General features: G+C 39.2%; 4 protein-coding genes across 7 annotated transcripts; all 4 read left to right on the forward strand.

The window, feature by feature from the left end:
- Positions 1 to 915: 915 nt before the first annotated feature.
- On the forward strand, positions 916 to 23,968 carry wdr47a (WD repeat domain 47a). The gene is made up of 15 exons (XM_067362636.1): positions 916 to 1,052; positions 2,763 to 2,929; positions 4,149 to 4,232; positions 4,467 to 4,551; positions 5,242 to 6,032; positions 7,071 to 7,188; positions 10,899 to 11,080; positions 13,743 to 13,985; positions 14,180 to 14,243; positions 15,820 to 15,977; positions 17,501 to 17,670; positions 17,772 to 17,942; positions 18,044 to 18,175; positions 21,334 to 21,552; positions 22,617 to 23,968. The coding sequence occupies exons 2-15, from the start codon at positions 2,772 to 2,774 to the stop codon at positions 22,757 to 22,759; spliced, it is 2,718 nt and encodes a 905-aa protein (XP_067218737.1). The 5' UTR covers positions 916 to 1,052; positions 2,763 to 2,771; the 3' UTR covers positions 22,760 to 23,968.
- A 3,609-nt stretch (positions 23,969 to 27,577) lies between these two features.
- On the forward strand, positions 27,578 to 64,799 carry LOC137003383 (NACHT, LRR and PYD domains-containing protein 1 homolog). 4 transcript variants are annotated; one of them, XM_067363516.1, is made up of 20 exons: positions 27,578 to 27,783; positions 28,019 to 28,267; positions 28,352 to 28,421; positions 28,564 to 30,422; positions 32,887 to 33,132; positions 33,270 to 33,317; positions 33,412 to 33,660; positions 34,998 to 36,672; positions 36,872 to 36,949; positions 37,091 to 37,165; positions 37,295 to 37,435; positions 37,533 to 37,688; positions 42,399 to 42,476; positions 43,358 to 43,492; positions 43,916 to 44,074; positions 45,348 to 45,437; positions 45,847 to 47,443; positions 56,559 to 56,648; positions 63,808 to 63,898; positions 63,974 to 64,799. In XM_067363516.1, the coding sequence occupies exons 4-17, from the start codon at positions 30,410 to 30,412 to the stop codon at positions 47,063 to 47,065; spliced, it is 4,362 nt and encodes a 1,453-aa protein (XP_067219617.1). In that variant the 5' UTR covers positions 27,578 to 27,783; positions 28,019 to 28,267; positions 28,352 to 28,421; positions 28,564 to 30,409; the 3' UTR covers positions 47,066 to 47,443; positions 56,559 to 56,648; positions 63,808 to 63,898; positions 63,974 to 64,799. The 4 variants fall into 4 exon arrangements, with proteins under 4 accessions (XP_067219617.1, XP_067219616.1, XP_067219618.1 ...); XM_067363515.1 differs by lacking the exons at positions 27,578 to 27,783; positions 28,019 to 28,267; positions 28,352 to 28,421; positions 28,564 to 30,422 and having other exon boundaries at positions 32,404 to 33,132; XM_067363517.1 differs by lacking the exons at positions 27,578 to 27,783; positions 28,019 to 28,267; positions 28,352 to 28,421; ... (1 more) ...; positions 63,808 to 63,898; positions 63,974 to 64,799 and having other exon boundaries at positions 32,404 to 33,132; positions 45,847 to 46,798; positions 47,394 to 47,443; positions 56,559 to 56,591.
- A 19,208-nt stretch (positions 64,800 to 84,007) lies between these two features.
- Positions 84,008 to 93,087, forward strand: LOC137003145 (NACHT, LRR and PYD domains-containing protein 1 homolog). The gene is made up of 10 exons (XM_067363191.1): positions 84,008 to 84,455; positions 85,713 to 87,444; positions 89,270 to 89,347; positions 89,451 to 89,525; positions 89,699 to 89,772; positions 90,039 to 90,225; positions 90,319 to 90,474; positions 91,267 to 91,356; positions 91,758 to 91,868; positions 91,962 to 93,087. Exons 1-10 carry the CDS (start codon positions 84,452 to 84,454, stop codon positions 93,085 to 93,087), a joined length of 3,633 nt encoding a protein of 1,210 aa, XP_067219292.1. The 5' UTR covers positions 84,008 to 84,451.
- An 81-nt stretch (positions 93,088 to 93,168) lies between these two features.
- On the forward strand, positions 93,169 to 111,525 carry LOC137002830 (NACHT, LRR and PYD domains-containing protein 1 homolog). The gene is given in 14 exon segments (XM_067362736.1): positions 93,169 to 93,262; positions 93,420 to 93,478; positions 93,972 to 94,220; positions 94,312 to 94,381; positions 103,901 to 103,981; positions 104,284 to 104,383; positions 106,192 to 107,366; positions 107,368 to 107,945; positions 108,137 to 108,214; positions 108,321 to 108,395; positions 108,515 to 108,658; positions 108,742 to 108,897; positions 110,023 to 110,133; positions 110,225 to 111,525. Coding segments are annotated over 10 exon segments (3,747 nt in total). The 5' UTR covers positions 93,169 to 93,262; positions 93,420 to 93,478; positions 93,972 to 94,220; positions 94,312 to 94,381; positions 103,901 to 103,915; the 3' UTR covers positions 111,489 to 111,525.
- Positions 111,526 to 118,732: the final 7,207 nt, after the last annotated feature.

The following is a 118,732-nucleotide window of genomic DNA, read 5'->3' on the forward strand; positions in this document are numbered from 1 at the left end:
ATATACAATATGCTAGTGCAAGTGCAATGAAACTCAAAAACCTTAATTTCTTTTCGACTGAAGAAAGAAAGACATGAACATCTTGGATGACATGGGGGCAAGTACATTATCAGGAAATTTTAATTTGAATGTGAACTAATCATTTAACTGTGCTTGATTCACTAAAAAGAACCAGCTAATAAGAGTGATTCATTAGAGAGTCGGACTTGACTGGATACTGATACGCTGTATGTTTTTGATTCACTAAAAAGAACCGGTTCATAAGAGTCATAGGTTTAACCATAGACGTTTATCATTCAGACTCAATAGCCACGCTGTATGCATTTATATTTTCTAAAAAGAACCGACTCACAAGAATGATTCATTAGGGATTCGGACTACTTCTAATTCACTAGAAAATCGTTAAGGAGTCGGACTACACGGGTGGCGAAATGACAACAAAACAAATTATGGAACACAAAATTAAACAATTTAAAAAACAGCTAATAGCAAACGATTTTTTGGAATCGTCAGATGAAATTAATAATTGTGTAAAATGACCACACATAGTCCTACAATGTTTTTGAATGAAATATCGATATATATATTATATGCTTGTGTTGTGTAACTTGTATTTTCTTACATTTTTATTTGAGGATTGTTTGTAATAATTTTCAATGCATACATGATTATTTCTGACACACAACTCAAACACTAGTAGGCCTATAAACCGCTACTTTCTCGGCTTAATGTAAGTTTACATACACATAGTATAATGCGTACATAATGCTGCTAATCACAAATCCCCATTAAATTGAATAAGCCCCACTCTGTTAAATAACACTCAGGTCGGTGCGGGCCGGGGCGGGTTTTGCGGGGGTTTGTGTGCGTGAGCGCGGATTGGTGGAGCGCGCAGAGGAAGCTTGTGCTTGACAACCAGCGAGCGCCAGGGACAACAAGAGCCTCTCGCCTCGAAACACGGAGGAAAAAAAACACTAGACGGTGCGTCTCGACACACCCTCGGTGGACCCACGGAGGATTTCTGCACTTCGCGTATATGTAGAGATTATCAGGTGAGATTAAAATCGCTCTTCGCGACGCTTATCGCCGTTGTTTTGAGGATAGGCGAGGCCGGGGAGGCTGCTGCCGCTGCGCCTGGATGACACATTCTCTCCCTCCGCAGCTTCAGAATATGGTGGATATGGGTGGATGTCCCCTCTCACTGGTGCTTGATAGGATGTAATTTGGCTTATCTAGGACATAATCAGTGTAAGTTGTCAGATAAATGTATTGCAGTGAACTCGACCGGATCCAGCGGTGGGAAAGCATGAGAAAACAAATCTGCGTTTCCCATGGTGCATGTTTGGGGCCGGGTGGAGTGGCTTAGTGGTTGAAGTATTGAGCTTGTAATACTAAAAAAGATTGGTTTTAAATCCCCAAAAAGGGCAGTTCATAAACTACTACCGTTGTGCTTGTTGTAGAAATGTATGAGTGACTAGAGATGTATTCATGGGTTTTAATCTAAAATTAGAGCTTCCTCAAATGAATAATATTCGACTGTTGTTTTAATTTTTAATATTAATAAATAGTTTTCTAATTTTTATGGTAGTAATTCCTTTAGCTTTCAGCAATAATGTGTCATTTTAAAGGATAATTCTAAGTGTTATTTTTATTACAGTTATTTGAAATGATTTAAAATAGATTAAGTTGGCAGTGAAACATTGCTGAGAAGAGAATAGTTTTGAGGGACAGGCTGTTTTGTTTGGGTGGAATGTCACTTCACCTCCCATGCTTGTGTGTTTACATCTGCAATTTCTGGAATGATGACTCTTCTTTGTCGTAACATTGGTCTGGTATTTTAATTAGAAGGTTGTTTTTCACTTGCAGTCTACAAGCAATACTGTGTTTTGTACAGTAGCTACATCATAGGACTTTATAGACTGAAATAGTAAGTAATTGTTTGTAACACTTTACAATGTTCCCATTAGTCAAAGTTAGTTAACACAATAACTAACTTTAACTAAAAATGATCAATACATTTGTTACAGTATTATTTATTAATCTTTGTTAATGTTAGGTAATAAAAGTAGTTGTTAGTTCATGTTAGCTCGGGTCCATTAAATAATATAAACAGATACAACTTTTGATATTAATAATTCAATAATAAATGCTAAAAGTAATTAGTTTAATAAATGCTTTATAAATAGTTATTGTTCATGTTACAACAATAAAAACAAAATGCATTATAAATATTTTAATAAATAATTATTATTAATAATAATATCCATGCCATCTTAATGATTGCAAATTTATTTTCATTTGTTCATTTAATCTGTTCATTCGCATGCTATATATCCATGGATGTTTAAATTTTTTTTATCATTTTTTTATTACTTTTTCCAGTGAAACAACAGACTTCTCCTATCATGTAGTCTGCTGAAACTCTGCCCCTTTTTTGCAATTGACTGCTAGCTTGCAATCAGATCTGCCTCCATCCAATCAGCGACCGATGGATAGAACCACACCCTACATTTCGACAATCTGTTTCACTCTGATTGTGACTTGTAGCAAAAAATGTAAACACAATGAGCGTATGAATGTGACAGGGAAAATACCTATAAAAAAATTCTTTCATGTCCCTTGAATTTAGCCTTAGTAGTGGGTCCTAGTTCAAGCCCTACAAGGCCTGATCACCACTGATTGCTTGAGCAAGTACTATAACTGTTTTTGGATAAAACCATCTTCTAAATGAAGTGTTCATTCTCTTATTCTTTCTGTGAAAGCTTGCCATCATGACGGCTGAGGAGATCATAAATGTAAAGGAAGTGGAGATCATTAAGGTGATGCTGGACTTCCTAAATTCGCGCAAGCTGCACATTAGCATGCTGGCCCTGGAGAAGGAGAGCGGGGTCATCAATGGCCTTTACTCGGACGACATGCTCTTCCTCAGGTATGATCCATATATATACTTCCACTCAGGCAGAATTCAAATCAAAAAGACCACTGGCATATGGGACACCTTGGGTGTTCATACTTGGCATGTTTGGTTTGATTAAAACGAACCCTGGTGTGAATGCTCTGTTAGTGTGGTTCATTTGAATAAGTGTACCATCCGAACCTGGTGCGCACCAAACAAGCAGACCAAAACCTCAGAAATGATCGTTCTCAGTCTGCTTCCAAACTAACTCTGGTGCAGTTCGAATGAAATATGAATACAACATGGTCCAAAGACATGTAAACAAACCAAAAACAGGACATGATGTCACAAGATGCGACCCTAAAAAGGACAGAATGCTCAAGCATACAGTCACAATGTTGCCCATTACAGTTCAGTTCAGGCATTAGAACTTCATCTCCTCTCAGCAGATCTTCATTTGAGTGTGTGACGGAGGAATTCCTGTTTGGATTCCTGTTGGATTCGCTGTTTTGAGTCCTTTACATATTTTATAAGCTTGTCACGAGTTCTCAGCTGGTAAAAACCCCATCATATGTATGCACATACAACGAGCGTTTAGCCCAGCACACAGTATTGTTTTGGATGTTCAGTAAGTTCCATCACAAAATATACGTCATAAAAGCCAAACAATCAGGTTGTGAACATATACCTATGCTTTTAGGTTCGGTGTTAAAAATGCCAATGTGAACGCTAAGTGGAGCAGGACTAAATGTTTTGGGGTTTTTTAGGTCCAGACCAAACGAACCAAGTGAACCGAACTACAAGTGTGAACACACCTCTAATGTAGCATTGGCATACAATGTGACCCATTGCTCAGATCTCACTAGCGTTCCTCATTATTCAATGAGTGCATGAGAGTTCGAGCCCTTCTTCAGAAACTGGGCCTCTTATTAACAAAGGTGCTCTTCACACCACAACACTGAGTGACACTCTAGTCTACAACAAAGCCAGGAAAAGACTGATAAGACAGCTCCAGATTTTTACCAGTTTGGATTTATCACCAAGAATTTACATGTAGTTTGTCTCTGGTGATTGTCATACCGTTTGAGACAGTGTAACACAACATCAGTTACATCATGTATTTATGAAAAATGTTATTTTGAATATAGTTTATTTTATTAGTTTGAAGCTAGTACTAATGTTGTGCTATTATAAGTCAAATTGTCTAGACACAATGTTTTCCTCTCTGTCTCATTCATTCTCCCCCCTGCAGGCAGCTTATTCTGGATGGACAGTGGGATGAAGTGTTACAGTTCATTCAGCCTCTTGAGTGTCTGGATAAATTTGACAGGAAAAGGTGAGAGAGCAGCTCAGAATCTTTCCAGAATTGCAACCCAAATAATATGAGCTCACTTGCACTTAAATGCACTTAAAAGAAATCATTTTGTACATAAACACTGATTAGGGGTTCACTGAATATTAAATTTATAACAGTTGCTAAAAATGATTGTAAATTACGTATGTGAATGAAAATCAGACACTGTTAGTTTAACTTCACATATATGTGCTGCATTTTTCTGTGTCCTCTCAGGTTCCGCTACATTGTTTTGAAACAGAAGTTTCTGGAAGCTTTGTGTGTAAACAATGCCATGTCTGCTGAGGATGAGCCACAACATGTGAGTAACATCTATTCATCAAAGAATCCTGAAGTAAAGTATCACAGTTTCCACAAAAATATGAAGCCGCACAACTGTTTTCATTATTGGTGATAAGAATAAATGTTTCTTGAGCACCAAATCAGCATATTAGAATGATTTCTGAAGGATCATGTGACCCTTAAGACTGGAGTAATGATGCTAAAAATTCAGCTTTGCCTTCATAGGAATAATTTACCCTTTAAAATGTATTAAAATAGAAAACAATTATTATAAATTATCATTGTAAATTATTGTAATTATCATAAATTGTAATTACTCTTTACTCTATTTTCTTTACTTCCTATTTACTCTTATTAAATAAGTGAGCATAATTGAGTTTCAAAAATATTTAAAAATCTTACCAACCTCAAACTTTTGAACTATAGTTTATGTATAATAATAAACAGTAATGTGAGCCAAATAAGACTATATTATATTTTACATTATATAAAAGATACATACTCTATATCATATAATTTTATATTATGTAGAAAAGAAATATACATGTAAAGTCACTTTAGTTTATTTTGTTTCAAAGCTAAAATAAGCTAACCCTAAATCTTGAGAGATTATCATATCACCATGTGAGAAACTGCTTAGATCTTGTTTTTCAAATGGCTCTGACCAGCTTTCTTAAGCTTCTCGCTCATTCTGTCTGTCTATGTTCAGTTGGAGCTGACCATGCAAGAGGCTGTGAAGTGTCTGCATGCTCTAGAAGAGTTTTGTCCAACTAAAGATGACTACAGCAAGCTTTGCCTTCTCCTGACGTTGCCCCGCCTCACCAACCATGCCGAGTTCAAGGACTGGAATCCGAGTACGGCACGCGTGCAGTGTTTTGAGGAGGCCTGTGGCATGGTGGCAGAGTTTATTCCCGCTGACCGAAAGCTAAGCGAGGCGGGGTTCCGCGCCAGCTCTAACCGTCTATTCCAGCTTCTGATTAAAGGCGTACTGTACGAGTGTTGCGTGGAGTTCTGCCAGAGCAAAGCCACCGGAGAGGAGATCACAGAAAGCGAGGTTCTTCTGGGTATAGACATGCTGTGTGGGAACGGCTGCGACGATCTCGACCTGAGCTTGCTTTCTTGGCTCCAGAACCTGTCGCCCAATGTCTTCTCTTGCGCCTTTGAGCAGAAGATGCTCAATATCCACGTGGATCGGCTTGTTAAACCCGCCAAGGCCGCTTACGCTGACCTCCTTACTCCGCTCATCAGCAAACTCTCGCCATATCCCGCTTCCCCTCTCCGGCGGCCACAGTCTGCAGACACCTACATGACGCGCTCTCTGAACCCAGCACTGGACGGCCTGTCTTATGGTCTTTCTGGCCAAGATAAGAGAGGAGCAGGAACAGATGGAGGGAAAACTTCGCCAATGTCGCACTCGTTCGCTAATTTTCAACACTTGAACCGCAGTGTGATGATGGAGAATTCAGGATGTCACAGCATCTTTGAGGAGTCACCAGAGAGGTAAACATCTCCTGATACACCTGATACATCTGCATTAAAGCTTAACCTATGTACAACAAACTCCAGAACACTATAAACAGTACACATTGACCAAGACCATGTGGAGATCACTATTAAAGTGTGAATTAGCTGATTATTAGCGAATTAGCTGTTATTAACAATGACTTAAATAAATTAAATTAAAAATGTCTATGGTATATTTTAAAATATTATATTTTACAATAAAAATAGTTATTTTAAATTGTAATAATATTTTACAACATTACTGGTTTTACTGTATTTTTTATAAAATTAACACAGCCTTGGTGAGCATAATATACTTCTTTCAGAAACATTAAATAATAGAGTACCTCAGGGATGATGTGTTTTTGTAGGCAAAACCCGGAAGCGAGTTAGCATTTTAGGACTTCCAGTTCCATCGCCCTGAAGTCAATGGGTTTTTTGAATGGGTTTTTGCTAAATCGCCTGAAATAAGGTCTGTGGTTAACAAAGCCTCTAAATATTTTCACATTTTGATTTATGAAATAAAACACACCAGTTATAACCCGCTTGTGATTTTTTTAAACCTTTATTGTGTCTTGAAAACGGCGGTTGCTAACAAGTTGCTAAAAGGGACTACTTCCTTTGGCAGGGACTTTAGACGTCATCATGACAAACAGGACATTTGGACAGCATTTCTCATGAAAAAGTGGATAAGTATTCATAAACAGCGCAGATTATAATCAGCGAGCATGTTTTTAAATAAAGTTGTTTTTTAAATAAAGTTTGAGGAAGCTTGGTGGTGACGACGTTGATCCGCGACCATGGTGTGCTGTAGTCCGTTTATAGCCTACTGTTAGCCTTTTATATCTGATGACTTTATTATGCTTCAAAATGTATTTATGTTGTGTTAAATAGTAAATATTATCTTGACAGACAAAACGTGTAAGAGCCATAACCCTTTGTTAAACACAGAGCTTATTTTTTGTGATTTTCCAAAAGTCTATGGGAAAAATGCATAGGCTTTCAAACAATAATGTGGACTCTCTGGTCTTGCAGCTCCAGAACTGAAACTCCATCTGATAAAATGATGAGCTCACCTGGTCCTCAAAACTCTCGCCCAGCCTCTGCCCCGGGTCAAGATGCTCCAGAACCTGGTTCTGCAGAGAAGAATGAGGTACTTGTGTTAGTCAATGAATGCACTGATATCTTCTGAACATTGGATAAAACCATACTAAACTAATAATTGGAAAAGCGACATGCCAAACAAATCAGTTCTGTGATAACTCGCATTTCTCCTCTTCTCTAGCTTGCTTCCTATTGTAGTTGTCAAATAAACCTGGCATTGTATATTATGAATATTGTTGGCTCCTTGACGAATTGCTTTGTTCATCTCTTGTAAGAGTCTTTGGATAAAAGCATCTGCTTAATGCATAAATGTATTGTAAATCTTATAAAATTTTAATTTAGAATTTAAGCTCATTTTTAGTGACATTCTGATTTATTTGTAAAAGCTGTTATTATTTGTAATTGTATGTCTGAGCAGTAGAAGTTTGCATGTGCACTCTCATAAACAGCCTGTAGCCCTGAGCAGGGTCATAAATAACTGGCAAGCTCAGCTACTGCTTCCAGTTTATCACTTCATAGTTGCAGAGGGCTTGGATTGGCTGTTTCCAGGCTACAGTTGCTAGGCGTGTGTTTGTGAAGGGACTGTAATGAGAAAAATTCTAGAATGTTGAATGAAAAAGTTTGTGTTTTGTGTAAAGAATTCTAGAATGTTGACCTTTTATAGATTGCTCTTGTGTGAAGGGTTTAAGAATGTTGACTGTCAGAGGTTGTGATGAAAACAGTTCTAGATTGTTCACCATTAGTGGCTGTTATCTGGAATGCTGTTATTTAGTCTGTTGGACAAAGGGTTCTAAAAGTACAAATGCTAATTGGAATGTTATAGAACACTATTATTTTTGCATCATTTGATTTGAAATACTATTACATTTTGTCTGCAGACACAGGACCTGACTGTTGTCGCATTGTGTCGTGCCGTTGCAAATCCATTTGTCCCTCATATCAGATGTAGCGTGAGCGCTTGAAGTATGGCAGAAATAGAACAAGGCATCAGTTTACCATTGGGAATTTGTTGTCGCGCCACATCCAGTGTAGACAGCATCACTGATTATAGTGGGTGCTGTTTATAATGAATTCATAATGAATTAGTTTTTTTTTTTTTTTTTAATTTTATTTCAGTTTTTTTTTTTAAGTAACAAAGTATCTTTTTTATGGTTTTAGTTTTAATTAATTATGATAACCTTGTTATAGAGGTTATAGAGGTATAGATTTTTTTTTTTTTTTTTTGTATCAAGATTTTTGAATTATTTAACTGTAGTCTTTTTTTAATCACTGTATTCAGGACCATTAAGCAGGAACAGTGCTCTTTAGTCAAAACAGCCCTGTTCTCCTTAGTCCACTTTCCATCAGGAAACCCACCCATCTTCCTTTTCTCTATGGTCAAACACACACACAGCACACACAGAGAGAGAGAGAGAAAGAGAGGATAATGTGAGTTATTAGTTATGACAAGCACTTTCTGTCCTTTAGTCCATATCCTGTGGATAACATAAAACTCTTGTGGTCATTTCAGCTGAGATATGTTGTCCATGATTCTGGGAATCTCTTTTTTTTTTTTTTTTTTAAATATTACATGCCTAAATATTATTAAAGGCTTTATTAAATTATTTGTTATAACAAATAAAACATCAACTATAATCAATATTAAAAATACAAAACAATTCAAAATTTGGATGGAATGGTTAATTTGACATTTTTTTCACTTTCATAAAATATTTCTTATGTTATTTCACTTATACTGTGAAATTTCATCCAAATGCCTTCGATATTTTTAAAGAAATATGCTGTTTGTTGCCAGTGGTCAGTAGTCTTACTGAAAGCTCGCAAATACGTGACATGGCTTGTGAAAGTAAACATTTGTCCTTTTGTTTGGCATAATTTTAGTAACGTTATAAATACTTGGAGAAAGCCTCTTAACGTTGACAAAGCAAAACATTAAATATACATACTCATTTACACAAATAGTCATAAAATAAAATAAAAATGAAATAATAACATAAGTAAATATTTTAATAGGTTATGACATCTGTGATGTTATGTTTTATTTATTATGCATTGGATGGTGCTGTCCCACTGCTAACATGTGCTGAACGGTCAGTTGAGCAACAGTTCACTTCATCTTTATTCATTTCCCAAAGGCAACTTGGTTGCAGCATACAAGCATATAACATAAGACAATCCCATACAGATAATACAGACACATGAGACAAAATCTAAAAACCTTAACATAAAATTTGATTTGGATTATCTTCTTACTAAAAATGACCTAAAATGTAAGAACTTTAGAGCTAAGGGGGACAAATGAATGTCTAAATTGATTTGTTTTGCTAATAGGAGTTCAAATAAGAATACCAGAGGAGATGAGCTGAAACTCATGGTGCATGGGGTGGGAATCATCTAACAATATACATGCCTTTGATGTAACTGGGCCATGCTCATCTGCTTCTTCCCAGTTATTTTACTATTTGACTCAATATAGGCTCTATAAAACATGCACATCATTGTTTTATTCACATTAAATGACCTTAGTTTCCTCAAGCAGCCTCCTCCTCTTCCACAAAGCATCGGTATTTGGAGAAAAAGACAATTTATTATCTAAAATAGTACCAAAATACTTATACTGCTTAACACTCTCATCGCCCATTCCATTTATAGTTTGTTTATTCTGAATAGATTGCTTCCTAGAGCTAAAGTCAATAATCATCTCTTTAGTTTTAAGAACAAGTTTTTATGGCAGATGGCAGATGTAGTACGTCTGAATTAATTCATACTACACACATTCGTACTATATAGAATGTACTTCTTCAGTGGTCGTGAAGTAAATTTAAATTCAAATGTATTACTTACACAACAGTATGTGATTTCGGATGCAGTACAGGTGATAAAATCATCAAACACAGTTCCATGCGTTGCATCTTCCTCACTCAGTGAACTAACAATTACAGAGTTTTCTGCAAATTGTATAATACTGAATGTCTATTTCTAAAATTACACTTAAAATCATTTGTATACAAAATAAATAATAAAGGAGAGAGGACACATCCTTTAGGTGACCCGGTATATGACACAGCCGTTCATAAAGATGGTCATTTATTTTAACCTTCTGTGTTCTCTTTACAAAGAAATCTAAAACAAGATCCCAGCACATCTCACTTCTCACAATGATTCATTCTGTGTCCTTGCGTTTTTAGAATTGAGAAGCAGCCGATGTATTGATTGCAGAGACTGTGAGCTCACAGACAACAAACACAGTTTATTTTCTGTCTGGGTTTTTAATCTGTGGTAGTAATCACTGTAGAGCTGTGATGTATTAAATCTATTCACCAGACCAGAAAGCAACTCCTCTTCAGCATCTGTCTAGTGATAAGCTTTGAGGGTGAAATAGGAGTTTTTTGCATTAGGCTTTAAAGTCAGCATGAAATGATCTTTTCTTTCATATTGTGACGTGTATGCAAGTGAAAGGGCTTCTTGTATGAGAAAAAAATGTAAGGTGAGACTTAATTTTGTCCATTGCTATTGGTCGATCTCATGTGACAGGTTGTCCCACCCTCTTGCCGATAAACACATTATTAGAGAAGAGAAGAGATGTTGGTGCAAGAGGGAAGGGAAGTTAGGGCATATGATTAAAAAAATAATTATGTGGACAAATAAATCATTTAAAATAAACACTGCTATATTAAAAAAATAAGAATTATCCATTTTTATTTCATGGTGACTTGAAAGAAGAATCATCTCATCTTTGTCCCCTCTGTTTCTGTGTAGTTGTGGGACTCCACAGAGCAGTTTCAGGAGTACTACCGTCAGCGGTTGCGTGTCCAGCAACATCTGGAACAGAAGCAGCAGCAGAGGGAACTCTACCAGCAGATGCTACGAGAGGGCGGAGTCCAGCAGCACGAGGCCCCGCCCACTGCTAAGCACAACCTCACAGAAGCCTTCCTTACCAGGTCAGCCAAGCTCCATCTCACCACTAAAATCACATCCAAAGGTCAGTCTTTGTGTCTAGAACTGCATTGATGTACAGCAAACTAGCTGAAGTTTACAAACACAAAGACACGAGGTGAAATCTGACGCAGCTAAAAGCAAGAGGGAGGGATGCAGAGAAAAAGGCATGGCAGGTTGAAAATGAAAGGCTAATGAGATGTAGATATGAATGACCTCAGGGTTTTACAGATGGTGCTGCGAGCAGCCACAGAACTTGAAGTGGGTGGAGAATTCCCTAAGGAATACAAACACATATACACATCCATGCCTTGAATGCACATTTACATAGTGTTTTATTTAGTACCAGGCAGGGTAGAAGCTTGGATTTATGGTCCAAGGATAACTTTTTGTGGGTGGCTCTGCTCCTCCAGTCTGAAAAGTAGGCTGTACCATGACCCAACCTTTTTTTTTTTTTTAAACTAATACCTGAAATCCTTTCTAGGTCCAGTTTTAAAGGGTTAGTTCACCCAATAATGAAAATTCTGTCATCTGTCATCAATTACCCACCCTCATGTCATTTCAAACCTGTTAGACTTTCCTACAACACAAATGAAGACATTTAAATTGAAACTGAAAGTCTTTTCACCCAAAACATTCATAAAGAGATCATAAAAGGAATCCATATGAGCAGTTTAATCCAAGTCTTCAAGTCTTGTTGTTCTTGCACATCAAAGAAGTATGGTTGAGCTTCGTTCCGTTTCCCATATTTGATGTGCTCAATGCATGTTCATTGATCAATGTTTATATATGAATAAAGGCCTAAATTAAATCTGCTCATCATATAAACCAATTGTGTCTCTTGAGAACACTTGGGTTAAACTGCTTGATTAATATGGCTTTATTTTACAATCCCTTTATAAACATTTTAAAGTGTCAGAGTTTTTGACAAATAGACTTTCAATGGAGGGAAAGAAATCTCTCAGATTTTATTAAATAGATCTTCATTTGTGTTTTGAAGATGAATGAATGTATTTTGGGTTTGGAACAAAATAAGGGTGGGTAAATGATGCCAGAATTTACATTTTTGATTGAACTATCCCTTTAAGTTATATTTTGAATTCTGAAATTACTGAAAATCTGAATTTAGCATGGATTTTTGAGTTTTTGATGGACTATAGGCCTCTTTTGTCATAGGGTTTTCATCCCACTCGATGTCCCTTGTAACAGGGATGTGTGTGTATGTCTTGTTATGTGTCAAAAAATAATGAGATAAGATAATAGATGAGAGATTCATAAATATTAAGAAGAAATGACAGACTAAACATAATAATACAGATTTTTTTAAAAAAATATATTTTAATGAATCACTCCTTTTAAAAAAACAAAACAAAAAAACAAAAAATGTGTCAGTAATCTTTTCTTAGAGTCTGCAAAATTGTTGAAGAATTTTTTGGAACTGTATTAATTATTTATTGATGTTGCATGAGCTGTCACTCAAATTACAGACCCCTCAAAAAACCCTACAGGAAAACTAGTGAAATGTAATGATGCAATCGGAGAGGGATCACCCTGTTCTCTTGTTCGGCTTTGATACTTGTCTAGTTCTGTCGCTGTGGTTACGGCACAATTGTAACACAGAAACATAACAAAGGGAGGTTTTGGAACAGTGCCGTGCCGTTCCACTGGTGAGGTCATCATTAAAGGCCACAACCATAAATAATGCAGTATGTCAGAGGGGAGGGGAGGGCAGAAGAAACATTCATTGTTCTGTCAACAGAAGCCGTACTGGTCATGAGTTATTACAAAATCTTAGGATATTAATTTGAATATGTATTAGGACAAGTATAGATTTTTAGGACAAATAATCTAAAAACGAATAAAAATCTGTTCTGTGTGCACACTTCAGACTGTACACTTTTTGCCATCTGCTTCAGGGGATTTTATGGGGGAAACCCCCCTTGACCACAGGGAAATGACCAGTTGTGTTAATCGTGGTTTGTGTTTGGCAGAGATTAAGAAGAATATCAAATGAAAGGCTAATGAGATGAACCTCAGGCTTCTACAGATGGTGCAGCGAGCAACTATGGAGCTTGAAGTGGGTGGAGAAATCCCCAAGGAAAACACAAATACATTTTATAAGCTATATGCACTTTGATGTGTATGTGATTAAAAAAGCAACTGTGATCATCAGTAAAGTGAGTTTAAAAATAAGATGTTTTGAGCAAGCTCAAAGTTAGTCACATTTAGCCAAGCATTTAACTATTTGGTGTCCATGTTGCAGTTTATTCTGGTCACTTTGACATGAAGCAGCTGTATGAGCAACGTATAAAATGACCAGTGTTCATATTCACATACAGTTACAGTATATCTCTACAGTGTATTTGTTACTGTCTCAGATGAAACCCTTAAGTAATTTGCAACCATTTGCAATTACTCGCTAATTATGGTAAAAAGTTCATTTTAAAATAGAGCAGAAAAAATCATTTTGTTAGTTACTGACTTGCACAAACTCCATAAAACCAAATTGGATTTTTGATTTAAATTCAAATTTGAATTTAAACTTAAATAGGATCTTATGATTTTGAGAAAGCTCTTGCCTTTTTTGTGTGCATTGCATGGTCAGTGGGCAGTCCGTGGGCACCAAGTTGACACTAAAGCTTCATGTTTTTGTATGTATGTGTGCAGGTCTATTCAAAGACTGGAGGAGCTGAATGTGGGAATGGATGATTTGGGAGAAGAGGTGCAGGCTCTCTCTCAGCAGTGTAATGGAGGCAGCAACAATGACAGTGAGGCGAGAGAAGCCTCAGCCACGCTGCAGACACAGGAAGGGGGTGGTGGAGACAGCGATGTGGTCACCAGCACTCCTCAGAGGTCAGCAGTTCAAGCATCCTTCCCACCACCCACCCAGTCTCCTGTACTGCCCCAGAGGTGAAGAGAGACCAGTTCTTTAACTTTTTAAAGTCACACACAGTTAATTTTTCAAAATCGTTCAAAGAGTTTAAAAATTTCTATTCTAGTACATTTTTAACACCTTTAACATCTTTAACTTTTTTTTTTTTTTTTTTTTTAATTTGCTTGGTAATGTTTTTTAGTGATTATTAAGGTTTTGTTTTCACCTGCAGTGCCCAAACTGGAGACAAAACTGGACAGAATGACAGCAGTTTGACCCGCTCTAAAGGCCCAGAGGTACAGCGTCCCCTACAGTTCAACATAAGCCTACTGTGTCATATTTGATACACAAAATTCTAAGGCTTCAAAATTATCAACATGATCAAAACTTTGGTGACAAACCTAAGAATAACCTAAGAATATTGTTAGTAATATTTCAAGAATAATTATTGGACTGAAGCAACTTTTCAGATAAATCATGTTAAAATGTGAGTAACAAATATGCCATGGCTTTAGAGGAACATCTCTCAATCATTTTTGTATCGCATTATATGTTTAAACCCACACAAAACTAAGCATTTGAATTAAATATCATCTTATGAGAAATTATTATTAGGAGATGTAGAGTGCCATCTGATATTTAGAGGCATGTTATGTTAAGTTATCTGCTTTACTGTTATAAAGAGCTCATTAATTTACAAGCTATCAGAATTTCATTTTTGCAACATAAAAAAACAAAAGAAACAAAAAGCAGCTGCATCAAATTCAATATTTTTGCCTCTGAATTAAAGGGTTAGTTCACCCAAAAATGAAAATAATGTTATTTATTACTCACCCTCATGTCGTTCCACACCCATAAGACCTTCATTCAACTTCGTAACACAAATTAAGATATTTTTGTTGAAATCCGATGGCTCAGTGAGGCCCCCATAGCCAGCAATGACATTTCCTCTCTCAAGATCCATTAATGTACTAAAAACATATTTAAATCGGTTCATGTGAGTACAGTGGATAATAATATTAATAAAGCAACGAGAATATTTTTGGTGCACCAAAAGTGTTATGATTCTTCTGTGTCGAATCATGATTCGGATTGCGTGTCAAACCGCCAAACTGCTGAAATCACGTGACTTTGGCGCTGATTCGACACGCTGATTCATAATGCTCTGAAGCTTACTGAAGCAGTGTTTTGAAATCGGCCATCACTATATAAGTCGTTTTTTTTTTTTTTTTTTGCCGCACCAATAATATTCCCGTCACTTTATAATATTAATATTGAACCACTGTACTCACATGAACTGATTTAAATATGTTTTTAGTACCTTTATGGATCTTGAGAGAGGAAATGTCATTGCTCCCTATGCAGGCCTCACTTAGCCATCGGCTTTCAACAAAAATATCTTAATTTGCATTCCGAAGATTAACAAAGGTTTTACGGGTGTGAAACGGCAAGAGGGTGAGTAATAAATGACAGAATTTTCATTTTTGGGTGGATTAACCCCTTTAAAATTGAAGTGTTTTTTCCCCCTCTTTGAGTATGAGCTCAAAAGTCTGATACACAAATGTGATACTCAACAAAAAACAAATAAGCAAACATTTTTTTTTATTTTGTTTGAAGGTTCAATTAACTTAAAAATAATAATAAAAAAAAACTATTGTTTGGACTATTGTTTCTTATGTCAGGCTTTACAGGGTTAACATTCACTGAATAAAACATTCTCCCTCTGAAGGCTTTGGTTTAATTACAGCTCTAAAAATTCACAGATCAAAAACAGATTAAGGATTGTTCAGGGATTATTTGAGATTAAATGAACATAATCTTCAAATAACCCTTCTCACATATAAAAATTGTGTTTTTATGTGTGTAATGCAGAAAGAGAAGTCTAAAGCCAAGTTTGTGATGGTCAACACCCTGGAGGATACGCAGGCGGTCCGTGCCGTGGCCTTCCACCCCACAGGAACATTATATGCGGTCGGCTCCAACTCTAAGACGCTGCGCGTGTGTGCCTATCCTGATACGCTGGACACGAGGTCAGCCGCCCACATGCTGCATTAAAACCTGATTAAAAGATCTGAATCAGATGCATTACAGTTGAAGCAAAAGCCTGAAATCCTCATTTTAGCCACCAAACTTTAAAGGATTAGTTCACTTTGACATGAAAATTACCCAAAGCTTTACTCACCCTCAAGCCATCCTAGGTGTATTTGACCATCTTCTTTCTGATGAACATAATTGGAGTTATATTAAAAGGTATCTGACAATCCAATAATGGCAGTAAACAGAACTAACAAGTATGAAGCTCAAGAAAGTGAATCCATCCAAAGCAAAACATACTCCACATGGTTCTGGGAGTTAATAAAGGCCTTCTGAAGCGCAAAGATGCATTTGTGTAAGAAATGTATTCATAGTTAACAAGTTTATAAAGTAAAATATCTAGCTTCCACCAGACCGCCTTCCGTATTCAACTTACAAAAAAGATCAAAACACTTACATTACATCCTATGCCTTATGTATTCAACTTATGAAACAAGCGTAACTGAGGCATTGTCTGTTGCACTTTCTTCTGAATTTCAATACAGAAGGCGTTCTGGCAGAAGCTAGATATTTTACTTTATAGCTTGTTAAATATGGATATTTTTGCTTCAGAAAGCCTTTATTAACTCCCTGCAGCTGTGTGAAGTACGTTTATGATGGATTGGTGTGGATGGAGGCACTTTCTTGAGCTTCATACTCGTTGGTCCCATTCACTGCCATTATAAAGCTTGGACGCATCAGGATATTTAATAATATAACTCTGATCGTGTTCATCAGAAAGAAGAAAGTCAAATACACCTGGATGGCTTGAGGGTGAGTAAATCTTGAGGTAATTTTAATTTCAAAGTGATCTAATCCATTAATTATAAAAACTAGTAATTAAAAAAAGTGTTTGAGAAACGAGCAAGAGTTTGTTTTTGCCAACGATTTTTGAACAATTCAATGATCCATTTATAAAGACAGTCACTTGTTTTGTTCCTGAATGAATCAGCTGTTTGAATGAATGACCCAGTGACTTACAGTTACTTGCCACCACATACTGGCAGTTTTAGTTTCAAATGTAAAGTATTGCTTGTAAAGTATCACAGTTGAACATTTAAAATATAATTTTTTTAAACATTAATGCATTATTAATGCAATCATAATTGCAGTATAAATACATTAAATGCTGCTTTAGATGCAGCTTCTGTGCCACTTCTGCAGTGCAAAAATAGATTTTGTTAATACTGATTTCATTTGATTCATAACAGCCTAAAGTGCCTTAATATTTAGCTTAATAATATCGTCTAGTTATCGTTATCAACAAAACCCCCGAAAATAAAGAGACATAATTTTTTTGGCAATATCACACACCCTATCCTGGTCTTATTGTGAACAATTTATCAGTGCATGTTATTCCAAAAATTACTTGCTCTGGCTGAATGAACTAAGTGCGGCTTAATTTTTAGGAAACCAGAACCTTTTAATTGACAGTTTAATTTTAATATGTCTTTAATATAGTTATATTGTTGTTTCTCAGTGGCTCGGGCACGAGTAAACCTCCTGTAATCCGCTTCAAGAGGAACAAGCATCATAAAGGCTCCATATATTGTGTGGCCTGGAGCCCCTGTGGACAGTTACTGGCCACCGGCTCCAATGACAAATACGTCAAAGTGCTGCCCTTCAACCCTGAAACCTGCAATGCTACAGGTGAGAGAAAGAGAGATTGCAAACAAATATTCATGAATCATCATAGAAAAATTTTATGGAGTTTGGTTGAATGTCTTTTTACTTTATATATTTGAATTCAGGTCCTGATCTGGAGTTCAGTATGCATGATGGGACTATCAGAGATCTGGCGTTTATGGAGGGTCCTGAGAGCGGAGGGGCCATTTTAATTAGCGCAGGAGCTGGAGACTGTAACATCTACACAACCGACTGCCAGAGAGGACAGGGCCTGCATGCACTGAGCGGACACACTGGTACACACACCCTCAAAAAATACGACTTTATATTATATACACGCACACAGTCTCTTATAAATATTTTCGTTCCTTATGTGATGTGTGTTTTCTCTCCTCAGGTCATATCCTGTCTCTGTACACATGGGGGGGCTGGATGATCGCGTCCGGCTCTCAGGATAAGACTGTGCGTTTCTGGGACCTGCGTGTTCCCAGCTGTGTGAGAGTGGTGGGGACGTCCTTCCAAGGCTCCGGTGGGCTTCACCTTCTTCACTGCCTTTGTTTTACTCTTTTAACACTTTGTCTGCTGAAAAATGCACGTAATAGGGTCAATCCGTGTCAACTCAACCGGTGTTGTGTCAAATGTTTTGATTTTTAATCATTTCTGACGAAAGACATACAAAAAGCCAAATATTAAATGTCATGAATAGATATTTATTGAGTAATCCACTATTTTGTAGAGGGGGTGAAAATGTCAATTTTCACCTGAGATTTGGAGCCAAATTACAGGTGGGTAAAATAACTTTAGAAAGATGGCAGCATTATTATTTTATTTTTACACAAGCATTTATAGGTCTATTCGTAAAATCTGTTGACTTTAGCCATTTTTGTTGCATAATGTTTCAACGGTGACAGTTCAAAATGGGAAAAAGCCCTTCTTGTGTATTTTTTCTTTTTCTTTCAAATTTTGCATGCCTGTGGTTTTCAACAATTGAAAATGGTTAAATTCAACAAATTGAACATAGATTCACATTGGAATCACCATGTCTCCGGGACTGAAACATATCCGACCTTTAAAATGAATCTAAAAGGATGTTAACGTATCTTTGATACTTCTTGTGTTACAGGCATGCAAACTTGGGAAAAATAATATTTGATACTCAGAAATGTTCTATGCAATTGTTTTCATAGAGGGAAGCAAAATACATTTCTAGTTACAGCATTATTTGTTCTTCAGACAGAACAGTTCTTCAGTTCCTCTTTAAAAGAAAAATGCAAAGTGACCCACATTTATTTTGTTTTTGACCATTGAAAATATTTACAATTTATTCTTGGAGACATATTGAGATCCCGATATCTCTGGAGTTAAACCATCGAGGGCCTTCAAAATGAAGATACCAAAAGAAACATTTGTTAAAAACCAAAATCTGAAAGAATATTAAGATATCGTTAATACTTCTTGTGTTACAGGTATGCATACTTTAGAGAAAAAGAAAACTCTCATTTTTGAACTGTCACCATTGGCATATAATGCAATAAAGATTGCTAAAGTCAACAGATTTTACTAAAAGACTTTCCAATCTCTGTGAAAAATAAAATAATGATGCTGCCATTTTTCTAAAATCATTTTTACCCCCCTGTAATTTGGCTCCAAATCTCATGTGAAAATTTTTTTTTTGACTCCCTTCTACAAAATAGTGGATTACTCAAGAAATATTCATCCATGACATTTAAAGGGATAGTTTACCCCAAAATTTAAATTCTGTCCTCATTTACTCACCCTCGGGTTGTTCCACACCTGTATAAATAGACCCCTTAAAAGTTTGTAAACATTGCAACGTTTCCTGGTGGGCGGGGCTTAGCTGGAGGCAAAAAGAGACGCTGGACTCAATGTTGACAAGCGTAAGCTAGCATGTTTTAGGAGGGATTTATTAAACATGGATGCAGAAGAAGGTTCAGAACTGTCCGAATATGTACAGTCACTGACTCTGCGGGAGCGTGACAGCTATTTTTGTAAATTAACTAGTTTTGGATATTTCCTAGACAACATATGAATTACTTTCAGGTGGTTCGGGGAATTTTGTCAAGGCTTATTTTCTAATGTAACCTAACGCTGGGCTAACTGATTATGGCTAGCAATGTGGATTATTTTAAGAGACCATTCAAAGGATGGCACACACATCTATCGCTGTATGTTTGTTTAACATTTAAGCTAGCTAGTGCGCTGAAAGTTGGCGACTTTTCACCTATAAAACAAAAAACTTGCTGATTTGTACTAGATAAAACCAACAAACCATTACATATGCATCGATTATTTTACCTGATATGAAGTGTGCACTGCAAACACGAGTATTATTTATGATTGTCTCTGTCCAGTCTGTACTCCGTATTGCATTCAACCACAATTATCTTTTTGATTTCTGTAAAGGAATGTCTGCCGGGATCTGGTAAAACTCTGGTAGAACCAAAAGTCCTGTTCCTTCTATTCTGGCAGCCAAAAACACAACAAGACGACATTTTAAAGTCAAAACCTCAAACTTTTAGCGCGCCTGTTATGAGTTCTTATTTATGTTTTGCCTCCAGCTAGAGCGGTGACGTCACAGTGACGTAGGCGATTAAGGGGTCTATTTATTTGTTCTGTTGAAAACAAAGGAAGATCATTTGAAGAAGATATGTTACCCGGCTGCTTTGGGCCACCATTGACTTCCATAGTATTTTTTTTCCTACTATGGAAGTCAATGGTGGCCCAAAGCAGCCTGGTTACAAACTTTTTCCCCACCAGTGTTTTTGATCATTTTCATCAAATTTCATGGCCCCCAGAATATTTTGCTTTATGAAAATCTGAACATGCAATATATCAAAAGATAGTTTTATCTAGCTTCATGCAGCCTTCTTTTATCAACACTTGAATGTAGGTAAGTTTAATTAAAAGAAGCAACATTTTTTAACAAAAAGCTGAGAAAATAGTTTTTTCAAGGACTACAACATGCATATGCAATGCTTCTATCACTTGCTTCTGCTTATTCTTCGCCTATGTTTTAATCCGGAAAATCTCTACTCTTTCACAAATTGTGTAATAGCGCCCTCTGCCATATAACAGTGAAAATACTGAAAGCCGGAAAATTCTGTCAATGGCGGGAAAAATATTAATATTTTGGTTTTCATCACTATTTATGTTGTCTTTCTTCAGAAAAAAAGTATGAACAAAATCACAGAGTTTCTGTATTTTGGTTGATTCGACACGAAATGACCCAGTAGCAGTTTTTGATGGTTTTTGGTTTCTAGATGGTCTACTCTGGTCATTTATGCTTATTAGCTGCTTCAGACTGGTGGGGTATGACTAATGGGTATGACCTGGTTTTTCTAGCAGTGAAACTGTATATCTGACCCGATTCACTGGGAACATCATCTCACATAGGCTACTCATGTGCTTTGCAATTTTGAAGTCACTTTCCTACCAGTAATATTTTAGCATCATTGAGATAATATAATAGTTTTTAGTTTTATAATTTCTGTTTTCATTTTAGTTAATGTTTTGTCATTTTAGTATTTTCTGAAATTTGTTTATATAGTTTTATTTTGAGTAATAAACGTTTTGTATGGCATTGGTTAATACTATAATAAACCTGTTTCAACATTGAAAAGTTTGTGATTGTTTGTTCATGTGTTGTATATCCTGTGTGTGTCTCAGGCAGTCCTGTGGCGTCGGTGGCGGTGGACCCGAGCGGGCGTCTGCTAGCAGCAGGGCAGGAGGACAGCTCCTGTATGCTGTATGACATCAGAGGCGGACGCATGGTTCAGACGTACCAACCGCACTCCAGCGATGTCCGATCGGTGCGCTTCTCCCCCGGCGCTCATTACCTGCTCACAGGATCCTACGACACCAAGGTCATCGTCACTGACCTACAAGGTGAGATCGCAGATGCCCCTCAGTTTAGTGTTATTCATTGTTATTTATTAGTTTAGTATCATTGCAAAACTGTTATAGTTTGTATTAATATTTTTATTGTTTTTTTTTATATATATTTTTGTTTTTATGTTTTTTTATGTGTATTGTAATTTCTTTGTGTTTTTGTCATTTTTATTTTTCTTTATGTCTGTATAGTTTTTGATCATTTTTATTTTAATTTTACTTTCGTGAAAATGAGAAATGTTGCTTTAGCAACTAGCTAAAATAATAAAAAAGTTTAAGTTTTTGTTATATTTTAATTTATTTCAGTTAAAGTTTGTTTTATTTCAAGTCAAAACTTTTTTATGGTTTAAATTTAGTCAAAACCCTGCATGAAACTTACTTTTATATTTATATTTATTTAAATTTAATTTATTTTACTACATTTTTACATGTTCAAAGACTGCAGGCCAAAAGTTACCTACAGTATAGAAATTAATTTTCATATTAATATTATATTTTTTTCATATTAATTTTCATTTAAATTTTCAGTGTATGAAAGGTTACATGAAGGTGAGATAGAGTGTTAAAAGTGCATAATGGAAAAATAATATAAATGGAAAAAACAATAAATGTATTTAGTATTAATGATGTATTTTTGGGTATAATTTTTCACTTTTCCCCACAAAAAAAAAAAAAAAAATTATCAGGGTTTCCAGAGTCAAGAAAAAAAAATTCCCATTGCGAATATATATTTTTCTCAGTTATGCTTTTCTCTACAATATTTAATCATCTTGAAATTGCTCTTTGCAAGTTTCATCTTGAAATTGCTCTTTGCAAGTTTAATCTCAATCAAATGATTTTTTTTTTTAAATTTTGTAAGATATCCTATAATCTCAGATAACTGAAGTTCATTGGTCAAAAGGTGAGGGAACCTTTTTTACAGGTTGTGGAAGAGTCTGCTACACCTATAATGTTTGTATAATCTATGTGGATGTTGCAGTGTTAATATGTGTATTAACAATTTTGAAACATTTAAAGCAATGAAGTGAGTTTTTGATCATTGAACTGTACGTGTTGCACAGGGGACCTAACGAAGCAGCTGCCGTTGACCGTAGTGGGAGAGCATGCGGATAAGGTGATCCAGTGCAGGTGGCACACACACCACCTCTCCTTCTTGTCCTCCTCCGCTGACCGCACGGTCACACTCTGGACGCAGGCCACATAGAGCCAGCTCTGGCCACTAGAGGGAAACAGCACATCTATGCTTCTGTTTTAAGTCTGTCTGTTTGGTATGAGTGTGTATTTATTTTGTGTTTCTGGACCTTGAGTTCTGTATCACAATGAATGGCTGAGATAAATGCAAACCCTTTTTATGTAGATATTATCTGATTGACTGCCAGTGCCATGTGTCTGTGTGTCTGATGGTCCTGAGCCATATTGGGATGTGATGCTTTGCTGTAGTGTGCTTGGCTATATATGCATTTCCATTCAATAACCTTTATCAAACTCTGAACCACACCACACATAATTGAACACAGACTCAGTGGTGTAATGTGATCTATTCTGTGGCCTTCCTGAGATTTTATAGCATCTCTGTGTGTCCGCTTTCCATAATCACAGTGTGTCTGTACTCACCTGTTTGAATATAGCCTCTGGAAATAGATGCAGTATTCACTTCTGATGTATCATTGCAAACCGTTGGGTGAAAACCATATGAATGGAACATGTTGAGTGAGATGTACATGCAGTCCAACTGAAGGCTGAAATATGGACATTTTTATGGCCTGCTGCAAATACTGTATTGAAATTCAGCCGCTTGTGCAAATATCAAAACCAAGTCAATGTAAACTGCCTTTGTAAATGCTGTCAAGTAAGTCCGTCATTTAAAGTGGTTAATGTTTGAATTTCACTGTTTTTGCTTGAAAGCGTTTGCAGCCCTTGTGAGTGCCTCTGAATTGATGGCATGGATCAAAGTATTGCATTTTTAAATGTAGATTTATGAAGGGAATCTGTATCCTAAAAACTTCAGTCTACATGTAGTGCTAAAAAGACATTCGATTAAATGTTTTGGGCATTGGCACATGTTAAACTTCAATTCACAAGTGAAATAGTTTGATACTATGATTTTGCACTTTTTTTTTTTATATAATGTCCGTCTCACGTTTGTTTGGGCTGTTTAATATGTTGTATATTTTCTAATGATGTAAATTTTATTATTTAATCTCTTAAGGTTTTTGTTGTTATTAATGTTATTAATTTTACATCGAAGCCAAACTAACATTTTGACATGTTTATGCTAATAAGCAGCTCTCACTTGAAGTCATGTAGTGAAATATTGTGTTGTTCCTGCGATCCTTTCTTAAATCATATTTGGACATCAGTGACTACAGTAAAGGCTCATGGGACAAGTCTGCTGCTGTTGTGTCTGAATAAATAACCCTATTCTCTACTATGGCTCCATTCATTTGCATTAAGCCCTAGTGGCTCAAAGACGTTTTCATTTTCTTGATCTTCATTGATTCACTAACAGTGAAAACATTGGATTGTTTGAGTAGACCAGGGGTATTCAATTAAAGGGTTAGTTCACCCAAAAATGAAAATTCTTTCGTTTATTACTTACCCTCATGCCGTTCCACACCCGTAAGACCTTCGTTAATCTTCGGAACACAAATTAAGATATTTTAGTTGAAATCGATGGCTCTGTGAGGCCTCCATAGGGAGCAATGACATTTCCTCTCTCAAGATCCATAAAGGTACTAAAAACATATTTAAATCGGTTCATGTGAGTACAGTGGTTCAATATTAATATTATTAAGCGATGAGAATATTTTTGGGGCGCCAAAAAAACAAAACAAAATAACGACTTATTTAGTGATGGTCAATTTCAAAACAATGCTTCAGGAAGCATCGGAGCGTTATGAATCAGTGTGTTGAATCAGCTATTCGGAGTGCCAAAGTCACGTGATTTCAGCAGTTTGGTGGTTTGAGACGCGATCCGAGTCATGATTTGACACTCATTATTTTGTTTTTTTGGTGCACCAAAAATATTCTCGTCGGCCTCACTTAGCCATCGGATTTCAACTAAAATATCTTAATTTGTGTTCCGAAGATTAACAAAGCACTGTTGAATATCAAATGTCAAGTGTCCCCAACTAAGCTGACTTTATAACTCGCAATTGGGAGTTTAGGCTATCTCACGAAGGGAATAAGTCAGAATTGCGGGATATAAACTCGCAATTTTTAGACAAAAAGTCAGAAAATCGAGTTTGTTTCTCGCAATTCTGATTTTTATGCCACCAGGTAGGCTCCTACAACACGTGTCATATATACTAGCACTACTGCCAATAGAGTGCCCCAGGGATGACGCGTTTTTGTAGGCCAACCCGGAAGTTAGCGCCGCACGGGTTCCCTCGGTTGAAAGCCTATTCATTTTTCACATAGACTTTTAGAAAATCGCAGAAAATAAGCTCTGTGTTTAACAAAGGGTTATGACACTTACACGTTTTGTCTATCAAGATAATCTTTACAAGTTAACACAACATTTATAGATTTTGAAGCCTAAATAAAGTCGTCAGATATAAAAGGCTAACAGTAGGCTATAAACGGACTACAGCACACCATGGTCGCGGATCAACGTCGTCACCACCAAGCGTCCTCAAACTTTATTTAGAAAACAACTCTATTTAAAAACATGCTCACTGATTATAATCTGCGCTGTTTATGAATACTTATCCACTTTTTCATGAGAAATGCTGTACAAATGTCCTGTTTGTCATGATGACGTCTAAAGTCCCCGCCAAAGGAATTTTAGCAATTTGTTAGCAACCGCCGATGTTAAGACACAGTAAAAGTTTAAAAAATTCACAAGTGGGTTATAACTGGTGTGTTTTATGCCATAGATCAAAACGTGAAAGTATTTAGAGGCTTTGTTAACCACAGACCTTATTTCAGGCGATTTAGCAAAAACCCATTCAAAAAACCCTTAGACTTTACGGCGTTGGAACCGGAAGTCCTAAAATGCTAACTCGCTTCCAGGTTTTGCCTACAAAAATGCGTCATCCCTGGGGCACTCTATTTTCATGACATAGCACCTACTACAGACATAATAGAAATGCTATATAAAATGCATATCCGGAATAGTTTTTTTTTTTTTTTTTTTTACTTAAGAGCTACTACTCTCGTGATTGACAACAATTATATTGCATCTGTTAAACATCTGTATATAATACTGTAGCTCCTATCCTACGCTCAGAGCGGCCCTCCCTATGAGCCTCCAGGGGGCCCCCAAGAGCAAATAAAATGACAGCTTGATATTTACAGCGATTATTCTATCAGTTGCAGTTCTGGTGCCTCAGTCCCAGTCCTGTACAACTCGACGTACATTTGCATCATGTTAACGCAGCGGTAGAGTTACACTCACAGGACTCTGCACTTATTCGCTATCACGAAAGTTAATTATTTGCGTGTGCTTCAAAGCCTTGTCGTTAAAGCTGCTGTCCGCGATTTTTGGCCCTCTAGCGGTTAATAAACAGAACTGCATGCGTCTTGCGGAGGAACGTTCTAGCCAGGGCTACGTTTCTCTGTGTATGTCTATGGCGAGTCACGAAGTTACTGTGATAATCTGTGGCGATTCCTGGTCTGAAATAGTCAGAATATAAACACTTATTATAAGTGTACAGACAAAAACACGGTTTGGAAAATGGATTAATTTTGTATATTCTCATTATTTATTATCAAAATTTTTGTAAATGTTTAACACAAAAAAAGTTGCGGACTGCAGCTTTAAACATTTAATTAATTTCATTCTAACATGCGCTTTTTCTGAGCACGCACACAAGCCTGTCAAACAGCGCCCGAATAGTAGACTTTATCTTTAATATCTGATTGCACTTATACTGTCAAATACACGCAAGGTTTACATAAACAGATTTGGTTATGTCTAAAGTGAAAGTAATCAGTTGAGAGAAAATCGGATGTGTGTCTGTATTTTAGATGTGTGCCTAATAGTAAACATGCTGCCGCTTGTCCTTAAAGGGACAGTTCACCCAAAAATGTCAAATTCTGTCATCATTTACTCACTCTCATATTGTTTCAAACCTGTATTAATTTCTTTCTTCTGCTGAACACAAAATAAGATATTCTGAAGAATGTGGGTAACCAAAGATTTTGTGACCAGCAACCCACAGTCTCCAAAATGTTATTTTGTGTTCAGCAGAAAAAAGAAAAAAAAAAATCATTTAGGGTTAAAACAACCAGAGAGCGAGTAAATGATGAGAGAATTTTCATTTTTGGGTGAACTTTTCCTTTGATGTTAAAACATATATTGTTATCTTCATCTGAACTGTTTATTTTATGTCATTAAGTATTTAATTGAATATCGCCCATTTTGTACATTTACATTTATTTTTTATACAAGAAGATACTGTTTATCATAAGTTATTTTAACCGAAGGGCCCCCAAATAAAATTCTGCTTAGGGCCCCATAAAAGCTCGGGTCGGCCTGCTACGCTTTAATGCTGTAGGTCCAAAATATATGCTACACTCGCTGAATGCCAAATGAGATTGCAAAAACGAGTCTGACTCTCGGTCTTCTATCAAAAAAATATGCTCATTGTTTATTAAAATGCCAAGTAACATTTTGAGCAGAAGTAGCCTGCCTTTTCAGCATCAAGAAACTATTTAGTAAAATAAAAAATAAATAGATTTTTTTTTAAATGAATAATTTCTTATAGCATGTAGGACCGAAATATAGCCTATTTTAATGAAAATTTTATTTAATTTTGTAAATGCAGACACTTGAGATGTTACACAGTGAACTAACCTCCGCCTATATGGCTGGAAATGATTAGTTTAAAAACATTGTGTTTTCTCGACCAAACGCAAATCATCTAGTCTCTTATTTTATTGAATAGCATAGCTATACAGTGCACTAATAATATATAATAGCGTCATGATATTTGATACAGGGAGGGTGATATGTTGTACAGGATATACATATATGGTATAGCCGCCTACGTAAGAACAGTACAGCCCATGTCATTTAGAAATTTTAAGCGCTTTCGCTTTTTCACGTCCGGGAACTCCTGCATCTTTCTTTAGATTAAACTACTTCAGTTTAAAGAGATAGATTTGCAAACGCGTGCTATAGGGCAGATTTAAAAAGTTTTTTAAAATATTCAAGAGGCACCTGGTTGATCGGCCTATTTTAATTCGCGGATGAAGGTTTATCGAACACGATGAGCAGCTTCGGTAAGCGAGAGAAGAGGCGCGATCTGATTAGGATTACTTGACCAACTAAAAATTGTTTTGAACAAATCTAAATCTCTATTTTGTACAATTAAACAATTAGGCAGTCTGTTTATTTTTTTATAATAATGAGTTACGAAAACTTTGAAATATCGCCTTGTTTCTATGTATTGGCTACAAATAGCCTAACCTTAAGCTACAATGTATGTTATTGCCTAATTCATTCTTTTATGTCCAGAGGCTCAGTTTGTGGATAGGAACCGGGCAGCGCTTATTCAAAGGGTTTCTTCAGTGATGGCAATAGCAGATGAGCTCAAAAATAAAGACATGATACATGATGAAACATATTCAGAGATCAGAGCAGAAGTAACCAAACAGGGCAAAATGAGAAAGCTGTTTGAAGCTCTGCATTCTGGAGGAGACAGAGTGAAAAATGACTTTTATTATGCGCTGAAACAACATGAAAAATTCCTCTTCAAAGACCTGGGTAAGAGAATCTACAGTCGGTATTAATTTGAGATTAAAACTACCTGTATAGGTATATGACCTGTCCTGTGGTTGATGGTAACAGGTGGAGTGACAACTGAAAACAACCGTGACCTAAACCTGCAGGAGAGCATGCAGCTGCAGTGACCTGAACAGTGAGTGTCAATCAAATGTTATGCACTTAATGTCAAACACTGAAATCAAATACTAACCACTTTTGTTATAATTATTCTCGCTGGAGAGCAAAGCAAAGTTTTTATTTAGCCTATTTATTTATTTTTATTTATTTTTTTACAGATTGCTGATATTCTGTCCTTGATGCTCAACAAACAGTACTGTGCAAGACTTTACAGACCTAATGTGGAAAAAAGAGAGAAGATGCAGCCACATGAACATGAAAGAATGATTAAAATGCAGTTAAAGGAACAGTTAAAAAAAAAAAAAAAAAACATATATAACATAAAGCATACCATAGAGGGTAATGGTACGCATTATATTTTCACCATGAAATATTTTTTCAAATAAGTTTTTATTACATAAAATAGCTTCAATTATGCATATCAAAAAAGATTTTTGAAAAATGGGGGCTACTTATGGAAATGTTGCCATATGGAAACTCTGTACCACAATGGAAAATGGTCAAAAAAGCAGTTTTTCTATAAATATTGATTTTCTTTTCTATTTTACAGAGCCCCGCACATGACATGCAAGAAAAAAATTAAATTTCATATTTTGTTCAAAATGCTGTCTGAAGGGGTCAGAGAGCTCTCAGATTTAATGTACATCTCAAAAATATCTTAATTTGTGTTCTGAAGATGAACAAATGTCTTACAGGTTTGAAACTACATGAGGGTCAGTAATTAATGACAGAATTTTCTTTTTTTGGGTGAATATAGCAGAATTTGGCTGTGTTTGCACATTTGAAATATATAGTTTGACCCTTTTTTTTTGTTTTGTTTTTTGGAACATTTGACCTTTGGTTACATGGAAGAAAATGTCATACAGGCTTTAATTTTTTAAGCTCTTTTAATAAGGACAAAATTGTATACATCATCATCCATAGTTATTCGACTTTTAATTTTTATATGAATAAATAGGCCTATATTAAAATTAAAGTCTTTATATTAATAAAAATGATTTTAAAAAAGAAATAAGGAATGATTTTACAATACTTGCAAAGTAAATACATTTAAGAAACTTTGGAAATCACCCATTGACTTACATCAGAGATGATGTCACCATTTAGTGTCATTTACTCACCTTCATGCCATTTAGAGCTGCATTTATGCTGTTCATTTCACAACACATGAAATAATTATTGTGCATCTGTTTTTACATTCCAGTGGGAAGGATTCTCTTCTCCTCGAATAAATTGATAACTTTGTGAATTTGTTCACACTGTTCTTTTTATTTCTTAATTTTATAACTGGCATTAAACATTCTTACCTGACAAGTAAATTAATATTTGATTATTCTTAATTTATCTAAGGTTACAAGGTGTCTGATGTTACAGCAGATTGATGCTCATAAGGCTTGTGATCTGAATGAAGCAGCAGGCTCAATCAATACTGCATCCTCTATCAGGACATTTAGTAATTCTACAAAGCCCTATTTTGATATTACGCTATCAGGAAAATGTTAGAGTTAAAATTAAGGGGTATTAATTTATTATGAATTCTGACTAAATTTTAAGTTAGATTTTTTTTTTTGTACTTTTTAGTTTTTATTATAATTTTAATTGTAAAGAAGAATAAATAGTTTTGTCCAGTAGTACACGAGTAGCCTACATTTTACAGAATCTGTCAGTTATTTCTCAATACAATGTGTAGCCTAGTGTTTGTCAAGACAAAGACTATTGTAGGCTAATTGAGGTAAATGTAAGACTGTTAGTATGATGTAGACTGAGTCATGAATTAAAATGATCTGTTTCAAAAATGAAAACGACAACCATATTTTAACAAAAACAAAGATAAAAACAACGAATTAAAAGACATGAAAAAGTGAGGACCGCTATAAATGTCACTTCCGTTTTCTCTGCATTCCTAAATTCCTGCGGTTTCCACGTCACCACCAGAAACTGTTACTCCAACACAGATACACGTTCCTTTGGAGTTAAATGTAGGATTTCCATAGGTTAGACACGATGTCAGATCACGGTAAGAGTCGAAAGTTTGCAGTCTACAGAGTTTGATAGTGTTCTCGCACATCTTGTGTTTAATGTTTTCTTTGTTATTGAAGTTCAAACTGTGCACGCGCACTGTCTGCATGACTCGAGATCGCGTCCGTTACATTCAAAAGTTCTCCTCAGCAAATATAGGCTAAACCGTGGAAGTGTATTAACCAAAACGAAAAAAGAAATTATTCTATAAACACTATAAGTTGTATTATTAATAAAGTTACCTCTTTCACTGTGCCTCTTTTGTTCAATCCATTTCCTGCGAATGGACTGAATTTTGCAACTTTGGATTTTGCAATTCATTATCACAGGGCTCTCAAGTTTTGAACTGATTCAGAGTGAGATTTCGGCGACGACGGGGATGGGGACGGGGGTCTGATATGAAAACTGACACATTCGTACAAATAAAAAAATATTTATTTGATTCAGCATTTTTGTGTGTATGTGAGTGAGTGAGTGAGTGAGTGTAAGAGATAGATAATGGTAATATAATCATACACATTATATTGTTGTTTTTCCTCAACATTGTAATGTGAAACAATATAAACATGGTAACCATATTCCGACTCTAGTGTACCTTATATATACGTTACGTTCGGCACGATAACTGGCGCGCTCTGCTTTACTAGTGTTTTTCCCACTCGCTGATTGAGCCTATAATGCTTTTGTTCTTTAGGCCTATATTTTTTGTTTATACATATTGTTTAATATTTTAAACTGAATGAAAACCTTAAGATAAAACACAAACTTGTTGTGTATATTACCTAATCATAAGTTTGTTCAGAAATGGTGACGAAAACTTGAATAAAAAATAAAAATAAAAAACGTCTTTCATTTTCTCAAAATAATCGTAATTTAAAGCTGCTGTCCGCGATTTTTGGCCCTCTAGCGGTTAATAAACAGAACTGCACGCGTCTTGCGGAGGAACATTCTAGGCGGAGTTACTTTTCTCTGTGTATGTCGGTATGTCTATGGCGAGTCACGAAGTTACATAGGCTACTCTGCGGCGAGTCCTACCAGTCCGGTCTGAAATAGTCAGAATATAAACACTTATTATAAGTGTACCGTGATGATTCAGGATAAGACAGAAACACGGTTTGGAAAATGGATTAATGTTGTATATTCTCATTATATAATTTTTGTACATTTTTAACACAAAAAAAGTTGTGGACTGCAGCTTTAAATACACGAATATTCGTTTTTTTACTAGCCCAAATATTCGAATACAATATTTTGGAAAAATGCCCATCACTACTAGCCAGGCAAGTTCACGTAAAAGTACTCCAGATGGACAAACTGTTAATTAACCTACAGCTGACTGGACACAAATATTCCCCAGCAATTTGATGAGATGACTTACTGTACTCATAGGATATGGTCCCACATCGATCACGATCAGTCTGTAGCCAGATGTGAATCAATGTGACTGACAGATGTCCTCCTCTGTAGCTAACTACTTCAGCGAGCATCTGAATCAGTGCGCGAGCCCGTGAATCACAGAATGTGTCATTGGAATCAGAACATAAATATTTTTGTGGCGGGAATATCTAAATCTTACCCGGATACAATAATTCTATTTTCTGATTGGCTGTTCGGTAGCTATATTTTTTTTATTAGATTAAGTGGTGCGTGGCAGGGCCTTCTGAACTCTATGGGGAACTCGCTTGATTCCTCTAATAGCGGCGCAACTTGTTGTGCATTATCCTGGAGATTTCTCTGCGTGAGAAATACAAGGTGTGGCGTGTGAGCGTGTGAACGGGTTGAAATGCATGTGTCTCACGCCCAATGCGTGAGACTTGAGAGCCCTGCTATCAGTAGGGCTATTCATCTATTTAACACACGGATCTGTTACACTATAGCCTACACTTTTATCTCCTCTGACTTTTTTTTTTAAAGCAGGCTCACAATCCATGTTTTTTTTTTTTTGTTTTTTTTTAGATAACTTTTAGATATGTTTTATAATCTATTAACCTAGCATGAAAAAACATAAAATGTTTTTTATTGACAATATGTCTCTCTTTTTTTTTTAATATAGGCCTATTTTTTATTTTTTTTTGTTTCTGACTGAGTGTCAGCTTAATTTTGGCAACATTTGCAATTGCAATTTGTATCTTTGTTTCCTGTTCTTGCTTAGTGTTTTATTATTCCACATTATTTAAGTTCACCCCATATAAAGATGTTTTTTTTTTTTTTTTTTTTTTTTAATCCTGTTGGATAGTCACATGATATTTGCATTTCACTGCTTGGACATTCTGCCTGACATCTTTTGCGTTGCACTTAAGAATGATTGGGTGTAAATGGGTATATGGGTGTAAAACATTTTTTTGCACAAACTATTCTTTTAATCACAAATCTATGTTGTAAATGTTTAGAAAATGTTTGAAACTTTAAATAATTTGAAGATAATATCTACATGGAAATAATTTCTTTGTCTTCTTCTCCAGGGGTCCGGTATGTGGACAGGCACAGGTCTGAGCTCATCCAGAGGGTTCAGAGGGTGATGGCAGTGACACGCAAGCTGCTGTCAATGAACATGATCAATGTGGAGACATATTCACAGATCAGGAGAGCAGGAACCAAACAGGACCGAATGAGAAAGCTTTATGTAGCACTGGATGAAGGAGGACATGAAGTTAAATCTGCATTTTATTCTGCACTGAAGGAGTGTGAACCGAATCTCTGTTACCTAGGTAAAGATGTTACAGAAAATAATCTATTCAGAAATTTACAAAATATCGAAAGCAATGTGCATAATCCCTTAGAACACATATTGGTTATACTTAACACCCTGAAGCATCTGAATTTTCTCCTTCTCCCCTTACTATAGGTTTGCCACATATTGTTCTACATTGTTATAAGGAAATTTGTCCTCCGTGTAAGTGCTTTATTATTGTACATAAAAATGCTTAAACTTTTAATCATTTGGAGAAAACAAGGTAATAATAATTCATTCATGTCATATTTTCCAGATAACAGGTTTTTAGCTAATCACTGGTCTGAGCTCATCCGGAGGGCTACAACAGTGATGCCAATAGTGGATGAGCTGTCGGCACAACACAAGCTCAATGATCAGACATATGCACGGATCAGGAGAGCACCGACCAACCAGGAGCAAATGACAGAGCTTTATAGAGCCCTGGATGAAGGAGGATATGATGTGAAATCTGCCTTTTACTTTGCTCTGAGGAAGTATGAACCACACCTGTTCTGTTACCTGGGTAAATAATCTAAAAGTATCATGTGCCATGACAATGCGCCATATCAAGAAAAGGCAGGAAAAAAAAAAAAAAATGTCTGTCATTATATCTGTCTGTCTGGTCATTTGTTTTCTTTCTCTCTCTAAACTTTTTTCAAAACTTTCAAACAAGTCATTATTGAAACAAGTCATTATTGACAAATTTGTATTTTCTATTTGAAAATTACAGTTGAATTCAGTATGAATTTCTTTTAAATTTTCATATTAATTTTCTTTTTTCATTCTTAAATTCTGCAATTCATGCCACCTCAATTCATGTTCAACTGTGATTTAAAAATCATTCAAAAACCAGTTCTGAATGGCTTGCATTAAAATAATACGGACCACTTCTCTGAGCTTACAGTTTTTCTCAATCACTTTGGCACATTGTTTGAAAGTCTTAACATTCTCTAAACTGTAAGTTCAATTGTCACAACTGTTTGCTGGAACATCAGAACTCAATAGCATGTCTGCAAAATGTAGTAACTCACCCAAAACATTTAATCATTGCTTCAAAACCTAGTTATTGTGTTAGTAAACTGGCCAATGGCACCAAAATAAAGTGTTTTTGTCATCGTGCGAGTCACACTGATCAAAGTTTAGTTTATTTTTCACCAATATTTATATACAAATTTCTTGTTTTTTTCTACTTTTTGTTGACTAACTGCTTTCTATACTATACAAGAATGTTTTGTCTGTGTATCAGACTGATCATTTTAAATACAGATTTAGACAGTAGGTAAAATTGAATGGGAAAAGTCAATATAGCACACAAAAAGAAAATGAACATTTATATTTTTACAGTACATTTATTTTTGCAGAAATGTGTTACATGTAAACTGAAGATTCTCAGTTGCTTGTTCATTTTTACACACTATTATGTCTTTCCCTATTACATATCTTCTTACATATTTTCTTATTGCTCTTCCATGACAGGAATTTTCAGTTTACACATTTCTACAAAGGTAAATGAACTGTATAAATACAAATGTATTTATACAGTACTGATGGAGCTGTTGTTGTTTAGAGTTGTGATGTTCCTCCATGTTCAAAAATGGTAGTGCTGTGATTAAGCCATGTGCATTTAGATATTGTGCAAATAGTAGACAATTGTACTTACTCTTTTGCACGCATGCCAAAACACATGCAATTTGTTTAAATCAATAAGAAATTCAATTTCAAATCTGATGGGAACAAGAAACTAATTGTTCAGAGATTGTTTTGGAAAAAAAAGTCTCATATGAAAATTTAGCCAAATCAATTGAGAAAAACTATTATCTTCAGCCATGAAAATCAATGATTATTTTATGTTTCCTTTAGAGCACAACCCTAAAATTCTTCAGTACAAGTCTTCAGTCATTAAGAAATATAAGTTTGTGACCGAGTATAAGCTTCCATCTGATGAACGTGTGGGACTGGCCGCCCGTTACACTGAACCAGTGATCATTCAGAAGAGCAAAGAGCAGGCTGAGAAATACTATCGTGAACATGTGAAGTCTGTGGATGCTTCATCTCAACTGTTATCAAATGACAAGAACCACAGCATCAGAATAGACCAGCTGTTCAGTCCCGACATTGATGGAAACACACCGAAAACTGTGATTCTCACTGGTGATTCTGGAAGAGGTAAATCCTTCATGTTACAGAAGATCATGTTGGACTGGGCTTCTGGAGAACTTTACTCTGAAATGTTTGATGTAGTTTTTCTATTGAATTGTGAAGAGCTTACGAGAACTCACAAGAAGAGCTTGTTTGAGCTCTTGAGCTGGAGGTGCAGTTTAACATCAAATCAGATCTCAGAGATACTAGAGTTGACACCAGAGAAAGTCCTCTTCCTCATTGATGGAATTGATGACTTCTCATTTGATCCACACATTCATATATCACGACCCACTTATGCATCCCAAAAAGCACTACCAATGGACATTTTTATGAGTCTACTAAATGGACGGATCCTATCTGAGTCCTTCCTGCTGATTACCTTCAGAACAGCTGCTGGTCCAGTGATAAATCTCCTAAAGGGACCTCAGCGTTTCACTGAGATTATGGGCTTCTCTGAGAGAGGGGTGCATGAGTACTTCCACAAGTTCTTTCACGACGAGCTGCTCCTCAGGAAAACATATGAGAGTGTGAAGATAAATGACACTCTCCTGACTACCTGCTCTGTGCCTTTGCTGTGTTGGATGATCTGTTTTTGTCTGAAGAAACACTTTACAGATGATGATCATGTGATGGCAGAACTAAAGACAACCACCTCCATATATGTGAACATTGTGTCCACTCTACTGGAGCATCATGGCCAGAGTCAGTCTGACCTCACCATGCTGAAGAATCTGGGTCAGCTGGCCGAGGAAGGGATGCTGGATGAACAAGTCCTTTTTGACAAGACGACCGTACTTGAGACATGCTTAGATGCTGATAATAGTCTGTTCCTGCATAAAGAACATGGTATGAGAGATTTTCGTGACGAAACAGCGCTCAAGTTCATGCACCTCAGCTTTCAGGAGTTCTTCGTTGCTCTTTATTATGTGTTTTTGAATGAAGAAGAGTCCCAGAGGAACATCAGAGACACTCTAGCTGCTGAGAGTGTGAAAGGTAGAATATCAAATCCCATTTCCTCAGTTCTGCTGTTCCTCTGTGGTCTCTCTAATGAAGACGCGAACAGTTCACTCTTTAAAATGCGCAACTGGACTGTTCCTTACATCATAAGAAAAGAGATGGAGAGCACAATCCTTACTCTTCAGGATGATGATAAGCTACTTGCTCTCCGCTGTCTGTATGAGCTCCATGATGAGGTGTTTGTGAGGAGAGCTTTGGCAGATTGGGTATCCATGGATCTGTCCAACATTTCCCTGAGGAGCACAGACTGTTGGGTGCTGCTGTACTGTCTTCAGTGCTGTCCACACATCAGAGAACTGAACCTCATGTACTGTGATTTAACAGCTGATAAACTCAAGATTCTTCAGCCAGCACTCTGTATGTGTGAGACTCTGAGGTCAGTGTGATGCATGGAGAACAGTTTGTTTAATGAAGTGCAAGAAGTAATAAAAATGCACCAATTACCTCTTTAAATAAGTGTCAGAGAAAAGGTGGGAAATGGTGACAACCGAGCAGATAAATAAAAACCTACAAATAATAAAATATTGATCAATAATATAATATTTTGTTTATAAATGATCTTTATTTTATACTAGGTTGTCAGTGGACCACCTGTCTGAAGTTGGAGATTTGATCATGGCTATTTGTGAATTCAAGATCTTGAAGAAACTGAAGTATTGTAACTTTTCATTATATTATGCAACTAGTTAATGCCATTTTGAAATGTTCAAATTGTCGTTCTTTTACCATAATAATGTATAACTTTTTGATTTGACCAGGATTATTTTATATTTCTTTTTTGTTTTGATTGGTAGAGTTCAGGAGGATGAACTCAGTGCTGTGAGTCCCAGATGGTCACTTGACCTGTCCATTGCACAGGAAGATTACCTGTAAGATACTTTTTTACTCTTATACTGTAATCTGATGATAAAAATAGCAAAATGTTTCAGAATGCAGCAGATATCATTCATAGTGAGTATACGTTGCTGTTATCAAATGTTCTTCAATGTCTGTTTCAGCATGTCTTTGAGTTCCTCTGAGAAGAATCCATTATTTCCAGCAATCTTAAACATCAGTCTTACTCGTTCACACTCAGAGATATCCAACACTGACTGGATACTTTTCTTACAGACACTCAAAGCAGAAAAAATAGCAGAAGAGTAAGAAAAATATTTATTTTTTTCCATAATTTGCTATTTATCTCATCAGTAGCTTTACTGTTACTCATACATTTTGTGGTCAAATATATTTTTGCAGCTCTTTAGCTCTTGAGGATCATGTCAGTTTGCTGCTGTCTTCATTTCACTCTGTGGGTTTGAAGAAGTTGGATCTGAAGGTGTTCAGTCTGAATGAGAGCTGGGCTTCTGGGATCATTTCCCTCGTCCAGACCTGCACCAGTCTACAGGAGCTCAGGTAAGAATTGGCATACTCTGATTTCTGTTGTCTATCATAATAATGTTACGCCCCGTCTAGGGGTAAGGGCACCACATGAAAGAGTACACGGACACAGCGAATTTGGGAAAAGAATGAACAGTATTTTAATGAGTACAAAGATTTAATCAGCACGATTTGGGGGTACTTTAACTTCAGGAGCCGACAAGGCCAAAATAACAAACAGAAAGCAACTAGATTTCAACCCTCTAAATTCCCTAATACACAAAAGAAAAATGAAATAAAAGTACAATACTTACCCTACCTCCCTGTCCAATAAACAATCAAAAAGTTCAAACAAAAATGGCGTCGGTCTCCCTACCTCCCCAAAGTGTTCCTATATACAATTATTTACAGAGTTAGCATACCAGTCCAAACATGGGCATTCCAGAATCAAGGTCAAATAACAGGCGGTGGTCAGTATTACGAACAAATGGCAGAGCAAACTAACAGATAACAGTTGACTTCTCACAAGCAACCACACAACTAAACATACACAGAATCTCAGTCTAACTTAACACAGTTTGTATCCAGGAAGCAAACACAGCAAGTGAGCAAAAAAGCTAAACCAGGAAGTGATGGTGGAGACTTTATAGGCAGCAAGGAGTCAGCTGACCAGGCAGGGCGTGGCACCAATTAGATTGCAGGAACCAATCGGTCTTCTTCCTGGAAAGAAGAGACACACACAAACACTTCCCAACAAAGGCAAACAGAAAAGTAGAACAAAAGGGACATAACACCCCCATACACAAGAGTAAACATGTTTCATGTTTATGAACAAATTCTTGACAGAGAACCAGCAATAATGTTATCTTTACCCTTTTTATACTTGATGTCCAAGTTAAAATCTTGACAGATTAAAGCCCAACGCATTAATCTCTGGTTATTGTTACAGAACTTCTGCAAAAATACAAGAGGGTTGTGATCAGTAAAAACTTCAATAGGTTGTGAACTTGAACCAACATAAACTTTGAATTGTTGCAAAGCTAGCAAGAGGGCAAGGGCTTCTTTCTCAATAGTACTGTAGTTACATTGATGGCGATTGAACTTTTTAGAAAAAAAAACACAAGGGGTGATCAATTCCTTTATCGTCCTCTTGTAACAGTACAGCACCTGCACAAGTACCACTAGCATCAACCTCCAGCTTGAAGGCCTTGGAGGAGTTAGGGGTAGCCTAAAGGGGTAGCCTAAAGAAACTCTTTAAAGAATCAAAAGCAACTTGACACTGAGGAGACCACACGAACGGAACAGCGTTTCGGAGGTTGTCAGTAAGAGGTTTCACTACATCAGAAAAATTACAACAGAAACTTCTGTAATAACCTGCCATTCCCAGGAAGCAATGAAGTTCTCTCTTTGTCTGAGGTACAGGGAAATTAACGATGGCACTAACCTTGGCTTCTATTGGTCTTACAGTACCCTGGCCGACTTCCTTTCCTAAGTATCTAATAGTAGCATGGCAAAATTCACATTTGGCAAGGTTTAGAGTGAGATTTGCTTCTTCGAATCTAGTGAATACTTCCTCTAATGTTTTCAAATGACCTTCCCAGGTTTCTGAATAACATACAACATCATCAAGATAGGCTTCACAATTTTTCACATTGGACAGTACTTTACACATCAAACGTTGAAACGTTGCTGGAGCATTTCGAAGACCAAAAGCTAACACCTTATACTGTAAGAAGGCATCTGGGGTAGCGAATGCTGAAACTTCTGAGGCACGTTCTGTAAGTGGCACTTGCCAATAACCCTTGAGTAAATCTAATTTGGTTACAAACTTAGATCTACCAATTCTGTCAATACAATCTTTGATTCGTGGAAGTGGATAGGAATCTGCTTTAGTAACTTGGTTAACTTTTCTGTAGTCTGTGCAGAAACGGGAGGACCCATCTGACTTAGGGACCAACAAGCATGGTGAGCACCAGGGACTTGAACTAGGCACAGCTAAACTATGTTTAACAAGATAGTGTGTTTCTTGTTTCATTATCTCACGTTTGACAGGGTTAACACGATAAGCATTCTGTTTGATTGGACGATGATCAGCAACATCAATGTCATGCTTTAACACAGAAGTTACAGTAGGCACGTCAGAGAAAAGTGATGAAAAATTTCCGATTAACTGTATCAACTCACTTTGAGACGAGTCAGACAGATGGGAAAGTTTTGAACTTAAGGTTGCAATGGTTTCTGAATTCTGTATCCGGGCACCAGATATGGCAGAACTGCCCAAACAAAGACCATTCACACATGGTGAATCAACTGACGAAACAACTTCCACAGAAAATGCTACAGAGGAAGAAGTTTGTAGGGTAGATCTAGAATTTTCAGAGTCTGAACGAGAAACGTATGCCTTTAACATGTTTATGTGGCAAACACGGGACTTTCGGTGCCTCTCAGGGGTTCGCACAACATAGTCTGTATCACTTAATTTCTCCTCTATTTCATATGGGGAACCTGGCAAAGGCAGCAACACAAGCACTTTATCACCAGTCTTAAATGAACGTTTGACGGACTTTTTGTCATAATTAACTTTCATTTTCAACTGTGATGAGACTACATTCTGACGAGCTAGCTTCCAAGCAGAATGCAAACTTTCACGAAATGTACTGGCATAATCTAGCACATTGGTGGGAGACTTAGAGGAAGGGGTCTCGGCAAGAAGGTGCTCTTGGAGTAACTTTAATGGTCCACGAAGGGAGTGTCCAAAGACTAATTCAGCTGGACTGAATCCCAAGGACTCTTGCACTGTGTTACGAACTGCAAACAACAAAAGTGGTAACTGCTCATCCCAATCCTTCTGGTGCTCTACACAATAAGTACAAATCATAGACTTTAAGGTTTGGTGGAATCGTTCAATAACACCTTGAGATTGAGGATGGTAAGCACTAGACACAGTATGGGTAATGTTCAGTTCGTGCATTGCTTTATAAAATACACGTGAAGTGAAATTTGTTCCTTGGTCAGATTGAATAACCTTTGGTAGACCAAAAGTGGTTCAAAATTTCATGAGGGCTTTCACAATGTTGGGGGACTTCAGAGACCGTAATGGAACGGCTTCAGGAAATCTGGTAGCAGAGCACATTAAAGTCAACAAATACACATGTCCTGATTTAGTCTTGGGCAAAGGTCCCACACAATCTATCTGTAACGAAGGCGGGACTCAGGTAGGGATCCAAATGCAAAGCTTTATTTACAGTGAGCGTTGTCATACAGGCAGGGTCAAACGGGAGCAAACGGGAACAACAAGGAACAGGCAGAATCGTAGTCAAGGTGCAGGCGATGGTCAGGACAGGCAGCAACGGGTCAACAAACAGGAAACAGGCAGGAACGGTAACACAGGACAGGCAGACAGGAAATAACGCTTGGAAATGCAACACTTGGGAAAACAAGACCTAGCAGTGAGGTGATGTGTGTAAGAGAATGATGGGAGATGTAGTCCGGAACTTGACAGGATTCATGACACTATCACAAGCTTTTCAAATGGTTCATTTACAACTGGAACTGGCTTTAAAGGTGCTGGAGACACAACCTGATTGGGCTTTCCTGCAATTTGACAAGAGTGACATGAACGGCAATATTGTGACACAGAGGATTTCATTCCTGGCCAGAAGAAATGTTTTAAGAGATTGTGATAGGTCTTCCTGACTCCTAGGTGTCCTGAAAGTTCATGGTCATGGGCTAACCTTAGTACATACTCACGGTAGGGCTGTGGAACAACCACTTGAAATACAGAACTCCAATCATGTTTTACTTGCTCAGGACTCCACTTCCGCATGAGTACCCCATCATCTAGAAAATATGCAATAGCATGTTTAGGCAAATCAGACTTATCTTTCACAAAGGATCGGCATGTCAACAGTGTTTCATCAGCTTGTTGAACACTGATTAATTGTTGCTTACTGAAAGGAAAATCAAAGATAGGCTGAACAATCAAATCTGCAGAACAATCATTTTCAACTGCGGCCTTCGTGTCTGACACATCTGAGCTCAAAAATGAGTTTGAAAGATCAATGTCATCGTCAAATTTACGGGCTTGTGCTCGAGTGACAACACATGACTGAAATACATTGGGAAATTCCTTTGCTAACACATCATACACAGAATCTCAGTCTAACTTAACAGTTTGTATCCAGGAAGCAAACACAGCAAGTGAGCAAAAAAGCTAAACCAGGAAGTGATGGTGGAGACTTTATAGGCAGCAAGGAGTCAGCTGACCAGGCAGGGCGTGGCACCAATTAGATTGCAGGAACCAATCGGTCTTCTTCCTGGAAAGAAGACACACACACACACAAACACTTCCCAACAAAGGCAAACAGAAAAGTAGAACAAAAAGGGACGTAACAATAAATATGATTAAATATTAGTTTGCCTGACTTTGATCACACTTAAAGTTAGGGTTGTATAGCTAAACATGTCACTCAATATATATCCTGATATTTATGCATCTGCTGATATTTACTGTATGTTTTATACTATCTATGGAAACAATCTTTTTTGGAGAAAAAAATGAAGGAAAGCTTTAAAAAATAAAACGTTTTCCACACCGTTTTGAACTAAATGAACTCAAGGAAGAATCTTTTTAGTGGAGACTAAACACCTTTTAGTGTTTCTTCTAGTCTGATATTCAGTTGCAGATTAATACTGATATTTGACTTTGCAAATTTTATCTTTTATTCTTTATTTTTTTTTATCCAGTATTGAGGAAGACAGCGACAATCCTAAGAGTCTCTTCTCAACTCTTAGTGTATTAGTTTATGACGATGAAAACATCAGGTACTGTACTTTTTTGCCCTACACACACAAGTATATTTAAAAGATTAGTTCACTTTCAAAAAAAAAAAAAAATTCCCCAAGATTTACACACCATCAAGCCATCTTAGGTGTATATGACTTTTCTTCTTTCTGAAAAAGACAATTGGATAAATATTATGATGCATCTGAGCTTTATAATGGCAGTAATGTGTTACCAAACAAGTCTGAGCTGAAAAAAGTGTCTCCATCCACATCCATCCATCATAAACATATTCCACACAGCTCTGGAGGGTTAATAAAGGCCTTCTGAATAGAAGCGATGCATTTGTGAAAAAAATCCATATTGAAGGAATGGATTCTGAAATCCACTGCCGCTTCAATATATATCTTTAAGTTAATAATCAACATTTATCTTTCTGTTAAATTATTTGAATGACTTTTTCAGATAAAAAAAGCTAGATATTTTACTTCAAAACTTGTTAAATATGGATATTTATTTACACAAATGCATCGTTTCGCTTCAGAAGGCCTTTATTAACCCTCCAGAGCCATGTGGAGTATGTTTATGATGGATGGATGTGGATGGAGACACTTTCTTCAGCTCAGACTCGTTTGGTAATGCATACTGCCATTATAAAGCTCAGATGAGCCAGGATATTTATTAATATTTCTCCGATTGTCTTTGTCAGAAAGAAGAAAATCATATACACCTAGGATGGCTTGATGGTGAGTAAAGCTTGGGGTAATTTTCATTTGAAAGTGAACTAATCCTTTAATGAGCTAATGAAATTTCAGATTTCCAGCAAAAATAAACTCAAGCACTGCACATCCAGAGTTTAGAATGCATTCTAAATGATCTTCGAAAGAATTGATCACTCAAATAACATTCATGTTTTTTTTAGGTTAGATATGAGGCATAGACTGAAGTCTGAATCTCTCTCAAAAATATCTTTCACTTGTCCACGCTCAGCATCAAGCAGCTCTGACTGGAAAATTCTGTTCCAGAGATTCCATGAAGTGTCCGTACACCAACGAAAGTAATTACGAATTTTACAGTAACATTGAAGCCATTATGTTTTTGCTTTGTTTTTTCACTAATTTATACAACAGTGGTCTCTGACACTTTTCAGTATGGAGTCAGTATTACATTCAAGTAGAATTTGTAAGTTAACAATATCGTTCACCCATGATTAATTTACTTCATATATGAAAGTGAGGAATACTGTAAGTTAGTATGCAGATGGTCATGATGGAGGGCAACACGAGGGGTGATCGCAGTGATGTAGAATAAAATGGCGACATGACATTTTACAATGAACATGTATCGAATGCTATTAATTTATTTCAGTTTAAAACTGAGTGGAAAATAATTACTTCATGCACTTTTAAGTGTCAAATGCCCAGTTTAGTGTTTTTGTTGTAGGTGTTTGTACTGATTTGTATTAACGTGTTTCTTGCAGTTCACCAGAGTATAATGAGCATGCAGATGGTATGTTTTATTTCCTGCGCTCTGTGTGTGGGTTGAAGAGTGTGGAGCTGATGATATTCAGTCTGAATCATAGCTGGGCTCTCAGGATTCTCTTTCTCATCCAGACCTGCAGCAGTCTCCAAGAAATCCAGTAAGACTGAGAAGTAAAACTAAATCAATGTTGGATCACTCAGTTATGAGTAATTGTTTCATAAATTCTACTGAATGTTTTGACAGTCTGTCTTCGGACAAAACACTTTGATAATATGTTATAGTCAGGGCCGGCCTGTGACATGATGTGGTCGCCACACAAAAGGATTTTTATTTCATATCTATTGTGTCATTAACCTCCCTCATTACTGACAGTGCTTATGTGTTGTGTGCATATAGAATGATTCTTGCTTACAAGTAGCTCTCATGAATTGCTACTCCATTCTGTTGCATCTCAAGAAAGTCTTTGTTGTGCTGTCACTTTGTTGTCTCGGTTTCATTTTCTTTCTCTGTTTTGATCTTAAAACAAGCGTTGATTGTCAATATGTACAGAAATAAACAATTTTAACCAGGACACTGTCCATGTCCATGCATAGCCTATCAATGACATCCTACCCGCGTTACCCTCGATATCAGGATTTATTTTGTAGAAACCATGGAAACCAAAGAAGCTTTAATATATTATGTTTTATTAAGAGAACAACTGTTTGGATACCTTTATCGGCAGAAAACTGATCATTGCTATATAGATCAACATGTTTAGTCTTATTGTATGAATCTAATTTTCTTGATTTTCCATGAGTACCATGTTTTTATGCCTCAGAGTGGCTAACATAGCATAACCAGATGCAGCTTTATTTTTAGTAACAGTAATACAGAATTCTCTCCATCATACAATATGTTTTAAAATTAATTGCATGCCATGTAACAAGCCCTCCAGCATTTACTAATATGATATTCTAAAATCGATCTAGCTTACTGCAGTGTGCAACAAGTGTCTCATAGCAGCCATTGAGCGAACGCTCAAGAGTAATGTTATAATTTTCAACACACTCAAATGTATCTAATATAATAAACAGCGCTGTGTTACCCCACATACGCTTGACTGGAAGAAGCGGAAGCGGTGACCTCTGCTTCATACTACAATAACGTTAACAATCGCATCCATGACTATGATTTCTGTCCGAGTCCTATCTCGATTTATTTCCATCGGCTGTGATGTGAAGACCACATGTCCCAAGATTCTGGGCTCAAACTTGGCGTCATCAAGCTACGCCTTTGTTTTGAATAGGCGCCACATAGCGGATGGAAAAACGACATAGTGCACCTTTAAATATGGATATTTGCTATCAATGTCTGGGCCAACCCTGGTTATTGTGACAACTCTTTGCTTATTGGTGTTTGAGTCACATTGCTGAAATGTTGTATTGTAGTGTCAGTGTCACTGGATTGCTGCTGGAGGAGGAACTCGAGTTCCTGTATGAATCACTGAAGGATTCACACTGCACTGTCATCATTGAAGGGTTTGTATGCACTCAACAGATCTGCATTTGACTTTTTAAGCATTTGTTGTTACAAACATTTTATACAAAATGTTTTTTTTATTTTATTTGTATTTATAGCAATTGTAAGTTGTCTTTTTATTACATTTATAAACTTTTTAATATTCACTGTATATATTTTGTCAAAATGATATCAAAATGTCTTAAATACTTTCTGGTTCTCAAAATTTGTGAAACATGTTCATGTTTGTATGAACTACACCTGTGATTATTCTGCTAGGAGACCTGTATGAACTTGACAAGAACGTACTACTGTATATCATTTGTATCTTATATAAAGGAATTCAGATATTTTTTTAACTGGCAGGATCTAACAATTCTGGCATTGGTTCTAAAAATGTACAAATGTCTTCTAACATTTTGTCTGTAGGCCGACCATTTCTGAGCCTGAACCCTCTGGACTGGATCTTCACCTGCTTCCAGTGTGTCAGTCTTGTGTTCACATTGTTGATAGTGATCAGTGGGTTCAGGTGGAGCCGTCAGTCTGTACAGATGAAGGAGGGTCAAAGTTCAGGATCAGCACTCAGGCGGGTCGATTCGAGTGCAGCAGGACCAGAATGCGATGGGTCTGTGCCGGTGACGTCACTCTACAGTACCGTCAGGTGGATGGACGTTTCCTCAATGCAGAGCTGGAGAGGCTTCAGTGTGAGCGAATTGGTCCAGTGATTGATGTGAGCGTGATCTCAGGGAAACTGGAGGAGGCTCATCTACCTCATTACGCCTGTTTAGCAGAGTCTGACCCCTCTCTCAAATATGCTGTGAAGGTCTTCAGTGTTGAAGATTATGGATTAACTTTTGAATCAGTGGAGTTGACTCGTTTTCATGCTAGAATACTCCAACCAGATTTTTCTCCTAAAACAGTACTTATGAAACTAGGGATTCCAGTGAAAGTGCACTGTGATCTACTGGTCTTTGTGACAAAAAAGAACCCCATAATTCTCCATGTGTATTTTTTCCCATCAGATTCACTTTTTAAAGAAAAAATTAGGATGGAGGAAAAATCGAGTCATCCAATCAAGTGTCCTAGACCTGAAACCCCACTGCGGATGATGAAACAACACAGTCTTGAGATTCCCGGTGCTTGTATTCAACCCAGAGAGATCAAGCTAAGAGGTGACATCGAGCCTAACTTCTTTAAGGTCAAACAAACTCTGGTCGATGACATCAATATGACTCTCAACCGCGTGGATGATCAGAAATCAGTATGGACTGCAACGATTTGGAAAGAAGAACTAGCTGAAACAATTGCAAGCAAAGTCAAATCTAGTTTGTTGCAACATGGAGAAATACAAATGAAACAAGTGCCTGTCAACTTTGATAAAGTTAGTTTTTTTGATAATAATTGGTGTGGTCTTATTAAAAACATTAAGAATGTGAACGCCATTGCAGACAAACTGCTTCAGAAGCAAATAATTAATGAAGAAATATATTCTGAAATCACACATCCTAATTCAACCAAAGAAGAAAGCATGAGAAAGATCTGCAGTGTTGTGCGTAAAGGCAGTGTTGCTGTGAAAAACCTCTTAATCTCTATTCTTCAGGAAGAGGAGCCCAACCTTTTAAATGATTTGCATTTATCCGACTCTTAATATGATTTAAACCCACAAGTTCAGATTGAAATAATGCTGCTCAAACTTGTATTGCAGGTATATAGTGTAAACCATGTATATGGATAGATGTTAAGTATTTTCAAAGTCAGCTGGCAAAATTTGTATGTTTTTTTAAATAACAAAGAGATGTAACAAATCTAAAGTGTTTTTGTTTATTTATTTTTTTTTTCAGTATATGGGAAGACAGTTACAGAGTCTGTCATGTTTTTCAGCATAATGTTCTTGTTTGACTGGTTATCTGGGAGTTAACAATAAATTGTGGCGTAACAATGTACTTCCTCTTTTCTATTCTCTATTTTATCCAAAGCTCTGACTCTCTCATCAAGATTATCGTAAGAAGAATGATGTCAGATAACTGTAAGTGTTTATTTCTTTACTGCTGAATATTCAAAATGGTCAAATTCTTGTTTATTTTGTTTATGGATTGCATTATATTTTGTTTTGTGGTTTAGCATAAATAGCTGGACAGTTCAAATGTACCAAAATCAAAATAGCCTAAAACCAAAGCAGTAAAAGAAACACCTTTATAATCAAAAAGTGCTTTTCCCTGTGTGTATGGTTTAGATTTACAAAGCCCATTAGACAAGCTTAAACTCTCTATTTCTGTGATGCAGGTATATAATTAGAAAATATGTGCCCACTTTCACAGACAAGGCTTGAGCCTAGTCCTGGACTAAAATGCATGTTTAAGCTGTTATAACTTAAAGCAACATGCACTGACATGTCTTAAAATATTTCACTGCCATTGTTTTGTCACACCAGTAATGTTTTTTTTGTTTGTTTGTTTTTTTCTAAGGCACATTTATAAAAGCTATTTAAATGTCCTTATTGAACTAAGGCCTAATTCTGACTTAATCTAAGCCCTGTCAGTGAAACTGGACCATTATGATTAATAATAGTAATATAACTATAGCTTTGACCACATATGTGAATAACAATAAACTTTTATTCTCTTTTTCATCCCTTTTTTATGTTCATACATGGCAACAGAATGCCTACTTCCTTTTTTACAGACTAATGAAACTACTACTGATTCAGCCAAATGACGAACAAATAGCCATTTTCAAAAAACTGCTAAAAATATATCTTTTTCATCAACTCTTGACCCAGTAATAGTAGCACTTACTTTTTATTTATCTTTCTTTTCTTCGATTTCTACTCTTTTTCCATCTATTTGTGTATTTGAAAAAAAATCCTTGCTACAAGCACTTTACTGATTAAACTGTGACTTGACACAGCACTTACATACTGTTCATGTTGATTTGATTGCTTCTATTATTTTCATTTGTAAGTCGCTTTGGAGAAAAGTGTCTGCTAAATGACTAAATGTAAATGTAATGACCAGCTCAATACTAAAACTCCACAATGTTTTATGCCACAGGTCATGGGCGACATTTGACTCTCGAGTTAGGGGGGGCAAGAATTTTTTTATTATTTTTTTTTTTTTTGCAAGTAAACATCTTTTTGTACCTGCATCAGCAAATTATTCGCGGAAGTTTTAAGCAAACAAGTTTAAGTTTGCTTGTTCTTTTTTTTACTTATTTATTTAATAATTCACTTAATTGTATTATCACGGGAAATGACGTGGACGATATCTGGAATCAGAGTTCATCATTTTGCGAGCAACTGATGATAAAGAAAAATGTCACGTTGCAATATTGATGTGGGATATTCTATGTAGTGAAACTACATAATGCATTACATGCTTTGAACGCTGAATGGTGTTTCACCCACGAGGGGGCGTTGTTGAGTTAGTTGAATAAATGCATGGCTAGTGAGGAGTCCACGGGTGTTTTGTGTGCTATTTACCCACGTTTTAAGATAGAGAACACGACATGGTGTCAGAGTAGGATACGCTAATAAGCTTGCGGAAGAAGTTTTGTTTCGGGGCAAGTTTAGCTTGAGGTGAGGTGAAGTCGCAAAGTCATGGAACAAGCGGGGAGAAGTCAGCGCGCTCCAGGTGATGCAGCTGCCGGGGGGAGAGAGCCGCCCACGCCGGGCCCCTGTGCTACGTTCAGCATCCAGCCACCTGAGCCATTTAACTTCTCAAAACCTCACGAATGGGAGAAATGGATTCGACGGTTTGAGCGTTTCCATCAGGCCAGTAATCTCCACACTTCTACACAAGTAAATCAAATAAATACACTCATGTACTGTATGGGCGATGAAGCGGACGACATTTTAAAAGGGCTGAACTTGACGAACGAAGATATGGAGCATTATGACGCAGTGAAGGAGGGTTTTCAAGTTTTCTTTGTTGTGAAGAAAAATGTAATCTATGAAAGAGCACGTTTCAACATGAGAAAACAAGGGGAACACGAACCTGTCGACTCCTTCGTGACTGCACTGTACTCACTGGCTGAGCACTGCAAATATGGGCCATTGCACGACGAATTGATCAGAGACAGGTTAGTCGTTGGGTTGAATGACATACGTCTGTCGGAGCGAATGCAGTTAGACAAAGATCTAACGCTTGAAAAAGCCATCGATTTGGCAAGACAGACTGAAGCAGTGAAGCAACAGCAGAGTAACTTGCGTAGTGATTGTGTTAATGCTAAAACGCCTGGCTCCGTGGACAGAGTCATAAGCAAAGGCAAGCAGTTTCAAAGCAGGCAGAGAGTCAAAAGTGCTTATGGAGCAAAAGAAAAGTTTAAACAGCCACAATCAAGATGTCACAAGTGTGGTAAAAGCCCATCGCATCCAAAAGTGCACTGCCCTGCAAATACAGTACTGTGTCATGCCTGTGGGAAACGGGGTCACTACCAAAAGGTGTGTATTTCATCAAGAAAGGTGAATGAAATTCAAGAACAAGACCCTGGCATATTTTTAGGCACAGTAGTTGCTGAGGGTGACCCCTGGTTGATTGATATTAAAATAAAGGACTGTGAAATACAGTTCAAAATCGACACAGGTGCTGATGTGACTGTTATGCCAGACCATGTGTTCCAGGACATATTCAAAGAGTCTTCATTTGCCACTGCTAGGCAGACCCGCCATCACCAAGCTGGGTCTTGTCACACGTGTTGATGGCATAAGCATTCACACTCTACAGGAACGTTATCCAAAGCTGTGCAGTGGGCTGGGACTGTTACAGAGGCCATATACCATTAAATTGAGCCCAGGAGCAGTTCCATTTTCCCTCAAAACTCCACGCCGCATTCCACTCCCACTCATGCCAAAAGTTAAAAATGAGCTACAACGCATGGAGCGAATGGGAGTCATTAGCAGGGTGGAAGAACCCACAGAGTGGTGTGCGGGGATTGTTGTAGTACCTAAAAAGTCTGGCGATCCACGCATCTGCGTTGACTTAACAAAGCTCAATGAATCTGTGCGAAGGGAGAAATTTATTCTTCCCTCGGTTGAACAGACCCTTGGATTGCTAGCGGGAGCTTGTGTTTTTAGCAAGCTGGATGCGAACATGGGATTTTGGCAAATTCCGCTAGCCGAACAGTCCGCCAAGCTGACGACTTTTATTACACCTTTTGGGCGGTACTTCTTTAACCGGTTGCCCTTCGGTATCGCATCAGCACCTGAGCACTTTCAAAATCGTATGGTAACTGAAGTCACGGAAGGCTTGGACGGAGTGGTCTGTCATATGGATGACGTGCTTGTGTGGGGGCGTTCTCAAGAGGAGCATGATGTGCGCCTTCACGCAGTGCTCCAAAGGATGGAAAATGCTGGCGTCACACTCAATTTAGACAAATGTGACTTGTCACAGCGTGTGGTCAAGTTTCTCGGCCACATTATCTCAGATACAGGAGTGCAACCAGACCCAACCAAGACAGCAGCGGTCCGGGAAATGCCAGAGCCAACAAACGTCACCGAGCTCAGGAGTTTTCTTGGCATGGTCAACCAGCTGGGGAAATTCATTCCGCATCTGGCAGAAAAAGATAAACCCCTCAGAGATCTTCTGTCCAAGAAAAACTGCTGGTTTTGGGGGGGGAGAACAAGTTAGAGCCTTTAAGAACCTGAAGGAAGACTTGTCATCTGCACCAGTGTTGGCCCTGTATGACGCAAACAAGCCACTCAAAGTATCTGCAGACGCATCGTCGTACGGACTGGGCGCAGTCCTGCTGCAGAAAGAGGGTGATGATTGGAGACCCGTGGCCTATGCGTCACGGTCTCTTACTCCTGTGGAGCAAAGATACGCACAGATAGAAAAGGAGGCCCTGGGACTGACATGGGCATGTGAGAGATTTCGTGACTTTTTGATTGGCCAACATTTCGAGATGGAAACTGATCACAAACCATTGTTGAGTCTCCTAGGTGGCCAGGAACTGGATGCCCTTCCTCCCCGCATCCAACGTTTCCGTATGAGACTGATGCGCTATTCATACAAGATCTCTCATGTTCCAGGGAAGAGCTTATGGTCTGCAGACACTCTGTCGCGTGCTCCACTACCTGCCGATAAAGAAAACATAAATGACGAGCTCATGGAAAGCACTAACATTTATGTGGACAGCATTGTGGAGCATCTACCAGCAAGCCAAAATTTCCTGGATAACCTGAGAGAGCACCTCAAATCAGACAGTGTTTGCTCAAATGTCATGAGACTGTGTCAGGACGGGTGGCCTGAGTCCAGTCGGTGCACAGGAAATGAGAAGCTTTACTGGTCTGAACGAGCGTATCTATCTGTTCACGATGGCCTTCTTCTAAAAGGTACAAGACTTGTTATTCCCTCTGCATTGCGGAATGATGTCCTTGCCAGGCTGCACGAAGGGCATCAAGGAGTAGTTAAATGCAAAGAACGTGCACGGCAAAGTGTGTGGTGGCCGGGACTTAACCAGCAGTTGAACAAGCTGGTTCTGAAATGCAGTGCTTGCATTAAGGAGCGCACCAATCACACTGAACCATTAATTCCAACAGATTTTCCTGAAAGGCCCTGGCAAAAGTTAGGGACAGATCTGTTTGTCCTGAAAGGGAAAACATACCTTTTAGTTGTGGATTACTATTCACGGTATGTCGAGGTGGCAAATTTATCACTCACCAGCTCTGCAGATGTTACTACACATCTAAAGTCTATCTTTGCACGCCACGGCATTCCTGAGACATTAATGAGCGATAATGGGCCACAGTTCTCATCAAGCACTTTCTCGAAGTTCGCAGCTACTTACGGTTTCAAACATGTCACTAGTAGCCCGAAGCATCCACGCAGCAATGGTGAGGCTGAGCGGGCTGTACAGACTGTAAAAAACCTCCTCAAAAAAGAGCAAGATCCTTACCTTGCTTTACTGTCATACAGGTCAACTCCACTTCACAACGGGTACAGCCCTGCCCAGCTGCTCATGGGACGCCGTCTTCGTACTACGGTGCCAATTCTCCCAAGTCTTCTGGACCCGGTGTTGCCTGACAGCAGCACCTTACGTGTTAAGGAGAAAAAGAAAAGAAGTGCTGACATGAGATACTTCAATTACCGTCATCGAGTGCATGATTTGAACGAGCTCGCACCTGGCGATCAGGTGTGGGTCACGGATCAAAAGGTGACAGGAACTGTGGTGGAGAAACATCCAACACCACGTTCTTACCAGGTGGATGTGCCTCATGGAACTGTTCGGAGGAACCGTCATTTCCTCATTCCCATGGAGGGTGGTTGTGACACCCAGGCTGGTTCGCAGTTGTCTGGGAATATTACAGAGACACAAAATGCCCTGACACCTCAAACATATTCTGCTAGTCCACAAGGAGTAACTAGAACCAGATCTGGGAGGCCAGTCATGAAACCTAAAAGACTGGATTTGTAGTCACTCTACTGTAACCTTAATCAGGTGGTTTACTCTTTAAAAAAACAAAAGAAAAACAAAAGGGGGAGTAAGGTTACAGAAAATGTGGAAAGTATATACGCTTAACTGGTAGTTAGGTGTAACTGTTGATGTTTTTTTTTTTTCCCAGTGAACAGTATCCAGGTAATGTTCATCTGTGCAAAGGATTTTGTTTATTGCTCATTGTTGAGTTGTGTTCTAAGTCATGTTATTAAGTATAAGATGTCAATGTCTCAATGCTTTGTTTTCATTGTTTTCTCTTTGTTAAAAGGGGAGATGTGGGATATTCTATGATTGACAGACTTTAGTACACATAACACACAAAATCTTAGAATTGTATTTATTGCTTTTGTTTTTAGAATATTGTTTTAGAATAGTTATGTAGGAATTCGAGAAATGAGCACGTTTAAATTAAAGGGTTTATACCCTCATTAATGTTATACGCTACTCCACATAGGACAGACATGCCAAACAGTTACTGACCTGATGCAGACACATATCTGAAGCGGACTGATATCGTCTTGTTCTGGAGCGAGGTGTACGTGAGGTGTGTTTAACGTGGAAATAAGCGGGGCAGCCAGAAATCTGCCACTATGGCTCTCTATGAGAGGGTGCTGCAATTCCATTTTTCACCACAGATTTACATAGGAAAGTTGTGTGGCGCTGTAGAGCTGGGATGGGGCTCATAGACTGTAAAATGGGGCTTCCCCGCTTAGTATTATGAATACATGCCTGTCGAATCCATGCGCTACAATTTAATATATCCAGCTCACTTTACGACTTAAAGTAGTCTAGAAAATCTGAAAATTATTTGTTGCAGAATGCTGAACACATTTATAATGTATTATTAATTCAGTGTACATAGGGGTAGGCCTATATTTTAGGATTAATATTTTGGTAAGGCTCTGCCCCACCTGCCCATACAGAGGGTACAGAAACTGAAAGTAAAAACCATAGACTGTGGTAAAAACTGAGCTTTTGGCATCTGTCGGCGCATATCCTCTTAGAGACTATTAATTTATTTTCTTAATATTTCTCTTGTGGTCCATAGTGAGGAAAAAAATGTAAAATTTTACGAAAATAAACTAGTTGTTTTTTAAATGAGGAGTATCCAACTAATCTTTTATCCTCACTCACAGCGCATCGGTTATGCGGTGATGCGCTATGATATTGTGGGGAAAATTAATTACAATATTATCTGAATAATAAAAGTAGCATAATAATAATAAGAAGAATTTAATAGCCCTGCGTGCCCCGTCCGATATACGCCACTGTGAAGGGATAAACGGCGTTTGGGCACGGCATCAAAGCGATTAACTGTTTTATCCAAATCCACATGCATGGACCGTCCAATGTTCAGTACTGCATGTCTCCAGTATCTGATGTTTATCATGCGTTTTCAGAAACGTTTACTAGACGGTGGACTAGCTTTGACTCTCTGAATAGTGGCCACGTTTTTTGTGACCACTGTCTTTCCGCGCTCACGGGCAAAGGACTCGGAGTAGGCTATCTTTGAAAAGCTCGCGCTCAACTGTGTGCGTGAAGGAGCGATGGAGCTGTAGCCTACCCGAGAAATTTTATATATATATATATATATATATATATATATATATTAACCGCTCCAAATTGTAGTGGACGAGCTACGGCTCACATTGGGAAAAATTATGCCCCCCCTTGCCCCCCCTAATGCCGCCCATGCCACAGGTTATAGAGTCCCTATTTTCAGATTTAATTTGGCCTTATTGTGTAAATGATACAATTAAAAAACCTGACAGCGTCAACTTCATAATTGAAAGATGTCTTTCAATTATTAATACTTTTTTGGGTTAAAAATTATCCAAAATCTATTTATGAGCAAGAATAATGTCTCCTGAATGTGTCTGTGAAGTTTCAGCTCAAAATACCCCATAGTTTTTTTTTTTTTATTAATTTTTTTAACTGCCTATTTTGGGGCATCATTAACTATGCACTATTCACTCGACCAAGCCCCCTGCCAATCGCATCTTCCCAGCCACACGAGCTCTGGACTATATTACAGCGCATTTACAGAGTTCACACAGCTAATATAACCATCAAATGGATCTTTACAAGATGTTCGTCATGCATGCTGTATGCATGCTTCGAATTATGTGAGTAAAGTATATATTTGGATGTTAAACGTTAGATTCTGCATGAGTTTGAGGCTGTGCTCCGTGGCTAACGGCTAATGAGGAGAGATTTATAAAGAATGAAGTTGTGTTTATGCATTATACAGACTGCAAGTGTTTAAAAATGAAAATAGCGACGGCTCTTGTCTCCGTGAATACAGTAAGAAACGATGGTAACTTTAACCACATTTAACAGTACATTAGCAACATGCTAACGAAACATTTAGAAAGACAGTTTAAAAATATCACTAAAAATATCATGTTATCATGGATCATGTCAGTTAATATTGGTCCATCTGCCCTTTTTTGCTATTGTCATCGCTTGCTTACCTAGTCTGTTGATTCTGTTGATCACATCCAGACGTTCTGCCCTTTCTAATGGCTTGAATATGAGCTGGCAATGGCATAGGCCTATGCAAATTTTGGGGGCGGAGCCCCCGACTGTTACGTAACAGTTGGTGTTATGTTGAGATCCGTGTGTTTTCCGGAAGTCTTTTAAACAGATGAGATTTATATAAGAAGGAGGAAACAAAGGGGTTTGAGACTCACTGTATGTCTTTTCCATGTACTGAACTCTTGTTATTTAACTATGCCGAGGTAAATTCAATTTTTGGAAGGAGGCTCTTTCATCGAACATTTTGTACGCTGGTTGAGCCCCCAAAAAACATGTTCTGTACGATGAGTAGATTGTGAAAACTGCACCTTTTGTTTAATGTTAATTTATTTAGTTTTGGTTTATCACACCATATTGTATATTGTGTGTTTGAAACATTTGAATGGACTGATAAAGGGAGCTGTAAAGTATTTTTGTTGAAGTACAATGTCATTTTGACCAAAATAATGTAATAAATCTAACTCATATAAATATTACAGAAGTATAGTAAAATACTATACAAACATTTATAGATAAAATCGAACTCTGAGCCTTTTGTACCCATTCTGTGATGCCAAACAACTTCCCTGTGCAAAGGATCATGGGGGCCCGAAGTGTCCATCAATTGTACCCTTCGAAATCCTTCATTCTGAAGGCCCTTTGAAGTGGCCAGTTTTGAGCACTTCGGTTTGGAACGACCCTTCAATGCAAATTTAAACTTTGATAGCTGAAGACCCAAGTTTGACTGGAAGGCAAAAAAATGTACCAATCACAGGCACGTGTACACATAGACATAAAAAGGGGGCTTGATCACCTGCCCTTTTTCTTCCTTATTTGGAACGCTTTTTTATTTTTAATTTTTTTTAAATAAATTAACATATATTGCTGTTTGCGCACAGCTTCCTGCTTCATGGAACACGATTTCGGTCTGTTCCACATTCAAAACTATTATATTGCTTTAGAAGATTTGAAATGTAGTGCAAAGTTATATGGAAATAAGTCAAAGTCAAACAGTCAATATTTTGTGAGTCTGTTTTGAGCATCACTAGGATGCTCATGCAGAATCATATGTGATAGTTAATATAGAAAAAAATAACTAAAGATGCCATTCAAAATGAATTTGTGCCAAATGTTTTGTCATTACAACAGTGTTACTGTACAAAACACTAAAATGATAAAATGTTGTATTGTAGTGTCAGTGTTACTGGATTGCTGCTGAAGGAGGGACTTGAGTTACTGCATGAATCACTGAAGGATCCACACTGCACTATGACCATTGAAGGGTATGTGTGCTCAATGTGCCTTTGACTTTTTTATTTTAATGATTAACCCTCTGGAGTCTGAGGCTGATTTGGGGCCTGGAGAACTTTTGACATGCCCTGACATTTGTGCTTTTTTCAGTTGTTCATAAACATATTAATGGAAAAAGTGTCATTACACTGTATTCAGCACAAACTAGGCTACAATAATATGTGAGGAACATGTATGTACATGTTTGTGTTTTTGAAGGAATAACATTTATGCGTGGTTGTTGAAAAAACAAAAAACTTAAGTCACTGAAATAAGGCCAAAAAAAGTATAATAAATCTGTGTTCATAAGACTTTAGGGTATTGGAGGTTGTAGACTAGAGTTTTTGCTTCAAAATTATGTAAAAATTATGCTGCCTACTCCTTCATATTTAACAATATATTGATTTAGTTTTTGTAAGACACTTTTTGCCAAGAAACACAGTATGCAAGGAGGCGTGAATCACCACTGAAAATGGGCCATTCTCACCTGAGAAGACAAAAGAATTGGATAGTAATGAGCTGAAATGACTTGCATATTAATGAGGCATTTCAGTCAGGTAGGCTGTGAAAAAAAACCTTCTGTGATGTCTCAAGCTCATTATGATATATGAAACATACAGAAAAATATTATTACAATATAAAGTAATGGTTTTATATTATACTTTAAAATATAATGTATTTCTGTGATGCAAAGAGTCTGAATATAGGCTTTTAGTTTAAAAGCATGCACATTTGGAGAAATATTGGATTCTCATATGCTTATGTCAATTTTCTATACAGAGGAGTTATTTTTATTTAATATTCACTGTCATTACTATGAGCGCTGGTGTTTTCAATTCATCCTTGAAGTCGGAGGGCGCTCTGTGCATTTTAGTCCACAAATTCATCTAAAAGAAGAAGAGGCTATTCCATGAATGGAGTTTTCAATTCATACAGCAGCAGGAGGGCGCTAAAGAAACAAAAACTCATCTAAACTTCATCTGTAGAAGACAAGTAAACAGGAAGTAACTGCATGTCTTCTAGAGATCGCTAACCATGACTTTTACATCCAGATAAACACTTTTCAAGACAATAAATACACGATTGAGATAATAAATGCATGTATTGACTGAATTAGCGTCTGAATAGCGCTGGCTCCGTGGGCGTGGCCGCATTAGCAGATAATGAGCTGAATCACGGATTTCTGACATGGCTCTCTTTTCATACAGATTACATAAACAAAGAAGGTTTGTTTTCGATTTGACTTACATGATTTAAAACCTGACATCTTAACGTTTTTTTAGACATAAGTGTAATTTTTTTGTCATTAGTATTCACTAAGTTACAGTTCATTTTCTGAGAACTATCAGATTGGAGTTCGTTCAGAGGGAGAGGAGAAATCACGCATCATGTTAGTTTTCTTTATTTTACAAAAAGCACAAAATTCTGTTTTTACTCTGAGTGTACACAAATGAAAGAAGATATTCCACAGATTAAAATGGTGTATAACTCTTAATTGTATGTGCAACATTGACGGAGTATTTTGAGTCTCTTTCACACTGATAAGAAAAAAACCACGGTGGTATCGCCGGCGATACCGTCAGACCTCAGAGTGTTAATAATGTAGTCTTAGGACCACAAATCTACAAAACAAAACGTCTCGGGTTACGAGTGTAACCCTTGTTCCCTGAGTAAGGGAACGAGACGCTACGTCGGATGACGTGATGGGAACCCTCTGTATTTTGTGTTTGTGAAGCACCTCTGTATCCAACCAATGAAAAGACGTGACGTCAGAGACGGGTGACGTCACGGATCAGGAAGCTATAAAGCACACCTGAACACAAAGCACGCCAGCTTCTGTAAAATGTCTGAAGCAAGCTCACCAGGTATGCAGGAGATACGGCCACGTGACGTAGCGTCTCGTTCCCTTACTCAGGGAACAAGGGTTACACTCGTAACCCAAGACGTTCCCTTTCGTGGGAACTATCGACGCTACGTCGGATGAAGTGATGGGAACGCAATCCCAACTACGCCGTCTCTCCGAGTGCCTGGCTGCTATCTTGTAGCATCCTGACCCCCGAAGTGATGTTAAGGTGAAGATTGTAAAATCTGATAAAGGTGTGCTGGGATGACCATCCAGCCGCACCACAAATGTCGTCCATAGAGACACCAGATAGGAGAGCTCTGGACGCGGCCATACCTCTCGTGGAGTGAGCCCACACCATCAAAGGACACGGGCGCCCCACCGTCTCATACGCAAGTGAGATGGCCTCGACCACCCACTTGCTCATCCGCTGTTTAGATGCTAGGCCCCCCTTCTTAGGGGACCCATAACATACAAACAATTGTTCTGTTTTTCTCCACAGGGCAGCTCTGTAAACATACACATCTAATGCTCTTACAGGGCAAAGCAGATTCTTCCTTTCCTGATCCAAGTTTGCGAAAGGAGGCAGGCAGAAAGCCTCAAGTACAATGGGGCCTGGGACCCTCTCCGGACCTTTGGAACATAGCCCGGCCTGGTATGCAGAAAGGCTTTCACCAAAGCAGGTGCAAACTCAAGACAAGATGGAGCGACTGACAGCGCTTGTAAATCACCAATTCTCTTCAAAGAAGAGACGGCCAGGAGAAAGATAGTTTTAAGTGTCAAGAACTTGTCTGACACCTCCTCTATTGGCTCAAAGGGAGCCCCAGCCAGCCCTTGGTGCACAAAAGTGAGGTCCTAGGTCGGGGTCTTTCTGCACACCACAGGTCTCAACCTGAGTACACCACGGAGGAAGCGTACTACTAGGGGGTCTCGACCCAGCGAGGAGCCCCCTACAGGGATATAATGAGCCGAAATAGCGGCCACATATACTTTCAGCGTGGAAGGGGTTAAACCTTCTGAGAACTTTTCCTGAAGGAACTGAAGCACGTCAAAGACAGAAGATTGGACCGGGTCCAAATTATGCTGTTCACACCACACAGAGAACAATTTCCATTTATATAAGTACAACTTCCTCGTGGAGGGAGCTCTGGAGTGAAGGATGGTCTCCACAACCTCGGTTGAGAGACCAGTTCCTATGAGCCTTGCCCCCTCAGGGGCCAGGCCCACAGTTTCCACATTTCTGGGCGGGGATGGAGAATCATGCCGCCCGCTTGAGACAGGAGATCCTGCCTGAGAGGAAACTTTAAGGGAGAGCTGTGAAGTAGAGACATTATGTCCGAAAAACCATATTGTGGTCGGCCAGTAAGGGGCCACCAATATTAGGTCGACCTTCTCCTGGCGAACCTTCTCCAGAACTCCCGGGAGCATTGAGACTGGGGGGAACGCATAGAGACGTAGCCTCAGCCACGTCTGTAGCATGGCATCCAGCCCTAGAGGTGCTGGGTGCTGAAGTGAGTACCACAGAGGGCACTGAGCTGACTCTGTGGCAAATAGATCAACTTGAGCTCGACCGAAAGTTTTCCATATCAACTCCACCACCTCGTTGTGGAGTTTCCATTCCCCCGGTCTCGCGCCCTGCCTCGACAGGGCGTCCGCTCCCACATTCAACTGCCCGGGGATGTAAGCTGCTCTCAGCGAGAGGACCTTTCCCCGGGACCAGAGGAGGATGCGACTGGCCAGCTTGAATAACAGGCGAGACCGCAAGCCCCCCTGATGGTTGATGTATGAGACCACCGCAGTGTTGTCCGTGCAGACCAACACATGGTGATCTCTCAGGTCTGGGAGGAAGTGTTTTAATGCAAGAAACACCGCCATCATCTCCAGCCGATGTATGTGCCAGGAGCGCTGATGGTCCTCCCAGAAACCCTGAGCCGAGCGACCACTCATGATCGCCCCCCAGCCCGTGAGGGAAGCATCTGTCGTAAGCATTACACAACGACCAGAAGTCTCCAGCACGGGTCCCTGGGATAGGAACCAAGGCTTCTTCCACATGACCATAGCACGAAGGCATCAGCGCGTGACTTTGATCATGCGAAAAGGATTTCCCCTAGGGGAAAACCCCTTGGTCCTGAGCCACCACTGTAGGGGTCTCATGTGCAGAAGGCCAAAAGTAATAACGTTGGACGCAGCTGCCATCAGACCCACCAGTCTCTGAAACTGTTTTACAGTGAGTGAATGGCCTAACTTCACCCCTTTCACGGCCCCGAGAATGGAACTCACACGAGCAGGGGACAACTGCGCCTGCATCGTGGTGGAATCCCAGATTACACCTAAGTAGTTTGCAACCTGACTCGGGACCAGCACACTCTTTTTGGCGTTGAGCCTCAGCCCAAGCCTCTTCATGTGCGACAGAACAACATCTCGATGTTGAACTGCCAATTGTTCTGTTTGAGCTAATATCAACCAATCGTCGATATAGTTCAGCACGCAGATGCCCTGGAGTCTCAGCGGAGCCAGCGCTGCATCCACGCACTTCGTGAACGTGCGGGGTGAGAGGGATAGGCCGAATGGAAGAACCCTGTATTGGTAAGCTTCGCCCCCGAAAGCAAACCTGAGGAACTTCCTGTGTGAAAGATGGATGGATACATGAAAGTATGCGTCTTTCAGATCTATCGCTATAAACCAGTCCTTGGACCTGATCTGAGGGATGATCTGTCTGAGTGTAAGCATTTTGAACTTTAGCTTCTTTACGGATCGATTTAGCACACGTAAATCTATGATCGGACGCAACCCTCCATCCTTCTTCTGAACAATGAAGTAGTGGCTGTAAAAGCCCACATTTTGCTGGGAGGGGAAACCCTTTCTATAGCCCCTTTTTGCAAAAGCGTCGTTACTTCTTGCTCCATCACCAGAGACTGCTCTGGGGTTACCACCGTAGGAAGCACCCCATTGAACTTGGGCGGTCGTGAACCGAACTGAATTCTGTAGCCCTGTTCTATCATGAGCAGCACCCACTTCGAAACATTCGGGAGATTTTTCCACTCTTCCAAATATTCTACTAAGGGAACCAGTCTCTCGAGACTGGTCTCTGATGTTTTTTGAGCACTTGGCGCGTCTATCTGACGCGGCGCACCGGCAGACAGACGAATCACGTGCTGGCCGACCCTCCTTGGAGGATCGGTGGAAACTGCTGTGCCCTGACTCACGCTTGGTGGCAGGGTTGACAGAACGGTCCCCTGAGGGCACCGAGGAGGACCCGATATCCGAATCCCCCCGGAGGGGCTGACCTCGAGAGATCCTGCACTATAAATGTCAGGACCTCTTCTTTGAAGCCTTCCGAGAGATAATGACGGTCCTCAGATCCGTCCTACCTCCGGACTTTTAAATTCCTCAGAATTTAAAGTATTCAATATTTAATTTAATCCTCAAATTAAATGCAGCCAGTTCTTATATAAATATATATTTTTTGAACAGACTGAATATATTTAGAATACAAAAAAGAATTATAGCTCGTAATAATTCGCAAGGTATTTTAGGGAAAGAGAGAAAGGGAACTCCCGTCTACTCAGAACCCTTAATATATACATACACATACACACACATGCATAATTACGGACACGTGATATATGCGCAGCCTCGGCAAACGTAAGACCGAGCCGTATTTTCATTCTTGCAGACTTTATCCGAGCCATATATCCTTTAATGAAAACTCAGTCTACGCGCTGCCTCGGCAAGCGCGAGATCTGAGCTATATACTTTAATGAAAACTCAATCCACGCGCTGCCTCGGCAAGCGCGAGATTCAAGCTTTGCAATAGACTTTTATTCCCTCGAGAATAAAGCCAACAGGAGTGGAGCTACAAAACTCCCGCTAGTGCATACTTTTCTTCGGGACATTTTTATGAATGAACACTGTCACTGTCAGTTGTGAGCTGACATGCATGCTCCACTCCCAGCAAACAACACATAAATCGTGTGTATCCCAACTCGCTTTGTAGTGTAGCACAGGGGAAAATCAAACTGCTGTTCACGATTGATTTGTTATAAACGTGTGATTTTAAAACACGATATGAGTGTGTGACTGTGAGGTGGCGATCCTCAGATCGATATCACAATATCCACCTCCTCAGAGCTGGACATGTGAGTATCGGTGCCTCAACCCGGGGGAAGAAACCGCAGAGCGTGCTTCCACCTGGGAGACGGCGCTGAACCTGGCTGGTGAGGGCAGAGAAAAGGCGCGCCCGTCTCTAATCCCTCTGTCAGATCCATTTGTGAACCCCACGAACGGAGCCTCCGCCATGCCTCAGCAGAAGCGGGACCCGATCCGCGGGGAACACTGGAGCAGTGTCCTGAGAGCGAGTTTTTACAGTGCACACAGACGCTCCCTCGAGAGCTGCCTGGGCTCACTCCCATTTCACTGCTGTTTCTCGCCATAATACGTGTCTTTTTTATATATAAATATATGGATTGGTGTGAGATACTCTTGTCCTCAGACGAAGAGATCTTGACTTGTTTATATGTAATAAGACAAACAACACCAAATAAGACACACAAGATACAGAGAGCGCTTGCTGAAGACAACAGAAGCTGGCGTGCTTTGTGTTCAGGTGTGCTTTATAGCTTCCTGATCCGTGACGTCACCCGTCTCTGACGTCATGTCTTTTCATTGGTTGGATACAGAGGTGCTTCACGAACACAAAATACAGAGGGTTCCCATCACGTCATCCGACGTAGCGTCGATAGTTCCCACGAAAGGAAACAAATGGGTAACACTGTTGATAGGAATTCAAGTATTATATGTACAAAAATCTAAAAATCTATATAAAACGTTTATCAAATTTTTAAATTTTAGCTAACTGTCTTTTTAAAATTTGTTGTAAAATAAACCTGTTACAGTCTCAGTCACATTCTGTTTGTCGTTCTCCTTTGTTCTGTTTTCCTGACATCATCAGTCACCACGGACACTAACTAGATTATCACAGCTGTTTGTCATTTTGGTCAATTGTTCTGTGTATTTAAGTTCCTGTTTTTCCTATGTTCATTGTCCGGTTTCGTCCTGCGTGAGTTGTGTTGCGTTTCTGCCTGTACCTGTTGGATCTATTCAAGTAAAGACTTATTTTGTATCTTATCTCCTTCGTCGTGTGTTTTCTGCGCAAGCAACTTGTAACAAAACCATAATCTCCCTCAAGTCCCATTTTAGTCTTCAATAAATTATTTTGAACTATTAATACAAGTGAAAAACAATTTCCTTTTCTTATCATTATATCATATCTATCATACCTTTATTTTGTTTCCACCATCTTTATAAAGGAGGAAGTGCAGTAAACCCATTGACCAATGCATAGAAGAGGACTGGAGTCAGAGCTGCAATGAGAAAGTGAAGATTCACTTCAAATCAAAGGTTTTGGAAGAGCTGGAAAAATGAGAATTTTATGCATTAGTCATTTCATTTATCATTATCATCTCTTTTCTTTAGGCTGAACATCTCTGCACCTGAAACTTCTGAAATGAATCTTCACTGTCAGTCTTGTGTTCACATTGTTGAATGTTGAATGCGATGGGTCTGTGCTGGTGACGTCACTCTCCAGTACTGTGCAGTGGATGGACGTTTCCTCAGTGCAGAGCTGGAGAGGCTTCAGTGTGAGCGAATTGGTCCAGTGATTGATGTGACTGTGATCTCAAGGAAACTGGAGGAGGCTCATCTGCCTCATTACACCTGTTTAGCAGAGTCTGACCCCTCTCTCAAAGATGCTGTGAAGGTCCTCATCAAAAGAGATGAAGGAATATCTTTACAGTCTGTAGAGTTGACCTGTCTGTGACACTGTCACACAAAATGCATGTTTTACTGCTCTATTTATTACAATGATTTTATGTATAATAGAGTTTTAATTGGTTTACATGTGTTTTAGTCCATTTTATTCCTCTTACCATTTTAAGTGTGTATGTCTTTAAGAAATGAATGGTTGGCCTGTCATGTGACCAGTCACATGACAGGAAGCAGGAAAAACATCTGTATAAAGAGAGCAGCATGGCAAACAAACAAGGACTCACGAACAGTCAACAACTCACCTGGATTGTGGAGTTACCAATTTTGTGGACTTACCTCTCCAGTCACAACCTTACAACTCTTGGATTATCACTACTGTGGACATTTGTATATATACCGGTGGACACTCACATTGGGACTTTAACAGCACACTAGGATTCTTGGACTGTTTTAGGGTATGGTACTTTAAACTGTATGCTTTTAACAGACTGAGTTTTCCTGGTTTTATTGTGATGTTTTAAAGTTCCTGTGAATATTGTAAATACACAATTCTTATTTAACTTTATCATTGTTTTATGTCTAATTCTTTTAACCACTAACAAACTAACACAGTAAAATATGACCCCATTTTTAAATCTTGTGACTTAGACGATTTGGCTGAATGTTACACGTCATGACAAAATTGTCCAACCATCCTTCTCTCTTACAACTCTAATTATAAGCTGGATCATGAAGTGAGAAGAACACTGCAGTCTTCTTCTCTACATGCGCTGTAAAGATCCTCTCATTCTTCACATTTTATTTTTTCCCAGTGAATGACACTTGTTCAAAAGAAAAAGTTGAGCAAAATGAAAAATCAAGTCATCCGGTCAGCCATCCCAGACCTAACAGACCGTTTCGGATGAAAACACCACACCTTCTTGAGGTTCCTGGTGCTTCTGTCCATCCTGTAGAGGGGATTTCATTTACAACAGATGTTGATCCAAACTAGAACAAGAAGCCTGTGTGGACTGCCACAATATGGAAAGATGAACTTGCCCAGTTAAATCAAAAGAAAATACGATAAGATGAGCCGCAACTGAATTCTGAGATTGATAAAGCTAATTTTTTTGATAAACACAGACCAACTCTCATTCAAAGGGTTAAAAATGTGAAGAGCATTGCAGATAATTCATGAGGAACTATATTCTGAAATCACACATTGTAATTTAAGCAGTCAGGATAGTATGAGAAAGATCTGTTTCACAGTGAACTCAAGTGGTGTAATTGAAAAAACTCTGCAAATCTGTAGTCGAGTCCTAAATAAATTTAGCTGTATCGTACAGTTTGACATCATATTGTTTAGTTACATTAATGGTTTATCCACTTCTTTGTACACTGACATTGCATTTTTTTTTAAATTGGTGCCTATTTTATATAAAAATATTAGTTCTCAATTACCCCCCACAAAACCCACCGCACGCTTTAGAGGCTCTGTTGATTCTCTATGAGGGGAGAGGAGGCACGAGAGTCTCGGACTCCCACTGTAACTTCACCTGTGGGTGTCGCTGTTGGACAGTGTTCCTTTAGAAAAACGACTTATTGTTTTTAATATCACATTTTGTAATATTTGTGTTTTTTTTTAAATATGGATTTCCCTTTCGAAAGGGAACTTCTACTCTGCACTGACTGCGCTGACTGCGCTAGGGGAACGTCCTCCGTGACCCGTGCTCGAAATGCCAAAAATCACCACACTCCAATCCTATTGGCTGGCGACAGCCTATCACGTCAAACGGCGCGAACCGTGACGTATAAAGGGAGCGCCTGGGGAAACAGCCGACATCCTTTTGTCTTTTCGCGACTGCTTTTGCTCGTGCCTTTTTCACTCTGCCAAAAGAAAATATTCTGCTAAATCGTTCAGGAAGTGTGCTGATCCTTGTCCCAGGTTTCTGACACCGGAGGACACACACAACTTATGTGTTTTCTGTTTGGACGAGGAGCACGCACGGTCAGTACTCGAGGGTGCTGCCTGTGCTGACTGTGAGCGTTTTCCTATGAAAACGCTCTGTTCTCGTTTGGCCCTCTTCTCGAGGTGAGAGGTGCCACCACCGCTGCCTGGTGGTTCCGGCCCCGCTCGTGCTGAGGCTCAGCGGCGATTGAAATCATGGGGATCGCAGGTGGAGCTCACTGGAGAATTTGAGAGGGGTGTCAATCTTTCTCAAGCTGAAGCGACTGACGAGGACGCGCTTCTGGTGGATGACGACGATGTTTTATCTTTAACATCCTCGGACCCAGGAGCGAGTGCTCTCTTGGTCCAAAGCCCCGGAGAGCATAAGATGGCCGAGGTGGGAGAAGCGGGCGAGCCCGCGGCTCCCGCTCGGCCTCACTGCGCGCCGTTTTTCGGAGTTGCTGGAGGTTATGGAACGCGCCTCGAGCAGACTGCAGCTGCCCTGGGAGCGCGTGAGGAGGGAACCCGCTCGCAGAAGGTTAGACGATCGTTTTCTCTCTACCCATGGCCCGGCAACTCCGGCGAGGGCCCTGCCATCCAAAGCATTGAAGGTGACGTCATGTTTGAATGGCAGGGCTTACGCCGCTGCAGGTCAGGCTGGTGCGGCGTTGCACACTATGACGGTGCTTCTGGCGTACCAGGCTGATCTGCTTACGGATCTTGATCAGGGAGGCGAAGCCGCGCTCCTCCTCCTCGGAGTAAGTCGCAGAGACGCCGAGATGCTAGAAGGAAGAAGCAAGATCTGAGGGAGGTGATCGAGGAGCGGCACCAGCAGCGCCGGTAATTGATCTCCGCTCTCGCGAGAGCTTTTTCTCACCCTCGCTCTTCCTTCGCCTCCCGGTAGCGTTTGTGACATCTATATGCTGCTGGCTTTACAGTCGGGCTGATGTTGTGGGCCTATGATGAATATATTCCTGACGGCCCGCCGTCTGGCTTGATAGTGAAAGTGCTTTTGGGCTTATGGGACTTTGGATTTTCCCCTCCGTGTGACGAATCGGGGAGGAATCTGCGTTCTAAGAGCTGCAGGAGGTAAGCCAGGTCCATTTTTCATTCTCAATATAGACCTTGTTTTTCCTGTATAGCTTCCCATGCATATAGTTGTCATCTGTTCATGTTTTTAAGGGGTTATTTGGGCAAATTACTGTATGTTAGGCTGACTGTTACAGGCAGGCCCTTTATGGCCGATTTGTTGTTTAGCGTTGGTGTAGTTTCTCGGCTGATACTGTGCATAGCTAGAACTAGCTTTCGCTATTGTCAGTTATGTGTTGGCCGGTTCCCTTTCGTGGGAACTATCGACGCTACGTCAGTGACGTGATTGGAATCCTCTGCATTTTTGTGTTCGTGAAGCACCATTGTATCTAACCAATGAGAGAACGTGACGTCAGAGGCAGGTGACATCGCGGACCGGAACCTATAAAGCATGCCCAGAAACAAAGAACGCTAGCTTCTGTTGTCTTCAGTAAGCACTATTTGTATCTTGTCTGTCTTATTTACTGTTGTTTGTCTACCATCTCGCCAAAAGTGATCTCTTCGTCTGAGGACAAGAGTTTCCAGAGCACAAAGAAAGTGATATAAGACACATATATATATATATATATATATATAAAATGACGGAAGAAAAGCACGCGCTGCGGTTTCTTCCCCCCAAAGGAAGGCACCGGCACTGAATATATCTTCCTCCGAGGAGGTTGATATTGAAGGTGTCGAGGGTGGAGATGAGGGACCGTCATCCTCATCTCCAGCCCATGAGGAGCTTATGGAGGTAGTGACCCGGGCAGTAGAAAAACTGAAAAGAAGCTGGCCCGTGGAGGAAAACATTCCAAAAATTAAAAGCAAGTTAGATGAACGCTTCCTCCCAGCTAGGTCACTACCCCAGCGTCGGGGACTGCCGTTCTTTCCCGACCTCCACACCGAGGTGTCGAGGTCGTGGAATAGACCCGTGCAGTACCGTGTCTTCAGCCCACAGACAACAATGTACAGCAATATCACTGGGCTGAAGCAACACGGTTATGGGGTGATGCCTCAGGTTGAGGAGATGCTTGCGAGCTATCTCTCGCCTGAGTCTGCATCGTCCCTGAAATCCCCGACGTTGCCCACCAGACCTCTAAAGCAAACATCGAATCTGGTGGGCAAGGCTTATTCGGCGGCGGGTCAGGCTGCGGCATGTCTGCACACAATGTCCATACTGCAGGCATACCAAGCTGATCTGCTGGGGGAGATTGACGAGAGTGGGGAGGCTACTTTCGAGACTATTCAAGAGCTGAGAAAAGCCACAGATTTATCTCTCCGTGCCACCAAGGAGACGGCCAAGTCAGTAGGCCGCTCTATGGCAGCCCTGGTGGCCACGGAGAGACATCTGTGGCTCAATCTTGCAGATATTAAGGATAAGGACAAACATATCCTTATGGATGCGCCACTTTCCTCCGAGAGCCTGTTCGGTGACGCAGTTACAACTGTCGTCGACAGGTTCGAGGAGGCGAAAAAACAGAAAGAAGCGTTCCTCGGGGCACAGGTCCCAGCAAAAGGTTAGTGTGGCCGCCCTTGCTCCCCCACGGAAAGCTTGGGGACCGGTGCGTGCTGTACAGCCGAAACCTTCTGGGGGAAGGGCGGATCTGAGGACCGTCATTATTTTCCGGAAGGCTTTCCAAAAGAAATCCTGACGCTCATGGGTCAGGGTTTCTGAGGGCAGTCCCCTCCGAAGGGGTTCGACGATTAATATCTATCGTTCCCCATCGTGCCCTCAGGGGACTGTTCTGCCAACCCTGCCACCCAGTGTGCGACAGGGCGCAGCAGTCCCTGTCGATCCTTCGAGGAGGGTCGGCCAGCACGTGATTCACTTATCTGCCGGTCAGATAAACGAGCCAAGTGCTCAAAAAACACCAGAGACCAGTCTTGAGAGGCTGGTTCCCTTAGTAGAATTTTTGGGGGAATGGAAACGTCTTCCGAATATTTCAAAATGGGTGCTGCTCATGGTAGAACAGGGTTACAGAATTCAGTTCGGTTCTCATCCGCCCAGGTTCATTGGAGTGATTCACACAGTGGTAGCTCCAGAGTAGTCTCTGGTAATGGAACAAGAGGTTACGACGCTTTTGCAAAAAGGGGCTATAGAACGGGTTCCCTCTCCCAGCAAAATGTCGGGCTTTTACAGCCGCTACTTCATTGTTCCAAAGAAGGATGGAGGGTTGCGTCCGATCATAGATTTATATATACTAAATCGATCTGTAAAGAAGTTGAAGTTCAAAATGCTTACACTCAAACAGATTATTCCACAGATCAGATCCGAGGACTGGTTTGTGGCGATAGATCTGAAGAACGCATATTTTCATATATCCATCCATCCTTCTCACAGGAAGTTCCTCAGGTTTGCTTTCGGGGGCGAAGCATACCAATACAAGGTTCTTCCCTTCGGCCTATCATTATCAACCCGCATGTTCACGAAGTGCATGGATGCAGCCTTGGCTCCTCTGAGACTCTGGGGCATCCGCGTGCGGAACTATATCGACGATTGGTTGATTTTAGCTCAAACAGAACATCTGGCAGCTCAAAATCGAGATGTTGAGCTGTTATTACTTTTGGCCTTCTGCACATGAGAACCTTACAGTGGTGGCTCAGGACCAAGGGGTTTTCTCCGAGGGGTAATCCTTTTCGCATGATCAAAGTCACGCGGCGGTGCCTTCGTGCTCTGGTCATGTGGAAAAAGCCTTGGTTCCTGTCCCAGGGACCCATATTGGGAACTTCGTGTCGTTGCGTAATGCTTACGACAGATGCGTCCCTCACAGGCTGGGGAGTGATCATGAGTGGTCGCTCAGCTCAAGGTCTTTGGGAGGTACACCAGGTCTCATGGCACATAAATCGGCTGGAGATGCTGGCAGTGTTTCAGGCTCTGAAGCACTTCCTCCCCGACCTGAGGGGCCACCATGTGTTGATTCAGACAGACAACACTACGATGGTCTCCTACATAAATCACCAAGGGGGATTGCGGTCTCGTCCACTATGCAAATTAGTCAGTCGCATCCTCCTGTGGACCCAAGGGAAATTACTCTCGCTGAGGGCGGCGTATATTCCGGGGTATTTGAATATGGGGGCGGACGCTCTGTCGAGGCAGAGCGCGAGTCCGGGGGAATGGAAGCTTCACTCCAAGGTAGTGGAGCTTATATGGGAAACATTCGGTCGAGCGGAAGTCGATCTCTTTGCCACAGAGGAGTCAACTCAATGCCCTCTGTGGTACTCTCTGAGGCATCCAGCGCCCCTGGGGTTGGATGCCATGATACAGACGTGGCCAAGGCGACGCCTGTATGCTTTTCCCCCAGTCTCTCTGCTCCCGGGAGTTCTGGACAAAGTCCGTCAGGAAGGGGTAGACTTAATATTGGTGGCTCCTTTCTGGCCAACGAGAATATGGTTTGCGGACCTAGTATCGCTTCTTCACGGCTCTCCTCTGGAGCTTCCAGTCAGACAGGATCTCCTGTCCCAAGCGGGCGGCATGATCTTACATCCCCGTCCAGAAATGTGGAAACTGTGGGCCTGGCCTCTGAGGGGGCAAGGCTCATAGAATCTGGTCTCCCAACCGAGGTTGTGGAGACCATACTTCAGTCCAGAGCTCCATCTACAAGGAAGCTTTATATGTATAAGTGGAAGGTGTTCTCTACATGGTGTAGTCATCATTGGGTGGACCCAGTCCATTCATCTATCAGCTGTGTGCTTCATTTCCTTCAAGAAAAGCTTTCAGAAGGCTTAACTCATTCCACATTAAAAGTGTATGTTGCTGCTATTTCAGCCTATCATATTGCTATGGGTGGTGTCTCGTAGATCGAGACCCCTTAGTTGTTCGCTTCCTTCGTGGCGCACTGAGGTTGAGGCCTTCAGTACGCCCAAAATCTCCGACCTGGGACTTAGGCATTGTGTTACAAGAGTTGGCTGAGGTGCCCTTTGAACCTTTGGAAGATGTGTCAGATAAAATGCTCACATTGAAGACTGTGTTTTTACTGGCCATTTCATCCTTGAAAAAAATAGGTGACCTTCAAGCTCTTTCGGTTTTACCATCATGTTTAGAGTTTGCACCAGGCATGGTTAAGGCTTTTCTACATACAAGGCCTGGTTACATGCCTAAGGTCCCCACTAGGGTCCCAGGTCCTATTGTTTTGGAGGCTTTTTATCCCCCTCCGTTCACTAAACCGGATCAGGAAAAACTTAATCTGCTGTGCCCTGTCAGGGCATTGGATGTATATGTTCACAGAGCTGCCCTGTGGAGAAAATCAGACCAACTATTTGTATGTTACGGGTCCCTGAGTCCAGGGGGCCCAGCGTCCAAGCAGAGGATGAGTAAATGGGTGGTTGAGGCAATCACATTGACTTATAAAGCCCTAGGGCACCCGTGTCCTTTGGATGTCAGGGCACACTCAACTAGAGGTATGGTTGCTTCAAGAGCTCATATGTCAGGAGTTTCCTTGGTTGATATTTGTGGCGCTGCTGGATGGTCATCCCAGCACACCTTCATCAGATTTTATAATCTTAATGTGAGTAGAACTCCGGGTGCTTTGGTGTTACAAGATGGTAGCCAGGCACTCGGAGGCACGGCGTAGTTGGGACAGCGTTCCCATCACATCACTGACGTGGCGTCGATAGTTCCCACGAAAGGGAACGTGTTGGGTTACGAGTGTAACCCTTGTTCCCTGAGTAGCGTCTCGTTCCCTTACTCGGGGAACAAGGGTTACACTCGTAACCCAAGACGTTTTTCGGCCACCTAATGCTGTCGCTCGCGCTGCTTTCTCCGTGTGTTTGGGAATTTGTAGCCCGAGTGTAGCGTGGTCTACATACAGTCCTTAGCTAGCGGCTAGGCTAGAACTAGGTTAGGTGTATGTTTGTTTACATCCCCCTGTCATGACTATCCCCCTGTGGTTGTATAGTTCCTAGTTCTGGCCTCCTTCTGAGGAAGTTGCTGGCCGTTTTTGACCATATTTCCCCTACATATGTTTATGCAGGCGTGTTATGTGAGCGTGCTTGTGCTGCCACAGGTTACACCTGTTCTCTATGTTAGCAGGCTTTATCCGGCCTCTATATATGAATACGGTGTTGTTGTTGTACTCCCCGGTTTGGGTTTGTGTTTCACTGAGCGCATCACCTGTTGGATCGCACACTCAGGATGAGTGTTGGGAGTTTTGTTTACCCGACTTCTCCCGGTCGTTTGCACCACAGCATCTGGGGTTCATTGCTGTTTGATTGTTGGCTATTTGTTTTTAGCCTCTCTGTATGCAGCTTGTTTGGATACAGCGCTGTTGGTTTACGATGCTCGTTACTCTCACGCTGTTTAGCATGATTAACATTGCCTGATGGAATGTGTATGCCTAGGCTCAGGTTGTGTAGCTAGTTCCCTTAAATTTATCATTTTAGGTTATACTGGCCCTTCCTTGTAGCTAGGGCCCTGTCATGACCACGGGCTAGAGTTTAGCTTGGTACTCCTCTTACTGAGAGTAAAAGATGTTTTTTACTGAGTATTTTGTGCATTTATTCCCTTTAGTGATATCACTGCCACGAGCCTGAAAAACAGCTGTCCACTAGAGAGTGTGCACGGACTTTGAAAGGGCCGCGCGCTGAACTGTGCACGAGATGGAGCGGGACACGGAAAATGAAGTAGGCCTAAGGCCTATAGCCTATCCGCGGGCGCGGCTTAAGACAACTTTTATTTTCTTTCACACACAGCACAGAGAAACGTCTTTCTAATAAACCGACCTAAAATATATATAAAAATAACTGCAGAAAAGCCACACTGCAGCTATACATTTCATATGTCGGCAAATCAAATTACATCGGCTAAACTGTCTGTGCAAGCAAGCTTTAACTCTACAGTGCAACATTGATGCACCAAAAAATGTAATTCATTTAATAAAAAATTATAGTTTTTTTTTTTTTAATCAAACATTAATTTACAGAATTGAATTAGAACAGAAATATGATCAAGTCAAACTGCAAAATGCCTGAAGTGCAGGGGAACATATATTCAAAACACAAGCCACAAATAATTAAATTAGATAACCCAGAATGATCAATAAATAAATTAAAATTGAAGAAATTATTAAAATAACGAAATTATAGCCAGAATTGTCAACTTTGTCTTTTTAACTGCAGAGACAATAGACAAAGGCAGAGACAGAGGCAGTCTTTTAAGCTAAACATTCAAAAATCAAATTACATCCGTCTAAAATAGTTTGAAATCATTTGTAGCTACCCTACCTGATTGAGAGAAAAAAATCTAGTCTTTCACGCCTGTGTCCGTTTGAGTCTTTTTTTTTAAACGTATTTTTATTGAACTTTAAGCATGTAAAATGACAAGAAAATAGGCCAAGAAAATACATTTTAAAATATTTTAACCACCTTCCCACAACCCCCCTTGCCCTCCCCACCCCCAAAGCATCCAAAAATTCAATTACATGGGTAAAGTTATTATACAAAGGCTAAGACAGACATATCCACATATCTCAAATACAAAAGCACAACATGTATCAATCAGTAGAGTGAGAGGTATCTAACCTTGCCTGTGTTGATATTTGGTTATTTTCCAGGAAATTTATTAAAAGATCCCAAATTTTATGGTAGTCCTTTAGTTTGCCCTTTATACTGTAAGTTATTCTTTCAATTGCAATAAAATGTGCCAGATCCTTCAACCAATGATCAATAGATGGACCTTCTATGTTCTTCCAGTAAAATGCTACCAAACGTCTTACAAGAACTAGACAAATGTCAATAATTTTAGTATGATAACCTGATAGTGATAAATTTACAGGAATTAAACCCAAAGCACATATTTCAGGAGTCACTGGAAATGGTTTTGAGATTGAGGAAATCACTGTTGTCACTTTTTGCCAGAACGTCTTAATCACCTCACATTCCCAGATACAATGAAAGAATGTTCCCTTATGTTTTTGGCATTTAAAACAGATGTCTGGAATGTTTGGGTTATACTTATTTAACTTTTCAGGGGTTACATAAGTACGCATTACCCAATTAAATTGGATCAGTTTAAATCTAGTATTAATTGACACATTTTGGGCTCTGATACATATCTCGCTCCATTCTAAATCTGAAAGGTCATACTGTAGATCTGTACCCCAAGCAACTCTCTTGGATTCAGATGATTCTTTAGAGCTATTAACAAATTTGCAATAAAACTGAAATTTGGTTTGTACTAAGATCCTCAAAAAACATATTTTTTTCTAGTTCTGTTGGTAATGGTCTAGATAGGGAATAATTTTGCTTAACATTGATATAGCTGCGAATTTGTAAATATTTAAAAAAGTGTGTCACTGGGATTCCAAATTTTTCGTTAAGATCTCTAAAGGTCATCAATGTGTCTCCCTCAAATAAATCCCCAACCTTACGGATACCCTTTAATGCCCACTGTTTGAAGCCAGAGTCATTATTCCCTGGTCTGAAGTCCCTGTTTCCCCAAATAGGAGAAAAGTAAGAGAGAGTTGGAACTTCTCCTAGTATGTGCTGAACGTCATTCCATACTATTAAAGTATTTTTAACAAATGGATTTTTGGTAGCCTTTTTTAGATTCTTATACAAGTCAGAGTATAAATACAGGTCCATACTCATTTCGTTTACAACTTTCGATTCTATCTCTACCCAGGGTAACTGTGGCTTTGAGGAAAACCAATAGGTGGCATTAGCCATCTGGGCAGACCAGTAGTACCACTGCAAATTGGGTAAACGTAAGCCTCCTCTGTCATAAGGAAGATATAGTAATGTTAGGTGAAGCCTTGTCTATTATTCCAAATGAATTTGGTTAATTTTTTTTTTCATACTAGAGAAAAAACCTAATGGAGGGGAAAGTGGAATAGAGCGAAATAAATACAGAAATTTTGGTAGAATATTCATCTTAATAATGTTTATACGGCCAATCAGTGAGACTGGTAGGGAGGACCATCGGTCAACAGATTCATTGACTTTGGCTATGACTGGATTATAATTGGCAGGGACTAACCTGTCAACTGTAGGTGTTATGATTATGCATAAATATTTGAAGCCATCGACTGCATTTATAAATGGATGCCCAATTGGTGGTTGATGTCTTTCATGGGTATTTAAAAAGAGTATTGATGATTTGGTATTATTAATTTTATAGCTGGAGAACTTTCCAAATCTGTCAATCAGTTCGAGCAACGCTGGAACGGATCTTTCAAGCCTTGTCAGAAAAAGAATAGTGTCATCTGCATATAACGCTATTCGATGATCACGATCTTTAATTTTAATGCCCTTAATGATAGAGTTGCTTGCAATTGCTAAGGGCTCCAGTGCTAAAATAAAGAGCAATGGTGACAGAGGACATCCTTGCTGTGTTCCTCTATGTATATTAAAAGGTTTTGATGTCGTATTATTAGTCCTAACTTCAGCTATTGGTTTAAAGTATAAAATTTTGACCCAACGTAGAAATGAGTCTCCAAAACAAAACGAGTTAATACATCGTTCATATACAGCCACTCCACTCTATCAAACGCTTTTTCTGCATCAAGTGATAGAATACATGTGTCTGAGGCTTCTCTTTTTTCATACATAATGTTTAAGACCCGCCTAATATTATGACTAGCCTGACCATTCTTGATGAATCCATTTTGGCCTATACCTATTACAGATGGTAGGCATTTTTCTAATCTTGATGCCAAGATTTTGGCAATGATCTTTACATCTGTATTAAGTAGAGAGATAGGTCTGTATGACTCACATTTAGTAGCAGACTTATCAGGTTTCAAAATTAAAGTAATTAAGGCACTCCTCAGCGTAGGTGGTAGATAGCCATTTTGAAATGATTCTGCGTACATTTCCTTTAGAGGACCAATCAGTTTGTTTTTAAAAAGCTTATATATGTCGATTGGTAGACCATCAGGCCCAGCAGATTTACCATTCTTCAGCTTTGATATAGATTCCAAGATTTCACTTTCTTCTAATGTACGATCTAAATATGTTTTATCTTCTTCTGATATGAGTGGGAACTGAAGATCATTGAGAAATCGAGCTTGATCTTCAATAAAATGGGCTGACTCAGAATTATATAAATCTTTATAAAACGAAACAAAAGCATTATTTATCTCTAAAGGATTAGATGTTGTTTCCCCATTCAGAGTTTCAATACTATTAATGGCTTTTTCTGTGTCCGTTTTTTTATCTGCCATGCTAATAATTTTCCTGCCTTTTCTCCATGCTCATAGAAAGATTGTTTCAGTCTTATTAAGCTATTTTCAGCTTTTGTTATGGAAAGGGTGTTGAATTGAGCCCTAAGTTTAAGAAGTTTGTGATCTATAGTATTTGAAGTGTCTAAATAAGCTTTTTCCTCTGCAAGTTTAATTTGTTTTTCCAATAAATCTAATTCCAATTTAAATTTATTAGTTTTTGAGCTTGTATAACAAATTATCTGACCTCGAATATATGCCTTGAATGCTTCCCATCTTATAGCAGCTGAAGTTTCATTTTTATTCTCTTTAAAAAAATTATCTATCTGTACTCCAATAAATTTTATAAAATCCAGATCATGTAACCATTTTGGATGAAGGCGCCAGCGACGAGTTTCATTCATATCACTTACTGATTTGTAAACTAAAGAAACTGGACCATGATCTGAGATAACAATGGAATCATACTGACACAATGTTACTCTTGGAAAGAGGTCATTGGAGATTAAAAAATAGTCAATACGAGAATGACCCTTCGTCATTAGAACAACAAGAATAGTAAAAGAACAACAAGAATATGTTCTTTTACTGGGGTATAACCTACACCATGGGTCACACAGATTGAGTTCTTTTATGTAATCCCATATCTTTTTCCTAGACTGTGTGTGTGTTTTATCTAAACCTGTTGAGCGGTCAAGGCTAGGAGATATTGTGCAATTAAAGTCTCCAGCAATTAGCAATTTTCCTGGTAAAGAAGACAGTAAAAGAAATAATTTTTCAAAAAAAATCGGACAATCTGTTTTAGGGCCATATACATTTGCCAATATAATGTTTTCATTTAGAATAGAGCCTTGTATAATTATGTAACGACCTGCTGTCCTGTAAAACCTTGGATATTTGAAATGGAACTGACTTGTGTATTAAAATCATTACCCCCCTAGAATTAGGAGAAAATAAAGCTGAGTAAATTTGGCCTTTCCACCGCCTTTGTATTGGTGTTATGTTATTTGAAGAAGTATGACATTCTTGCAAAAATACAATTGATGGATTAAGTTGTTTAATTCTGGTCATTACTTGCTTAATTTTAGTTAATTTCCCCAAGCCTCTCACATTCCACAATGTTATTTTTAACTCTGAAATGGAACCCATTACAGTATTAGTGCATAGATTAAGAATTCCATAATATTACAATCTTGTCCCTTAGCTTGTTTACAATAAAATGCAATTTACCCCATGACTGAAAAAAAGTAAAACATACACAGGATGCTTTTACTAGTACTGGCACCCTGAACTCGCCAGCACTTTGCCCCTAACACAAAATCTAAAGATTCAACACTTTGTGTCACCGATCCTATTTCTAGGAGCAGCATAACGCGGATCAAGAGCATGTTCGTTCATTACACGCTCCCATCAACAAACGGCTGGTCATATTAGAAATTGAACAACAGCCTATAATAACAACTGAAGTAACCACAATCAATCAACTTCTGAATATACAACAAATTAAAATGAAAATAACTGAAAAACAATATAGATAGTTGTAGAAGTCACTGATCACAACTGAACTAAATATCATCCGTCAAGTGTCTTTGAAAAGTCAATCAATCCTATTTTACTCTAAATACGTTACCAGTCTCGTAAGAAAAGAGAGAAAGATTTCGTTACGTGACGGCTCCATTCTTCTGTATTCGGCCTTCCTGCCTGAAGGATTATCAGTGTGTATCCTTAAGGTTGCGAATAAAATTCTCCACCTCGACTGGGCTCTCAAATGTGCGGTCTCGTCCTGCGTGAGTGATGTGCAATTTCGCTGGAAATATTACTCCGTAACGAATGTCCATGGCCTTTAGCTGTTGCTTCACTTCGTACTATTTCCGTCTTTTCAGATGCGTTTCTCTGGCGATATCTTGGAAAAACTTCACTTCGCACTCGTCGTATGTTATCTTGCCTTTGGCCCGCACAGTTTGTAACACTTTGTCTTTATCATTTGAATTCAAGAAGCGCATAATAAGTGTTCTGGGAGCGTTTCGATCTCGACGTTCCTGTAAACGATGAGCTCGTTCGATGGTTATCGGGTTGGTAAAAGATTCCGGTCCCAGTACCTCAGGCAGCCATCTCTCAAGGAAACCCACCGTATCCGAGCCCACGGCTCCTTCAGGTAGGCCGATGAGGCGCACATTATTGCGCCGACTTCGATTTTCCTGGTCTTCCAGTTTAACGCCAAGAAGTTTCACCTGTTGCTGAAGGGTATCTACGGTGTTTTTCAGTACGGATACTTGATCCTCTGTGTCGCTAATACGTTGTTCCGCCATAGACAATCTGTTAGAAAATTCTTTGATGTCTTGTTTAACCTCCTGTATGGCTGAGAGGATTCCTGTGAATTTGACTGAAAAGTCTTCTCTCATGCTTGCGATTGCGCTCATAATGTTGCTGTCTTGGTTTTTGTCTGTATTTGCGTGGGCTTCTTTAACATTACCCTCGATGGTCATGCTAGCTTGATGATTAGCCTCAGCGTTGGAGTCGTCTTGGTTTCCATGTTTTTTCTTTGTAGTACGCGAAGACATTGTGTTGTTATATTGTTTACAGTTATTTATATATTTGTTAAGTTATAGAACGATACTAAGGCTGTTAGACAGAGAAATTGTCGAATGTTGTAGGAGCGTGAGTAAACAGGTGTGATCAACGCGCCGCCATGTTGAGTCTTCGTCCGTTTGAGTCTTTTCAAATAGCGAGCTATAGTCAGCTCGTTGGCCGGCAGAAGCGCGCCGCAGTGTTTGTCATTGTTGAGTTCTAGGACATGAGCTGTTGGCACAACTTGCATCATACGTTTTTTGGATCATATTTTACCATTTCAAAGTGCATCCAATTGTACACTTTATCCAAGACTTTGTTAAAGATTTAATCCCTGCCGCAAAGATGCTCCGCTGCCGGTCACAGATCATGGAAGTGAAACTTAACAGGGGTGGTTGGATTTATTCACGCACATTAAAAATATATATTAAAAGCTTCTTTCTTTTCACATTTTTATTTATGGTATTAACATAATAGGCTGTATATTAACCTATTGGGAAAGAACCAGTATGTCTATGTAAAATCAGATATTGAGCACCCCCATATCTCTTCTCATAACACCTCTGCGAAAATTCGACTGTGAGATTGGTAGTCGAATCAGGCTCCTCCTATCAAAGATTCGAATCGTCGACTATTCAGGGTCACCCCTAATAAATATATATAATATATACACATACACACACAAACCCGATTCCAAAAAAGTTGGGACACTGTACAAATTGTGAATAAAAACAGAATGCAATGATGTGGAAGTTTCAAATTTCAATCTTTTATTCAGAATACAACATAGATGACATATCAAATGTTTAAACTGAGAAAATGTATCATTTTAAGGGAAAAATAAGTTGATTTTAAATTTCATGGCATCAACACATCTCAAAAAAGTTGGGACAAGTCCATGTTTACCACTGTGTGGCATCCCCTCTTCTTTTTATAACAGTCTTCAAACGTCTGGGGACTGAGGAGACAAGTTGCTCAAGTTTAGGAATAGGAATGTTGTCCCATTCTTGTCTAATACAGGCTTCTAGTTGCTCAACTGTCTTAGGTCTTCTTTGTCCCATCTTCTTTTTTATGATGCGCCAAATGTTTTCTATGGGTGAAAGATCTGGACTGCAGGCTGGCCATTTCAGTACCCGGATCCTTCTTCTACGCAGCCATGATGTTGTAATTAATGCAGTATGTGGTCTGGCATTGTCATGTTGGAAAATGCAAGGTCGTCCCTGAAAGAGACGACGTCTGGATGGGAGCATATGTTGTTCTAGAACTTGGATGTACCTTTCAGCATTGATGGTGCCTTTCCAGATGTGTAAGCTGCCCATGCCACACGCACTCATGCAACCCCATACCATCAGAGATGCAGGCTTCTGAACTGAGCGCTGATAACAACTTGGGTTGTCCTTGTTCTCTTTAGTCAAGATGACATGGCATCCCAGTTTTTCAAAAAGAACATTTTGATTAGTCTGACCACAGAACAGTTTTCCACTTTGCCACAGTCCATTTTAAATGAGCCTTGGCCCAGAGAAAACGCTTGTGCTTCTAAATCATGTTTAGATATGGCTTCTTTTTTGACCTATAGAGTTTTAGCCGGCAACAGTGAATGGCACAGTGGATCGTGTTCACCGACACTGTTTTCTGGAAGTATTCCTGAGCCCATGTTGTGATTTCCATTACAGTAACATTCCTGTATGTGATGCAGTGCCGTCTAAGGGCCTGAAGATCACAGGCATCCAGTATGGTTTTCCGGCCTTGACCCTTACGCACAGAGATTGTTCCAGATTCTCTGAATTTTTGGATGATATTATGCACTGTAGATGATGATAACTTCAAACTCTTTGCAGTTTTTCTCTGAGAAACACTGCCACTCTGAGAGGCTCTTTTTATACCCAATCATGACCTAATAATTGCAAATTAGTCCTCCAGCTGTTCCTTATATGTACATTTAACTTTTCCAGTCTCTTATTGCTACCTGTCCCAACGTTTTTGGAATTTGTAGCTCTCATGAAATCCAAAATGAGCCAATATTTGGCATGACATTTCAAAATGTCTCACTTTCAACATTTGATATGTTATCTATATTCTATTGTGAATAAAATATGAGTTTATGAGATTTGTAAATTATTGCATTCCTTTTTTATTCACAATTTGTACAGTGTCCCAACTTTTTTGGAATCGGGTTTGTATATGTATTCAAAATCACCAATTATCAACAGAGAACGATTAAGCTGCAGAATTGTGTAGTTACAGCATCTACCAGTAGGGACAATCTTTTGAAATTAACAAGTCAAATCTTCAGTCCTTGGACACTGTAAGGAAGCCCGCATCGGCCCAGAAACGGAAACTTGCTAAATCAGCGGTAAACAGAAATCAAAAGGTCTTCAGATGAAGTGCCTACTGCTCCTTCATTTATGCACCTTCAGTTTTTTCTACCCCGGACACAGATTTACGGTAGCATTAGCCTCCCATAATTTACTGGTAATAATGATATCAGGAGAATCCAGAGTACATCAAATATAACATTTAATTTGTCAAGTAAAAATGTATCATGCCAATTAAATAGTTGGACAATTAGAAGCCAATTCAGAAATAATACATAACATCAGTTGCTCAAAGATGACTTTATGAGTTTGACAATTGCATATACAGGTACTGGTCATATAATTAGAATATCGTGAAAAAGTTCATTTTTTCATTGTAAATTATTTTAAAAAATGAAACTTTACATGTAGGGAATCTAGTATAAATTAAAGTAAAACATTTCAAAAGGTTTTTTTTTTTTTTTTTTTTTAATTTGTTGATTAGAGCATACAGCTCATGAAAGTCCAAAATCCAGTATCTCAAAATATTAGAATGTTTACTTTTGAGTTTCATTAAATGACCATCCCTACAGTATAAATTCTCTTGTTCTTTGAAACCACACTAATGGGGAAGACTGCTTACTTGGCAATGGTCCAGGAGACAATCGTTGACACCCTCCACAAAGAGAGTAAGTCACAGAAGGCCATTACTGAATGGGGTGGCTGTTTACAGAGTGATGTATCAAAGCATATTAAATGCAAAGTTGACTAGAAGGAAGAAATTGGGTAGGCAAAGGTGCACAAGCAACAGGGATGACCGCAAGCTTGAGAATACTGTCAAGTAAAGCCGATTCAAACACTTGGGAGAGCTTCACAATGAGTCGAATGAAGCCGGAGTCAGCGCATCAAGAGTCACCACATTCAGACATCTTCAGGAAAAGGACTACCAAGCCACTTCTGAAACAGAAACAACGTCAGAAGCATCTTACCTGGGCTAAGGAGAAAAAGAACTGGACAGTGAACAGTGGTCGAAAGTCCTCTTTTCAGATAAAAGTCAATTTTGCATTTCATGTTGAAATCATGGTCCCAGAGTCTGAAGGAAGACTGGAGAGGCACAGAATCCAAGCTGCTTGAACTTTTCTGTTTTGAAAATCAATTTTTTTGATTGATCTTAGAAAATATTCTAATATTTTGAGATACAGGATTTTGGACTTTCATGAGCTGTACGCTCTAATCAACAAATTAAAAAAAAAAAAAAAACTTTTGAAATGTTTTACTTTACATGTAGGGAATCTAGAATATATGAAAGTTTCATTTTTAAAAATAATTTACAATAAAAAAATGAACTTTTTCACGATATTCTAATTATATGACCAGCACCTGTACACACAGTGGTGGATTAGTGTTTTTAAGACACAAACCCATCACTGTATGGGGGCCTCTGGCTACAGAAGATCCTGCATGACTGCTTTGCACTTTACCTTTTATACCAAGACCAGAACAAAAGGATTGTAAATTTTTATTACACCAACACCTGTGTTGGGGGAGAGGAGAAGAGACACCACCAAAAAGGGGACAGAATTCTCCTTAGTTTTCAGTCTTCTTCATAATACTAGTGACTGCTGTGAAATTGAGACCAGTTTACCAATCGCACTGAGACATTTAAAATGATACCAAACATGAAAGGAAAAAAACAATAGATATACAAGTTACTTTATACATAGAATATGCCTTCCTGGAGAATCATTGACTTGAGTCAGGGGGAAGAAGGGCTTGTGTGTGTGTGTGTGTGTGTGTGTGTGTGTGTGTGTGTGTGTGTGTGTGTGTTGTGTGAGGGCAAGGTTTTGTCCTATGCTATTTCTTTGAGATCTTCTCTCCAGATAAGCTTTACTGCTTTATTGCAGGGCACATGATCTCAGTTCTTGTCTAGCAGGAAAATCGAGTCTTACAACACACCCATTTTGCCCACGTCTTAAGAATACCATTTCTGGAAACACTCAGTGATTGAACACATTTTGCAGGGAGTGTCTTACTGAGATTTTCACTGGTGTCAGCTGCAGTGGTTGACTGTGACAGTGTTTAGGCTGTCTTTGCTGTGTTATTTTGTGTTCACAGAAAAATGGCAGAATACAATATTTCATGGGTTGAGGATCCAGTTGAGGAACTCAAAAAGAGAAAACGACAGACTACTCGTCCTGTTTGGTGTGAGTGTGATGTCTGTACTTGGGATACAAACAAAGCCATCAAGTGTTGTCTGGTGTGTCGGACCTCTTTTTGCCAAAATCACCTCAAAGAACATGACCGTTTCTTTCAAAGACACAGTAAGACAGATGTCACAGGGCAACTGCAGGAGATGATCTGCTCTCAACATGATAAACCACTGGAATACTTTTGTAATACTGACCAGCAGTATATCTGTTATCTGTGTATAATGGACGAGCACAAAAACCATGTGATTGTATCAGCTGCAGCAGAGAGGAGTGAGAAACTGGTATGAACTGTTTGTGGATATGACCTGAACACCTGAACATTTTGTTTCTCATTCATTTTTTATCGCTTTTATGATATTAAAACTATTATCCTCTGCAATATTTCTAGAAAGTAAAAAAGTTTAGTCTATGGCTGGATATTTTTTTGCTCACTGTCCATAAATTTCAGTGACTTTGTCATAGCTGATTATAACCTATGTTGTTCCACACAGAGACAATTCCAAGATATCCAGGACAAAAAGAAGGGGGTTATGCATTTTAAACCAGCTGCAGCTGACGTGGTGAGTTTTGAAAAGAGCTGAAAGAATAGTTGCAGAACTGCTCCAGTCAGTCAGTGAGGAATCCAGTGCTGAGCCACTTTAATTCATTTGAACCCCACTGGTAACAGGCTGTCTGAGGTACTGGAAATATCTTTTCTTTCCAATGGAGTGAAAGGACTTACTATAATTGTTATTTTATGTGTAACATATGATATTCCAAAATAATTGTATATATTGTATATATTAATGTATCTCTGAAGTAGATTGTCTTTGTGAATGTATTTTTTCTTCATGTAGAGTTTCCGGCCTTTTGGACCAGACTCACCGAGCACCACTGTCAGTTATCCCCTCTCTTCTGATGCACAAGCATCTGCCTCTCAGCCAAAAGAGAAACTAGATAGATGGCAAATAAAGAAGATATATGGAATGGGTAAAGTTTGTATTGTTTATTTATATTTAGAAATAAGTATTGTATTGTACAATACTATATTAAAGGTGCCATAGATTCAAAAATTGAATTTACCTCGGCATAGTTGAATAACATGAGTTCAGTACATGGAAATGACATATAGTGAGTCTCAAACTCTATTGTTTCCTCCTTCTTATATAAATCTAATTTGTTTAAAAGACCTCCAAAGAACAGGCAAATCTTAACATAACACCAACTGTTACGTAACAGTCGGGATCATTAATATGTACGCCCCAATATTTGCATATGCCAGCTCATGTTCAAAGCATTTCACAATGGCAGGCAGTATTAACGTCTGGATCTGTGCACAGCTGAATCATCAGACTAGGTAAGCAAGCAAGAACAATAGCGAAAAATGGCAGATGAAGCAATAATAACTTACATGATCCATGATATCGTGATATTTTTAGTGGTGTTTGTAAATTGTCTTTCTAAATGTTTCGTTAGCATGTTGCTAATGTACTGTTAAATGTGGTTAAAGTTATCATCGTTTCTTACTGTATTCACGGAGACACTACTGTCATTATTTTCATTTTTTAAACACTTGCAGTCTGTATAATTCATAAACACAACTTCATTCTTTATAAATCTCTCCAACAGTGTGTAATGTTAGCTTTAGCCACGGAGCACTATCAAACTCATTCAGAATCAAATGTAAACATCCAAATAAATACTATACTTACGCGATTAGACATGTTGCATGACGAACACTTTGTAAAGATCCATTTTGACGGTTATATTAGCTGTGTGAACTTTTTTTATGTTGTTTAAGGCAAGCGCGAGCTCTTGGGGCGTGGAGCACGAGAATTAAAGGGGCCGCACCACTAAAAATAGGCAGTTAAAAAATTAATTTAAAAAAATCTAAGGGGTATTTTGAGCTGAAACTTCACAGACACATTCAGGGGACACCTTAGACTTATATTACATCTTTTAAAAACATGTTCTTTGGCACCTTTAAAACACACAATAAGGCTGCACAGTTCACAAATAACTACACAAATTATTAGTCATGAAAGTGTCAGTTACAGGGTTTCATTTTAGGTCTATTGTTGTTGCATCAGATTTCTATTCACAAAGCATGTCTAGCATTCTTGCATGGAAAGAAGGTGTGCAACATATGTACTCAACAACTTCCTCATTCTCCTTAATATGCTGCAGGGGTTTCCAGTAACAGCATTCAGCACACCTATTTTCCCTGTTGCATTTCTTTTTATGTAGATTGGAGCAGCAAGAATCAGTACAGGAAGACAGTCATTGACAGATGCAAGTTTGTGGCCGAGTATAACCCTCCATCTGATGAATGTGTGGAACTGGCTGCCCGTTACACTGAACCAGTGATCATTCAGAGGAGCAAAGAGCAGGCTGAGAAATACTACCGTGAACATGTGAAGTCTGCTCACGCTTGTGGAACAAAAACATCATCTCAACTGTTATCAAATGACAAGAATCACAGCATCAGAATAGACCAGCTGTTCAGTCCTGACAGTGATGGAAACACACCAAAAACTGTTATTCTCAGTGGTGATTCTGGAAGAGGTAAATCCTTCACATTACAGAAGATCATGTTGGACTGGGCTTCTGGAGAACTTTACTCTGAAAACTTTGATCTAGTTTTTCTGTTGAAGTGTGAAGAGTTGAAGTGTATTTCTGATGTGAAAAGCTTGATTGATCTCTTGAGCTGCAGTAGCAGTTTAACATCAGATCAGATTTCAAAGATATTGCAGTTAACACCAGAGAAAGTCCTCTTCCTCATTGATGGAATGGATGAGTATGTATCTTGTTCACTCATTCATTTCATACCACACACTAATCCATCCAAGAGAGCGTCATCTATGGTTATTCTTAGGAACCTGTTGAGGGGAGTCTTGCTGCCAGAATCATTCATGCTTGTAACTATGAGATCTATAGCTGATGATACAGTGATGAATCTCATTGAGGGACCTCAGCGTTTCACTGAGATCATGGGTTTCTCTGAGAGAGGGGTGCAGGAGTACTTCCACAAGTACTTTCAGGATGAGCAACTCTTTAAGAAAACATATGAGAGTGTGAAGACAAATGAAGGCCTCCTGACTACCTGCTCTGTGCCTTTGCTGTGTTGGATGGTCTGTTTTTGTCTGAAGAAATACTCAACTGATAGTCAAGTTATGGTGAAAAAACTACAGACAACCACCTCCATATATGTGCACTTTGTGTCTGCTCTACTGGAGCATCATGGCCAGAGTAAGTATGTCCTCATCACGCTGAGGAGTCTGGGTCAGCTGGCACAAAGAGGAATACAAAATCAGCAAGTGTTTTTTGATGAAAAGGATGTGGCAGAGACTGGCTTAGTTGCCGCCAAGTGTCTGTTCTTGTATAAAGAATATGTTAATGGAAAACCAGAACCAGTTGTCAAGTTCATGCACTTCAGCTTTCAGTGGTTTTTCGCTGCTCTTTGGGTCCTGCTTGATGAAGAAGTGTCTTGGTGGAAAGTCAGTGAACTGTTGAACTTGATGGGCTCAGCTATAGTTGAATGTCTATCTCTAGAAAGAAGATCAAATCCCATCCCATCAGTTTTGCTGTTCTTCTATGGTCTCTTAAATGAGGAGGTGATCAGCTCACTTTTTAAAACAGTCAAATTAACTGTCTCTCACAACATAAAACTGATGAAAAGAAAACTGAAGAAAACACTGAAGCAAAGAATTCTTATAATGACAACATGGCATGGATGTGAACTATATGTTCTCCAGTGTCTGTATGAGCTCCAAAATCTGGGGTTTGAAAGGAAAGTTCTGGAAGCTCACAGCTTCATGGATCTGTCCAACATTTCCCTGAGGAGCACAGACTGTTGGGTGCTGCTGTACTGTCTTCAGTGCTGTCCACACATCAGAGAACTGAACCTCATGTACTGTGATTTAACAGCTGATAAACTCAAGATTCTTCAGCCAGCACTCTGTATGTGTGAGACTCTGAGGTCAGTGTGATGCATGGAGAAACTCTTGTTGATTGAAACTTAATTCATAACTGATTGAACAACGTGATCTCATGAGAATACGTGTGTATTTTTACGTGAAGTGTGGTTCTACCACACGTACATTTACTAACGTTTTCATACACACAAAAACGTACAACATTGACGTATTTATAGCACTAAAGCGTACAAATACTTACGTATTAGCAGCTTAAAAAACGTAAAACATCTAACGTAAAGTGTGAATGTATATGAATTACCATGTATTAATATTAAAATCGTGGCTTTAATGATTCAAATATGTTGTGTTCAATTGTCATTAACGTTACATAAATGTTAAACGAGACTACACTTTGAAACCTTAAAATGAATAACATTTCTATAATCGTTTTGTAATATTTTGCTGTGAGATTTTTTTCCTATGCAGTGACTGACAATACAACCATAAGATACACCAAAGCACAACATAAATTAACAATTCACACCCATTTTATTTGTTTGCTGTACTCCATATCTTTAGAATCCATATGTTTGCGAGGAACAGATTCAAATTCAGCCCTTTATCTGTCGATCTTCACCTTCATTCTCAGCAACAGCGACCGTCACAGTCAAAGCCCGCGCACGTTATGATTCAATTTAAAAAATAGCGCCAGTGCGCCTGCGCAACCCTCGAGAAGCGTTACAACATGATTTACGGCACTGATATCGAACGCTCATTGGTTCTCACCTGCTTCGTCGCAGATTGCGATATGCCGTGTTTCAGTGGATTGACATTTGAAATGAGTGCGCGCCTTCACGGAGAGAAGACAGATTCATAATTTCACGGATTAATAAATTATATTCTGCTCTGTACCCTATAAAAACTATTACGTTACAGCCAGAGAGGACTGCGACTGGAACTCATCATCATTTTAACTTTTGGTACCACTTTTGACATTTGCAAAAAATAAATGATTGTGATTAACGTTACGCTTGTTTGTCTGTTTTTCATTTATTAACAGTAACGTTATGTAGTTTTAAGAAATTGTTATGGGTAGGTTTAGGGGTAGGTGTAGGATAAGTGGCTCAAAATATCGTTTTAATGTCATATTTTTACTAAAATTGTCATTTTCCTACACATTTCTGTCCATTATGATTTATTCTTTTAACATTATGTATAAAATGGGTAGGTTTAGGTTCGGGGTGGGGTTTAGGGATATTAAATTCATCTAAAAATGTTAAAAAGGGAACATTTATATATATTTTATACATATATTTTTATGACATGAAAGATTCGTAAATATTTTACGTTTTATTCGCAGTAAAAACGTAAGTATGTTTACGTTTTGGTGCCATAATTACGTCAGTATTTGTACGTTTTAGCACCATTCAAAACGTACAAATATGTACGTTTTGTGTCTTTTAAAGTTACGTATTAATAACTACGTATTAACAATGAGACCAGGCTGGATTGAAACTCTTCTAAAAATACAAATAATTATTAGTTTTACTTATACTGTGACTTGTTGCAAGTATATTGCAAGTGTGTCTGTCGTATATGTGGTATATGACATGACAACAACAGCAACAATACTAAAAATGGAAATATTGCGGTTTTGATTTTTTAATTGACATTTTTTACATTAAATAAATAAAATAAATTTTCAAAATCATATGATATCAACATAAGATGAGATCTCTATGTAGAAGTATTTTAAACTAGATTTTTTAGAGATTTCTCCTTTATCTCAGAAATGCTTATTTGACACTGACCCAAATATAATATTTATGTCATGGCTTAAATATTTTATTAATTTAAATTCTAAATTAATTTTGTTTTTGGTTCAAGGTTGTCAGTAAAAAACCTTCCAGAAGTTGGAGATTTCATTCAGATTCTTGGTGAATCAAAAATCTTGAAAAAACTGAAGTAATTTTAACAAACACATACTTCCAATACAGTCATACATTTTAATAAATTATTGAATTTAAATAAATTGTTTGAAAAGTTATCTGGTTCTATGACTTGGTAGAGTTCAAGAGGATGAATACAGCGCTGAGAATCCCAGATGGACGCTTGATCTGTCAGTCACGCCAGGAGAAATCTTGTAAGAAAATATTGCACATAAAATATAATCTTTCTTATCAAGAATACTTAATAGCATAAGTATATATTCTTATATAGAAAAATGTATGTTGTAGAAAACAAATATAATTCATAGTAAGTGTGGTGCTTAAATAAAATTAAATAAATGTTCCTCTGTGTTTTTCTTTGTTCCAGGTTGACTTTGAGCTCCTCAGAGAAGAACAGAACCTTTTCACAGACTGAGATGATGCATTTTCACAGTTTCACTAGTAAAGTTTTTAATTTTAATATTTTAATTTAAAAAAAGAATGCACATTTATAATACTATACTTTGTGCTATATTACCTTGGCAGTGAATGACAAAAAACGAATTACCATAACATTGCTGTGAGGGTGTTTACAACTGCTGAGGGAGTGATGGTCAAAATTTTTCCATCTGTTGTAAAGTTGTGGAAACATTATCATAGATTTTTCTTTTAGAGCAAATGCAAATACAAAAATTTTATTTGCTGTCATCTCCCTTTTACTACTATAGGACTTAAAGCTATAGGCCCAACCATGATGATGTTCGCTTCTGAGAACCCTGGAAGTGTGAAAAGGGTCCTTGCGTCATTTCCAGCAATCTTAAATATCAGTCTTGCATGTTCACACTCAGAAATATCCAGCACTGACTGGACACTCTTCTTACAGAGAATCAGCAATGCAGGAAAATTAGCACAAGAGTAAGATGAGAATTTTTTTACAATTACGCTGATGATCTCATCAGTAGCTTTAATGTTATTCATACATGTAATGGTCACATGCAATTTGTGCAGCTCTTCAGCTCTTGAGGATCATGTCAGTTTGCTGCTGTCTTCATTTCACTCAGTGGGTTTGAAGAAGTTGGATCTGAAGGTGTTCAGTCTGAATGAGAGCTGGGCTTCTGGGATCATTTCCCTCGTCCAGACCTGCACCAGTCTACAGGAGATCAGGTAAGAGCATTTGCTGTTATCTATGAAATTGATTTCTGTCATGTCCTCTGATGTGGCACCACACATTGGATTATTGGATGTTATTGGATGCTTAATGGGTTATTTCACCCCAAAATGAAAATTCTGTCATTAATTACTCACCCTCATGTCGTTCCACACCTGCAAGTCTTTTGTTCATCTTCGGAACACAAATTAAGATATTTTTGATGAAATCCAAGAGGTATGTGACTCCTCCATTGACAGCAATTTAACCACGACTTTCAAGGTCCAGAAAGCTACTAAAGACATCATTAAACAAGTTGGTGTGACTACAGCGGTTCAACCTTACTGTTATGAAGCGACAAGAATACTTTTTGTGTGCAAAAACAAAACAAAAATAACAATTTTATTCAACAACATCCTCCTGATGCAGGAGCCAGCCAATACTGACAGGGTAGAGAAGAAATTGTTTAATAAAGTCATTAATTTTTTGTTTTTGTGCAGAAAAAGTATTCTCATCGCTTCATAACATTAAGGTTGAACCCCTGCAGTCACGTCAACCTTTAGTTTTGGTCTGTTCCTCGCACACAAAGCTATTGTATATCTTCAGATGATTTGCAATATAGAGGCCAAAATATGGACCAATTTTTATGATGGTTTTATGGAACTTTTGCACCATATTCAAGAAGCGCTGACAATTATTTTCTTCAGAATGTGTCATTTTGTTAAAGAATTGAAAGTTTTGCTATGAAAGCAGTCAGAAAAAATTATTATTTTTTGCTTATTGATGTTTATGTAACATTAATATTGTAGTGTCAGTGTCACTGGATTGCTGCTGAAAGAGGGACTTGAGTTACTGCAAAAATCACTGAAGGATCCACACTGCACTGTGACCATTGAAGGGTATGTGTGCTCAATGTGCTTTTTTAGTCTAATGCCTAGATGCATTTTAACTAGATTAAAACCACAAAACAAATTATAAATTACTTAATGAGGATAGAAGTTAAGAATCTTCAGATATCTGATAATTTCTGATCTGTTATTTCATTAAAAGGGTGTTGAGCTAATCAAGGGTTTTTTTTTTGTTTTTTTTTTGCAAAAATAGATGTGAATTGTCCTTGTTATAGGTTAAGGATGAGATTCCACTCTCCATTTTAGGGTCACCAATTGCTTAATTTGAAATACAATCACCAATTTGATAGAGATCTAACAATATCATGGTTTCTTGAAAAAAGAATCTCTAGCATAATAGTGATATATTTTGCATCATTTTATTTATTCTGGTTTCCTCCATGTTTATAAAGGAGGAAGTGCAGTAAACCCACTGACCAGTGCACAGAAGAGGAATGGACACACAGCTGTAATAAGAAAGTGGAGATTCACTTCAAACCAAAGGTTTTGGAAGAGCTGGAAGAGTGAGATCATTTTAATTTTACAAAAAAAGTTTTTATATTTTTCTTATTTATACATTCATCATCTCATTTATCATTATCATCTCTGTTCTCTAGGCTGAACATCTCTGACTCTGAACTGTCTGGACTGGATCTTCACTGTCAGTCTTGTGTTCACATTGTTGATAGTGATCAGTGGGTTCAGGTGGAGCCGTCAGTCTGTACAGATGGAGGAGGGTCAAAGTTCAGGATCAGCACTCAGTCGGGTCGATTTGAGTGCAGCAGGACCAGAATGCGATGGGTCTGTTCTGGTGACGTCACACTCCAGTACTGTGCAGTGGATGGACGTTTCCTCAGTGCAGAGCTGGAGAGGCTTCAGTGTGAGAGAATTGGTCCAGTGATTGATGTGACCGTGATCTCAGGGAAACTGGAGGAGGCCCATCTGCCTCATTATGCCTGTTTAGCAGAGTCTGACCCCTCTCTCACAGATACTGTGAAGCTCCTCAACAAAAGAGATGAAGGAATATTTTTACAGTCTGTAGAGTTGACCCGTTATCATGCTAAAATACTCCAACCATCCTTCTCTCTTATAACTCTAATTATAGACTGGTTAATTCAGTGGGAAGAACACTGTGACCTTCTTCTCTACATGCACTGTAAAGATCCTCTCATTCTTCACATCTACTTTTTTCCAATGAATGACACTTGTTCAAAAGAATATGTTGAGCAAAATGAAAAATCTGATCATCAGATCTTTCATCCCAGACCTAACGAAACCTTTCAGATGAAAACGCCGCACATTCTTGAGGTTCCTGGTGCTTCTGTGCTTCCTGAAGAGGGGATTTCATTTAGAACAGATGTTGATCCAAACTTCTTCGAGGTCATGCAACGTCAGTATGGTGATGTACCTTTGAATCTTGTCAGAGTGAAGGACAAGGAGTCTGCGTGGAAATCCACGATATGGAAAGAAAAACTTGACATTCCACGATATGGAAAGAAAAACTTAAATCAAAGGCAAGTCCAAAATGAGCTGCAACTGAATTCTGAGATTAATAAAGCTCAGTATTATGAGGAACACAGATCAGCTCTCATTCAAAGGGTTAAAAATGTGAAGAGCATTGCAGATAAAATAATTAATGAGGAACTATATTCTGAAATCACACATACTAATTTAAGCAGTCAGGATAATATGAGTTACACAGCGCATTCAAGTGGTGTGACTGCAAAAGTCAAATGCATTTAGACAGCTATCCAAGCTATGCTACATATCATGAAATCATGTCATTTATCTTGGAAAAGATGCCAACAATGCTGCCGTTTAGTTCTAGAATGTAAGCTATAACTGATATAAGAACTAATTTAAATATCTCTGTCCTAGATGATTATCATATTACTAAGCATCAGCTTCACTAAAACAGGTATTAAGGTCTATATCGCCAAGCGGGTCAGCAACTTGAAATTATATCATGCTTTACCTTAAATCACTGTTGTTGTTGTTTTTAATAAAACTCAACTTTTATGTGACAAAAATAAAGCATTGAAAATCTTAATAGATTATCTGTGTTCGTTTGACAGGTTAACCTCACAAATAAACAACAACAAACATGAAGAAGAGAAGCAGAAGCCATCCGAAGGTTGCATCTCTCTCTCTCTCTCTCTCTCTCTCTCTCTCTCTCTCTCTCTCTATCTATCTATCTATCTATCTATATGTCTGTCATCCATGCTTCCTTATAGTTTTGGAGAAATGTTTTCAGCAAATGTGCCTTAGCTATTAGGATCAACTAAGTTTGTATGTAAATTGACATAAATGTTTTGTTTTTAAAGATGTTTAAATTAAAAACAACACAAAACAAACAAAAAATATAATGTAAGTGATCATAACAATTTAGGTTAGACAGAAAATTATTTTTCATTGATAGTGGAAAGTAAAGTTTGGAGACGTGGCTGATGTAGGCACCAGTCTCAGATGCTGCTTGTTCCTGCAATTTTCTAGAATGTTCATGTGTCACTAAACACAAGCTACTTCATTCTGCTAGTGGCTCTATTTGGTCACTCTGATGTGAACGGTTTTGGCTTGTTGGAGAACTGTGTAAAACATTGTGATAAATTTAATCATTTGTTTTTCAGAGGCCCAGTTTGTGGATAGAAACTATGCAGCACTTATTGCAAGGGTTACTTCAGTGATGGCAATAGCAGATGAGTTAAAAAGTAAGGGCATAATACATGGTCAGAAATATTCAGAGATCAAAGTAGAATTAACTAACGAGGGCAAAATGAGAAAGCTGTTTGAAGCACTGCATTCTGGAGGAGACAGAGTGAAAAATTACTTTTATTATGCACTGAAACATCATGAAAAATTCCTCTTCAAAGACCTGGGTAAGAGAATCTACATTATTTTGAGATTATAAACTCAAACCTATCTGTATAGGTGGTCTAATATAACCTGTCCTGTGGTTGATGGTAAAAGGTGGTGTGACAACTGAAAAAAAAAATGAGGTGGACGAGCAGAAGAACAGCCAGCTACAATGAACTGAACAGTGAGTGTCAATTGCATATTATCTACTGTATTAAAATATATGTCAAACACTTGTGCTCTGAAATCAAACAGTAACCACCTTTGTGAGCACACTTTTTATGCTCAACAGATTCTGGTGCAAAAATGTATACATTACATTGATCAATCAAGTGTATTTTTGATATGAAAGTGCACAAGAAGAGCCCTGCAAACAAGACACGGAAACAGACATGACCTGGAGAAAAGAGGGAAGATGAAGCCACCTGAACATAAAACAATGTTATAAATGCAGAGGAACATTTTACAAATTACAATTGTAATTTACTCACTCTCATGCCAATGGAAAACCACATGATTATTTTTTTCTTTCATGAAACCAAAGGAGAAATTTATCAGAACATGTTGACTTTGTTCTACAGCATACACTTTTCATACTTTTTTTTTTTTTTTACTTTTGTGTTCCATGGAAGAAAACATCCTACAGGTTTTAATTTTTAGGTGAAATTTTTTAAGCCATACACATTTTATGCCAAATGTCCAACATTTTTTACATTGAAGAAAAATTGTGTAGGAATTACAAAGAAATGAAAAGAAACACGTTGAATTAACATGAAATTGAGAAGAAGAAAGTCTGTAAGGTATTTGCTGGTAAAACGTACTCCAATAATCTTTTTTAATTTACAGCTTCAAAAATATTTTTTACATATGTAATCATCTATAGATATTAAACATTTTATTTTTCTTCCATATTTTTATCTTTTTATTATTATAAATATATTTATATTAACAAAAAGATAATGAATAAAAAACTCGCAAATGATCTTTAACAGCGCTTGCAAAGCAGTACTTTTATATTTGCATTATAAACATTATGGTTTGTTCTAAAATACTGCCTCTATATTGTTCTTTTTTTTTTTTCTTCTATTCTACATGTTGAAATAATTAACAATTCCCTTTTGTGGGAACTGTCGACGCTGCGTGGTAACGCATTGGGAACCTTCTGCGTGATGTCGTCACTGAAGCACTCATGTATCTAACCAATCGCGTAGCGAGACGTCAGAGACGGGTGACGTCACGGACCAGGAAACTATAAAGCATACCCGGATGCAGAGCACGCTAGCTTCTGTGTCTTCAACAAAGCGCTCTATGTTATCTTGTCTGTCTTATTTGGTGTTGTTTGTCCCGTATCATTACAATATCTCTTCGTCTGAGGACAAGAGTTGCACAAACACACATATATATATATATATATATATATATATATATATATATATATATATATATATATAAATAAGACAATTGTAATGGCGGAGGAAAAACGTTTCAGGAAGTGTGTGCATCCCTGCCCCAGATACATTCCTGACAGGGACACACATGATATGTGCGTTTTTTGTCTGGGGCTTGAGCATGCCCAGGCAGCTCTCGAGGGAGCTGTCTGTGTGCATTGCGAGAGACTAACCCTCAGAGTGTTGAGATCTCACCGAGCACTCTTCGAGGAGGGTGCCTCGGCGAGCGTTCCCCGCGGGTCGGGTCCTGCTGCTGCTGAGGCGCAGCGCCGGCTACTGTCGTGGGGTTCGCAGATGGAGCTGGCGGAGGGGGTTGAGACGGGCCCAGCCTTATCTCGCCCTTTACCCGCCAGCCCCAGTGTCTCTTCTCAGGCGGCGGAAGCACGCGTTGCGGTTTCTTCCCCCCGGAGAGAGACACCGGCGCTTCACCTCTCTTCCTCCGAGGAGGTTGATGTGGTGAGCGTCGAGACTGGGGAAGAGGACCCGCCATCCTCTTCCCCAGCATATGAGGAGCTCCTGGAGGTAGTGACCAGAGCTGTGGCCAAGTTAAAGATTGATTGGCCAGCAGAGCGGGCAGAACCGAAACCAAAAAGTAAGCTAGATGAGCGCTTTCTGCCCGCTCGGTCGCTACCCCAGCGTCGGGGTTTGCCGTTTTCACGGACCTCCACACCGAGGTGTCGAGGTCGTGGAAAAGGCCCGTGCAGCACCGCGTATTCAGCCCCCAAACGTCTGTATATAGTAATATAGTGGGGTTGAAACGGCACGGTTATGCGGCGATGCCCCGGGTTGAAGAGACGCTTGCGGGCTATCTCTCGCCCGAGTCGGCATCGTCACTAAAAGCCCCGACGTTGCCCACCAAGCCCTTAAGAACAACATCAAGCTTGGTGGGCAAAGCATACACGGCAGCAGGTCAGGCGGCGGCATGTCTACACACCATGTCGCTGCTTCAAGCATATCAAGCAGACCTGCTGGGGGAGATTGATGAGAACGGGGAGGCCACTTATGATTGTATTCAAGAGATCAGGATGGCAACTGATCTCGCTCTCCGTGCCACCAAAGAGACGGCCAAAGAAATCGGCCGGTCTATGGCAGCCTTGGTGGCTACGGAGAGACATTTGTGGCTGAACCTCTCGGACATAAGGGAGCGAGACAAAGCTGCCCTTATGGACGCGCCGCTGTCCCCTGCGGGCCTCTTCGGCGACGCTGTTTGACCTATCGTTATCACCCCACACATTCACGAAGTGCGTGGATGCGGCTCTGGCCCCGCTAAGGCTTCAGGGCATCCGCGTGCTGAATTACATCGACGATTGGTTGATTCTAGCTCAGTCAGAGCAACTGGCAGTCCAGCATCGAGATGTTGTTCTGCGTCACATGGAGAGGCTTGGGCTGAGGCTCAACGCAAAAAAGAGTGTGCTAGTTCCGGTTCAAACTATCACTTATCTGGGGGTAGTTTGGGACTCCACCACGATGCGGGCACATCTGTCTCCCGCTCGGGTGAGTGCCATTCTTATGGCTATGAAAGGGGTGAAGTTAGGCCAGTCACTCACTGTAAAACAGTTCCAGAGGCTGTTGGGTCTGATGGCAGCTGCGTCCAACGTGATACCTTTTGGCCTCCTGCACATGAGACCCTTACAGTGGTGGCTCAGGACCAGGGGATTCTCCCCGAGGGGAAATCCTTTTCGCATGATCAAAGTCTCACGACGATGCCTTCGTGCTCTGGTCATGTGGAAAGATCCCTGGTTCCTGTCCCAGGGACCCGTGCTGGGGACTTCTGGTCGTCGCGTAATGCTTACGACAGACGCTTCCCTCACGGGCTGGGGGGCGATCATGAGTGGCCATCCAGCTCAGGGCTCATGGGAGGTCCATCAGCTCTCCTGGCACATAAATCGGCTGGAGATGATGGCGGTGTTTCTGGCATTGAAACACTTTCTCCCAGACCTGAGAGGCCATCATGTGTTGGTCCACAACACTGCTGTGGTCGCCTATATAAATCATCAGGGGGGTTTGCGGTCTCGCCAACTTTATTACTTGGCCCGTCAGATCCTCCTGTGGGCCCAAGGGAAGCTGCTCTCCCTGAGAGCAGCTTACATCCCAGGGCGCCAAAATATGGGAGCAGACGCCCTGTCGAGGCAGGGCCCGAGGCCCGGGGAGTGGAGACTTCACCCAGAAGTGGTGGATCTCCTATGGAAAAATTTCGGTCGAGCGGAAGTCGACCTATTTGCTTCGGGAGAGTCAACCCAGTGTCCACTCTGGTACTCCCTCACCCATCCAGCACCTCTGGGGCTGGATGCCATGGTACAGACGTGGCCGAGGCGGCGTCTGTATGCATTTCCCCCGATTGCCTTGCTCCCAGGAGTTCTGGAGAAAGTACGCCGGGAGGGGGTCAGCATAATACTGGTGGCTCCCTTTTGGCCAACCAGAATATGGTTCTCGGACCTAGTGTCCCTACTAGACGGCTCCCCAATGGAGCTTCCCCTCAGACAGGACCTCCTGTCACAAGCGGGCGGCCGGATAATACACCCCCGCCCAGAATTATGGAAACTATGGGCCTGGCCTCTGAGGGGGCCAGGTTCGTAGATGCTGGTCTCCCAACCGAGGTTGTGGAGACCATATTAAACTCCAGAGCTCCCGCCACGAGGAAGCTTTATTTATACAAGTGGAATCTGTTCTCTGCCTGGTGCAGACGTATTAATGTGGACCCTGTCCACGCCTCTATTAGCCACGTGCTTACATTTCTCCAAGAAAAGTTCTCGGAGGGCCTATCCCCTTCAACGTTAAAGGTTTACGTTGCGGCTATATCTGCCTTTCATATTCCCCTTGTAGGTGGCCTTTCGGTGGGTCGAGACCCCCTGGTCACTCGCTTCCTCCGTGGCACACTGAGGTTGAGGCCTCCAGTGCGCACAAGGGTTCCGGCCTGGGACCTGGCCGTGGTTTTACAAGGGTTGGCCGAGGCGCCCTTTGAACCAATAGAGGAGGTTCCTGAGAGGTTCCTCACTCTAAAGACTATTTTTCTACTTGCTATCACTTCTCTGAAAAGGATAGGAGATTTACAAGCACTGTCAGTTGCTCCCTCATACCTTGAATTTGCTCCAGGAATGGTGAAAGCATCCTAGACCGGGCTATGTCCCTAAGGTCCCTACCCACGTTCCAGGTCCCATTGTGCTCCAGGCTTTCTGCCCTCCTCCTTTTAAATCTTCGGATCAGGAAAAACTAAATCTGCTCTGCCCTGTGAGGGCCTTGGATACTTACGTCCACAGAGCTGCCCTGTGGCGTAAGACTGATCAGCTTTTTGTCTGTTATGGGTCCCCTAAAAAAGGGGGCCCTGCATCTAAGCAGAGGATGAGCAAGTGGGTGGTCGAGGCCATCACACTTGCATATGATGCGGCCGGACAGCCTTCTCCTCTGAATGTCCGTGCCCATTCTACGCGGGGTATGGCGGCATAAAAAGCCTTGATGTCAGGTGTCTCCATCGGTGACATTTGTGACGCGGCTGGCTGGTCATGTCAGCACACGTTTGTAAGGTTTTATAACCTTGATGTCGGCTCCACTCCGGGGTCATCAGTTCTGCCAAGATAACCTGGCAAGTATTTGCCGCTACGGCACAGTTGGGATAGCGTTCCCAATGCGTTACCACGCAGCGTCGACAGTTCCCACGAAAGGGAACATCTCAGGTTACAGATGTAACCCTGGTTCCCTGAGTAGGGAACGAGACGCTGCGTCTCTTGCCGTACCCCCTGCATACTTGCGAGCATTTGTCTCAGACTTATCCAGAAGCTAGCGTGCTCTGCATCCGGGTATGCTTTATAGTTTCCTGGTCCGTGACGTCACCCGTCTCTGACGTCTCGCTACGCGATTGGTTAGATACATGAGTGCTTCAGTGACGACATCACGCAGAAGGTTCCCAATGCGTTACCACGCAGCGTCTCGTTCCCTACTCAGGGAACCAGGGTTACATCTGTAACCTGAGACGTTTTCTAATTATTTCACTGGGAAAGGTTCCTTTCACATTAATAAACTGATACTTTGTTAAATTGGTATATAGTGTTTTATGTTTTTTAACCTTTCCTATTTAAATTGAGCAAATTTGTAGCACAGACATGATAAAGACTGTTAGTGCTGATGTACTGAGTACTGACATTTAAATGATCTGTTACAAAATTAAAACAGATTTTTAAATCAAAAGATTTCACAAAATTATGTTTGCTAAGTTTTAAAATATGAAAACGATATACTTTTCAAAATATAACAAATTGTCTTAAACACTTTCTGGTTGTCAAAGTTTGTGAAACTTCACAAAAACACATTGTTAATGTGTTTTTGATGAACTACACATGTGAAGACATCTTCCTCAGTGTTGAAGATGATGGATTAACCTTTGCATCTGTGAAGCTGACTCATTTTCTTGCCAAAATACACCAACCTTAATTTTGTCTTAAAACAGTACCTATGGAATTATAGGGATATCAGTGAAATTGCACTGTCAAAAAAAGAACCCTTATCATTCTCAATGTGTCTTTTTATCCATCAGATTCACAGCCAGCCATTGATTGATGATAATCTGCTAATCTCTTCACTTTGATGAACAGGAAGTAAAACACAATTCCTATATTTGTTACTCATCTGCGTTTTTGCGCAAACTGACCTTTGTATTTGCACATCACTTTCGGTTTGTTTGCGAGTCAAGTTTTCTTTTGCAAAGCAGATTGTGTTTGTTTGAAAAATGCTGGATTTGTTTGTTTAATTATGGCACAATATTAACTCCATAGTTTAGTCACTGGTTTGATTTACTGACATATAGACATAGAACATCTGACTGTAACATGAAACAGTTCAAATCAGATCAGGCATTTGAATTAACATAGTTACTTACATGTTGCGTTGTTGCATTACTGTCGTGTCCATACCGTAAAAGTCTGTTTGCAAATTCTGCGCTGAAAAGTGATTGATTTACCAAAGAATCCAAAGTGAATTGTACCGAATACAAATAAGGACTGCTCAGCTGAGACATTCACATTGTTAAAAAAAACAACAACATATTCCTAGCATTAGGATCCTTTGAAAGGGGTTATTTTTGTCACTCATCTCACTAACATGCCATTGGGCGGGACTAATTTTGCAAGCACACCCTATGATTTGATTCTGGAAACAGGTCTGCAGCAATGTACTGTTACCGGGTCCGTTTACTCTGTAACTAGGTACGTTTTTTAAACATTCCTTTTTGTTTATGGAAACATTAAAATGTCCAGTTTTCTTGATGTTAGTGGAATGATTATTTAAGGTTAGTATGATGTTCCTGAAGCATTCCTATAAATTACTTTTTACTACCAACTCAACATTATAAGAACATTAATTAGTAACATTCCAAGAACATTAAAATATCCAGTTTCCTTGTTAATATAACACCAGTTGAAGGTTAGTATAATGTTACTGCAACATTCGAACACTTGCTGTTAACAAGTAGAATCACTGAGGGAAAGAGAAACAACAAAAATGGAAACTACAACTGGCTTCCAGTCACAGCCTTAGATGAAATCAACTTAAGATAAATCTTTTCTCTTAATCCTCTTCATCCGATGTGAGACATAAGGCTGCTACTCTTTCCATCAAGGTCTGTCCTGAGCTGTGAACTGTGCTTCTCCCTATGAGAGCCCCATTTCTTCCAGCTCAGTCGCTGCTGTCCATCGCCATGTTGTTCTTGGCCTGCCTCATTTGTGCTTGGCAGGTCAGGAGGTGTCCAACACAAAGCCACTTTGGGTATCCTTTCCTGAGACATCCTTAGTACATGTCCAAGCCATCTTATCCTGATCTCCTGAGATATGTTCTTGGATTTTATCTTTTTGTATAGTTGACATTATAGATGGTATTGGGCCATTAGACGTTGCAGTTATGCAACTCTTATGGAAGGTCTCTACCTTGCTCATCTCTACTTTCACTATTCTCCAACATTTAGAGCTGATTTAACATTGCTGTTGTAAAGCTTGATCTTTGTTCTGAGGCTTAGCTGTTTAGACTTCCAGATGGTTCTGATCCTGAGTTCTTGCTTTATTTATTTGGGCCTTGATGTCTTTTTGGGCTCCATTATCAGTGCTAATAATGCTGCTAAGATACGTGAAATCATTCACATCCTCGATTGGCTCTCCCTCAATTGTAACTGGATCAGAGACAGGAGCATTGATATGCATGGCCTGCGTTTATGTGTCAGCTGGTCTGTTTAGCATATCTGCTTAGTCTATCTGACTTTTCTTAAATGTGAGTGTGTGTGGCTGATATTAACACCAGATCATCAGCAACCAGATCATCAGCACCACTTTTCCACTTGTCAGGCCAGTCCGAGTCAGGGCTTTTTTGCCTAGGACCTGTAGCACAGAGCCCAAAAATCATCCATGGCGCTGCCATCTCCATACTCAGATAAACTCTGCCTTTGTTCGTAACCCCTCCTCAAGTTCAAGCTGGCCCACTTTGGACCAAGGTATTCGGCAGGCCAAAAACCCCTGGCCATTGGCCCTGAGGAAGCCCGAACGAGGTCTGATCAAGCCCCGGAAGTGTCAGTGGAAATGTCACTGGCCCTGGCACGCACTAGCACACCCGTTTTAGGCCAGACAATGGAAACACTGTTTATGGTGATAACTTAATATGAAGTACAACATTAAATCCTTCAGCAGAAGACGATTAAACAACTCCACAAACAGCTTTACCAGCTTCAAATATTGATAACTAGTTGAATTTATTTCTTTTAAACATACAAAAGTTCTTACTGAGATAAACAAAGGTTTAAATGTTGATGTTTGGTTAAAATAAGTTTTGTTTGGTGTTTGCTTTAGTTTTGCTCTTGAATCTTGATTTTTGCAAGTGTTTTCAGTGAACATTTGTGCATTGCTTGATAAAGTTGAAAAAGCAGACTTGTATATTTGATTTAATGACTATTAAATGACTGCTTTTCTGTAGTTTTATGTAAAAATTTCAGCTGTTGTGATAGACAGAGCACTTGCAGCACTAAGGAGATCTGTGTGATGAAAAAAAAAAACTACAACCTACTAAATGTTGCGACACACTTAGACATCAAACACTCATTATGCAAACCTCAACAATGGTGACAATCAAAAAATATTCAAATCTAATTATTAAAAGAATTCAGCTTCATAAGTTATTCATGCTTCGGTGCATGCTGGGAGCCATGAATGAGTTTTGTGTGCTGGCATGAAGCACTCTTATGATCAGTGAGACTTCAGATATAGACAGTGACACAATTCCAACACATTTTGTCTTAACTTAATTTCATTGTGTTTAATCCATGTAAATAGATCAAGTATTGAAGTTTACTTAATCCATTTGTGTTGGGATTACATAAATGAATTTTGATCCATTAACTGAAAATGGGCGGTGCTTGTTAGTTCCCATCATGCATTGCATATGGCTGGATAAATAGAGAAAATGTTTAAAAATTTGATGTTATTTTATGTGTTTTGTAGTAAGATGAAAACGGGGGATGCTTGATAGTGTTTAATAGTGTTCAGCGTTCACTTATATTGCAATTATTAGAATGTTTTAAATTTCACTGGGTTACCATTGTAGAGAAGAGTGGGGCATTTGCTTAGGATGTGGACTGGTGCTTCATAATTAAGTTTAGCTTTGCAATGAAAGCAAGCATTTAATGTGCTAGTGTATGTACTATTGTTAGCTAGGCTGTTGACTGTCTAATCCAGTCTAATGAATCAAGCACATAAAACATATATGAAGTTGAATTGAATGAAAGAATATATTGGATGAATGGATATTATGAAAGAATGAATCATGAACTCTACAAAGTTCACTTTGAGACTACTTAATTGGGTCACTTAAAAATTACTTAATTTCATCATGTTGAAGTTACATTAACAAATTATATTTGTATAGCTTAATTGATGTGGGACAGATGTACACTATTAAATCATGTAAATTCAACACAATTTTTTTCCCAGTGTATTATTAAATAATATCAGTATTGCTTCCTCCTTTTGGATGAAAATTCAAATTCATAATAAAAGGTTTTATTATGTGATTAACCATTCATTTCAATTCAGTTTAGTTAATTTCAGTCTGTACTGTATTACATGGATTTAATGTGGTTTGTGAACAGAAGTTTTTAGATGCAATGTGTACATGGCCTATTTGAATTCCATTGTTTACAAATAACTTTTAATAATTAAAAAGAGAGAGAGAAAGAAAGAAAGTGGTGCACCACTTAAAACATTGTGATTTAAAAATTTTCCACACAGGGAAAATACACAGACATGTGCTTGAAGAAAATCGGAGAAACGATGTTGAGTAACTATGTTATGAGCCCTGTTTCTGGCAAGGTGAGTTATAAAACCTTTTACTAAAAGAGCTGCTGCAGATTAAACTTCAGTCAGTCAGTCAGTGAAAGAACTTATTCTAACGGTTAATTGATTATTAATTTGAGCCACTAGAGGAATATGTTTCAGAAGACTCCAAAGAGCTTTTCAACATTGTTAGGAATGTTGTCAGATGATGCTGAAAATTGTGCGCTTATTAAATAATGATCTTTATGAACCATCCCAAGCTCTATGCTTTTAATCTGTGAAACACCTTTATTAAAAAAAGAAAGCATGTGCTTAAGTATTTTTCTTCATGTTTCCAGTCGCTCTTTGCAGACTCTGAATACCTGAACAGAATTGCACATGAGCTAAGTCTTCACATGGCAACAATCGGAGACCAAATGGACGTGAAACGTCATTCAGGTAATAAATAGAAAAGATAATTTTACTTACTGTTAAATTTTGGTGCATAATGGTACTTACTGTTACAAAAGGAATCTTGCAAAATGCAATACTGTATGAAAACAGAAATGAGATTATGGGTTGCACAGTTTATTAATGCTTATAACTATACTGTGATTAACAAATGATAAAAGTGTTATGTCATTTAGTTATGCCTGTAACAATACTGAGAGACGAGGCAGAGAGAGAATCCACTTTCACGCACATATGACAAAACTCCACATGAATAAACAGAAACATCAGATCCACGATACAAATATGATCCCCCATCAACAACTACCAAAACATAACTGAAAACGGTAACACTTTAGAATACTGATCCTTCATTAATGAATAACCACACAGGAACAAATGAATAATGCACACTCTAGTAACTATTAACTAACAATAAACTCTGATTAATGAACTAGTAAGTAATAGTGCTCTGTTGAAGGTGGTAGTTCACTATTAACTAATCAGTAACTACTGTTTTTTCATTCCTCCCAAAGAACTACTAAGAACTACTATATACAGGTTCATAATTAATATGAATGATGCATAATGCATAATTAATTCTAAAGTAAAGGCCTTGGTAACCCACTAGTAATAGAAGGAACTACTAATTATTTGGATCAGTATTCTAAAGTGAGAAACGTGATAACTCTCTAGTAACTAAGTCTTTGTAAACTTTTGATGTTTTTGTATGTTTTTGTTCAGTAATTCCTTATGATATATTTGGTAACACTTGAGCAATTACTAGTGGGTTACTATGATCTTCACTTTAGAATACTGGTCCAAATAAGAAGTAGTTACTTTTTAGAGTTATATAGTAACTCTTGAGTTATTACTACAAAAACATCAAAAGTTTACAAAGACTACCGTAGTTACTAGAGAGTTATCATGTTTCTCACTTTAGAATACTGATCCAAATAATTAGTAATTCCTTCTTAAGTATTTGGTAATACTTCAGTCATTACTAGTGGGTTACCAATTATTCTAGAATTAATTATGCATTATGCATTATTCACATTATTTACGAACATGTATATAGTAGTTCGTAGTAGTTCTCTGGGAGGTATGAAAAAAACAGTAGTTACTGGTTAGCTAATAATAAACTACCACCTTTAACTGAGCACTATTACTTGCTAATTCATTCATCAGAGTTACTTGTTAGTTAATAGTTACTAGAGTGTTAATAATGCATTACTCATTTGTTCCTGTGTAGTTATTCATTAATGAAGGATCAGTATTCTAAAGTGTTACCCTGAAAACCAAGGTCTTAAATACACAGAACAATGAGTAGCTAATTAACTGCAGGTTTGTTCAATGATGGTAACTATAACAACTAATGACAGCAAGGGGAGACAGAAACCAAACAAGAGAACATGGAAACAATGATAACAGATGGCACTTCAACATAAAAGTCCATACAAAACAAAAGACACAGAACTAGGATTGTGACAATGCCACTGTAGTCAGTTCCTATTTTATTGCTTGAGCATTTTGCTTATTAACAGGGGTGTAAAAAAGGGATTTGCAACATCATACAACAGACGGGTGTTGCACAACAAAAGCCTCCAAAGTCATTTATTTTACATGCATGTCCTCTATGACCTACAAATATCCAAAACTACAATTTTAAACAGGTTCATATGTTTTTAACCCTGACTATGCCAATAGATCCTAATGCATTTCATGATTACAGGAGGTCCTTTGTAGTTTGTAATTTTAGCTTTGAAGGGAAGTTTGTTCTTTTCAAATATAAACTTTTTGTATCATGTTTTCTGTAGTGAGTATACCCATGATACGAGAGTACAAGCCTTCAGTCATTGACAAATATACGTTTGTGTCAGAATATGACTTTCCATCTGATGAACGTGTGGAACTGGCCGCCCGTTACACTGAACCAGTGATCATTCAGAGGAGCAAAGAGCAGACTGAGAAATACTGTTATGAATATGTGAAGTCTGCTCAAGCTTCTGGCACAAAAACATCATCTCAACTGTGATCAAATGACAAGAACCACAGCATCAGAACAGACCAGCTGTTCAGTCCCGACAGTGATGGAAACACACCGAAAACAGTGATTCTTGTTGGTGATTCTGGAAGTGGTAAATCCTTCATATTAGAGAAGATCAAGTTGGACTGGGCATCTGGAGAACTTTACTCTGAAAACTTTAATGCTGTTTTTCTTCTGAAATTTGATGAGCTCAAGTGTATTTCTGAGGAGATGAGCTTGATTGATCTCTTGAGCTGGAGTTCCAGTTTAACATCAGATCAGATCTCACAATCACTACAGTTAACACCAGAGAAAGTCCTCTTCCTCATTGATGGAATAGATGAGTTCTCATTTAATCCACACTTTCAAAAATCATCGCCTACTGATCCACACCAGAAAGCCCCAACTATGGACATTCTTAATTGCCTACTGAGGGATTTCTTGCTATTGGAGTCATCAGTGATTGTCACCACTAGATATACAGCTGCTGCTGATTTAAGCAATCTGTTTAAAAGGCCTCAGCGTTTCACTGAGATTGTGGGCTTCTCTGAGAGAGGGGTGCAGGAGTACTTCCACAAGATCTTTCAGGATGAGCAACTCTTCAGGAAAACATATGAGAGTGTGAAGAAAAATGAAAGCCTCCTGACTATCTGCTCTGTGCCTTTACAGTGCTTGATGGTCTGTTTTTGTCTGAGGAAACACTTTACAGATGATGATCATGTGATTGCAGAACTAAAGACAACCACCTCCATATATGTGCACTTTGTGTCCGCTCTACTGGAGCATCATGTTCAGAGTCAGTCTGTCCTCACCATGCTGAGAAGTCTGGGTCAGCTGGCAGAGAGAGGGGTGAAGAAGCAGCAAGTCCTTTTTGATGAAAAGAGTGTGGCCGAAGCTGGCTTAGATCCTGATAATGCTCTCTTCTTGTATAAAGATGATCTTAAAGGAAAACAAAAACATCAGCCATTTTTTCAGGTTTATCCATTTCAGCTTTCAGGAGTTCTTCACGGCTCTTTATTATATTTTGCTGGAAGAAGATTCCTGGTGGAAAATCAGTGAGCTGTTTAACTTGATGGATTCAGAAGCTATAATTTACAGATCATCTCCAATTTTCAGAGGTAGACTATCAAATCCCACCCATTCAGTCATGATGTTTCTCTGTGGTCTCTTTAACGAGAAGGTGAGCAGCTCACTCTTTGAAAAGATCAAGTGGACTGTTCCTCACAACATAAAACTGAAGAAAAGAGAATTGAAGAAAAAGCTGATAAAAAGGATTCCTGCAATGACACGGAAGTATGGATTTGAGTTATTTGCTCTCCACTGTCTGTATGAGCTCCAGGATGAGAGGTTTGTCTGGAAAGTTCTGGAAACTCACAGCTTCATGGATCTGTCTAACATTTCCCTGAGGAGCACAGACTGTTGGGTGCTGCTGTACTGTCTTCAGTGCTGTCCACACATCAGAGAACTGAACCTCATGTACTGTGATTTAACAGCTGATAAACTCAAGATTCTTCAGCCAGCACTCTGTATGTGTGAGACTCTGAGGTCAGTGTGATGCATGATTTTTATTGCTGTTGCATGTACTTGCAATTTTAGATAAATTGCGTAATTTTATAGCTTTTTAAGTAATGACTAGGATTCAAGTGTACACACACTTGTATTAAAGAAAATGTATTTTTATTTTTATATAGATTGATGACATTTCATTCATAAATGATTTTTGTTTCTGACTTAAGATTTTCAGTGGAGCATCTGTCAGAAGTTGGATATTTGATCCAGATTCTTGGTGAATCAAAAATCTTGAGAGAGATAAAGTAAATTACTTCCAATACAGCCACATAATATATAAAACAAGTAATTGCCATTTTAAATATAATTACTAGTTGTTTAAACGAGTTATCTGTTCTTCTGACTTGGTAGAGTTCAAGAGGATGAGAACAGCGCTGAGAGTCTCAGATGGTCACTCGACCTGTCAGTCACTCATGGAGATGTCTTGTAAGAAACTATTGCACATAATCTGTAATCTTTCTTATCAAGATGGTATAGTTTTTATTTCAGAATTACAGTGTTTGGTGCTGTTATTAAATTTTCCCCTGTGTCTCTGTCTGTTTGAGGTTGTCTTTGAGCTCCTCAGAGAAGAATCCATCATTTCCAGCAGTCTTAAACATCAGTCTTACATGTTCACACTCAGAGATAACCAGCACTGACTGGACACTCTTCTTACAGACACTCAGCAAGGCAGGAAAGCTAGCAGAAGAGTAAGAAAATGTTATTTTTTGCATTTATCTCATCAGTAGCTTTACAGTTATTCAGACATGTTTTAACAGATATGTTTTTGCAGCTCTTCAGCTCTTGAGGATCATGTCAGTTTGCTTCTGTCTTCATTTTACTTAGTGGGTTTGAAGAAGTTGGATCTGAAGGTGTTCAGTCTGAATGAGAGCTGGGCTTCTGGGATTATTTCCCTTGTCCAGACCTGCACCAGTCTACAGGAGCTCAGGTAAGAGCATTTGCATGACTGACAGAACAGAATATTATTATTGGACAAACTATGTGGCTATTATAGATCTCTTCATCATAAATAGTACTTTAAAAAGCCTAAAACTAAATTATAGCATGTATTGAATGTATTGTATGTATCAATACAAAACATGGTTTTGGTGAGCGCTTTGTAATATGTATTCACATTAGATTTTAAAGCAACACAATTCGTTTGCAATAAGACAAACCAGATTCAAATTGCCCGGCAAATTCGTAAAGCAAAGAAAAATCATTTCTAGCTGATCAACATTATGAAAACTGGTAAAACCTTTAGGAACTTCAAAAGATAAAACAGCGAAATTCCTAATATTACTTCCAATATTTCCAAATTATGTTCATTTTCATAGAGCGGGCCAATATCGTGACGATTATTTAAAATCAATCGAGAGAAGCAGATATCGTTATCGTAATAAAATACGATTAATCGTGCAGCCCTAACATTTGATATTCAACAGTATCCTTGACATTTATTCAACAGTGCCTTTGATCTGCCTGCATTGACACTATTCTTTAAAAGGAAAAATTATATACCAGTTATCAATGTAAAGCTGCTTTGATCTGCACTGTAAAAAGCGCTATATAAATGAAGGTGACTTGACTTGACTATTATGAGGACTTTTTTGCTTATTACTTTTTGCGTAACTGCAATATAGTGTCAGTGTCACTGGATTGCTGTTGGAGGAGGGACTCGTATTACTGAAGAAATCACTGACGGATCCACACTGCACTGTGACCATTGAAGGCTTTGTGCAATTGACTTTATCTAATCATAAATAGCATAAGGAAGCTTTATTTTTATAAGGAAGCACTTTATTTTATTTTAATCACAAAACAAGTGAATTGCTTATACAAAGCAGGTCAATTAAATGATAATTATGGAGTATAAAATGTACAAAATTAGTTTGTAAAATAAACCAGTATTTCCCTCATATTAAAGATTTTTCTCCAATTTTGAAATATACACTCACCATATTGATACAAATCTAGCAAAACATGATAGTTTTCTTGTTTCCTAAAAAGAGTGAAAAGCATTTGTAATTTATTTAGTATCTTTTTATCTATTCTGCTCTCCTCCGTGTTTAAGGAGGAAGTGCATTAAACTCACTGACCAGTGCACAGAACAGGACTAGAGTCAGAGATGTAATGAGAAAGTGGAGATTCACTTCAAACCAAAAGTTTTGGAAAAGCTGAAAGAGTGAGATTACTTTTATTTTAAATAAAGTGTTTATATGTTTATCTTTCATAAATTAGTCATTTAATTTATCATTATCATCTCTGTTCTTTAGGCTGAACATCTCTGCTCCTGAACCTTCTGAAATGGATCTTCACTGTCAGTCTTGTGTTCACATTGTTGATAGTGATCAGTGGGTTCAGGTGGAGCCGTCAGTCTGTACAGATGGAGGAGGGTCAAAGTTCAGGATCAGCACTCAGGCGGGTCGATTCGAGTGCAGCAGGACCAGAATGCGATGGGTCTGTGCTGGTGACGTCACACTCCAGTACCATACAGTGGATGGACGTTTCCTCAGAGCAGAGCTGGAGAGGCTTCAGTGTGAGCGAATTGGTCCAGTGATTGATGTGACCGTGATCTCAGGGAAACTGGAGGAGGCTCATCTGCCTCATTATGCCTGTTTAGCAGAGTCTGACCCCTCTCTCAAAGATGCTGTGAAGCTCCTCAACAAAAGAGATGAAGGAATATCTTTACAGTCTGTAGATTTGACCCGTTATCATGCTAAAATACTCCAACCATCCTTCTCTCTTACAACTCTAATTATAAGCTGGATCATGAAGTGGGAAGCACACTGAAATCTTCTTCTCTACATGCGCTGTAAAGATCCTCTCATTCTTCACATCTACTTTTTTCCAGTGACTGACACTTGTTCAAAAGAGAATGTTGAGCAGAATGAAAAATCAAGTCATCCGATCAGCCATCCCAGACCTAACAGACCATTTCGGATGAAAACACCACACCTTCTTGAGGTTCCTGGTGCTTCTGTCCATCCTGTAGAGGGGATTTCATTTACAACAGATGTTGATCCAAACTTCTTTAAGGTCAAACAGCTTCAGGATGGTGACGTACAAATGAATCTTATCAGAGAGGAGGACAAGAAGTCCGTGTGGACTGCCACAATATGGAAAGACGAACTTGACCAGTTTAATCAAAGGCAAGTCCAAGATGAGCCACAACTGAATTCTGAGATTGATAAAGTTACATTTTTTGATAAACACAGATCGGCTCTCATTCAAAGGGTTAAAAATGTGAAGAGCATTGCAGATAAACTGCGTGAGCAGAGAATAATTCATGAGGAATTATATTCTGAAATCACACATTGTAATTTAAGCAGTCAGGATAATATGAGAAAGATCTGTTACACAGTGAATTCAAGTGGTGTCACTGCAAAAGCTCAATTCATCTTGATTCTTCAGGAAGAAGAGCCCTACCTCTCTGAAGAACTGGTTCAGATTCTTAATCATTCTCTTGGTGAATATATTGCTTTAGTTGGGAAACTACATAAATTAACAGCCAGGAAATTAAATTATAAAATCATGTAACTGTTTAATGCTATAATATATTGATTTGTGAAATGAACTGAAATATTAATTAAAAAAATACATTACTAAATTAACTCAAGATGACTCATTTAGTACTAGAATTTCTGCAAACTACATAAATAGATTATTGAAGATAAAACATTGAAATGGTCAGTTTGAACTTTGAACTTCTAGACTGCTGAAATATATTTTGTCATCTGATCAATGTCATTTTTCTTGTCAAGTCCTAAAAAAATTGCTGTATCATCCAGTTTGACATCATATTGATTTACATGAATAGTTTATTCACTTCTTTTGTTAATTGAATTTTGACTGCAATGCAACAGAAAATGAACAGACAAAAACAGCACATAGGCTATTAGCTGAACCTCCTGAGTCTGCCTGTAAAGCACAGCCAGTTTGTTAAAAAGATGAATGTAATGTGCACTCTGGTGCACTCTAAAAATGCTGGGTTAAAAACTACCTAATTTGAGTTATTTGGCAACCCAGCGCTGGGTAAATATTGCACAGAAAACATGCTGGGTTATTTTTACCCAGCTTGCTGGGTTTTATATATGAACCCATTTCCTGGGTTGTTGTTGTTGTTGTTGTTGTTGTTGTTGTTGTTTTAATCAGTGCTGGGTCAGTGCTTTTAGATAAAACACCACAAATATGCATTTTAATCTAGGACTAGATTGTCTGTGAAAATGGGGGACAGTAAATGTTTTAGGTTGTGACACGGACCCGGTGTTCTGACAATTTTTGTGAGGGGGAAAACCAGGGCATTGCTCCCTCAGATCTGATATGTGCCCCTTAGTTTTAATTTGTTCCTCTTCAACCCCTAAACGCAATCGATTTAACCTTTTGAGGCGTACAATCATGCGTCAAAGGGTTAAACGTACAATCACGTGTCAAAGAGTTATATATATATATATATATATATATATATATATATATATATATATATATATATATCACCTCAAAGAACATGACAGTTTCTTTCAAGTTAAGAGACACGGTATGACAGATGTCACGGGACGACTGCAGGAGATGATCTGCCCTCAACATGATAAACCGCTGGAATATTTTTGTCATACTGACCAGCAGTATATCTGTTATCTGTGTATGATGGACGAGCACAAAAAACATGTGGCTGTATCAGCTGCAGCAGAGAGGAGTAAGATACTGGTATGAACTTTTCTTTTTTTTTTTTTTGCGCAGTCTCCATAAATTTGGGTGATTTTGTCATAGCTGATTAAAACCTACATTGTTCCACACAGGGATGATTCCATGAGAGAATCCGAGAGAAAGAGAAAGTGGTTGAGGAGCTGCATGGAGCTTCTGTGTATGACCTGGTAAGTTTTGAAAAGAGCTGAAAGAACAGTTACAGAACTACTCCAGTCAGTGAGGAATCCAATGCTGGGCCACTTTAGTTCCTTTGAGGTACCAGGATCTGAGTGAAAGGAATAATTGTAATTGTTAAATTTAATATATGATATTCCAAAATATTTTTATGTATTGTATGGATTAATGTATCTCTAAAGCAGATTGTCTTTGTGAATATATTATTTCTTCATGTAGAGTTTCCGGCCTCTCATTTTCCCTTGTGGACCAGACTCACCGAGCACCACTGTCAGTTATCCCCTCTCTTCTGATGCACAAAAGTCTGCCTCTCAGCCTAAAGAGAAACTAGATAGATGGCAAATAGAGAAGATATATAGAGAAGAATAGGTAAAGTTTTTATTGTTTATTTATATTTAGAAAGGAGTCTTGTATTGTGCAATTTTCTGTTATTCTGTGTTCATGCTATCATATTTGGAAAGGTTGTCCTCAGAATAAACAGTCATTGGTGGACCATGAGATGAAAAAAGGTTGAGAACCCCATTACTGCCTATTTTCATGGCATACCTACAGACATAATATAAATGCAATAAAATGAATATCCGAAATAGTTTTGTTGCTTGACTGTCTGCTACACGAGAAGTAACAACAATTAAGAACTTAAGAACTACTACTCCCATGATTGACAACAATTATATCGCATATGCATTAGACGTCTGTGTAAAATATAATGTATAATACAATGCTGACAGCCAAAAATATAGCCTAGGCTACACTTGCCAAACTCCAAATGAGATGGGCTTTTTTAAAAGTTGCAAAAACGAGTCTGACTTTCGATCTACTATCAAAAGCATGATTTATGATAATGGCTATAGCTACATTTTGAGCGGAAGTGGTTTCAGCAAACTATTTTGTAAAAAAAGGGGGGGGGAGGGGGGGAGCTAAATAGGCTTACTTTCTTATGGCATGTAGGGCCTATATTAATGAAAATGTAATTTAAGTGCTGTGAGAAATTTTTAGGTTATTATATAATATTTTTATATTTGTAAATGCAGAGATGTTACACAATAGGCCTACAGTGAATGAAACTCTGCCTATGGCTGGAAATTATTAGTTTAAAAACATTGTATCATCTCTAGACCAAACGCAAAATATCCAGTCTATTACTTATCGAATAGCATAGCTATACAGTGCACTATAATAATATATAGCGTGATGGTGACATTTGGTACAGGGTGATGGACGTAATTTCTTATGGTAACCTATAGTAGTAACCTTATGGTAACCTTATAGTAATAAATATATTCAAATTAAAGTCTTTATAATAATAAAAAATGAATTTTAAGTGCTTGCAAAGTAAAAAAAAATTTGAGGTTAAACTTTAAAAATCACAGACTGACTTACATTAGTAATGATGTCACAATTTAGTTTGAATTACTCACCTTTTTAGTTTTAGTTTAGTTTAGTTTATTTGAACATGTAAATAAAAATATATGTACAAACATGCATACATATATAAAATTAAATTAAAATAGCAGCTGAATTTAAATCATATACTTCTCAACACAATCTTCCAAAATTATTATAGAAATTCCCATGTTCAAAAAGGAGTAGGAAGAAGTTCGTAACAAACTTTTCAAGATTTCATAATTTAGAGCTGCATTTATGCCTTTGGCTGCCTTTATACTGTTCAGTTCCTTTCACAACACATGAAATAATTATTGAGCATCTGTTTTTGCATTCCTGTGGGATTCTCTTCTCCTCAAATAAATTGATAACGTTGTGAATTTGTTTACACTGTTCTTTTTATTTATTATTTTATAACTGGCATTAAACATTCTTACCTGACAAATAAATTAGTATATTTGATTATTCTTTATTTATCTCTAGAAAGTTACAAGGTGCTCATTGTAAGAACATAAGGCTTGTGATCTGAATGAAGGCAGCAGGCTCTTCATCTAGTACCTTTAGATTTCTGTCTTTCTCCTCATTTGCATGATTGTGCAGCTAAGTAGAACTCCCTTTTACTTATGAACAAGGTTAACCTCAAGCTGTGTGTGAATTTGTGTGTGAATGGTTATAATCTTTTGCAGAAGTGGATAAAATAAAAATACAGATGGCCTTTATCAATACAGCATAGTGGGACATTTAGCAATTCTATATAGCCCTATCCATGGGTTTCATGTGACGTCACTGTATTTTATCACCGCCATATTTGTGTCCGATCACAGCTACTACCACAACAAGGCCAACGAAACACTCACAGAAGGTTCACAACAATTTTATTATATGTCTGGGATATGTGGTGCTGTTAGCCGTTTTAACAGTTGTCAGAACTACAAATTTATTTGATCCCAAAGGAGTTAGATCGGTGGAATCATTGACTTCATTCAGAAAAGACTACACCACTGGAAGCCAAACAGCAATGCACAGCATTAATAACTGCTGGGACTGTAATTTACATAACATTATAACGAGAACACTATTGTAATAAAATTTTGTGAATTCTCTATGTTGTTTCAACGTGTTGTTGTGGGAAGAGCGCATCTACTGAAGTTAAAAATTGATTACATAACTTAGTTCAAACCTCACTTATGCAGATAAAACGTACTCGGTTACTAACGTAACCTCGGTTCCCTGAGATACGGAACGAGTACTGCGTATGGGGAAAGGTCTCCCTTTTTCCCCGCTGCTGAAGCCTTTTTCAATAACGCAGTGTAACTGCATCGTCATTGGTTCACTCATAGACAAGTTGTTGAACCAATAACGACGCGGCATAGCTGCGCGGCCTATGGCGACAAAGCACGCAAATATTCCCGCCGAAATGGGTGGGGTTACGGGCTATATAAGCAGGCGTTTCGCCATAGGATTTCAGTGTAATCGACTGAAGCGACGACCCTGAAGCCACAGCCTCGTGGCACGGCAAGTGACGCAGTACTCGTTCCGTATCTCAGGGAACCGAGGTTACGTTAGTAACCGAGTACGTTCCCTTTCGATACTTCACTCGTACTGCGTATGGGGAACGAATTCAACCACGCCGTGCCACGGCTGGGAACGATACAGCCTGAATTTGGACACATGGAAGGGGGTCCAAGAAAACAAGCGAGAAGGCAAAGCCTTAATCGAACCCTCTGTTACACTTTAAGGAAATAATTCCTGGGATTGCGTGAGGCGGAACTCACAAGAGGCAGCTAAATCACACTGAAAGAACCCGAGCTTGCAAGGTCGGGACATCAAGATGATAGAATCTGACAAAAGTGGACGGCGAAGACCAGCCGGCCGCCTCACAGATGTCTTGAATGGAAACTCCGTTGGACCAAGCCCACGAGGAAGCCATTCCTCTAGTGGAGTGGGCCCTGACTCCTATGGGGCAGTCTGCACCCAGAGAGGAGTAGCACAGGTTAATAGCGTCCACTATCCAATGGGAGAGACGCTGTTTTGAGACCGGAGACCCCTTGGTGCGGCCACCAAAACAGACAAAGAGCTGATCCGACTGCCTGAAAGGCTGCGATCGCTGCACATAGGTCCTCAATGCCCTAACAGGGCAGAGTAGCTCCAGCTCTCGTTCGTCCGCCGAGGGAGGAAGAGCAGAAAGCGAGATGACCTGAGCTCTAAACGGGGTTGAGAGCACCTTAGGAACGTAGCCATGCCTAGGTTTGAGAACAACCTTCGAGTCTCCTGGCCCAAATTCAAGGCATGCAGGGCTCACAGAGAGGGCCTGCAAATCGCCAACGCGCTTAACCGATGCTAGTGCCAACAGCAGAGCGGTCTTCAGCGTTAAGGGTCTGAGATCGGCTGAACCCATTGGCTCAAAGGGGGGTCCCTTTAAGGCTCTGAGGACCAGAGAGAGGTCCCAAGTGGGAACGGTGAGGGGGCGAGGAGGATTCAATCGCCTAGCGCCCCTCAGGAAACGGATCACAAGGCCATTACGTCCCACTGATTGGCCAGCAATGGGAGCATGGAAAGCTGCAATAGCTGCTACGTAAACCTTAAGAGTAGAAGGGGTGCGCCCCATTTCTAAGCGATCTTGGAGGAAAGACAGTATGGAGGATACGTCACTCTCCACGGGGTCTATGTTGCGTGAAGAACACCAATCAACAAAGACCGCCCATTTCTGGTCATAGAGGTGTCTCGTGGACGGAGCTCTAGCCTGAGAAATGGTATTTAGAACGTCCCCGGGGAGGCTGGACGGCTCCCATCGAGGGACCAGAGGTGTAGAGCCCAAAGCTCCGGCTGTGGGTGCCAGATTGTTCTGTTTGCCTGAGAGAGGAGGTCCCGTCTCAGGGGAATAGGCCACGGGGCTCTCAGGGAGAGCTTGAACAGCTCTGAGGACCAAACCTGGTTCCTCCAGAGCGGGGCTACCAGAAGGACTCTGTGTTGGTCTTCTCTGATGCGCCTGATAACCTGAGGGATCAGTGCGATCGGAGGAAAGGCGTAAAGGAGCGTGCTGGGCCATGTATGGGCCAGAGCATCGACTTCCTTCGAGAAGAATGTTGGGCAATGAGAGTTGTCTTCTGAAGCGAAGAGGTCTATCTCTGCCTTCCCGAAGAACTCCCAAATCTTGAGGACTACTTGGGGGTGGAGCATCCACTCGTCGGAGGGGACGTTGCTCCGTGACAACATGTCTGCGCCCAGATTGCTCCTGCCAGGAACATGAGTCGCTCTGAGCGACTGAAGCCTCGGAAGAGCCCATTCCAGGAGACGTTTCGCCAGAGCGCATAAGCGGCTGGACGAGACACCGCCCTGGTGGTTTAAGTATGACACCACCGTCATACTGTCCGACCGGACTAGAACATGACGTCCTGTCAAGTGAGTCTGAAAAGACTGAAGGGCCTTCATCACTGCTAGCATCTCTAGGCAGTTGATGTGAAGATGGCTTTCCTCGTGACTCCACGAGCCGAAGGCCAGTCTGCCCTCGCACAGAGCGCCCCAACCCGAGTTGGAAGCGTCTATTGAGAGCACCGTCCTTCGTGAGACCGCCTGTAAGGGCACTCCGCGCTTGAACCACGTGGGGTCCATCCAAGGTTTCAGGGCTAGAAGACAGGCCTGATTGACCTTGAGACATAAGCGGCCGTGCCGCCAGGCGCTGGGAGGAACCCGGAACTTCAACCAGTACTGAAGAGGCCGCATCTGAAGAAGGCCGAGCTGCAGCACCGGGGAGGCGGAAGCCATCAGCCCTAGTAGCCTCTGGAAAAACTTCAGAGGAAGACAGGCTTTGTTCTTGATAGAGGTCGCGAGCTGCTGAATCGCTAGAGCACGCTCCGGCGAGACTACTGCCGACATACGGACTGAGTCGAAAACTGCCCCCAGAAATGAAATTCGCTGGGTAGGGCACAGCGAGCTCTTGGCTAGGTTGACCCTGAGACCCAGACATTGTAAATGGCTGAGGAGCACGGATCTGTGGTGTTCCAGCTCGACTCGCGAACGGGCTAGGATGAGCCAGTCGTCGAGATAATTCAGGACCCGGATTCCCATCTGCCTCAGAGGGGAAAGCGCCGCGTCCATGCACTTGGTGAAAGTGCGAGGAGCCAGAGACAGCCCGAAGGGCAGGACCGTATATTGGTACGCCACCCCTCGTATGCGAATCTCAAGAATCGTCTGTGACGGGGGGCTATCTGGATGTGAAAGTATGCATCCTTCAGGTCCAGCGAGCAGAACCAGTCCTCGGGGCAAATGTGCGCGAGGATCTGATTCAGCATCAGCATTTTGAACTTCCGTCTCATGAGGGAGTGATTCAAAAGTCTGAGATCTAGAATGGGTCTGAGACCACCATCCTTCTTGGGGACCAGAAAATAGCGGCTGTAAAAGCCTGACTCGCTCTCTGTCGGGGAGACTATTTCCACAGCTCCCTTCTTTAGCAATGTCATAACTTCGGCCCGGAGGACATGTGCGTCGTCTGGATAGACCGAGGTCTGAAGCACCCC

This window comes from Chanodichthys erythropterus, chromosome 16 (assembly GCF_024489055.1).
Source record: "Chanodichthys erythropterus isolate Z2021 chromosome 16, ASM2448905v1, whole genome shotgun sequence".
In the NCBI taxonomy this organism is placed as follows: Eukaryota; Metazoa; Chordata; class Actinopteri; order Cypriniformes; family Xenocyprididae; genus Chanodichthys; species Chanodichthys erythropterus.

Coding starts and splice junctions, on each gene's coding strand:
- LOC137003145 (XM_067363191.1), top strand. Junction 89,348..89,450: donor AAAATCTTGAAAAAACTGAA/GTAATTTTAACA, acceptor ATGACTTGGTAG/AGTTCAAGAGGATGAATACA. Junction 91,869..91,961: donor GTTTTGGAAGAGCTGGAAGA/GTGAGATCATTT, acceptor TCTGTTCTCTAG/GCTGAACATCTCTGACTCTG.
- LOC137003383 (XM_067363515.1), top strand. CDS start 32,856: ATGGAAATAATTTCTTTGTCTTCTTCTCCAGGGGTCCGGTATGTGGAC. Junction 33,133..33,269: donor ACCGAATCTCTGTTACCTAG/GTAAAGATGTTA, acceptor CCCTTACTATAG/GTTTGCCACATATTGTTCTA. Junction 36,950..37,090: donor AAGATCTTGAAGAAACTGAA/GTATTGTAACTT, acceptor TTTGATTGGTAG/AGTTCAGGAGGATGAACTCA.
- wdr47a (XM_067362636.1), top strand. CDS start 2,772: ATGACGGCTGAGGAGATCATAAATGTAAAGGAAGTGGAGATCATTAAG. Junction 15,978..17,500: donor CCTGATACGCTGGACACGAG/GTCAGCCGCCCA, acceptor GTTGTTTCTCAG/TGGCTCGGGCACGAGTAAAC. Junction 21,553..22,616: donor CATCGTCACTGACCTACAAG/GTGAGATCGCAG, acceptor CGTGTTGCACAG/GGGACCTAACGAAGCAGCTG.